Source organism: Mastigoproctus giganteus, unplaced genomic scaffold, assembly GCF_048544385.1.
Source record: "Mastigoproctus giganteus isolate SK-2022 unplaced genomic scaffold, ASM4854438v1 scaffold_31, whole genome shotgun sequence".
Classification (NCBI taxonomy): domain Eukaryota; kingdom Metazoa; phylum Arthropoda; class Arachnida; order Uropygi; family Thelyphonidae; genus Mastigoproctus; species Mastigoproctus giganteus.
In genome coordinates, this window is record NW_028328308.1 from 97058 (window position 1) to 241236 (window position 144179).

At 41.4% G+C, this 144179-nt stretch overlaps 2 protein-coding genes across 2 annotated transcripts; one reads left to right on the top strand and one right to left on the bottom strand.

Annotated features, from left to right (window-relative positions):
* Window positions 1-15083: 15083 nt before the first annotated feature.
* Window positions 15084-102715, top strand: LOC150074866 (protein ABHD15-like). Its single transcript, XM_090389450.1, has 2 exons — window positions 15084-15186; window positions 101316-102715. Exon 2 carries the CDS (start codon window positions 101419-101421, stop codon window positions 102622-102624), a length of 1206 nt encoding a protein of 401 aa, XP_090245576.1. The 5' UTR covers window positions 15084-15186; window positions 101316-101418; the 3' UTR covers window positions 102625-102715.
* LOC150074867 (protein ZBED8L-like) lies at window positions 48492-48839 on the bottom strand. Its single transcript, XM_090389451.1, has one exon. The coding sequence runs from the start codon at window positions 48837-48839 to the stop codon at window positions 48492-48494; it is 348 nt and encodes a 115-aa protein (XP_090245577.1).
* Window positions 102716-144179: the final 41464 nt, after the last annotated feature.

A 144179-nucleotide genomic window follows, 5' to 3' on the forward strand; every position in this document is an offset into this window, starting at 1 on the left:
AGGCAAAAAATGTTATGATCAGGCAAGGCGACCAGTTTTTTTTCAGCCTTCTCTCGGATGCTTCAAGAGATAATAGGGCATTAATCTCCCAGGGAAGCTATTCTCATGTTAGGTTGTGTTTAGAGACTCCAATCCTCAAACACCCCATAAATCTACTTTATATGCCCAGGTCCAATCTAACGTTTGACCACGCGATGACCGCATTTGTAGCCGTCGACCAAACAAACGGCTAATTTATGATTCCGGACAACTTCAATTAGAATCACAGCAAACAAGTATCTGTTTTTCCACACAACGTTCAAAAAGAATCACACTTCCAAGGGAAATGTTCCCAAAAAAAAAACATTAGCCCTTTTAATTTTGAGTCCAAATGAATATGTACTTTTAATTCGAAAACATGCCGAATTCATCTTTGATCACAGACAGAAAAAAAAAAAAAAAAATCCGAAAGAATGGAGGAAGCGCCATCACAGTAAGATTAAAACTTTTATTGGCAAATTTGATTCGAATTCCTGAACTACCTCTGCTGAAAAACGCGAAACAGCCTTTACGATTTAAGTAAAAAATCGCTGATTTAAATTCATTATTGAATGTTCGTTTTGATTCATACGCGATATCCAATGAAACATATCCTTACTGTCTCAATGCAACAGCATTCGTTAACAAAGTGTGTCTTTCAGTCCAGAAATGACAACTTTGCTTTTTTTTAGTGAGTGTTTAGAAGACAATGAAAAGATGATATTTTTTCTGTTGCTTATTTAAATGGTTAAGCCTATTTTAAGAGCAAAAAAAAAATACAAAACTCAGATTCTCAAGCCAGTTGTGCGCAGTGTTTTCTTTTCCCCTCTAGAGGTTGGTATTGAGAGGGAGCGGTTTTATTATGACAGATTGCTATTCTTGGCAAGCCAGTCACAGGATTTTTTTGTGTTTTCTTTTAAAAAAAAATCTTATTGTTCCTTTTCAAACAGCATTTTCAAGGTTTCCTATTGTTCCTTTTGAATCACCATCCCGAGGGTTCCTATGGACTGTGGTAGTTGCCCTCTTGATTCTAATCTCTGATTGGTACACTTCAACTGCCGTTTGAATCCATGACTTTGCTTTACAAAGACTCATTATGGCCACAATATCACCTGTCTTTTTAAAGCTTTACCATCACGTCCCAAGAATTAAGAGTTATTCTGCAAATTGGAGGAGGAAGCCTTTGCACTGGCTGAGCATCTGGAGCTTGAATATGAGACCGTCATACAGACGTGGAGAAGGAATACTGCCAGAATTTGAAATATCCAAGTGTATTTTTCATTACTGAAAAATTTGAATCGATTTAAAACTGTTTATAGAGTAATTTATCGTTGCTAATCATATTTTAAACTGCTACTTTCATGTTTGTTTTTTTCAGAATATGGAGTTCTTTGACCCCTTTTAGCTTCCATTAGTGTTGAACAGCTAGGAATGGCTGGCTGGTCTAGAGATGGTCCCGAGGTTTTCGGAGGTGTGGGGCTCTCAGAGGAAAAAGAATACTCACAAAAGCAACCCCGTTTAGAGTTAATTGAAGCTGAATCGGAGGTAAGTATATCTATTTTTTTTTTTATTATTTTTTTACTTTTTTTTCTTAGTGAATATGCTGTAAGCTTTAAGTGAAACGTCCCTTCTTCTCTTATGCATTTTTTTTTTTTTTTTTCAGATAGAGGAAGGAGAAGGCAGTCATGTTAATGTGGGGACTTATGAGCAATATTACGCCACTGAAGATAGTGTAGAGCGATATTCACAAAAATATCAGGCTTTATTTAAGACGTATGAGACCTAATTTAGCAATCTTGTTATAATCAGGCAAGGCGACCAGTTTAATCTCTCAGATGCTTCAAGAGATAATAGGGCATTAAACTCCCAGGGAAGCTATTCTCATGTTAGGTTGTGTTTAGAGACTCCAATCCTCAAACACCCGATAAATCTATTTTATATGCCCAGGTCCAATCTAACGTTTGACCACGCGATGTCTGCATTTGTAGCCGTCGACCAAACAAACAGCGAATTTATGATTCCGGACAACTTGAGTCTGTACATCATTCTGATTAATATTTTCTACCGAGAGGAGGGGAGCAATCGTTCTGAGAACATGATAAAAGTTCAATATTGAATTTGAATGAATGACTTAAAAAAAACACAACCGGTTATTCAAATCAATAATACCGATAGTTTCTTTCTTGCCAGAGCGCTATCTTTCGGAATTTTGGCACATCAGGACTTACAAGCAATTGCGATTGGATAGAAGGGGTATAAAACCCAGCAGGTCTACTCATTTACACGAAATCGTAGGGGTTGCTTTAGGAAGTTGTGGTTTGGCAGTAGTTGAGCTGTTTCAGCGAGCGATTCCCGATTTCCAATTCATCGACATTTCCGCCGAAATGACGGTTATTTAAATGACGGTGAGATGACTTATTTGGAACTAAAATAGCCCTTGTTGGTTTACATTGTAATTCCCTAGAAATAAACATATAATTAGCAATAAAATAAAAATATATAAAATAGAATAAAAAAAAATAATGTTTATGCAACTAATTATTGATAATCGGTTACATTGAATGGCACTTTTTCGAGGGCTAACACCGTTCAGTATATCCCACTAATAATTAGCAAGGCTAACTGTTCCTGATTGTTATCTGCCTGTTTAACTAGGTCATACTAATAAACATGAAGGCAATCTATGCTAAACTTTAAATTTAACAGCAAATGGGCAAGATAACATTAGCCCGACAGGTAGCTTTGAAACGAATATAATACATAAAAACAGTGCCAACCATAATTTTCACTTCAGATGTGATGATTTTTATTTATTTTATAAATGTGCAAAAGAGATGTTATTTTGAAATAATGAGAATGGAAATAAGAATAAGTATAGTAGTGCTACCTCAATTTCGTGGCGAAGTGCTCTAATAGATCTTGAGGTATAAAATTTTAGAGGTTGAAAAATAAAAAGTGAAAAGAAGAAATCTTTATTGTATACAAAAAAGCAAAGCAAAGAAAATAGCTTTTTATAATGGTGCTTGGGATATAGCGGGAGCGTAACTGTCTGACCCTTTAGTAAGGGATCCTGGTATAACTACAAAGGGGTTAAAGGATGGTATTTAATGGACAAAAACAGGATTACAATGATGAAGAAATATAGAATGACAATTGTAGATAATAATAAGGAAATAAAAGAAATAGCTGTTACCAAATGTAGTAATATTGAAATAAAATTGAGATTTGTGAGAATTTTATAAAAATGAAAATAATTTATCCTTTTTGATATAGTAATAAATTGAAGACCATCATTACAGAACAGTTCAATTAAATTAAAAATAACCAATTACAACTTCTTCTTCTTCTTCTTTGTCTTAGCCTTTTCCCACGTTATATGGGGTCGGCATTCAATGTTCCCATTCTAACACTTACATTCTCTTCTCCTTCTCTAGCTGGACTAACTTATTTAACCGGAACACATCTATTCTTTGGTTTTGGCATAGTTTTTACGACCGGATGCCCTTCCTAACGTCAACCCTCACCATTTATCCGGATTTGGGATTTAAGCTGCCGATCTACTAAACTTGATGCAGCCATATAAATGGAGTAGCGCTTAATCAGTGGTGAAGCTTCCTCGTGATGTCACAATTTAATAATTTTACGCAATTTATGCCAAATTTCTAGTCACACTGAACAAGCCGGTGGCACTGCTGTACTTCTTTTAAATCCTGGATACATCCCAATTGCTGACTCGGTAGAATCACTGTGACCTTGAAAATACCAATAATGTATAACTTAGCAACACGTGAGTATTTTTAAATACAATTTGGTATCCTGAAAACTTCTACTTCAAAGCTATCAGGTAGCACAACTATTCTACTAAGAATTCCCAGTGGCTGATTATAGTACCTTAAAATTTAATGACCTTGAAATTTGCTATGTTTTCCTATACCCGAGAATAATAATGATAGCTATTTTTAAAAAAGTTCAGACTCGGAAAATAAAACCACCTTTAGGTCCCAAATCTTAACCTATCACTCACCCACACTTATTTTATCTAAAATATAACTTCTTTTTATATTTTAAAAATAACCAATTACAACAAAAAGAATAATTAGAAATATGCAGCTTGCACCCTATTCTGTATTGAGTATAAAGAATGAATTTTTGAGCACTTGTTATGAAACAAATAGCGACAACGGCGCCCTCTGACTTCAGATAACTGCAAGACAAACTAAACAAATTAAAAAATAATTATGAATTTATAAAACCAAAGAAAGCAGCACCTCAGAATTGACTGAAATTATAGTTGATAGTACGATAAAAATTTGAAATTTATTCGGATAATGTCCTATGGAAATAAATAGTTGTTTCTCAATTTTTTTATAATGACAGGTTACAATACCATAATAAAACACGCCTGCGTGCTACAATACCAATTGAAATGAAATACCTTTAAAAATATTTTACAAAGTTGAAATTGATTTCTGCCTTAAGAACAAATATAGGTTCAACCTTTTCAATGAGTGTAAGCTCTATGTAACGTGCTCCAAACTTGTACATATGTATATAGTGCCTACTATATACATATCTACAAGTCCTCAAAGTGACTATGGCGATTTTAAGTTTCTACTATAAAATTGTAATAGCAATTTCTGTGAACCCGAAGAAGATTATAGTGAACGTTAGGCTAGTAGAATTGAAATACTTATTCAGAACATACTTTAGCTATGATGTAATTTCGATTATTTTGTTATTGTGCCATTTATTAATGGCAATTAAAACGGTTTTGTGAAGATGTTTAACGATAAAATTGACTGGAAATCCATTAGTAATTAGCTTAGACCTGAAGTCTATAAGTGATTCTACGAAGTATTAGCATTATTACATATTTTTATGTCTAAAGCTGTGTGAAACTATGCTATTCCTGTGAAAATCTCTTGGAAATATTAGAATGCCAGTGTTTTAGGCTAATTGTTTTAAATCTAAATTCTTCGCGCTTGTCATATACTTTGGTGTATAATATTTTATCTTTTCTGTAAATTTCTATATCTAGATACGTAGCTGTGCTGGTACTGTGTTTGTTAGTGCATTCTAGCTCTAATTCAGGTAGTTAGTGTTTAACTATATCTTCAAGAAAGTTGGGTTCATTTATTACTATTAGATCATCGATGATGTGGCGGTAAAGTACTGAGTTTTTATTTAAGTTTCTTTCAAAAAGAGGCAGATATAGGTTAGCAACTAGGCATGAGCTGCAGGCCCCCATTGCTATACCTGTATGTTGTTTATATATAGTGCCACTATTAAATATATCTCTTGAATAAACATAAGTTAATTAAGCAGTCCCAATAATTTTGTTGGCACGGTAATGCGTTTTATGATAATTACTAAATACAGATTTTAAGTTGTTATGGGAAATACTAGTAAATATATATATATTTTTAAATCGAATGTACTTATATGTTCTATATCATATCATTGGAGTTGTTATTTAAACATTCTATTATTGTGATATTAATAAGAATTATTCTAGATACGCCTATATTACTTAATATGTTGTTTAGTAGAGATTCCAGTTTTTGATGTGGAAGCTTGGCATTGCTGTTCCTACATGACGTGATAAATCTCAATCCTATGGAGGATTTGTGCAATTTAGTAACCAATGTACATAAGGAAATTTGGTGTATAGGCTACTTAATTTTAACCGTTTTGCACGGCTAGTAATTTCTTAATGATGGTGTTAGAGTTAAATGTAAGTTGCGCTATTATTCAGCTCATTTAATAACATGGAAGGATAGAAATTTTTACATATATTGCTATGTAAGTTCTAAATAAGTATTCAATTCTGCCTAACGTTCATTATAATCATCTTCTAGATCCCAAAGATTGCTATTACAATTGTATAGTAGCAATTTAAAATCGCATTAGTCATTTTGAGGACTTGTACATATGTATATAGTAAGCACTATCTTTAGAGCATGTCACATATAGCTTATGCTCATTGAAAACGTTGTACCTGTATTTGTTCTTAAGGCAGTAATCAATTTCATCTTTCACAAAGGACTTTCATTTCTACTTTGTAAAATATTTTTAAAGTTATTTTATTTCAATTGGTCTTGTTACCTGTCACTCTAAAAAATTGAGAACCAGCTATTTATTTTCATAGGACATTATCTGTATAAAGTTCAAATTTATAGCGTACTATTATCTATAATTTCAGTGTATTAGTTAGTCTTATAGTTACACGAAATTCAGAGGCGCTGCTTTTTGGGTTTTATAAATTCATAATTATTTTTTAATTTATTTAGTTTGTCTTGCAGTTACTTCCACATCTTAAACTGAAACAGCTACTTGAGCGTGACTAACCTTGCCGCTCAACCATGAAAAATACTTGGATATGACTAAACCTAAGAAACTTGCGCAGAAACTTGGTCTCCCAACCATAACGTGCACATCTTCAATTGAAACAGTTAATTGGAAATTACTAAACCACAGGAAAGGACCTTGCCTCTGGACCATGATTTGTGTGCCAAGTGGCGATCAATAACAGACTCTCTTGTCTGGTATCTTTTGACTCCCATTCCCTTCCCCCACTCGCCAGGTGGAGTTTACTAGACAGAATAATTTTTATTAGTAGTATTAGTATTAGTATTAGTAATGACCGCATGGTGCAAGAAAGCCTATGGCTTAGCTGCACCAGCCAAAAAAAAAAAAAAAATATCCGAACAAATCAATGATAAAAACAAAATAAATAAATAAATAATAATAATTAATAAAAAAAAGGAAATTAAACCTATGATCCCACGTGCCTCACCTAACTGAAGGCACCATCCAGATGACCCTTGAATTTCTCCAAACTGTCTACCTCTACCACCCATGAAGGCAACTTATTCCAGTAATTTATAACTCGCTGGCTAAAATAAAACTTCCTGCAGTCCAATCTAAACTTTTCCTCCCGTAACTTGAATTTATGTTCCCTAGTTCTAGTATCATTTATAATCTTGAAAATTTCGTCCTCATTCATTTTACTGATGCCTCTCAGAGCATTAAACAGCTCAATCAAATCTCCTCTAAGGTGTCTAGTTACCAAACTCTGAAACCCACATATTCGAAGTCTTTCTTCATAAGGACGCCCTTTTGCAGATCTCACCAGGCGAGTTACCCGTCTTTGCATCCTTTCAAGAAGCTCGATGTCATTCTTTAGGTGCGGTCTCCATACTTGAACACAGTATTCCAAGTGTGGTCTAACATAAGCCTTATATAATGGGATTATCACGTCCCTGTCTCTACTTGCAAAAGTTCGATAGATCATCGATAGGACACCATGGGCCTTCCTTGCAACCCGTTTAAAATGCTGAGAGAATTTAATGTCTGACCGTATCGTAACACCCAAGTCCCTTTCCTCCAGTACTGGGTTTAGTTGAACTCCACCAAGTGAATAAGTTATTTTGGGATTACTGTTTCCCAGGTGTAATACCATACACTTTGTTGGATGAAAGCATAGCTGCAATTTTTCTGACCATTCCAGACGTCTATCTAGGTCTCTCTGAAGAAGCTTAGCTTGACAGTGATCATTAACTACTCTACCAAACTGCAATTTTTCTGACCATTCCAGAAGTCTATCTAGGTCTCTCTGAAGAAGCTTAGCTTGACAGTGATCATTAACTACTCTACCAAACTTAACATCATCTGCAAATTTAGACATCACGCCCTCTATCCCTTCATGAATGTCGTTTATGAAAATTAAAAACAACAGTAGTCCTAATACTGATCGTTGGGGAACCCTACTTCTTACATCAACCGAATCTGAGGGATAGCCATTTATCACAACCCTCTGCCTCCTGCCCTGAAGCCATTCTTCTATCTATCTAAGGATTTTCCCAGTGATTCCAACCTGTTCCAGCTTATAAAGCAACCGCTCATGTGGGACTGAGTCAAAAGCTTTCCTGAAATCTAAATAAATAATGTCGAAATTATTCCCTAAATCCAGCTAGTGAGTGACCCTTTCGAAATAGCGAACCAGATTTTTTAAACATGATTTTCCGTTTACAAAACCATACTGAGTATTCTTGAGAATTTCAATTCGACCCAAATGATCCTGAATTCCACCCTTGATCATTGCCTCCATGATTTTCCCTACTACTGAAGTCAGACTGAGAGGTCAATAATTTCCAACTTCACTTTTAGATTCACCCTTATGTATGGGAATATTTCCCATACATAAGGGTTTGCACTTTTCCAATAAAAGGAATCTCCCCAGAGTCTAGTGATGCTCGCATAATTAGCCTCAATGGTTCAATGCACTCGCTTGCATCCTCCCTTAAGATTATAGGGTATATTCCATCAACTCCAGGAGCCTTACTGGTCTGTAGGCTCGAAAGTGTTTCATTAAATAATCTTGCGAAATTTCAATATCATTAATTACATATTTTTTAACTTCGCTCCCACAATTTCCCATTGGCACAAAAGGTCTTTCCTTTGTAAATATCGATGTAAAATAACTGTCAAGTTCATCTGCAACGGCAGCTGGTGTATTTAATACTATCCCCTTTCCCTTACGTAAAGGTCTGATCTGGTTTGTCCTGCTCTTCTTGGCATTTATATATGTGAAGAATTCTTTATCCTCCCTCTTTGCTCTGTTTGCTAGTGATTTCTCATAAACTGCCTTTGCCTGTCGAACCTTTTCTGTTGCTCTATTACACATCACCTTGTAGCTGTTATAGACTTCAGTACTTTTTATTGCTCTTTAACCTTTCCATGCCACCTTTTGAGGACGTCTTCATCTACGCCCCAATATTTCTTACTATTTCCCTCCCACTTGACTTTCATATTACCCACTCTCTATCTGTGTGTTTTTTTAATAGGTCCTGTCACTGAATGCTCAGGCAATTAGGTGGCAGTACCTTCCAGAGAATAATGGGTTGCCTGGCTTATCTCCTAGCCGTGTGTACTGGCTAACCTCCTAGCCGTGGTGTCCCACTGAGGTTCTTGCGGCAAAAATCCAGACCACAACAACAGAACCCAACATAATACTTATCATATACAACACACAATACATTTGTCTGGCTATTACAGAGTAAAGTAAAGTGCAAAGTGTGTTTAGGGCCAAAAGGCACCAGGGGTTCCCCCCATCTCCGCGTTGCTTTCATTGTGGGTGAACCAGTTCGCTGGGAAATGCCAGAGATTTAAAAGTGTATGGATATTGTGTATGTGTAGTGTCATGTACCGTTGTTCATCTGGTCGTTTAGCCGCTGGACCCCTACTGAGGCCCAACCTTGCCCCACTTTCGCCCTGTGGAGGCAGACCAGGAAACACCAGTAGACTAAGATTTACTCTGGCAGGTCCTGCCGCTTACTTTCCTGAGATTTCGGCGGCTAGGACCTAAAAAAAATAAAAAATAAAAAAAGAAATATATATATATATATATATATATATATTTCTTTTTTTATTTTTGTGGCTCTGATCAAGAGTGCTGTCTGTTCTATAGATTATTTTTCGCTGCATAAGGACCACCGCCATGCAAATCCTCTGCATTGGTTGATCTATCGGAGAATGGAGGGGTGGTTTGGTTCTTCGATATTTCTGCCTTTGCGATGATTTGTATGACGATTGAAATGCAGCGATTCCATGACCATAATTGGCCTCGTGGTCCTCTGTCGATATGGGGCATGATGGTCAGTCTATTATTTTGATATTTTAGTTTTTTGGTAGTTTCTTTAACCCTTTTTTTGGTGATATTTCACGTCTTTTGGAACTGGTACCTTCAAGGGCGGTACCGCTAAATTATTTATATTTGGCATTTAAATTTATATCGTTTTTTATTAATTGGGTTTAATGACTTAATTGACTAAATTATATAGGGGATTATCGACTACCTTTTTGTCCTATTATCTCTACTTTCCCTTCCCTGTTTGTTTATTTATATTATTTTGCGTTTCATTTCGCTCTGCATTATTGCCGTACTACTGGCTGATGATTTTATTTAAATATCATATTTATTTTAATTATCAGATATAATTAGGCATCATGTGGAGGATGTGCATTTGCTGCCTCTAATGATAGCTACATAGCCATATTTATTTATTTTTATTACTTTTACCTAACTTTTACCTCACATAATATATATATATATATATATATATATATATATATATATATATATATATATATATACGTTTACAATAGTTCGATTTTCTTAAGTACTGGTGTTTTATACATATAGGTATTGGCGTTAATACAATACTGGTCTTTAAGTTAGCCTAGTCTCGGTTATCTTAAATTCAGTCCGAGGTAAGGCATAAAACAAATGTAAAAACAAATGTAAAAATTAATGTAAATACACATGTAAATACAGGAATTAACCACAAGTTAACACAAAACTACAGAAATTTAACAGAATTTCATCGAACCAACAACAAACCACCATAATAGGCATTGGCTTGAAAATCGGGGACTTCGGCCAATGCGACATCAGCACGCAGTGAAATGCTAATGCGACTGCGCCATAAAAATTACCATACATAAAACCAAATTAAAAGCGGGAAATTCCCTTTTCGACTCCACGACCTCCACCGGACCACATTTAAGTAAGTAGTTGTAGTATAACAATATAAAATGCTTACCCGTTGGGCTTTGTGTATTCTATCACAGTTGCTGAAGAGATTGTAAAAAATTAACTAATTCATAATTAATACTATTTTAGCTAACAATAATTAAGAAAATTAATATAAACATCAGTCCTTAGTATCCAGAATTAAATAAAATAAAGTAGCAAAGCTGTGATAGATACCAACAGAAACGGGTGAGTATAAAAGCATTACATCGAATGGGCTGTTAATCCACTCAAAGCCCCCGATGAAGTAGGGGATTGACGGCCACGTGATGTAAAGCAAAAATGTATAAATTGTATAAATATTATTATATAGTTATAAAATAGTATTGATGATTACATATTGCTACAGATACATAAAATATTTTCATCAGTAATTATCATGAAAATTTCTTTAGCAATACGCAATAAGTTCCTAAATGTATAGGCCATGTGAATTTAAGATAACCGAGACTAGGCTAACTTAAAGACCAGTATTGTATTAACGCCAATACCTATATGTATAAAACACCAGTACTTAAGAAAATCGAACTATTGTAAACGTATATACACTGGCACGTATAATGTTCAATTGGCCAACAGGGCAATAACAATGGCATTAACGATGCACAAAAAACAGATTAAGAAACAATAGAATGATAATACAAAAGAATTATAATACAAAAGAATAATAATATATATATATATATATATATATATATATATATATATATATATATATATATATATATATATATTTGGTAAATTCGATGAGGAATAACGCTAAATTTCTGAAAGGCCGAGTGTATGGGCGAAAAACGTAATTTGGAGATGATTAAATCAATTCCGACGTGTAGGGCATTCGCTTGCGTATTGCAGGTAGAGTGGGTGGGGAGACTGAAGTCTGAAGTGGGTGGGGGGAAAAGACAGAAGTATGGAGTCGAGAGAGGAGGCAACCCCAAGTCACAGTAGGGCATTCCCATGCCCCACCAGAAGGGAAAGTGGGAATGGCGAGGAGGGGAGGAGACAGTAAGACCGTCTCCTCTCCCCCACCGGGAATAGGGATATTAAAGATGAAGGAGGCTAGGGTGTTCTCTTCAAGTCGCCAAATGGCGTTTGGCAGCTGTGCTGCGTTAAGTCTATTTTCTTCAATGTCGAGTCGATTTCAGTCCAGTCGCTCATGGGGTATGCCCCGTCCTTGTGTTTTTCACTAACTTGTCTCAAGGTTTTTCTCTGTAGTAACTCCATTGTATGGTATTTTATGGTCTTGTATAGTTTAACTTGTGGTGGTCTTTCGTCAGACACGATTTATGGTAATTAGCAATTTTCTCCTCTCGAAGAGGTCCTGCGCATATTGAGAAAGTGCTCTATATTCCTCTTCTGTGTCAATGAAGTGGGATTCCAGTCCTTTCTGAAGATAGTGTATCTTTGTGATCAGGATGCCTCTGAGATCTTCATATTCTGGGCAGTCGTAGACCAAGTGTTTCCAGTTCTCGACCTCCCTACACGTGCAGTTGGGGTCCTCAACAAGGCAGAACCCGAGAAGCTTCTCCTTAAAGGGGCCATGACCAGTAAGGAGCAAAGTCAAGTGCTCCCCGGAAAATACCAGGCCGGTTGCTTGGGGTATATTTTGCTGAGTTCGGGAAGGAATTTTCTTGTAATTTCTCCTTTTGTTGTATCGGTCCATCTTTGTTGCCACTCCCGAAGTAGGTAGGCCTATAATCGGACTTTTTCTGTTTTAGTATTACTCGCTGGGTCAATTATGAAATCCTGGAAGGTGGCAGCGTGCAGGAAGAGCAAGCCAGCTTTTACAGTCTCCAAATCGAGGGGAAGCGCTCCAGCAAGCACCTGCAAAGCAGGTGTGTGCTTACTGTTCTGCATGCTCGTGTAGTCCTTTGTATCATAGTCCATAAAATAGTCCTTTGTATTATATCCAGAGTTCTCCTATTGACTGCAAACATTGATTTGCTGTACCACACTGCAGCAGCATAAGTTATCGCAGGGATGAAGGTTGCCTTATAATACAACATTAGTGTTGTTTTTTTTAATCCCCAGTCTTTTCTCGCAACCCTCGACACCAGTGCCGAGTAACGTCCTATCTTCGTCCTTATATATTGCAGGTGAGGTTGAAAGGATAAGTTTTTGTCTAGGATAACTCCTAGATATTTCATTTGGTTCGCAAGTTTAATGGTCACACCTTCTATTTTAATTAGGGGTGGGCAGCGTATTTGCAGGGTTCCTTTTAACAGAATAGGTGTGGTTTTTGTCGGTGAAATTTTTAACTGGTTTCTTGTAGTCTAGTTTTGTATTTTCTGTAGAGCTTGGTTTGTGGTGGTTTACAGTTGGGCTCTTGAGTCAGCCTCAATGGTAAGAATAAGGTCGTCTGCAAAGGCCTGGGCCCCAACCAGCCCCAGGTCCAGGTTCAGGAGCTCATCGAGGACCATGTTCCAAAGGAGTGGCCCCCAAGACAGACCCCTGCGGGCAGCCCCTGTGTACAAATCTTGTGACTTTTTGGTAGTTGGCATTTATTTCTATTTTCCTGCAAGATAGATAGTCCTCCATTACCTTGTATAGGTTGATAGGGACTGCAGCCACCCTTAGTCTGCCCACGACGCTTGGCCACCATAGTGAGTCGAACGCCCCGGCAAAATCAATTGAAATGACTAGTAGGTATTTTTTTTCTGCATTCCTGTGCCTTCCCAAGCAGGTTTCCAAGTGTCCACTGTGGAGGAACCCGGATTAAATCAGAACTGATTCCTACAGAGTAATTGCATACTTCACAAGAGTACTTATGGCGCAGTTGTGGGAAACCACTGGTGGCATCCCCTCCCCAAACACTATGAACACTATGTCGCTATTTGTTTTATAAAAAGCAACAAGTGCTCAAAAATTCTTGTTTTTTTATACTTAGTACAGAATAGGGTGGCAAGCTGCATATTCCTAATTATTCTTTTTGTTGTAATTGTTATATTATTGAATTTTTGTTGTATTTTTAATTTAATTGAACTGTTCTGTAATGATGGTCTGCAATTTATTACTATATTAGAAATGATGAATTATTTTAATTATTATAAAATTCTTACAAATCTCAATTTTATTTCAATATTCCTACATTTTGTAACAGCTATTTCTTTTATTTCCTTATTATTATGTACAATTGTCATTCTATATTTCTTCATCATTGTAATCCTGTGTTTGTCCATTAAATACCATCCTTTAACCCTTTGTCGTTATACCAGGATCCCTTACTAAAGTGTCGGGCAGTTACGTTCCCGCTATATCCCAAACACCATTATAAAAAGCTATTTTCTTTGCTTTTCACTTTTTACTTTCTACCTTTAAAATTTTATACCTCAAGATCTATTAGAGCAATTCGACTTGAAATTGAGGTAGCATTACTATACTTATTATTACCTCCATTCTCCTTATTTCAGCATAAACTATCTTTTGCACATGTATAAAATAAATAAAAAAAAGACCACATCTGAAGTGAAAATTATGGTTGGCACTCCTTTTCTGTATTATATTCTTTTCAAAATTATCTTTCCTGTTTGCTGTAAAATTTAAAGTGTAGCATAAAATCCCTTCGTGTTTATTATTTGGACCAAGATAAACAGGCATATAACAATCAGAAACAGATAGACTTGCTAATTATTGGTGGGATATTTTGAATGATGTTAGCCCACGAAAAAGTGCCATTCAGTATATTCGATTATCAATAATTAGCTGCATAATCATAATTTTATTTTATTTCATTCTATTTTATATATTTTATTGCTAATTACTCGTTTATTTCTAGGGTATAGCAGTGTAGACCAGCACAGGCTATCAGCCTTTATAGGTTCTTTTGGCCTTATGGCCCGCTAAGTACTTTTATGGCAATGTTTAACTACACTTTAAATACCTATATAGTACCAATTATACTCTTACGATATTAATTAAATATGAATGTCATGGGATCGCTTCACCGCGAATCCACTTGGTGCCGCTTGTGTTATTCCACTCATCATTATTAAAGCCTCGCTATTTTCTCAGTACAGTATTCTGAAACGAAATTCGTTAATCCGAGAGTTTTTGGAAAACCTTGAAAAGAAGCGCCGAATTCGGCTTTTCCAAGAGAAGGCAAAGCAGCTTCTTGCCCTCATCCGCGTTGTTTATTGAAAAGAAGCTTCCCTATGCTTACACCGTTCAACCGCCCCCTCCCCAACGCATGCCCAGATGGCACCGAAGAACCGCCATCTGCTGCAATAAAACGCTTTTCAGTTCTCTCAGTTGAAATGTCCACGGTGATCTGCCGTCGACGTCCGATTCAACTTTCGACAACCCAGTTTCATCTCGGACAAATTGCGTCCGAACTGCCCTCGGCCTGAGCATCCTCCGCTCAGAAGTGCGCCGGCATCAAATTCTTACTTCAATTTCGATTGTCGCGAGGTTTAATTTTTCCCCACCAGGTGTCTCCCGTTGCCACGAGTGAGGCGAATATCATTGCTTCATTCCGTGCCAGGAGCGCGTCAGAGCTGGACGTCACCCTGTGAGCAGAGACGATGCCGCATCGGTAAAGCGCGGAGTACCGGCACCTGTTGAACTCAGCATCGCAGGTAAGTGCTCGAACGGCGAACCTTTCGCCGATTAGCGCGATTTGCAGCGACAGAACCGCTGCCGTTGATCGTTTTCTGGGGGAGGGGGGCGATCGGTGATGTGACACTTGGAGGTCGTTTACACCCATCGCCGGACAGTTACACGACCTCGCAAAACCACCCCACTCCGCAAAGAATGGAATCCAGTTGAACAGCGTGGGGGAGAATATGCTTCCTCCCTCACTTAAACCCCGAAAGAGAGAATGAAAACGCGTCTTTCTTTTGTCGAGCCGTCCCTCGGTTGCTGCATTTCACCGTAAACTGCGACCGAAGATGCTGAATTTCCAAAATAGTGATTGTGGTCATGAGGGGCAGAACCGGTCCTGTTTATTCTTTCGCGCACAGTCAGGGCCACCATTTTTTATGGTCGCTGTGCCATAAAAAATGCACGGCCCACACGTAAACCACTCTGGTCAGGTTGCAGAATCTTATTTATTTTATCCCGATGTTCTTTTTTTTGGTGACATCGCAAGTGGACGGATCGCTGTCAACAAGTACGGAAACTAAAGTGGTAAACAAATAACGCCAATAATAAACTCTGCTTAATTGCGTTCCGTCGAGCAAGAGGAGATCCCGCCACACCTTTCGTCAGTGACGTCTATGTTTTGTTGTTGTTTTTCAGGCGCAGCAGCGATTGAGGTCGTATTTCTCCGTATTATTTTGTCTGTAAATGGCGCGCGTTCTCAGCTCGATTTTCTGTTTGCTGGACGGAAAAACCGATGTTTCCGGAAGGGAAAACCATGCTGCCCTCTGCCCTCACCTTAGACCGACTAAATCGTAAATGGAACTCGAATTCGAGTCTTTTCCACCCGATTTGGGGAGAACAGCGATTCTACCAATTCTGCTATTATTATTATTATTATTATTATTATTATTATTGTTATTGTAAACGAATTCTCTTGATAAATAAAATTGTATTGTATTGTATTGCGTTGCATTATTATTATTATCATTATGATTATTGTATTGTATTGCATTGTATTATTATTATTATTATTATTATTATTATTATTATTAATAGGCCAAGATCTAGAGCTTGTTATACAGCAACTATGACTTGCATTGAAGCTACAGCACAATAAAGAAGTAGAACACTACTGTGAAATTTTCAAACCACATGGTAAAGGAAAAATGGATGAGAAAGGCAAAGGAGATCCGATTGACAGCAAATGATGTATTTCAGAACAACAGCAATATTCCAATCTACATAAATGACCAACTAACAACACACCTCAAGCAATTGTTTTGGGAAACAAAACAATTAGTAAAAACGCACAGTTACCAATTTCTGTGGTTAAAACATGGAAGGATTTATGTGAAGAAGAATGAATCTTCAAGACCCATAAGAATTTTGAGTTCAAATGATCTGCAGTATATAAAATAGACCCTTATATTGTGAAAAATTTAAATTTCCTGAAATTTAGACCTAGATTAAAGTTAAGACATCAGTTATACTTTTTGAGGAACACAGACTTTCAATTCACCTTTACATATTTTAAATAATCCAAATATTCAAAATCTTATAATTGATAAAAATCAGTTCTTTCTGGTAGCTCTTAATATTAGGTCATTAAGAAAAAAATTGGTTTAACTTCTTGCAATATATAAACGCAATGAAAGATTATATTTCCTGTGTAGTTTTAACAGAGGTTAACATAAAAAGTGAAGAAATTTCTAATTTTAAATATAAGGGTATGACAAGGTCTATATGTTGAGAGATTTGAGAAGGGGTAGAGGAATAATAATATACTATAGAACAGGGGTGGGCAACAGCCGGCCCGCGGGCCACATCCGGCCCGCGACGATGTTGAATCCGGCCCACTCGGTAAATGCATAAATATAGAAAATCCATACCTGACTACACTCGCCGTAAACGTTCGGCTTAATTGGGTTCAATCGGGAATCGCGGCCAGTACAATAGTAACCAAGTGATTCTACGCAGCGTCAAAGAGTTATTTCCTAATTATTATTGTAGCATCGATCGAACGAAGTTCCTTTGGGTTTGACTTCTTATTGAAAAGAATAATATCGGTGCGAGATATTTTATGTTTTATGCCTTTTATAATTATTACAATTTTTAATTTAATATAATTTATAGCCCATAAAATGAGCCAATTAAAAAAAAAGAAAAATTGATGCCGAATGCCGCATTTTCAATGATAATTGGACATTCAGATATTTTTTTAAAAAATACATTAATAATTTGGTAATTCAAGTAATATAACATTTTTTAGATTCTGATTTTTTTATTAAATCGTTCAATCTATTCCGGCCCGCATCATGATGCGAAAATTTCATTCGGCCCGCATCGTGATACGAAAATTTCATTCGACCCGCTGACGAAAAAAGTTGCCCACCCCTGCTATAGAACACTTTAAAGCAATACAGGCTTACCTTTTACATCTGTTGTGTAACATGTTGAAACATGTTAATTCTTGTATTAACATATTAACTAGCATTAACAGAAATAAATTGACAGGTATAATAAGAAAACAAAAAACACTTATTACAATCAACTTTTTATGGATAAGCAGATAACTCAAAAGGATAAATGGAACATTATAAATACCCTGTTAAGTACTAGGAAGAAATTATCAACGGGAAATCAAATTAAAACACTATTAGAGCAGCTTTCTGGTACAAACAAACAAACAATATGAGGCTACAAATATGTTTGCCAAAGCTGCATTAGTTCTCAACAGATATGATAAACATAATTGCCAACATCCCTTTACTCAACAAGATAGCCTTCCTCAGATAGTGAACTCTTCTGTAGTCTTATGTCCACAATACACTGAGATCCTTAAGGTTACAGAACAGTTGAAGAACAAGAAATCTTATGGACTGGACTGTATAACAGTAATCGAAGTAAAGAGAAATAAAGAACAGTTCACTGTTTTCTTGGTGGAGCTTATAGCACGGATGCTAGAGTCGGAAAGCTATCCTACAAATTTACTTTCATTTAAGATAATTCCTATATATAAAAAGGGAAAACCTGATGACTTTTGTAATTATAGACCAATAACAATACAGTCAGTTATAAATAAGATAATAGAAAATTATGTATTTTCTCATATAAGTAAATATTGAAATCAATATGGACTGTTAAACAACTCTCTATTCTCATATCAGAAGGGCAAAGACGCATACAGACATTAATAGAAAGTTTAGTAGACTCTTTTAACTTACATTTAAACAACAATAACTTCATAATGATCTTATTTATAGATTTGACCAAAGCATATAACTTCATTGATATCCCAATATTGCAACAGAAATTACTGAAATACGGTAATATAAGGGAAGAATCAATCAACTCTTAGCATCTTATTAAACGAAAATTAAAATCACAGTTGAAATAGAGAATACAAAGGGAAAATCATATAATGTAAAGAGGGGAGTACCTCAGGGTACACATGCAGGACCAATCATGTTCAACATCTTTGTAAATGAAATATTCGAAGTAATAAAGAACTCCTTCATAAAAATCTATGCGGATGATATAATCTTATATACAATTGGAAAGAACATGACAAAAATGGCTAAAGATTTACAGCAGGATGTAATACATTTACAAAACTGATTGCATGAGTGCTAATAAATTAGCACTCAAATTTGAAAACACAAAATTCTTGGTAATTAGACCTCCTCATAAAACCGTGATGCATCCGACTATAAAATTACATAAACATGAATGCCTACAGGATCAGAATTTCCAGAATTGCAAACATCTAACTGTGGAAAAAGTTTCAAATCACTTTTACCTTGGATTATGGATTGACTACAGTCTAAGTTGGGCCATGCAAATTTGTAAAAGAAAATGAGATTTTATGTGTACGTTTTTGCTATATTAAGAATAAATTAAATCTAAAAACAAACCTAACCTTATATTATGCATTAGTGGACTCACAACTAAATTATTTTGTAAATGTATGGGCAAGAGCAAATATAACAGAAATAACAGTAACAAACAACTTAATTAACAGGATTTTGAAACTTTTAATGGGGAAAAACTCTTGGAATGAATCGAATAAGAGAAGGCAATTCTTGCTGAAATATAAAATCCTTCATCCAGTTCAAAAACCGAAGTTACATTTAATCTTGAAAAATCTAAACATTATTTTTGAAGAATCGAATCTACAAAGGAATGTCTCACTTAATTTAAGGAACCCAAAAGCAATTGTTTTGCCTCACCCTAGGGTACTAAATAGATTTGGAAATAGGCACACAATGAATATAATAAACAGCATGTTGGCTACTGTTGATTTCAGGTTCAGGAGAAGTTATCCTATCTCCAAATTAAAATTCCTAATAAGAAAATTTTTGATACACAATGATACTGTAGATTAGAATAGATATGCAGAAAATTACTATCTCTGTTTGCAGTGTGGAATGTACTATGTGTAGTGACATCTTTTCTGTAAGATAACAAATTGTATGCAAAAACTGTTGTAAATGAAGAATTACAGCTTGTTTGTTGTCAAGAAATTTACTTTTCTTAACAAGTTCTTTTATTGTAAACAAATCTCTTGATAACATAAAATTGTATTGTATTGTATTATTATTATTGTTGTTGTTGTTGTTCCTCTTATATTATTTCTTCCTGATTGGGGGGGGGGGGTAAACTCGTGATGGGTACTGCTACCAAGTACGCAGGGGGGTTGTAATGTCCGGTGTTACTTTCGGTCAAGGAACTCTGACAATCCTACAGGTGTTCAGGATTGCGAATTTCTGGAATTCTTTGTAGGTGTTCGCTGAGAGACCTATTGCTGCTAGGCTGCTATGTAGAGTCTTTGGCACCATACCGGTGGATGACACGATAATTGGAATGGTTGATACTTCTTAGATATGCCACATCTCCTTGATCTCAGGTTCGTGAACTTCCTAATTTTTTCTCATGGGTTTTCTGGACTTTGCTAGTGTTGGGCACCGCTATGTCAATCAGGTAGGCAGCCTTTTCCATCTTGTCCACAAGGGTTATGTCCGATCTGTTGTGCGGAATGTGCTTATCCGTTATTATGGCGCGGTCCCTGTACAACTTGTGGGTTCGGGTCTCTAGTACTGCTTGGGGTTCGTACTTGTAGTATGGTACACTTTCTTTGGTCAACTGGTATTTCCTCGCTAGCTTCTGATGTGGAACTGGCTGGCTACCTGGTCGTGTCTATGAGAGTGCTCAGTCTGGGTGATATCCTTGCACCCCGCGGTGATGTGTTGGATCGTTTGTGAGGCCAGGTGACATCGTCGACATGTGTCATCTGACATTCCGGGCTCCTTTGATGTATTTTCTATAGTTTCTGGTGTTGATTACCTGGATGGCCAGCATGAATCCTTCAGTCTAGGGGAAGAGTATCCCGCTTGTGAACTATGCGTTGAAAGCAATGTTATCGATGTGATCTTGATGGAGGTCATTTTCGTGTCTGCCGTGGAGTGTCTTCTTTGCCCATATTTCGAACTTCGTTTCTTGTACTGTCTGGGCGAGAGGGGTTTCCTCGATTAGGTTGAGTGGGGTATATCACTTATGTATCTTCCTTACGGCCTCGTGGCGTGATGCTATGTTATTCTTGAAGTAATCCTTCATGTTAACTATCGCTGTTTTCTGTTGTTCTATCAGGTCTATCAGGCCCCTTCCTCCCTCTTTTCGAGCTATTGTTATTCTCTCCACTGCTGACTTCGGGTGGTGTTGGCGATTCTTGGTCATCATTGCCCTTGTCTTTCGCATGATATCTTCTAACTCGGTGTTAGTCCAATCTATGACCCCGAAGGTGTATGTTAGTACTGGAGCTGCATAGGTGTTTATGGCTTTAACCGTGTTCACTCCGTTCAATTTTGCTTTCAGCAGGCTTCTGAGTCTCTGATGATATTTTTCGGTCAGGCACTTCTTGATTTCCTTGTGCTCTAACTGCTGAGCTTGCATCATCACTAGGTATTTGTAAGTCTCTCCTTCTGTCATAGCTTCGATCTCTTTAGCAGTCAGCAGCTGGTAGTTTAGGCCAAATAATTTTCCCTGGTGCAGTGTGTGGGGATTGCATTTGTCTAGACCAAATTCCATCCTGATGTCCTTGCTGAATTCTTGGGTGATCCTGAGAAGTTGCTTGAGTTGCTTCTCAGTTGCCTTGTAGAGCTTGATGTCATCCATGTACATCAGGTTTGTGAGGGTGTACACGTTCTTTCTTCCTCCTTTGAGGTTATATCCATACTTGCTACCGTTGAGCATGAGGGATAGCGGGTTGAGTGCTAGACAGAACCATAGTGGACGCAGAGTATCTCCCTGAAAGATTCCTCTTCTAATTGGGATTGGCCTGGTTGTGGTGTTCTCGACCTTAATGGCTTTAACTGTGTTCACTCCGTTCAATTTTGCTCTCAGCAGGCTTCTGAGTCTCTGATGATATTAATGGTAGTACAGCGAAATCTCAGCGTTATTACGGGCCTATATGAGATCTAGGAGGACATGGTAGATGCCCTCGGAGAATCTAAATTGAGAGGCCCATTAAGTTCTCAGCTGCCCACATTAACGCCAAAGCTTGCACTTGATCATCATGCAACACAGCTGCAACCACCAAGGCAGAATGCGATGTCCCACTAGAACTAGTAGTTGTTGGTGATTCTATTACCAGGAAAACCGGGAAAATGTTGTTAAAAGGATAGGTAGAACAGAATAAGTGTATGTCTGACAGGGGAAAGGTTGATGACTTTGTAGAGCGGATATCAACTTTTAAGGGCACAAAGGTGATATTGTTGAACACGTTGGCACTAATGACATTAAGAGTAGGAGACCGGCAGAATTACGTAACAAGTACAGGTCACTGTTGAAAAATAGTCGTGAATTAGGGTTGAATTTGAAAGTGTCTGCAATGAGTATATGATGAGAGCTTTGTCGATCAATTCGGCCCTGGAAAGATTGTGCAAGGCTCAAGGGGTAGAATTTTTTCAGATTGGTCTGTACTTGTTATCAGGAGAGACTGCTTCTACGGGGATGGGACAACTTAAATAGAAAGTGTGCCAGAATATTTGCTGATGCTATCGAGGCAGAGTTAGGTGGGTCGGAAAACTGCTATCTTCGGGAGATACACGGACAAATAGATTAACAGTAGCCACTGGCAGTGCTTTTTTTTTAATGTAAACCGCAAACACGAGAGATGTTCGAACCTATAATACTTAGAACTGCGCTGGGGTTGGAGGTTGAGAAGACAAAAGAAGATATTGGTTGATATTGGACTTGAACTTCTGTAGACTGTAATTTTCAGGAAATACGTATGAAAGAAGGTTTTTCCAAAAACTGGCAGTTGAATGAATAAAGGAGGAAGGTGAAAAGTTGGTTCTGTGAGTTTGAAGTTGGACAGTAAATGAACATTGGCTGGTGGCTGCACGTGTTCGAACTGTTTTGAAATAGAGAGCGGGAATTATAGAAGCCAATTCAGAAGAACTGCGCCCATGAAAATATCTGTAGAAGAGGCGTGCATCAGAAACAATATGTCTATTAGACCTAGTGTAGAGACTCCGTTAGAGATCAATCATTAATTAACATAACTGCCCTCTTCTGAATAGAATCAAGAATCCTGAGGGAGGTTTCGGGGGGGGGCACCACACCAGATGTGGGAACAATGTTCCATGATAGGGCGGATTTGCGATTCGTAAAGAGTGAACAGCTGTTTGGAAGAAAAGTGACGCCGAGAGCGAAAGAGAAAACCAAGATTTTTAGATGCAGAGGAAGCAATATTTGTAATGTGCTTGTGCCAAGAGAGATTAGAAGTCAGGGTAATCCCCAAAAGAGATATATCAGTTTGTCTAGAAATTGGAGTGTCACGAAAGATAAGCATAGGAGCAGAAGAATCCTTTTTGCAAGATATAAGACAAGACTGAGTTTTAGAAGGGTTGAAATCAACTAAGTTGTCTTTGCCCCACTGGAGAATTACCTGAAGATCGGTATTTAACGAATTGGTCGTAGATTTTCGAGACGTTGAAGCTGATTGAGCAGGGCAAGGTTTCTGAAAATGGAAAGTGGAATGCAATTTGCTATCATCGGCAAAACTATGGATAGGATTTCCAGTCAATGGAAGAAGGTCATTAATATACAAGAGGAAAAGAGTAGGGGAAAGAACTGAACCTTGGGGTACACCGGCCTTAGTGGAGAAGTTAGAAGACAGAGAACCATCTACCATCACCCACAGTGAGCGATCAGAGAGAAAACTGGATAACCAATTACAAAAATCAGTTGGCAAACCATAACATGGAAGTTGGTTTAGAAGACCTTTATGACAAACACGATCGAAAGCCTTTGAGATGTAAAGAGCAACTACTTTTGTTTCACCGAACCTTTCCATTGAATTAGTACATAAATAGGTAACATAAGCCATAATATCACCAGTGGAACGACACTGACGGAATCCATACTGGCGATCGTTGATCAGACGGAAGGTTCCAGGTAGTTTAAGATTTGTCGGTTAATTGATTTCTCCATTACTTTAGAAAGAGTAGAAGTAATTGCAATGGGACGATAATTGGATGGGAGGGATTTGTCACCCTTTTTAGGAACTGGCTGAATATGAGCAAATTTCCAAGCAGAAGGGAAAACACCTTTGGAATAAGAAAGTAAAAAAAGGCGGCAAATAACAGGAGTAAGTTAAGGAGCACGGGTTTTGAGAACAAGTGGAGAAATATTACCGGGGCTTTCTTAGCATCAAGATTCGTCAAAATCCTTCTGAAATCCTTTTGACGGAAGACCACAGGAGGCATTGAATGGAGCGTGTTGGGAATGGTAGAAGTTGTTTTCCCAAGATCATTATAACGTGAGTTGGAAAAAAAATGGGATGCAAGCAGGTCAGCTTTATACTTGTCTGAAGTGATAACAGAACCATCTGGTTTGGACAGAGGTGGGAGCAGAGATGAGCAAAAGTTGCGGCCAATAGCTTTGACAAGAGACCAGAATGCTCGGCTACCATTAGGACAAGAAGCAAATTTTCTACTCTTAGCCTGTTCAAACTCTAGTTTGGACTGATTAATAACTGCTTTACAATTGTTACGAGCTTTAGTGTAGGCAGAAAATTAAACTGAAGAATTAGAAACAAGTCAATTACGATATGCAACATTCTTCTCCAGAAGAGCCTTAGCACATTTATTGGAAACCCAAGGTTTAGATAAAGGACGAGATTTTAATATGGAGTGTGGGATAAAGATTCCATCTATGCAAGAATAATTTCACTGACACGATCTGAGCTAACGTTGACATCAGAACTTTTGAAACAGTAATCCGACCAAGGAAAAGAAGAAAAGAAGTCTCGCAGGTCATCCCATTTTCCATTCTTGTAATGCCAAACAACACGAGGTTGGAAATAGCTATGAGATAAAGGTTCCATTCGAGAAGACACAATCACCAAGTTGTGATCTAAAGTGCCTGAAGGACCTCTCACTTCGACCGTGTACTTAGAAAGGTTGATTGTGAGAAAAAGATCATCGTGTTGGCTTTATGATTAGGATTGTCCGGTATTCTTGTAGGTAAATGAACAAGCTGTGCAAGGTTATTAGTATTTGCAAAAGCCTCAGCATCCCGACCAGCTGGTTCAGTGTGACTACAAAACGGAAGCCAGCTGAGTTGTGAACATTAAAATCTCCAAGGAAAATTACTTCACTGTTAGGAATGTTGGACTGGAGAAAGTAAAGTTGCAAAGATAGGAAGTCAAAGTGGTACAAGTGATTAGTGGTGTTGGGAAAATGGTAGAGGCTACAGTTGAATTTGACACAATGAAGTAGAGAGATTTTAAGCCAGAGAAGATCAATTTACAGCTATGCAGCTAGAGGACATGAGTTACATACAGAGTTAAACATAAAATACAGACAAATACATTGTGTACAGAGCCAGATACAATATACGACCTTAAACAGCCACTGGTGAAGATACAAAAACATAAAGTTACAACAAATACAAAAACATAAAGTTACAACAAATACAAAAACATAAAGTTACAACAAATACAAAAACATAAAGTTACAACAAATACAAAAACATAAAGTTACAACAAATACAAAAACATAAAGTTACAACAAATACAAAAACATAAAGTTACAACAAATAAAAGTGCATACGGATACATCGGAGCGTGGATAGTGCGGCATCACAGAGAGTCAACCTAGAACATGACTAAGGAATACATGTCTGCAAGAATGGAAGCTCTGTATGTTCTGTCCTTGCAAAGTTTCTCAACGTCTATGGCTAATCTATTAAATATCTGGAAGGAGTTGTGTGGAAACATGTTGTCCAGGGAGGACATGCTACGCAGCTTTGATCTGTATGGGGAGGTGTTGGACTGGCATCTTCTCCTGTCGGACGGTCTGGCGATGATATCCCAAATATCGGATGACCAGTTTTCCGGATAGAAGCTGATAGAGGGTGAGAAGATTCCTAGAGATGATGAGATACCTCCAAGGAAGCGTATTAAGATTAGTGACTAGAACAGATTTTGAGATTGCAGGTGTTAGCCCGGCAACCGTATTTAGCCATTTCAAGATCCAGAATTCCAAGGAGAGGAACCTGGCTTGGTATGATGAGGGTGCTGAGGACCATATAGTCGAGGCATATAATGGAATTGGGAAAATGCAACGAAGAATGTATTTGATGATAAGGTCCGGGTTATGGAAGTTGGAGATCTCTTGTTTTACTGCCCATAAAGCCGAATATGTTCGAGTGGCATTAAAGTGAGGCAAGAAGGTGAGGTCTTTGTCCCAGATGATACCCAAATCTTTATGTTGGGTGACTTTTTTAACTGGAGAGTTCGCTATAATGATGTTCACATCGTTGGTATGCACAAGTACCACCTTTGAGGCGAAAGGCATCATACAGCTAATAATTTGGGCATCTGAGATGATCAGTAGTTGAATCAACCGATAACTACGATTTTGTAAGAAAAAGTACATGGGGTTTGGCAGACTGCAAGTGAAAATGGAAATCGTTGAAATTTCAATTGACACCACGTATATTTTTGAAACGAAGTTGAATGAAGTTTTCGCAGATAAGCTTACTCTATTAGTTTAATAATTCATGTTGTATTCAGTAGTAAGAAAAAGTTGGTGGGACATGCTGTATGAAGTAATGAAATTTTTGGATATAGCGTACACATGATAAGAATATACCCAGATCCTTGACATAACGTGGCCTCGACAATGCCCCCCCCCGCATACACACTACTCGGACTCCCTCCAGTCACTATCTGGCAGAGCAGAGGTAGCAAGATTATACACTAGCTGATCCGGAAGCCTTCTAGGGAGTTTCCCATAAGTTCGGTCCTGTGTACTAACTGGCGGCCGGCCTGCGAACACCGTTTTAGAGCTGTACCCTCGAAATGTAAGGAATAATGGATCTCGCCACGATGCCCATCATAACCTCAAAAGTCATCGGTCATACTGCATGATGGAAGAGATGGGGAAGGGTTGACCGGAATTTAGCTCTAGAGACTAACCATGGGTTCCACCACTTCGGGCCTCCAATAAGCAAAGTGGTGGTATAGCACCGGTTGATGAGAGTAATCTACCACCTAGTACTGCCTGGTAACATAGAGGGGCGGCATTCCTCCATGTGGTGTGGGTGCCACACCTCGACTCCTGTTTACGTTGCTTTACACCTCGGTGGTCATCCACCAGGTACTTATGAATGGAGGTTATACCCAGAATTACTAACACATCCATCGTGAAGGTGCAAGCAGAGGATTTGGCTGTCGCAGTCCGTGCAGACTTCGCCGAAATTGGGATCACTTGATTTGACAGTCACCCGAATATCAGTTCCATCAGCGTTTTAGACTCCCAGGTAGCAAGTACAGTTTGTCTGGCATATCTGAGAGAATGTCTGTGACAGCCTCAAGAGCCAAGGTGAAAGTGATTCTTGCACTGCTTCTATTGGAATGAGCAGCAGCCTGGAAAACAAGATGCAGGGTATTTCAGAGAGTGCTGGCAGTCATTGGGGTACAAGTAAACACATGGGTTGTGTTAGGGTAGCTAAGAATAGGAACAGGTGCATGTCTACTTGCGTGTACACCAATGCTAGGAGTTTGGTAAATAAATTTGATGAATTTGAGATGTTGCTGAAAATATCAAAAGCAGATAGTGCTGGGATATCAGAGACGTGGTATCACACAGATATAAGGAATGCAGAACTGGAATTTGGGGAGTACAATATGTACAGGAGGGATAGACAGGATAGGAAGGGAGGATGGGTTATGCTATTAGTTAAGAAGCACATAAAATCCGAGGAGGTGAAGCCAGTCGACAACGCTGGACAATGCAGTGTCGAGTCTGCTTTGTGTGATATAAGCATTGGGAGATCAAAATTGAGAGTAGGAGTGTGCTATAAGCCTAATAACTCTGATGAGTATAATTAGAAATTATACAGGGAAATAGAGTGGGCCATTAAATCAGTATCTCTCGTAATGGGGGATTTTAATTTCACGGATATTGACTGGAATTTATGGGTTGGTCACTTACACACTATCACTCACACACAAACAATCATCCAATAAATCCACTTTTTTGGATTTATTGGATGATTGTTTTCTACATCAGCATGTTCGTGAGGCAACTAGAGGGAGTAATACTCTTGATTTGATTATCAACAGTGATTCTTCATGCATTAAGAATCTGCAGTTAAATGAACCACTAGGTGGCAGTGATCACAGTGTGCTGAAGTGGGATTTACTCAAAGAGGTAACTACCATCAGGGGTAAAGGGAAGGGTTATTGCTTTCGTAAAGGCGACTACGATGGTCCGAGACAGTATTTAAATTCTATACAGTGGGAGCAACTGATGATGTTACCAACAGTAAATTCAAAATGGGAAGCATTCAAAGAACTTATCTTGGAAGCTACTAGGCTTTACATACCAACTAAGAAATATTGTTCATGGTTTAGGCCAAAATGGATGTCAGATGAACTAATGACACATGTGGCAGAGAAGAAAAATGCATGGGATAGATATAAATTAAGGCGTGAAATGGAAGCCTATGATAGATATAAGCTGGTCTGCAACCAAGTTACAAAGGAGATTAGGCAGACAAAGGCAGATTATCAGAACTGCGTGAAGGAACTGGATGCAGTGAATAACTTTGATATCATAGAAGGAAAGGGATGAATCAGACTGGTCCATTGGATATTGATGATTCAACAGTTGAGGATCCTTCTCAGGTGGCTAACAAAATAAACAAGTATTTTGCATCTACATTCACACGTGAGGAGTTATTCAAGAAGGGGAATGCCAGAAATGAGTTAAACTCTGGCAATGACCTAGATGATTTTGTAATAACTGAGAGGAAAGTGGAGGAGAAATTGTTGAAGATAAACATTAAAAACGCATCCGGGATGGATAGGATCTATCCAGTTATATTACAAGAGGCAGCAAAGGAATTAAGCAAACCCTTAGCCATAATTATGAGAGCTTCTTTGGACAAATGGGAGGTACCCATGGACTGGAGATGTCCAAGTCTGACCCCAATTCACAAAGAACAATCAAAGGGCGACAAAAGTTTAACTTCCAGAAAATAAATGGACGCACTGGTTAAAGAAGCATGCGGGATCATCTAGACAAGACTTCAGTTATAGCTCGGACACAGCATGGTTTTGTCAAGGGAAAGTGTTGCCTGATCAATTTGATTGGATACTATGATGTGGTCACAAAGGAACTGGATGCAGTGAATAACTTTGATATCATATATTTGAATGTGAGCCCAACGTCCCAGGTGAGGCCAAGATCAGTATGAGAGATCACCTTTTGCACCGGTTCCCCACTCACAAAGATTTGGATATCATTTTTGGTTTTCTTCTTGGTTATCGTCAGTTGTGCTGATTTGGAAGGGCTCAGATGCAGCCCTATTGTGGCAAGATAACTTTCCAAGCTCGATATCTGCCTAGAAGCTTGTTGGTTGATATCATGAATCTGATGATTATGATCTGAGCTCACGTAGAACTTCAGATCGTCGGCATAAGAAACAAAGTTCGGATTTTGAGTAAGGAAAGGCTCCAAAACTGCTGCAAACAGGATAGCTGACAGTACGCTTCCTTGTGGGATGCCTCTTGAGACGTCAATAGTTACTTGAAAGTCATTGTGGGTCACAGACAGATGTCTAGGAAGTAAAATAGACTTCAAAATTTGAAGTAAGGTTTCCGCCAGGCCGAAGTAGTGTTTCTGAATGGTAAAAAGAGCTGGGAGGTGTATGTTGTCATAAGCCGATTTTATGTCGAGGAATATGATATCAATCTGTGATTTGTTGTTAAGGGTGCGCTGAATTCTGAAGAGGGTATCAAGAAGATTGGTAGTTGTCGAGCTCCTTTGTAGAACGGTATGGGGGTACTCGGGCCTGTGTGCAAAGCAATGCTGGGCAATTGTTGGCTGAATTACTTTTTCGAAAATTTTGAGTAAAGAACAGCTGATGGATATTGGTCTCAGGTTTTTAGGAGATTTGGGTTTCTTGATCTTTGGAATGGGCTTAACATGGTAAGTTTTCCGAATTGAAGGAACTATTCCGGATTGCAGGATTTGTCTGAAAAGGTGAAGGAGAATGTCAACTATATATGGGCTGCAAATTTTGATAATAAAGAGTGGGAAACCGTCCGGACCTACAGTGGCTTTGTTGGGTAGTTTATTGATGACATCAATTAGGGTCTCTCTAGTTATTTCTATTTCAGACAAGTGTGCCCTAGGTAACCAGTCCTCCTGCGAGAGAAAGGAATCAGAGTCAGGAAAATCTGCCTGCTGTAAGCTGAACTGTGCCCATTCCTGGACAAGCTTTTTGTCAATGGCTAGATGATGATGATGATTCGAAAGGATCCTTCTACCACTCTTCAACCTATTGAGAACAGCTTGGTTAAGGACCAGCCTTTTCTTTTTCAAGAAGCAAGCTCTTTCTTTCTTAAAGATGGAATGGTCTTAGGGAAGTTGAGTTTTCTGCCATTTCCGGTAGGCCTTCTGTTTCTTGATGAAAGCCATCTTAGTTTCCTTATTGAAACCCCGATTCGACCTGTTACCACTCCTGGTGATTCTGGCTGCACCATGTAGTGCAATTAACTTCAGTTGTTCCGACAAGAGCATAATGGCATCCTCCAACGGCTCAGAATAGAGACGCCCCCAGTCAAACCCAATCAAGCATTGGAAAATGATCTCTGGCTTTAGATATTTGGTAGAGAAGGCTATCCTAGGCAATTCAGCAGAATACTCGTCAGGTAACCCAAGGGAATTGCTCTGTAAGGATAGTTTACATGCAATTGGCGAGTGATCAGATTGGAATCGAAAGTTTCCAGGTAGGAGTTTGATATCTTTTAAGTTGTGGAAGATTAGGTCCAGCGCTTGACACGCTCTAGTTGGTTGCATCACTAACCTTGTCAGGTTAAAGGCCCGAAGAGTGGGCTCAAGGCCCTCAAGAGCATTCCCATGCCTGGGCAGTGGCAAGTTAAAGTCACCTGCTACAACAGTTGGAATTTTAGGCATTACGTTGGTTGCTAACCACGTGAGCAGCTCCGCTCTAGAGTCATCATTGTGGTCCGGAGGAAGGTAAACCAGGCAGCATTGGATTTGAAGAAGAGGACTCCTCAGCGTCAGGGAGACTGCCTCAAAGTTGTTAGACTGGCTTACTCGTGTCCTTATTGGCTGGAAGCGATCGTTGAACAGGATTTCAACACCTCCGCCTCGCCCGCTAATTCTGTGATTCCCAATGTGTTTGTAAGGTGGTGTTAAAATGGGTAAGATCAAGCTGTCTATCTGCCGCTAACCGTGTTTCTGTGAGGCAGATGACATCAAACTCATTAAATAATAGGAGAGTCTGGAGACAATGAAGCTTGTTTTTTAGGCTGCGTACATTCTGCATAAACCAAAGAATCTCTCCTTCGTGTGAACCTGGTAGCAAGTCATCCTTTTGTAGCTATGGCTGTTTATCTCGCCTGGATCCGCTATAAGCGATAGATCTGCTCCTCTCTTGGAACGGCTTTATAAGGGTGCCTACCGGGCAGCAGCTAGAATCCAAGACGATATGCTTTGCATTCGCAGGGCAGGAGATGATAAAGGAAGAATAGGTCGGGTGTCTAGTTTTGATCGCTTTTGCGTCTAAGTTGATCCCATGTTCTTGGGCAAAGAGTGCCCTGATACTTTCCACTTTTGTTGCTGGTCCTAGTCTGGAAACAAAAATTCTCTCTCGGGTCTGGACAGCTGAAATATTATATATCTCCTCAAGTTTCCGCGACAGATGGACCGAGGCAGGTTCAGTAGGAACCGACATATTAGGCTCCTCGCATGGAGTTCTGTTACCTTGTGTTTTCACAGTCAAAACACTTTGAGCGCAAGCCATTTGTGGGTTATGCCTGGGAAATTGTGCAAGATAGTTAATTCGGTCACAGAGACAGAAGGCATCCGCTTGAGCATAGATCCGCTCCTCTCTGTTTTGGCGTGGGGTTTCTCTCATCTCCACCCTCTTGTAACCGTGCTGGGCCTGGCTCAGAACCTGGCCACCAGGCTTCTCCTGACGTCTTTTGCAAGGTTGGTGCAGATTAGATTCACCAAGAATAATACACTTGTCCTGTATAAAAGGTCTGTCAGCCTCGAAGGTCGGATCGCGCTGATGGAGAGCGGTGTGAGGGGGATGAGTACCCAAAGGGTTCAACATCACGGCCGGGGCTACGATCTGTTCAGTTGTTTTGTCTGCAAAACGAGGTGAACTGTGCAGATTTTTGAGATCTCGATTTCCTCGCTGGACTCGCTCAGTTTGAGTAGGAGGTCTTAGTAGTGCATCATCTGCTTCCTGCGAATGCTCCTGAGGTTCCAAATGGTCCATCACTGACGTCTGACTAGAGGGAAGACAGTATTCACTTATAAAGATTTTGAGATCCCTGAGTTGTTCATTCATTGTGAGCACTTGGTCGAGAATTTCCGTATTTTGGGCTCTGAGTTTTCTATTTTCGTTATTGAGGCAGGCAAGAGAGTCGATTATTGGGGACAAAATCTCCCCGAAAGTTATCTTAAATCTTTCAGGGAGGGCATTGAGTATGGAGGTGTTGTCCCTTAGAGCGCTTTTAATTGACGAACAATCAAAGGGGCTATTAACCTGCAAGTTTCCGGAGGCAGCAGGAGCGGTATCAAACTCCCTATTCGAAGAAGCAACGTCTTTCCCAAAGCATAAGCTTAAATCTCCAGGTGCCTCAACGCAGGCGACACAATACTACCTTCAATCGAACTGCGCACATCAAGAACACCAGATGGGGTTTCTTCTGCAAGAGTGATAGTGGATATCTCTTCCTTCGAGATGTCCGCGCTTTTTGGGTTACTTGCGCAAAGGTGGCAGGTCCATTTTCTTCTCCGTTGTTTGTTCAACCTTTTAACTTTAGGTGGCTGGCAATCACGACAGAAGATTCTACTACACGTAACACAAAGTAATGCCGGAGCCTCGGGTTTGAACCCACATTCGGCACAGGACTTTTGCTGAACGCCCGTTCTATCCTTCTTTGTATACAGTTGAATTATAAGCGAAGGTCTGAGCTGAAAAAGGGGGCGGATGGCACGTCGAGAAAGGCAGTAATCGGGTAGATGAAACGCAGGGAGCAACAAAGTATTGCTGCAATTGGGCAGCTTACTAGCTTGAAGTGTAGGCTAAATTCCGGAGATGTACATATTAAGTAAGTTTTGAAAGAGCAGCTGGGCCATCTGAGACCTGTTGATGAGTGGGTCCAGCAAAAGCGGTCATCTTATCGAATATTTGATTGCCAGACAGAAGTAGACAAAAATAATCAGAGTTAAGTTTGCTGCGTTCCTTCTAACTCGCTGTCAACATGCAATCTCTTAAGCTAAACAGATGCATAATAGGTCAGAGTTATAAAAGCCGCACCTTACAAGCAGTCAACTGCCGGAAAACTCTCACCGCAGAGGAACTGCTTGACTTTGTGATACAGCCCGAAGCGGATAGTGGTTAGCCGGCAGAATAAGCCTACAGAAGTGAAGTTTGAATTCAGGCCTCGGAGACAAGCAACGCTGGCAAATGTGAATATAAAGAAATTACTTTGCCTCACCCTAGGATACTAAATAGATTTGGAGATAGGCACACAATGAATGTAATAAACGACTTTTTGGCTAGTGTTGATTTCAGGCTCAGGAGAAGTTATTCTATCTCCAATTAAAATTCCTAATAAGAAGATTTTTGATACTCAATGACACAGTAGATTAGAATTGATATGCAGATAAACTACTACCTCTGTTTACAGTGTGGAATGACTTCATAGTCTTTTCTGTAAGATAACAGATTTGTATAAAATTGTTGTAAAGGAAGAATTACCACTTGTTGTCAAGAAATTTAATTTTCTTAACAAGTTCATTTATTGTAAACGAATTCTCTTGATAAATAAAATTGTATTGTATTGTATTGTATTATTATTATTATTATTATTATTATTGAGTTCAAAGGAACTGCAGTATATAAAATGGACTCCTTTATTGTGAATAATTGTAGTTACTTGAAATCTGGTACTAAGGTAAATCAGTATTATTATTACAGTATTATTAAATCAGTTTATTAAAGTAGCAAGTGTTTGCTACACAGCCGACCGGCTAGAAGGGTGTACACAAATGCAAGAATTGCAATTATTTACAATATAAGAAGGGTGTACAAAAATGCACGATTACAATTATTTGCAATATTTACACAATGCGTATATTTACAGTATTGTTTACAAAATGCAATTATGGACAAGATTATCATTGGAGTATTCAGAGAGGCTCTTCACTCTCTACTGCTTGCTTTCGAAGTATTTCACAGGGTTGTCACAGGCCAATAAATTGGAAACGTTGTTTGGGAAGAAAGTTTTCAGACAGCATTGGACAATGTAGAATGCAACGGTAGGTACAGGTTGTGATTGCTGAGTCCAGCACGTGGAGAAGAGTTAAGTCGTCGAAGACTGGGGCGTCAATCACACCGGTAAGAATCTGAGACAGAAGAAGAATATTCTTGGATGCAATGTGAACTCTCCAGGGTTTAATATTTAAGTTGGTATATAAAATCAGTGCTGGGGTTAGATGGTGAATGCTTTGCCCGAGACCCTGTTCATCCATCGTATTTCCCACTACTCGACTGCCAGGAATCTGTTTATGTACGACGTTGAAGTCTCTTGTGACACCTATAGGGATGTTAAAGTCTCATGTTAAAGTCTCTTGTGACAACTGTAGGAATTCCGGAATCCAGGTTACAGATAAACCACGTGTGGAGTTATAACTTGTTGTCTTCCGTATGGTCTGATGGTAGGTAGACTGCACACACTTGGACTTTACCTATGTCCTTGGCTAAATTTACACAGAGCGCCTCAAAGTTATCCGTTTGGCTGTATTTCATATTCCCAATCAAAAAGGCATTGAGTGTCGTTACTACCAAGATTTTCGTGTGGATCTTCGTCGTGTTGTTTCTGACTTTAACCCGAATGACAAGCTAGCTCTTATTCAGAGCCAGACAGCTTTTAATGCATTAAATATCTATGATACAAAAGTATTCAAGAGAAGAGAGGATTTTAGAGCCCAAATTCCATCTTAATATCAGGAACTAGAAATCTTTTGTATGATATCAATCTGAATTATATTTTCTGACTCACGACTGAACCAAATTTATGTTATAATTCCATTTATGACTGACTTTATTTGTGTTAACGTAGTGATAACTGAATTCTATTCATGGAATTACCCAAGTGGCTGAACACATGAACTTTTTGTGATTTTATTAGCTGCTGGCAGAGCTCTATTAAGACAGCTTCATTCCTTGAATGTAAAGATTCCGGTTCTACTCCTGGACATTCTTCAGTAAATCGTTACCTGGATTTGACTCTTTTCAGATCTGTTTACTTGGACTCTCAGTTTTGTATATATGTAAATATAACGAGGGAGTTTGCTCTATTTGCCCTAAAACAAATGCTCCTTTGTGGTGCTCTTACAATAGAGGAGCCCCTAGCTTGCAAATATCTTTGTATATAGTGATCGCAGATTGATGTTGATTCCAGAGTCTGGGCTGTGGTTTGCTATGGAGGTTAATCCATAGTTGGAGAAGCGAGTTCCACTTCTCCTCTTTTTTCTTTATTCCTATTATTTTCAGATTCTAAGGAGGATCCCTCTGCTGATCCCCCTCTTTCCTATCTTTTCCCTCCCATTCCAGTTCCCATACTTCTCCTCCCGTCTTTCTCTTCTCGTGTCTCTAATTTGGTTTTCCTGGGTTGACCTAGCATGAGTTAATAGTAGATCCTGGCAGCCTTCTCGTAATGTGGGATTTTAAATAAACAAATAAATCGTGTGAATATAAAAAAAAAAATTACAAATTATGCCAAATCTCTTCAGATTCAGATACATCGTTTTTTTTATGTATCTGAATAGCATAATGCAAATGTGAACTTCTGAACACCCAATGTATCTATTGGGTGTTCAGAATTGGGTGGTCAATTCCTATATATCTAAACGTATTAATATATTTAATGCTTCATAAATCTTGAGAACGTATATAAAATTGCTTTGCGAACCTAACTTTCTTAGGATATTTGAAGTTCTGGTGAAAATTCTTTTACAAGTTTCGTTTTTGAGGCCCCGTAAGACCCAATGTAGCTGCGCCAGTTGATTGTGTCCTAACGGCGTCTGTGGGTACACTCGCGACGAAAAAAAAAATAAAATGAAATGAACGAATAAGTAAAATTCGTTGACGTCACAATCTCTTGTTCGAGATCAAAACGCATTCCGAACTAGAACTCGTCAGTTAACCTTTCGCCGTTCTTGTGGCTGCCGTTCAAGGTGATTCCGTCTCTTCAAGGACTCCGCAGATACCGCCGGAAAATCCCAATTTTATGTTTGCGATGCGCGGCCTCGAAATGCGAAACAGAAAAGCGAATTTGAATTCCGAATATTCGCTTTGGAGCCAAAACCAAGACGAAATGATTCTCGTTCCGCGCCTTTTTTTTCGTCTTGATTTTAGTTGCCGAAGATTTGTGTTAATCCCGGCTGCGTCATTCGTGAAGCGATCTCATTCGTCCGAGTATAAATTGTTTTTCTTCACCGGTAAATAACGTCGACGATTGTGCAATTTGACCCCGCCGTTAACTCGTTTTTAATTCTTTTATTCAAAAAATGCGCATTACGGAGAAACTTGCAGTAACAGCGTGCATGCGCAGATTTATAAACGACGAAAGAGTGCGCGTAAAAGAATAGTTTATCAGAATATATTTCTATTCAGAAACACTCAATCATTGAAAGCGTTCAGATAATCATTAAACGTGGCAAAGCGAAGGCGATTATTTCAGGGTTTCCAGAATTAAAGATAAATCCGAGTTGATGTTTTTCAGTGTGAATGAAGTTTGGATAATTTACGGAAGGATCCGGTTGAAATTGTTGTGGGACTAGATCAAAATATAATGGACTGTTTTTCTGCATTTCATTGGAGAGAGAGAGAGAGAGAGAGAGAGAGAGAGAGAGAGAGAGAGAGAGAGAGAGAGATCGAAGTGAAGTGATGGGAACAATAATATTTTCTACGCTTCTTGTATCTAAGATTTTGTGACGTACGAGCTTATAAGCCAATTATTTCAGTTTGATCAGTTCACCTATTGAATAGATAAGATGAGGAAAATCTTTGGAGGTAATTGTAAAAATATTCCCTGTGGAAAAGTTGAGAGCCATCGAATTTTAGAAGCAGTTTTGTGCACTTTTTTGAATATTCTCCTTCGTGAACAAATGTTTTCCTGTTCTGGGTCGGAAAGACGGTTGCGACAAATAAAAGTCCAGTAAACGGTGCATTATCGAAGTGGGATAAAATGAACTACTTGATGAATCAAAACCGAAGTACTTGTGATGGGATTCGGGTATAATAAATTGATTATTTATATCGTTAGGATGAAAGATCTTCTTCTTTCTAGGGTCCTTATAGGTTACCACCGCACATTTTGAAGAGTTGGCTGTCACCTTACTGTCGCACGCCCGTTGCGAGTTAATCACGAATAAAATGAATGTGTTGATCTGTTATTAATGGACAAAGAAACTATTGAAGCGTAAACTGCTCTGTATAAACAACAGTTTATGAATTCTGTTAGCTGTTCTCTGACCGCATCCTGCTTGTCTGCTCAATAAAAATGATTGAAACTAAAAACGAAACGCGCTATAGAACTTTGTTCCCAAAACACTTTGGCGCTGGGTGTACTCACGCCTGATCTTTTCACATTAACCCCAGTTTCTCTTCTCTTTGGAGGCTCCTCCGTAGCCAGTTGACAGGAGCAGCAGTGCGTAGCACACGCTTCTTGATTAGACCGGGGTTCGAGCCCGTGACCACCAAATACGAAGGATGTGGAGCAACATGGCCTTAGTTGCTAATGCTCCTAAAAAAACCAAATAACAAAAATAACAACAGCCAGTTTCTCAACGATTCTCTTCGTTTCCAAAATTGAAATTTGTAAATTTCAACGTACATTTTAATTAGAATTGTCCCTAAGAAGTGCAGGGCCCTATATAGGGTGTCTATTGCTGAGCTTCCAGGTATGACATACGTTATTTTACTAATATTGTATAATTGAAAACAAGAGCGCAACTTGCGTCATACAATCTGTGTGACAAAGGACCACTTTGCAGCGCCACGACATGTACTCTATGTGTTAAATGCATAAACACACGCATGTCAAGTCTCCTTGCGTAAATGAGCGTTGAGTTTATAACTCCAGAGTTTCTATTTACACCAAAGCGGAATATTTCTCTCTTATTACTTTGTGGAATTCCAAGGTCTTTGTTACACCTCATTCAATGACACCCGTAGAACAAGAAGAATTTGGCGTGTGAAATTGTTTCTGAAAGGGTCCTTGTGTTATTCAAAGGGTTGGCTCCTAGACCGTCAATCAGTCCTGCTCGTGTCACTGTGAAGTGCAGTACTACTGTCAACGGACCAGGTGTGTGAACATAAACAACGCAATAGCCCAGAAACTGAATTCACCTCGACTTCAGTTTCTGGGCTCTTATTCTGGGCAATTATTCTCGATATTCGTCCACACCACTGGAAGGTGGGCCAAGCCAGGCACATAGCTCTTAGGGTCTGAATTTTGAGACGAACTTCACCCACAAGAAGTAATGCGATACCACTGGCTGAAGCAATATTCTGTGGCGGCCCATTCCAGAGAGAGAGAGAGAGAGAGAGGAGGGGGAAATTCGTGGTGTATTTTATTCACCACAAAAAGCAAAGAAAGAAAAAAAAAACTCATCCTCTAAGGAACTCATCCTCTCTGCACCTGCCGGTTTTGTACGGCCACTGGTGGGTGCGGAATTTTCTGGTGTTATGTTAGCACTGACATAGGAGTAGACCCAGGCCCGGCTCCTTGTACTAGGGCGAGAATCGAGTGGTATTTGCTCATGTTGGTGGCTGCCACTTGATGGCAGAGAGGCCTGGTAAATACACATTTACACTTAAGGCCGATGTGATTAAGAGGATTTTTTTTTCTCTCTACATGACAATTGGTGGAGATGGACGAATAGTCCTGGTGCCACTGTGAGGCAGGTATACATATACATAAAAGGACCTCGTTTAAGGGACTTGTCGGGGTTCTTTTGCCCGTAAGATTACAACAAGAGAAGGGCAAGACCATCCAGCCACACCAACTGGAAGTGCTTCCTACGCAACTGCACTAGTGACCACCCAGGAAGGAAGATGACCCAACGCATGAAGTGGAGCATATAGAAATGAATATGTTCTTTATAATAATAAGATTCTATTAACATAAATTTTATACAATAGTGATTTCTTACACAGAAAGCCGGAGGAATCTTACATTTAGTTGTTTATAAAAATGATTTTCTTTTATAATAGGAAAAAAAAAGAAAAAAAAAAAAAAAAACATCATGCGAGCCTACTACGAAATAACGAAGCTGGCGACCTATATGACAATGAGCCGTGTGACACTACATACCAAATGGCTAGAACAATTCCCGGATATTCAGGTCACCGACCAGCGATTAGCGGAACAAAGAAGGACCATCGTCACGAAGAACCTAATAGCTCTTGCAATCTTGGAAAAAATAAAGCAGGGTGTGAACGATCAACTAAAAAGAACAAAGAATATGGTCAATATGGAACCAGAGGAGAACCAGAGGAGGAAGACCAAGAAGAAATACAACCCAAATAAAATCCTGTGGACAGTAACAAACCGTCTCAATCGCCAAATAATACCACATTCATTACCTTAACAGCAATGGTTCAACGCTGGAGACTATCCACACAACCGTATACTGTGCTGGCATAGAAGGCACTAGGATTAATGGAAAAAAAAGAAAGGAAACCAGCAGCAGAAGAACCGAAAACAGAAGGAACTGCCAGCTTTGGAAAGAAGACTTCAGCAGAAGATAGAAGAATTAGAAGTCAAGATAGGTGAGTTGACCCAGTACCAACAGGAAAATAGAAGTAAGAAATTGATTGGAAAGTTAAGAGTATCCTCAAGAGAGACAGCGTCCACAGCAAACATGAGACAAGAAATCAGAGAATAGGAGAATACTTGGACACACTGAAGTAGAACGTCCTCGCACTCAGCAAGAGAATATCCGATACAAAGAGAGCTCCCAGAGGAAAATAAACAACCGGATCTTCGATGAGGACCAAAGAGCCTTCAACGGGAAACTGGGGTGAAGATGAGAAAGCAGGAAACGGGCCACCCAAGAAGAAGACGATCGAGAAGTTCTGGGGCAATATATGGAGCAGGGAAGTAAGACATAACAGCCGAGCCCCCTGGATAGAACTAGAGCGCAAGAAAACCAAGGACGCACTAGAAATGAGAGAGTGAGGGATTGGAGAAGAAGAAGTAAAACAGTCAATCGGGAACACCCACAACTGGCGAACCCCAGGAATTGATAACATCTACAACTAATGGTACAAGAAGCTCACTTGCACACACACAAGCACCTGTCAGAGCAGTTCACTCGAATGATAAGATACCGGAACACAATCCAAATTTTTCACTCAAGGAATCACATATCTGAAGCCTAAAGACGAAGATACAAGAAACCCGGTGAAATATAGGCCAATCACCTGCCTCCCAACAATGTAAAAGATCCTGACCAGCTGCATAACCAGGAAGATATCATCCCACTTGGAGAGTCAGAACATAATAGCCGAAGAGCATTTTTATTTTTATTTTATTTATTAACACACAACTGTATATACATTCTCAAGTTATCTTAATCAATTTACATACAATATTAATCAATTTATATACAATATTTATATACAGATTTATATACATGCTCTTATATATACTGTAGTCTTTCTGTACATTGATTGTGTGTGTCCTGATATGAAGGGTGGCTCCTAGACACAAGCCCATCTCCACCTTTTACTCCTGAGAAAGCTCAGAACGTCTGCAAGACAGGCCTGAAAAAAAGAGCAGAAAGCAAGCGGAGGAGCAAAGGATGGAAGAAGCAATTAACCATAGATCCGCAGCTATGGAGCAAGCCTACAAGAAGCACCGCAACCTTTACACAGCTGTTGTTGTTGTTATTTGGTTTTTAGGAGCATTAGCAACTAAGGCCAATTTGCTCCGGGGTTATGCAGTGGTCATTCCCTGACCTTTCCGCATTCTCCGTATTTGGTGGTGACGGGCTCGAACCCCGGTCTAATGAAGAAGCGTGTGTTACGCACTGCTGCTCCTGCCCAACCGGCTACGAAGGCGCCCTATACACAGCCTACATCGATTACCGCAAAGTAATCGATGAAGGCCGCATATATGTTGCGGACCACTAATTGCATACCAATAATACAATGGTGTGCAAAACTTAAGGACCAGTCTGGTTTTCACCTGTAGCTTCTCATAGGAATGGCCTGAATATGGGAAAAGCATACAAAAGGAACCTCGTATGGTACAAAAATTATGAAGGAAACAACACCGACACAACAACGGAAACTAAACGGTACAGAGGGGCTTTATTCAAAAATGGCAACCTGTCATTTGCTGCCATGATACAGATGCATCACTGACAAAGATGGAACAAAGGGAAGTCCTCTAAGGTGGTCCTCAGTAGGGAGTATGGCAACCCCTAATGTCGATGCAGTCTTTGCACCGCCTGTCCATACTAAGAATAATATTGTTTTGATAAGTTCTTGCGGTAACATCGTCCATTCCTATGTCAGTGCCACCTTCAGCTGGTGAACATTTTCTGGTGGCTGTGGAAGTGCTGCTAGGCGTCTCCCCAGAGCGTCCCATATGTGTTCGATAGGATTTAGATCGGTTCTGGAGAACGGGCATGCCAATCCATAAACAATGTCCTCACTTTCCAAAAGCATATCAACAGCTGCAGTGCGATCGGATGGGGTGTGGCGTTATCATCCATAAACACGAACTCGGGTCCAATGGCACCTCGGAATAGACGCACAAAGGGAAGGATTACCTCACTACAATAGCGTGCACCGGTTACAGTACCGCCTTCCAGTGTGTGGAGTTGTGTACGTCCATCCAAGATAACGCCTCCCTAGACGAGAACACCTGGACCGCCATATCGATCCCTTTCAGTGATGTTTGTGGGGTGATACCGTGCGCAACCTCTTGCCAGATTAGATGACGTCCAGAATCGCTGCTGAGACTGAATCTACTCTCATCAGGAAAGGGAACCTTACCCCACTGTGCTGCTGTCGAGTCCTTGTGTTCGATGCGCCACTGTAAACGATGTCTCAGATGGGCAGGTTTAAAAAGGACACAAGCGTACTGGCCGTCGGGCCAACTGTCCACCTTTGTGGAGTCACCTGGCCACAGTAAACTGCGATATCCCGCGACCTGTGCAGCTGGTTTGCAATGGGGACCGACACCAGCTGGTTTGCTGGTGTCGGTCCGTCTTGGCCTGTAGGAGTATATAGCGGCCATCATTGGGCGTTGTTTTTAGTGGACGACCACCACTGGTCCTTCGAACAGCTGTACCTGTCGTTGTGAAGGCCGACCACACATGTGAGACGATGCTATGGGCTATACCGAACTCTGCAGCCACACGCATCGCACCTCGAGCTTCCCAATTGTTCAACCCCTGGTAAAGTGATCCAGATGTTGCCTATTGGCCATTTCGTTGCCTGCAGCACTGTATGAAACCAATGGAACGCGTGAAACAATTGATGCTCACCATTCGGTAATTTTCACATAACTGCTGAACTGCTGCTTTTATCTGTTTATGTGAGCCCTCTCATCACGATTCAAATTTTTGCACGTGCACCAGCTTTCTACTGAACGGCCGCAGTTATGCAAATCGCCAAGGGCTGTTTTGTTTGATTTTGTAGTTGTAACTTTTAGAAATAGTGTTGGTCCTTAAGTTTTGCACGCCACTGTATTACTATTACTGTCTGAATTTCACTGTAAGCATCCTCCTTCTCGATGGTCTCATAAAGATTCCTGATGTAGATTTCATTAAGTCATCCTTCTGAATGGAGCTTTATACATCTTTCTATTATCATGCTGGGCCCCCGAAGCTTGGGGCGCTGAAACTCAAGATATCCAGCGACTGCCGTGACTTAAATGCACTAGATTGCGTGTGGAACGCCCTTTGGCACTGCATTGCACACCGACAGCTAACTCCTCGGGCACATTGAGAGCTAAGGTGCGCGCTGGTGGAGGAATGGGATTTGTAGCCACAGAATGTTATAGACACGCTTTTATCAGCATGGTTCACCGATGTCAGGCCGTACTGATGTCACGTGTCTTAATTTCGAGCATCTCGTATCGACTTCATTAATGGGATCTTTTTGGTAATTCTTATACAACCCCTATAGATGTTCTTTGTACCTGTCAGAAGTTTCCTGCTGCCTCTTCATTTCATCGATATTCTGTGGTTCACCACCGTACCAAATTTTGTCCAGCTACATCGCAAGCCGCACGAGTTACAAAGTGTTTTCTACGTGTTCTGTTAATTTTGTAGAGCAGTGTACGTAAAAAATTGCAAGCTGCATCACACGCTCTGTCCAACCCCGTAATAATTTGTCTAAATCTTAAATTTATCCAAACTACCCACTTGCATTAATGTGTGCGGGCCGAGAAAGCATAAGAATTAAAAACGTACACAATCCAGTTGGGCATCAAAGTGTTCAATCCGGTTTCCTCACAAGTTGCCCGCTTTCCAGATGCTGTGATTTACCGAAGTGAAACTTTTTTTGCTGAGCGTGGTTCCTACATTCACTCTCTTCGAACATTGACTTCATTCTCACTGTGGCTGAGTTAGTCAGTCTTTGGCGAGGGGGTAGCGAAGTATTTTCTTCAACAAACTCGTGTTTTTCTTTCTCGCCAAGCAGCCAAACAAACCAGACTGCGCACAGTTTAGAAATCAAATACACCCGTGCCTGTGAGCACGGGTGTATTTGCCTCCTAAATTGTTCGGGTGGCCCATAATTTAAATGGCAGTTGTTGTCGTTGTTCGTTTGTTAATCGAATGAAGTAGCCTTTGTACGCAGAAGGTATTTGCTAACTGGGCAGGCGGGCGATGGTGGTATTTGTGATTATTTTATCCTTCCATCAATTTAAATGAGTCACAGAAATGCTCTTGAAAGATTGAAAAACAAAAGACTTCAATTTGTTCAATGACGTCGCCAGTTATGAGATGGAATTGCGTTTAAATGAGCAGCCAGATGACGGCAAAGGTTGTGTAAGGGTGGAGGAGGGGGGGCGCGCGTTCTTTTCGGGTTTCTTCATTTCGCAACGGTGCAGAAATTTCCATTTACGCCGAGCGAAAACTCTTCACCTGTGGGTAGTCACGTGATCAAGAGGAATGAGTGAGAGAATGGCCGATTGCCATTCATGCACGCTAACCGCACGGATCAATGAACCATGCGTTGCACGTGGCACGATTGTGGCCTTTGACATTCACGGGAGAGAAGTCGCTTTTGATACTCCGGAAGCGACTGGTTTGGATTTGAAGAGCTCCGTGGGGCGAAATGAAATTAGCAGGAAGTGCTCGGAACGAGACTAGCTCGGGTGAAGACGAGAGGCCGCTCTGCTGTGCTGCTGCTACTCACGTGGCACGAAGGGTATCTTGTGTAGGGCAGCTGTAGAACGTTAGTTCAACTCCGCGGCGATGAAACAGCAATGTGTAAAATAGCCAGAAATGTGTGTGTGCGCGCGCAGGGGCGAATTCAGGGTAGGGGCACCGGGAACGTGCCCCCCTATCGTTTTTCGGGGAATATGCAACAATCGTTTAAATTGTCTTTAGCTACAAAAAGCTTTTTTTTTTTTCGTTATTAACATAGGATTTCATCTATTTGTGCATTTGTGGCTCAGCTCTTTTCAACTGACTGCGGTTGGCAACGCTGATGCTGATGTGATCGCCATTCTGGTTCGAGGCGTGAAAAGCAGTTTGGTGGTACGCAATGTTTACTTCGAAGTAATTCAGACTTTATTTTATTATTTTTTCTTATTAAATCAGTTCATTGACCCAATGAATTGCAAGGCCATTCGGCCAGGAGGGCGATCCGCAATTTTACATTCCATGTAAACAAACAAGTTTACATTAAATATAAATCAGTTTTACAATGAGTGGATGTCAACTTACCTAAATTAAATCTACAAATAAGAAATATTTACAAATTAGCGAATACAGGGTAGCTCTACCACTGGAAAGACGGAATGATTATGCTGCTAGAAGGTCAGTTTTGCCCAATCCATGAAGATCCTCTCTTCCATTGTAGACTAATTTGTCGTAAAGTTGCGTATTATTTTTGAGTGTCGCATCCTGTCGATAATCAGCTTCCTGTGAGCTATTCTTTTTTTGCTTTAAAAATAAAGCTCTTTCTCTTTTATATGTGATGAGGTCTTGTTGATTATTCGTCCTTTGCCAACGTCGGTAGACCTTTTGCTTGAGTTGAAAAGCGAGTTTGATGTCTGAATTGAACCATGGGATCGTTTTTGATGTAATACGAACTTCTTTCGATGTCCCGGCCAGCGCTTCTTGTCTGAGTTAAATTTCTGTTAATACTCCGGCACGACAACCAAGTCAGTAGAGTTTACAATAAATCGTAAATCCAAATATTTATCGTATTTAGTAGTCACGGGCTTGAACCCCGGTCCACTCAAGGAACGCGTGCTATGCACTCTCGCTCCTGACCACTGGGCTACCTCAGGTTCTTGAGCTAAGCAGGATAAAGCTTCCCTCGGAGGGAGGGTATATAGATTCTGCCAGTTAAACTCCGTTAGACGTTTTAGAATTATTTCAGGCTTGTGGAAGTGAGTCTAAGGCTAACTTTATTTTCGTGCCCTTTTTATATACTCAGACTGCTTTAGAACTTATTCGTAGTTGTATTAAACCGTTTTATATGTGATTTTTCTTTAATATGCAACTGGAACCTCAACCTCTAAAGCCCACAAGCTACCTGTCTGCATATATATATCAGAAGATCCTAGTCCTTGAGGTTTCTTTCTTAATTTTCCCTGCCAAGATAGAATCAGAGTTGTATCCTCAAGCAGTGTGTTTTACTTTTGAAGAATGAGACTCTTAGAAACCGTAATCATAACGACAGAATTTTAATTTTTCACTTCTAAACCTCTACATATATTACAGTATTTACCTGGGATATATACATATATACAAATGTAAGTTACAACTTTCTATATATAAACCTGCTCATCCGTTCACTTTTGCATCATACACTTCTGGAAACATTATATTCGCTTGGAATGTCAACTCGAGGATCAAGCGCTTTAACAAATTGTTTGACAGTCTCAGCTTGACGTGGACCGACTGAAGCAAGGACCTGTTTACTACATTAATCAATTCTGGCAGAGCAGAATTCTCTTTTCTTGTAGTGCTGATTTGCCTTGCTGTCTCTCTCTCAGAGGCCAGGTCGCTTAATGAAGTCCCTTTGCGAACCCAGAACAAACTTCTGCATCTTGAAGTCTCCACAGACACCGATTTAATCTGGTCACACAGGATCTACTTCAACACGTGCTTCATATTTCCGCATTGTTCTTCTTTAATATGAACAAAGTGTCAACAGGATTCGATTCCCTTTGTGAAGCAACGCACCTTTCAAACTTTTCCTGAATTATTGTTCTTTCAAAAGTTACGGTGACAGAATAATGAAACCGGCTGGCTTATAAGAAAACAGGATTTATTAAACATTTGTCGTTCATTTTCAGAAATAGCGAGGACTTCATTCACTGCACTCGTACTTCACGCATCGCAATTTTCGAACCTGGTGTGGTCTCGTGATTATATTCTGCGCACTTCCAAAATAGCAGACATTCAATCAACCACGATCGGATTTTTTCTTAACCGATGTCAAGATTTCCAGTGAACTAATTGTACTCGATATGTGAAGAATTGTAATTTGCAGCTACTTCATCGTAGAAGACAACCGGCAGGACCAAAACTCGTTCGCTGAAATTATCCACAATAACTTCATCAATCTTTCTCTAATTTCTTCCAGCACCCCACTTTATTTTCCTAGAAGTATAAAAATGTTTCATTTAAAAGTTTGAACTGATCACGTTGATTCAGCGCTACATTTTATTTGCTTAATTTCTTGGATGTTTTTGTGCTCCTCGATCCCTTCTGCCTTTGGACGAGTTTAGGAAATTCTTACAACTGAAGGACAAGTAAAATTATAACGGTACTCTGTGTTAAACTTTCTTTCAATATTAATGAATTTCGTACGAGTATTTAATCTGTCGCACATATCACTACGCAGTTTTGTAATTTCGTTTCAATTTCTCACAACCTGGAAGCCGAAAATGGGAAGGAAACTGTAATGGGTGATGATAAAATAAAAAGGCGACAGAATTCTGGACGGACTGCGACTCATGCCAATTTTTTCATAAAGACCAATCAAATCGAAACAAATAGCGCAGGAATCCTGCTAGGGTTAAAACGTACATAAGCGAGAATGTCTTTTTCTCCATGTGCAACCCTTGCAGCTCGGATCCAGTAGATGCCATTCTTTTAAACGCAATTTCGGGAACGCTGGTGACCTGAAAGATTTACACACTCCGTAGAATCAACTTCCTTACTAAGCCACAGATTCTTGATAATTAGAACATCGTGGCGTCTTACTCGAACAGAGTTTTCAGGAGCAATGCAAAGTATCCTGTTCAGCAGACTCATTATCCGATTCGAGGACTCTTCTCTGTAAGGTGGATCCCGAATTGGGCCTTCATTGTGTAGCATCGGAGTACAACGAAGACAACGACGCATCCAGCAGACCGGGCTAGCCGGGTGGGTAAAGTGCCTCCCTGGCAACCCACAGGTCACGGGTTCGAATTCTGCCTCGGGCTTGGATCAGAGTAGAAAATTCAAAAACTTTGGGAGGTGCAATATGGCCACAGAGGCCGATGCGCCAAGAACTAACAAAAAAACAAATAAATAAATAAAACGACACTTCCCCGGCACTCTCCATATTCGAGGATATACAAAAAAAAAGCATGCACTACGAAACACCATTCCTTATAATACTGCCCTGCAAATACCACAGCAGATATGAGGTGCCCACAACTTGACGTAATTACCTATAGCAGCGGTCAGCAAACTTTTTGGAGACGGGCCAGATTGGAAATGTTTTTAGGTCTTGCGGGCCAAGCCAAATGCAAAGCAAAATCATGTATATATAAAACTAAAAACAACATATTTTTAGTCATTTAATATTTATCCTTAAGAGCATACATCAACTTCAATATAATTCTTATGGTGATGGTGTTATGAAGAATCAATGAGAACCACGAAATTATTTTTTCTGTTGCAAAATTAAGTCAAACTCTAGTTCAAAATGTGTGCTTACTGTAATCAAAACTGACTATAAATGTCGATCACTTATCTATAAACAGATTTATCTATACTTCATCTTTGAAAATGTCTTCTCTCATAGATATATTGTACCAAATGCTGAAATAAATCCCCGAGAAAAATGTTTTGAAGAAGTATATCCTTCTTCTGGGAGGCATTTGTAAAAGTCAGTTAAGTTTCCCTCTTTGTATTTGTCTTTCAACATGTGATTGAACTGCAGGTCAATTATTTCCAGTTGAAGATCTGATGAGAGATCCTCGATGGTGCAGTCAAATGGATTTTGAAAGATCCTTAACGTTTTCAAGTTTTCATCGAGGTGAGAAAAACGCTGTTGCTTCAGATCACTAATTATGTCTTGAGCAAATTTGGGCGGAAATGGAGAGTTCGCTTGTTGCTTAAACTTTTCACAGCACCGAAAGTGGGTAAAGCTGTTCATCATCAGTGAGGATTGAAGAAAGGTCAATTTATGTCGAAATGCTTTCACTGCAGAGTATATGTGCATATAAGCGCAGTTTCCCTTGAAATTTGAGATTCACTTAATTAAGAAACAAACGTTCTGCTGAAAGAGCTAATTTCCACAACCATTCAATGTTTGCAAGTAGCGATTGAGGACGATTTTTCTCGTGCAGAAAAATTTCAATATCCTTCCTAAGTTCAAAAAATCGCGAGATAACTTTATCGCTGTTAAGCCGCCTCACTGCCGTGTGGTAAGGCAAGTCGGTATATTCAGCTTCTATATCTTCCACAAATGCTCGAAACTGACGATGATTCAGTTCATGAGATCGAATAAAGTTCACCGTTGATACGACTGGTTTCATGACACATGAAAGATCTAAATGTTTTTCGCAAGATGTCTGCTGATGAATGAAGCAGTGAAACACCATGGGTTTGTAGATCCCGCACTTTCACAAGCTTTGTAGATTTGCGCAAATACATCTTCTCCTATACCGCACATATTTCTTTCGCCCTCAGTAGTAATACACTTCAGACGTTTCCAATCCAAATCGTAGTTAATCAATATTTTTTTCAATTTCTTTGAAAATGTCTTCACCAGTAGTTGTTCCATACATGCTGCTCACAGATTCTTCAGTCCCTTCAAAGTTAGCATCAATTCCGCGAATTGATTCTAACACCAGCAACTCTTAAATGTCAGACACGTCTATTGACTCATCAAGATCCAAAGAAAACCACTGGAAATCTCGTGCTTTCTTTTTTAATTGACACGTAATGTTTTCTCCTGTGTCTTAGACTCTTCTACTTATTGATTTTCCTGAAAGACTTATATTCTTGAATAACTCTTATATTCTTGAATAGCACACTGCGACAGTTGCTATCATACAAGATTTAATAAACCCACCTTCAGTGAATGGATTCCTTTTCTTAGCTAACAAGTGAGATACACGGAAAGCAGCTTCAGTTGTAGCTTCATATTTAGCATTTTATCATATTGAAAACCAATTGCTGTGATGAAAATTTCGTTTCAAAGCTTCATGTTTGCGTGAATGTAGCTTTCCCGTGAGCAGGGGCGGGCCGTCCCTAGGATAGAAGGGGTATTGTATATACATACACGTTAACTAGTCCTGGTACACTTTAATTACAGCGGCTCTGGAACACCCCACCAGTTCAGCCGTTTGGGAAATCGAGGCACCAACTCGTCGAGCACGCACAATCTGTCCTTTATCAAAGTCCGATAAATCATTCCCTTTACCCATCACGCTCGGAATTTTACTACTACTGAACCACTGACACCGTATCTATCCTACGTAGATAACACGTGAGGTACGAGATTTCGACTAACTGCGAAATCTCGTACCTCACGTGGTCAACGTGTCGCATTCAGTTTTCATAGGAGTGTTCATATTCAGTGATCACTCAGTGTATATTGTTCATAAATTGAACAGTCGTATAAGTATAATACATGAGACCAAGGCTCTTCATATGAACAGAAGCAGTTTGGATTTACCTCTAACCCAAAATAACGTAATTTTAAATTAAAGGAACCATGGCCAGTTAAAAAATAAGTTTTCGTCCCTGGATAACACCATACATTAATCTTTTTATCCAAAGCAAACGATACCCTTAGTATGAAGAGCCTGGTAAGTACTCTTGTATCACTTACCTCTCATCTTCCCTGCCAGATTTCCATCGATTGATTCATAAGTTTCTTTTTTAACCTTGTCACGTTCAGTTGTAACATCACTTTTTAATCCCATAAAATCTGAAAAATACCCTTCCTTAAATAATAGCAAAAGGCTCTATAAGGCACGTACAAATCAAGAGGCTGGAATCCCGACAGAACTTGAATCGCATTAGTGGACACTGTTTTACAAAAGCTAAATAATGAAGGTATCATTTGTGTCTGTATGGACAAAAGCTTCTGTTTGAATTTAACATTCAAGATTTTTGGGTACCAACCATTACTAGGGTAGAAAGACAGCAACCTTATAATAGAGTACCAAGACCCTCTTTCTTAAACCACAATCAGTTCTTGCAATGTGAATAATGGCCGAGGGAAATGTTTTTTCTTTTCGCTTAAATATTGGAAGTGCAACAAAAAAGTCAACCGATTATCAATAACTAAACCCAAATGTTTAGTACAAGTAACCATAGGGATACGTTTACCATCCAGTTTTACTACAGGAAGTCTTTAAATATCTAGTTTGCCTTTAACCAACATCACGACTGTTTTCTTACTTGAAATCTTAAGTTTATGTTCTTCAGACCACCCAAATAAACTGTTCATGACCTGCGAAGCTGTCTCTTCCAATTCTCGCCTAGACCTACCAGAAACACAGACCATCAGGTCATAAGCATATGCAATTCTACGACAATTAATAATTGTCTTCTGCAACCATAAATTCAGCACAAGGTTCCAGAATGTGGGACCCAGGACAGAGCGCTGGGAACACCCACGACTAATGAGTTTAGAAAAAAAACATTGTTGAGACCTGATTGCTATTTTTTCTACCAATAAGATGATTGACCATGGCTCTATACAATAGATCTGGGCATTCTACTTGTCTTAAGGAACAAAATATGCTCTCATGCCACACAGTATCGAAGGAGCCCTCGAAATTGATGAATAGCACGAGAACATACTTGCTAGATGACTGATTAACATAATCTATTAAATCCTTTATAGCATCTCCAGCTGAACACTTGTTTTAAAACCATTCTGAAATTGCAGCTGAACTCCTTTTTCAAATAACCAATCAGTCAACCTGCGTAAGATTAATCTTTCATAATTTTTTTTTATATTAGACAATAAGGAAATTGGCCTATAACTCTAGGGTGAGTAGCCTCTCTGCCCGGCTTTGATAACGATTTTACCAAGGCAACTTTCGGAAATCCTGGGAAAACACCATAAAAATAACATTTATTAAAGATATTTAACAATAAATGTGGGTAAACATCTAGAAACTTAATAATAACATTATCCTTTATTAAGTCCAAACCAGGTGTTTTATGTATGTTGATATACTGACAAACCTGTTTCGAATCTGATTCAGTAAATTGCAAATGATCTGCAGGACCTTTATAATTACTGTTCAAATACCTTATTCTGCCTGCTTTTTATTGTCTTGAGCCAGGAAAAAGATGGTCAGATATTAACTGAACAGTCGACAACTAATCCTTTGTTTCGCATTCCCCCTGTTTCACCGTGGACATCAAAGAACTGAATTGTAATTTGTTAGTCACTAATTAATATACGAGGCCCCAAGGATCAGTATTTCCAACCCCCCTGAACCAAGTTCCTCCAAGAATCTAATTTACTTTCAATAATGGCTTTCTGTTATTGCCTCCTTTTATTCCTGTAAACCTCCTTAAAATACACAGATTTTACCACTCCCCAAGACCTTGAAATCTCTGAAATTGTCTCCATGCATGCGTGAAATATTTTCTGTTCTGAATCGTGCTAAATCCTCATTCCACCAGGACACGGCTTTACGAACCTTTCCCTTCTTCCTAGTAGAATAACTCGAAGCTCTTAACACTATATTTTGAATGTAAAATGCACGCTCCTCTGCACTCAATACACTGCTGCTTCTGAAGTCCTGAGGATTAATGTGCGTATTAAGAGAACCTAAAAATTTATTCCAATTAATTGACTTATAACTAAACCTCAGTCTTTCTAACGAAGATTGATTAAAAGTACTCCTATCACAATCTACTTCAACTTAAACACTGTTGATCTATGATCACTTGTCGTATATTCAGAAATATACCACAAGTGCACTGCACCCGGGCTCCAACGTTCAAAGGGCGCCTGAAAACTTGAAACTTATATGCATATATGAAGAAAATTTTAGGGGGGGGGCAGATTTCAATTGGCACGCTGGCGCCATATCCCCTAGGAACGCCCCTGCCCGTGAGATTAGAATAGTGAATTCAATGCTTCGTTTCGTAATGTCCACGTAAGTTGTACCCTTTAAGCACTGCAATAGTTCACTGCATATTACGCACAATGCTTTGCTACTCTTTGCAGTTAAAATTAGTCCCACCTTCATTGCTCTTTGAAGACACGGCATTCAGAGTCAATTTTTCACCTTCTCTCTTATTGAATGCCGGGTACCTGCGGGCGTAAAATATATCGATTGACTGTGACTCGGTAAAACTATAATAGTAAAAAAAAAATAAAGGGAGAGTGGTGATTAACAACCAAAAGCAGGTCTTTATTCTTCAGAATGACTTAAACTGGTTGACAAATGGGTACTTAATCTGTCGCGTATGTAGTCAGTTTAATGCTTCTAAATATAAGGTTCTGCACCCCTCTGTCCCTCCCGGGGAACAGTCATCCAGGTTTTACTTATAAACTAGAGAAGAATACAGTAAAAAGTGCTCCAGCACGAAATAGACTTAAGTGTTACAGCTCTGTCACACAATAAATACTCCACTCGGTGTAAATAGGTGTAGGAAGGCACATGGAATCTTGTCTATGACAGAGAGGGCTCTCACAAGTAGGGAAAAGGATGTCATTGTCCCTCTATATAAGAAGATGGTGAAATCGCGTTTTAAATATTATGTTCAGGTCTGGATATCGCTCTCGAAGGAAGATATAGGGCTCCATTTAGAAAGGATTCAAAGAAGGGTAACCAGATGGATGCTAATCGATTTTCATGAAGATGAAAATCGTACGAATGCACCAGGGCCCATTCGTACTTGTACTTTGAATGACAGCGGCTGTAGCTCGTACTGCTATATATGGAATTGTTTCTTGTGTTTTCTCCATCTCATGAACTCGTCTGACGGTGTGGTCGTCCCGGAGTATAAACAGAAAATTTACTTATACGAAGAATGGCTTAGAAGTACGCCTACAGAGCTTGGCAACTAGATATCGTGCGGCGGAATTGATTAACGCTCACAAGACCCTGAAAAAAATCAGTAAAATGAAAGAGGAAGATACGTTTTTACTGAAAAAGGGGGGAAGGATTAGAACAGGGGCGGGCCACATCCGGCCCGCGACGATGTTGAATCCGGCCCACTCGGTAAATGCATAAATATAGAAAATCCATACCTGACTACACTCGCCGTAAACGTTCGGCTTAATTCGGTTCAATCGGGAATCGCGGCCAGTACAACAGCAACCAAGTGATTGTACGCAGCGTCAAAGAGTTATTTCCTAGTTATTATTGTAGCATCGATCGAACGAACGAAGTTCCTTTGGGTTTGACTTCTTATTGAAAAAAATAATATCGGTGCGAGATATTTTATGTTTTATGCCTTTTATAATTATTACAATTTTTAATTTAATATAATTTATAGCCCATAAAATGAGCCAATTAAAAAAAAAAGAAAAATTGATGCCGAATGCCGCATTTTCAATGATAATTGGACATTCAGATATTTTTTTTAAAAATACATTAATAATTTGGTAATTCAAGTAATATAACATTTTTTAGGTTCTGATTTTTTTATTAAATCGTTCAATCTATTCCCGCCCGCATCATGATACGAAAATTTCATTCGGCCCGCTGACGAAAAAAAGTTGCCCACCCATGGATTAGAAGGAACATCCCAAATACCAGGAACTCTGTTACTCCCAAACTTTAGGGGAGAACTCAAGGCTGGATCTCATGAAATATACTTTCGGACATCGTGTTTTCGAATCACAATTGGACAAATACTTTTTTTCGAAAGTATGAGTGATGGAAAATTCCCTCTCTTTCAGCAGAGGCAGAAACGTGCGATTCCTTACTTCGTGTGGCCTTGGAATAATATTTTGCACAATATGTTGTTGTTGTTGTTGTTGTTGTAGGGTTTTGGATACGCGAGCAACTTAGGACATATTGCGCGGTATATAATGCGTTCCGTAAATTGCGTGTGTCATGTGGTCGATTTCATGTTTTCTGGACAAAACATCGGAGTTCCAAGATGGAAAACCACGCTGCCCTCGCCTGAGACCGACTAACTCAGCCACGTTGCGAAAAAGACCCTAATAATTCCTGCAGTCATCGACGGGATTCGAACTCGGTTCTTTTCCACGCGGTGTGGACAGGGCGGTGATTGTACAAAACTGAGTCGCTCACCAGGGCACGCGATTATCAGCCTTAACTTTAAAATTTCCCGAAATGAAGAATAATGTGGACCAGAATTGTCGGTTCGGAGGGAAACATATTTTACATAATTTTATAAAGTATTTAAAATGATTATCAATTTTTTTATTTATTTATTTTTTTATGAAAACCCCAAACACGAGAGGTATTAGAACCTATAGTACTTCCACCGTGCTTAGATTGGAAGTTGAGAAGAAGAAAGATAATATTTGTTGACATTGGACTTGAACGTGGCAGATGACTTTCATCAACCGGTGAAATTCCATCACTTTGCTTATTGGAGGCTTCAAGTGGTGAAACCCACGTTTAGTCTCTAAGCAAAGTTTCCGGCATCCCCCCTCCCCATACTTCTCCTTCAACCCATGCGTGGTACTAAGTACTACAGGTTTTGATACCTTTCATGTTTGGGGTTTTCATAAAAAAAAAAAAAAAAACTTCTGTAATTTTCAGGAAATACGTTTGAAGGAAGGTTGTTCCAGAAAACGGCAGTTGAATGAATAAACGAGGAAGATGAAAAGTTGGTTCTGTGGGTTTGAAGTTGGACAGTAAATGGATGTTGGCTGGTGTTTTAAAAGAGACAGTTTCGAATTATAGAAGCCAATTCAGAAGAACAGCACCCACGGAAGTATCTGTAGAAGAGACATGCAGCAGAAATAATACGTCTACGAGACAGCGAGTGAAGAGACTGTTAAAGATGAGTCATTATTATTAAATCTGTTTATTAATAGAAAGTGATTGCTTTCACCCCTTTTACTCAGCCAACCGGCTAGAAGGGTATACAAATGCAAGAGTGGCAATTTTTACAATGCAATATTTCCAAATGAAGTTTACAATATTTACAGAAGTGCGAATCATTTGCAGTATTATTTACAGAATGTAATTATCGAAACTTTAAAAGACGAAATTATTCACAGTACCATTTAAAAGTAGAGGTCCAACAGTTATTTTATATTTTGGTCATTCCTTCCTATTTATAAAGTTCAAGTTCCTTCTTCTTTCTACTTCAAGCTTCTTCTTCTTCATACTTCTATAGTTCAAGCAAGCTGTAAGCTTCAGAGAAGCTCTTCACTCTGTATTGCTTGCCTTCACAGTATTTCTCGAGATAGAGGATCTATTGACAATATATTGAGAAGGGGGACTGCGTTGTTCGGAAAGACAGCACAGGTTTGATAGTATAGAATGCAACGGTAAGTAGGGATTGTCATTACTGCGTCCAGCACGTGGAGTAGCGATAACTCCGTGAAGACTGGGGGCGTCAATCACACCAGTTAGCATCTGAGACAGAAGAAGAATATTCCTGGATGCAATGTGAATTCTCCAGGGAGTGATTTTTAAGTTGGCAGGCCAGATTTGGAATTTATACAGAGTGAGCAGATGTTTGGAAAAAACGTAACGCCGAGAGCGAAAGAGAAAACCAAGTTTTTTAGATGCAGAGGAAGCAATATTTGTAATGTGCTTGTGCCAAGAGAGATTAGAAGTCAGGGTAATCCCCAAAAGAGTTATATCATTTTGCCTAGGAATCGAAGTGTCACTAAAGATAAGCAGAAGAATCCTTTTTACGAGATATAAGACAAGACTGAGTTTTAGAAGGGTTGAAATCAACTAGGTTAACTTTGCCCCACTGGACAATTACCCGAAGATCGGCATTTAAGGAATTGGTAGCAGATTTTCGAGAAGTTTAAGCTGATTGTAACTCAAAATGGAAAATGGAATGCAATGTGCTATCATCGGCAAAACTATCGATAGGATTTCCAGTCAATGGAAGAAGCTCATTAATATACAAGAGGAAAAGAGTGCGGAAAGAACTGAACCCTGTTGAAACACCGGGCATTACTGGAGAAGTTAGAAGACAGAGAGCCATCTACGATCACCCTTAATGAGCGATCAGAGAGAAAACTGGATAACTAATTACTAAAAACAGTTGGCAAACCATAAGATGGAAGCTTGTTTAGAAGACCTTTATGCCAAACACGATCAAAAGCCTTTGAGATGTCAAGAGCAACTACTTGTGTTTCACCGAACCTTTCCATTGAATTAGTCCATAAATGGGTAACATAAGCCAGAATATCTCCAGTGGATCGACACTGACGGAATCCATACTGGCGATCGTTGATCAGACGGAAGGTTTCAAGGCAGTTTAAGAATTGGCGGTTAATTGATTTCTCCATTACTTTAGAAAGAGTAGAAGTAATTGCAATGGGACGATAATTGGATGGGAGGGATTTGTCACCCTTTTTAGGAACTGGCTGGATATGAGCAAATTTCCAAGCAGAAGGAAAAACACCTTTTCAATAAGAAAGTGAAAAAAGGCGGCAAAGAATGGGAGTAAGTTCAGGAGCACAGGTTTTGAGAACAATTGGTGAAATTCATTCAGAATTTGGAGCTTTCTTAGCATCAAGATTCGTCAAATTCCTTCTGATATTCTTTGAACAGAAGACCACAGGAGGCATTGAATGGAGCGTGTTGGGAATGGGGGGGGAGGTGTTTTTTAAATATCTTTTATTGCAGGCAGTGATTGGATACATGCTTGCCTGATGCAATGTTACCCACAACAGCGACAATGCTAGGGGTTTCACATTAAATAACTAATACAGGTAAAATTACATAAGACAATAAACGTATAATTACGTATTTTACATTTAAAATTGATATTAACATGGGAAATGAAAACATATGAAAAGACGATGGCAGTCACTCGGTTGAAGACGAAAGCTGGTCCCTGATGATGCGTCTTCTGTACGATTTGTCCTTTATGAACTTTTTGTAGTCCACATCTATCTCCTGGACGTTGTGGAGCATCTCCATGGGCAGGAATCTATCCCCTATTCTCAGCCTCCACGCCACAGACTGCAGAGAGGGGAGGGCTCTTAAGGGTTTTGGGGGGGATCCTCCAATTGCACATCTGCCAAAAATTTGGCGTATTGACTTCCCCCGCTATCATTTTAATTGACACAAGCAAGCGGAGGTCAAATATCCGTTTGGAGACTTTTCTGTAGTTTAGTAGTTGGATGATATCTGAAGTATGTGTGAGTGGGGGCAGTTTATGTTTGAAGAGGACCCACCGAAGAAGCCAGTACTCATCAGATGCAATGATTTTTAGCGTGGTTTTCGTTGCCGACGCCCAGATTTCTGACCCGTAGGTGATGACTGGCTGCAGAAACCGGTATATGTATTGGAGCGTGTACTCAGGCTCTGTGACATGAAGGAGGTGTTGTTTGGCAAGCCATCTTGCCCTGCATACCTTGTTATGAATGTCTGCAACATGGTGTTTGAAACTGAGTTTAGGGTCGAATATAACGCCGAGATCTTTGTGCTTGATGACTGGGGTGATGGGGTTTCCGTGGATTTCCAGGTTTAGTTGCGTTGGGTTTGATTTGAGGGAAAATACCATTTGTGCAGATTTTTTTGGATTTATTTTAAGAGAGAACTGTGCCAAGTATGTAATCAGATTCTTAAGGCTGTTGATAATGGTTTCAGAAACAGAATCTGGGCGGGCGGTCCCGTTGATCCGATAGAGGAGCTTCAAGTCGTCTGCATAACTGATAAATTCTGTTTGCTGACACAGGAATGGGTGGATGGCAGCCGTAAAGAGGAGCCCTGAGAGAACTCCGCCCTGGGGTACACCTACACTAACTTTCCTTGTGAAAGATTTTTTATTCACAGTCAGGTGAAGGACCCTGGTCGTAAGTAGCGACTTCAAGAATTCCAGTATATTGCCTTTTATTTGGTATCCATCCTCACAAAGTTGCAGGAGGGGCTGGATGTCTATGCTGTCGAATGCAGACTGGAGATCCAGATACACAATTGCCATCTCAGCCCTATCTTGTAATGCCCCCAGAATGGTGTTGGTGGTTTGCAGTAGGTTGGTAGTAGTGGACCTGCGTTTCAAGGCATAGTGAATGTATGGTGATTCACATGACAGAACCTGGTTGGTTAGGATGGGAAGAAGGCACTTCTCCATGACTTTGAGGAGACATGAGGCTTTCATTATTGGCCTGAATTGTGAAATTGATGTCGCTCCTTGTGTTTTGGGGATTGGTCGGACAATATATTGATTCCAGGCTGTTGGGAAACTTTGCGTTGTGAGGATTCCATTGAAGATACCTAGGAGTGCATCAATGATGAATACACTAACGCTCTTAAGAATGAATTGTGGGACCCAATTCCAAGATCATTAATATATGAGTTGGAAGAAAAACGGGATGCTAGTAGGTCAGCTTTATCCTTGGCTGAAGTGACAACAGAACCATCTGGTTTGGACAGAGATGGGAGCAGAGACGGGCAAACGTTGCGGCTAATAATTTTGGCAAGGGATCAGAATGCTCGGCTGCCATTAGGGCAAGAAGAAAGTTTTCTACTCTTAGCCTATTTAAACACTAGTTTGAACTTTAATAACTGCTTTGGTGTAGGCAGAATATGAAACTGAAGAATTAGAAACAAGCCATACGATATACAATGTTCTTTAACAGCCTTAGCACATTTATTGGAAAACCAAGGTTTAGATAAAGCATGAGGTTTTAAATTGGAGTGTGGGACAAAGGATTCCATTCTTACTAGAATAAATTCACTGACACGATGTGAGCAAATGTTGACATCAAAAGTTTTGAAACAGCCACGATATAAAGGCTCCATTGGAGAAGAGACAATCACCAAGTTCTGATCTGAAGTGCCTAAAGGAACTCTCACTTCGATCGTGTACTTAGAAGGGTTGTTGTTGAGAAAAAGATCAATTAATAATTAATAATTAATAACAATTACCAATTATTAATTACAAAGTGAATTCAGTAATTGGAGAAAGGGAAAGAAGTGAAATATCAGCGAGAAGGGGATTCTCCTTCCGACACAAATTTATCCGAAACAAAAAGTGCAGAATATTTCGAAGAAAACAGCAGAGGGGGGTAGCGAAACGAGGCATCCCCTTTATTGGATTGCAGCCCTCGTAAAGTGAAAAAAGAATTTTTTTTAAAAAAATGAACTAATGGGACGGAATGCGCCCCCTATAAAGAAAAGGCAAAAGGATATACTCATCCCTTCAGGAAAAACCACAAGCGCGTGAAGGATGAACGTGGTATTTCGATACTCCCAAACTCAGAAACATCTTGGGTGAGGGGAGGGGAAGGGGAGGAGAGGGGAGGGGCTGTAGATCCTCCACGACGACAATGCAAAGAAAACACTTTCGAAAAGACGAACGAAAAATGCCCGAATATGAATTTTCGGGCATTTTTCGTTCGTCTTTCCGCGGACAGCGCCTCTGGTGGGATGAGTTTGTTCGAAATATAAAAGAAGATTGCGCGAGATAACTACGATACAAGTTTACCGAAACGATGTGACTCTGAAAGAAGGAACCGCACTCGTTTTCCTCTACCATTTTGAGCTTTGAAAGGAGAAGAAATCTTTCGGGATGTTGTTGATCGATTTCGAAAATTGAGAGAATATTCCAAAAAAAGATTTTTAATAATTTGAACTTTTCAAATTAAAATTACAATTGTCCCTGAACAGCCTGTTTGAATAGCTGTCAAATTGCTTCAAGTTTATGGCGCGTCCGTAGTCAGGTGAGAAGGAGCAGCAGTGTACAATACACGCTTTTTGATTAGACCGGGGTTCGAGCCCGTTACCCCCAAATACGGAAGATGCGGAAAGTTCAGGGTATTGACCACCGCATTTCCCCGAGCAATATGGCTTTAGTTGCTAATGCTCCTAAAAAAAAAAAAAAAAAAAACCAAATAGCTTCAGGTTTATTTCTGCGCTTTGCTTTGTTTTTCTTCCTCCTCCTCCCCCTTCATATGACGTTCGTCTCTCGTTAATCGCATTTTAATCGGTCTGCGCACGGCTCCGAATGACCAGGAACGTTTTTTTTTAGTTCGCTCCGAGCAACACGCAATCTCATGCGCGTACTCGATTATTAAAAATTCGATATTTTATTAACGAGGGTTTTGTTCTCCATTTCCACCCCCTCCCCTCATCCCAGATTCAAATGAGACCAAGACACGATATTAAAACTCGTTTCTCAGCTGCACATCCAGTTGAACCGTGCGCCCCTCGTTGTTGGGGGGGGGGGGGGTTCGCTGATCACCGTGCATTTGCGCTCGTGCTGCAGATGTACACGCGCGTAATAATAAAAAGGGGGAAATGGCCGCTTATTTGGTACACCGAAGGAGACCGATCGTTAGTTGGAGATTTTGCTGGCTGTTTCTGTTGTTCAGCACGCGCGATTGTAAATCCGTCCCAGTTGCCGTCCGGGCCCTCTCATCGGGTGACCCACTTCGAACTCCGTGGCAACGCCTTTGTTGAGTTCACCAGAAACGGGCTCGTTTGCTCGGAGACTTGGACAACGGGCGTAGCCCGTGAGAAAGGAAACACGTGCAAGCGATACCGTGTGAAAGGATGTCGGCGACAACCAGTGCGTCTCTCGCGTGGCTTAATCTACGGAGGCGCCATCCGCTGGCTCGGCTGTCACGAGATGCTGGCGTGCAACGAAAGCATGTCGGGGATAAAGATTAGCACGTGAAATCGCTCCTCGCCCTCGTTACCGTCGTCCACCGTCGAATGACTCGACCTCAAACGCCTCCAGCTTCGTTCTCGCCGCAATTTTATCCGCCCACACCCACCAGAAGAACGCGCTGCAGCCGCGATATCCCCACGGCGTCTTAATCACAGCGATGCCCCTGCATTTTGTGACTCCAATCTCGATTTACTTGACGTCTGCCCCACCTTGGACACACTTCTGATTGTCTCACATTAATAATAATGAGAAGATTCTTTATTAACATAAATTGTGTACAACAGTGATTCCTTACTCAGAAGGCCAGAGGAATCTTACAATACGTCGTTTATACAAGTGAACAATCACAGAGTTCAGCTACATTGAGAAGTTACATTAAAAAAAAGTACTGATTAAAATGGAGAACATAAAATGATATCGGCTAACTAGGGGCGGCTCAGTGGGAATAGTACGGGATGGAAGGGAAGGAAAGTATAGAAAAGCGGAGGATCAAACTGATGGATACGTGAACGAAACGGAAGTTATAGAACAATCTACATTAAAGACATAGGAGAGAGTGGAAAATTACACATCTTTCAGGAGAAATTTTCGTTGAGAAATCCCATCCCGACATAGAAACAGCAGCATTCGAATATCTTCAGCAAGCCACAATCATGGGGAAAATCATCCTACAACCACTTCCAGTCAGGACCAGCAAGTTAAAGTTATCTCCATGGTCCTATCTTCTTGAGGGAATGAAAAAGAGGGTTAATGTACCACATTAGACCAGAATTAGCGAGGTATTTTCCTCTTCCTGGTCCATCCTTTTGAAGACATACAGAAGGAATTTGATGGTCTTCAACAAACCAACAATGACACGGAGCAGAGTTTAGAAATTTTAAAACGTCAAGAAATAAGTTTACCTGACGATACGACATACCAGAGATCTATGAAATAACAATCAAGTAAATTTAATTTCCGTCTAGCCACCAATCATTTTTATGACACAATCCAACATGTCAACACTAGTCAGTGAGTCGTAAGAGGCGATCTGAGTTCCATTTCTCTGGAAAGTACGCATAGCAAATAAGTTGAGTGAGTGCCTTAAAAGCATCTAAGCTTTGAATTAACAGTACCTTATTATCACTAGAAAAGACGCTTTTGGTTTACTGCAGTTCATTTCTAAAATCACTATATAGATGCCAATCCACAAGAATGTGATGAACATCTTCCTCGAGCCCACATATACATAAATGGAGTGAGAGACGATCCTGGTTTATAGAGTTTACTATTCAAACTCCCATGTCCAGTCAGTAAATAAGATCCATAGAGACCAGGGGAAAACCAAAGGAAATCCCCTTTCTTGAATTCCATGACAGTAGGAATGAATCCTCTTGTTACCTTACCAAGCACAGAAATGCTCCTGTCACCTTGCCATTTATTAACAAAAATGGATCGAAGACGTTTCAGCTCTGTATAAATTGAAGTACAGATTGTTAAAATTAAAGTATCCCTATGTAGAGGGCTCTGGAATGAGTTCTAAGGCTCGCACTGAAGAGAAATTAGGACAACAGGTAAAATATATATACAGATATATCTATTTAAAATAATTAAATGCACATGGCATAATACTTTAAGAGTTTAGTATCTATATAATGTCGGTGTTTAGATACACCATAGACACTCTTAAAAAAAAACTACAAAGTAGTTTTTGTGGACTACTTAGAAAAACTACCATAGACACTCTTAAAAAAAAACTACAAAGCCCACCCACTGATGATAGGCCAATAGCCTTGAAACATGTCTGGGGAGCCTGGTGTTCACAGAGTTTCCGAGAATGGGTAACAACAGTCTTCTCTACTGCGGAAGCGTTACCTATTCGATGAGATTTTGAGTGGTGTGAGTTGAAGGAGTTAGTCCCTTTCATTCTTCTACATGTTTCTTTTTCCTCTTCCACTCCTACTATTACTTTCCCTCTACCTTTTTTGCTTTCTAAGTCTAATAGGGACAAGTGGATAGTAGAGCTATTATCCCACACATATACAAATAGCCTTGAAACATGTCTGGGTGGTGGTACTCACTGAGAATAAGTAACAATAGTCTTCTCTATTAGTGAAGCGTTACTTATTTGAGGTAGTGCAGCATCATGGCAACCCGTCGTGAAGGCAGAGCACAATATGAGAAAGAGCAAATGATGCCCACAACAACTACTTTGTAGTTTTTTTTTTTTTGTTTTTTTTTAAGAGTGTCTATGGTGTATCTAAACACCGATATTATATATATATCCCTATATATATTTCTGTTTATACTCCGGCAAGACAACCAAGTCAGTAGAGTTTACAATAAATTGTCAATACAAATATTTATCGTATGTAGTAAAGTGTAAAGTGTGTTTAGGGTCAAGCGGCACCAGGGGTTTCCCCCATCTCCGCGTAGTTTACATTGTGGATGAACCAGCTGACTGGAAAAGCCAGATATTCAAAAGTGTATGGACTTTGTATATGTGTGATGCCTTGTTCCGTTGTTCATCTGGTCATTTAGCCGCCACACCCCTACTGAGGCCCGACGTTGTCCCACTTTCGCCCCGTGGAGCAGACCAGGTACCCACTAGTATACACTCTGGCAGGTCCTGCCACCTAATTTCCTGAGATTTCAGTGGCTAGGACCTAAAAAATAAAAAAAATTAAAAAACAAATAATAAAAAAATAAAAAAATATCGCGTACGCGTCGCGGGGAGCGCTAGAAGTCCAAAATGTTGGGCAAAATTAATTTAGATTGGCGATTTTAGATTGTCTGGGGCATGTTCACGTTGCTGTTAGATAGAGTGGGGTGAAGGCTGAATACTTGGGGGGGGGCAGATAGACAGAAATATGGAGCCGAAAGGAAGGCAACTCCAGTTTACAGTGGAGCATGCCCATGCCCCACCAGAGGGAAGAAATAGGGTGGCAAGGGGGAAGGGGACAGCAAACTGTCCCCTCCCCGCTCTGCCAGGAACAGGTAAGACAGTGAGCCAAACAAGGGAGCTGGCTCAGGTTGCCAATGTGGCATGTGTGTGCATGAGTGAGAGCAAACCAGACCGTAGGGTCAGGTCCACACCATCCAGAAAAACTTGAGGCCCAGCAGAGGCGATCCAACGTTGGTTTGGCTGAATAGGTTGTGCAAAATGTCACAGTTAGGAGTCATTCATGGGACTGTTGTCCCGTCCGTTAGTCAATGTTCTGGGAAGTGGAGTTTTGTCACTTCTCATAAGAGTTCCAGTTTTGTCTTGCATGGAGCATCAAGCAGTGAAACCTGACATCTGGTTGGGGGTCTCTGACACATCTATTCGAAGTTTGCAGGCAGAGGAATGGTCAAGCGTCTAGCATACAGGTTCTGGGCAAACTTGGTGAATGCTATATATGAGACTTCATCTTCCAGTAAGTACTGTTCCCGGTTTTTGGGATTAGGGCGCACTTGGATGATTAATTCAACACGAAGATCTTCATAAAATTTGCAGTCATACATCTGGTGTCCCCAGGTCTCCACAGAGCCACATGCACACATTGGGTTGTTTTCCAGTCCGAGAAGGTGTAATTTGTGGCGAATCGCTCCATGTCCTGTTAGGAGATACGTGCTGTACAGTCCAGGGCAAAGCCATACCGGATACTGTGGGTATATTTGTTGTAGATCGGGGAGGAACCTCCGCGTGACTTCCCCTTTTGTGGAGGTCGTCCAGCGCTGCTGCCATATCGATCGCAAATAGATCTGGAGTCTTTTCTTCTCCACTGTCCGATTTGCAGTTGGGTCTGTGGTGCGATCCTGGAAGGTAGTTGGATTTCCGCGTCTAAGCTGCTGTAATATACCTAGGCGAATCACTTCAAGATCAAGAGGGAGGGTCCCAGTGAGTACTTGCAGCGCATGAGTAGATACAGTGCGGCATGCTCTGGTGAGGGTTAATAAAATCGGTCGGTGAATGATGTTGACTAGCCGACGATTTACCGCCGTAGAGGCCTTATGGTGCCAGACACCAGAAGCATATGCAATCGCAGGGATAATGGCTGCTTTGTAAAGTATTGCTAGGGTTCTTTTCAGCCCCCATTCGCGGCGGGTAATCCTGGCAAGCATGGCAGCGTAGTTTTTCATTTTCTTCTGGATGTATTTTAAGTGGGATGTAAATGATAAATTTTGGTCCAGGATCACTCCTAGGTACTTGAGTTCTGTGGCCAAATTGATCGTTCTGTTGTAGATTTTTATCTGCGGTGGTCTGGTAGGAATTAGATATCCCTTTAGTAGGATAGATTGGGTTTTGGTGGCAGAGATATTAAGGTGATGAGTTTCAGTCCACTCTCTTAGTGTGTAGAAAGTGCTGAGTTGGTAAGCGTTTCCAGTTGTGCTCTTGAATCAGCAGAGAGGATTAGGGAGAGGTCATCTGCGTATGCGAGCGCTTGCACGCCCCCCAGTTCAAGGGAGAGGAATTCATCCAGCACGTAGTTCCATAGGAAGGGACCCAGTACAGAGCCCTGAGGGCAGCCCCTGTGTACCTGGCGTTCAACCTTGCAGTAGGGAGCCTGCACTAGGATCTTCCTATTGTTCAGGTAGCTCTGAATGCAACCATATAGGTTTGTTGGCAGGTTGGCAGCTCTTAGTCTTGCGAGGATGCTCTGCCACCAGAGGGCATCGAACGCCCCTGAAAAGTCCACAGAGATGAGAAGAAGGTATTTTCGTTGGCAGTTTGACGCGGCATTCATGTGCATCCACTCTGGATGCACTAGAATTCATATTCTAGTGCCTCCCTATTTAGACCCCTGCTACCTGTGGATGCACTAGAATTCATATTCTAGTGCATCCAGAGTGGATTTCCCCGTTTTGAATCCGAATTGTTTGTCTGTTGTTAAGTTTCCTGCGGCGTAATGTACTTCAGGGCTCTGTCTAAGTAATTCTTCCAGGACCTTGCTGAGTACAGACAGAAGGGCTATAGGTCGGTAGGACTCCGGTATATGTGGCTGTTTTGATGAGTTTTTTATGATTAATTTTAGGCTGGCTACCTTCCAATCCGAGGGGAACCAGCCCTGACGAAGACAGTGGTTATATAAGTCTAATAGGAAGTTCGGGGCATACTCGGCCACCTTTTTTACCAGTCCTGGTTCTATCGTATGTAGTAGTCAGGGGTTTGAACCCCATGCACTCCAGAAACACGTGCTATGTACTCTCGCTCGTGACCACTCGGCTATGTCAGAATGCGCTCGCCATTTATTGGGAAAAAAATTAGTTACAAAATTTGTCACTGCATGGTGCGTAACTATCTTTGTTACGATAATAACCTAAGTTATTTGCATAATCGTAAGTTATTGCCCTAGCGCCACTACTCAGCTCTACTGTACTGTATAAAAGCAAAGCAATCTCTTCAAAATCATACGTCAAAAATTGTGTCTGGCCGTTTGTATGATGTGCTCAGTAAACCTTTCTTGATTTGTGTGTTTTTTAATTAAAGTATTAAGTTCCTATTAATGCCACCACATAAAGATAGGCCCTTGGATTGCCAGATGCAAGTGCTTTATTATTTGAGCAGACAACAGATAAGTATTAAATGAATTTCTGCGTGTTCATTCTGCTACTCTATACAAGCGCTTTCAGCCATTATCTTGTAGTTCAACTTATACAATACATGTGTCCAACAGACACTTGACCTGGACCAGGCATTAGAATTTCCCACAGCCGCTCTGCTCTCCCCTCCCTATTTAGACCCCTGCTACCTGTGGATTGCCAATTGCTTGCAAAACCACAACTCTAAGGCATTTCGAAAATATATCTACTAACACTACAGTAACTGAATTCAATATGAAAAATACTACCTTCTGTCAAAATTCTGGCGTCTGCACCATCTGTGGGACAAGCTCTGACCCAATTATCCAATGTACTGAGTGTAAGCAATTAAAATGCAATGACTGTACCCAATCTGATCTGAAAAAATTAAATAAAAGTCGTCGGAAATCATTCTGCTGTGATTGATGTCGACTCAGAAATTGTCAGAAAAGCCCTATACCTGTTGCAACGCAAAACAGCGCGGAACCTGAGACACTTTCCTCCTCTTCCACTAACAAAGCTGAAATGCCCTACTCTAGTTCATTTGAGACAAATATCATGCCAATAACTAGAAATACTGACTCTGAATCGAACGTGGATGAAGCCTCTAATCCTTTGTTGTCTTTGGGGTCCCATCAACTTTCAGATACATCAACTCAAACACATATATCAGATCTCAGCGCTAACTCCCTCCCTACTGAAACTCTAAATCAAGCCTTTTCTATTCTGTAATGAACTGAATTCCAGGAACTACTCTTTAATACTGTGAAGAAAATCCTCTATCAAACTCAGCTAATCAGCATACCTTATACTGCAAAATCTCATGTTCCCCTGGATTCTAATACACTCAATGAAGGAAACTGAGAGCGATCCACGGAGATTCGTGGTATAAAAACAATATGAACTAATCAACAGGCTGAAATTTCTGACATTAACGCCCAAATTAAAAATCTCACATCAATTATGTCTTGCTACTTAAGGAAAGCTAAGAAGAATTCTGAACCTACTCTTGAAACAAATGGGCTCAAAGTGAACAACAATTCCTCATTACCTGACGATGCTCTTAATATTGAGACCAGACCGTCATCTTCCACTGGCCTTAATACTCCTACCACTGCAAATATTAATTTGCCAAAGGCTGCTAACATTCATGATTCAAGTCATTCAACAGAGCAATTTAATGCCAAACAATCTCCATCAGATGATTCTTCTGATGTAAATCGAACCACTCCCACTACCTGCTCTCCTCTGTGGAACAGTTCTGTCTGTACTTCTATTTTACAAGTCAGAGACACCAAGTGGAATCCTCTTCAACATCAGTTAAGGCAACATATGCAAAAATAACTACTGCCATATCTAATGAGGTCTTCAAACCTGTCTGTAGGGCTGCCGCGACAGTGAACCTGTTTCTGATTGCCAGTCTCAAATATCACACCAAAGGTCAAAACAGAACAAACCTTTAGAAAATGTTAAATACTAACAAAATTCATCCAGCTTTGGCTGGAAGCTTGGCTTCCAGCCAAAGGAATTAAGATAAACGACTACCTGCTCACCAGAAACTGATCAACTGTGTCCACTCAGTTATATCTGACATTGTTCCTCAATCCCATCTTACCGCACGCTCTACCTACCCGCACTGGTATAACAGTGAACTAATACGTAAAATTAAATCCAAAGAATTCTACAGAAACAAGTATAAGCAAACAGGTGACAGTCAATACTATGAAATATTCAGCCAACTCCGCAAAGAAGTGAAAACTCTCATATTAAACTCCTACAACGTGTATACAGAGTCAGTTCAGGATAGTCTTCTTACTCACAGAGATATCAAACCATTCTGGAATTACATGAAGCACAAGAATATAACCACTAGAAAGTTACAACTCCGAAACGCAGATGGAATTCTCTTATCTGACGAATTCAGTATTGCTCAAGAGTTTGCCAAACACTTTTCCAGAATTCAAACAAATGATACATTGAGACCTGCCTCATTTCCTGACTTCACACCTGTTAAAGATGATATCCTCATTAATCTCTTTATCACTGATGAAAATTTAAATTCGGCATTAAAAAGCATGAGAAATGACAATACTAGAGGCGCAGATGACATTCCAGGTTTATTTTGGAAAATGACTGTCACTACATTAAAACCCCTGATACCGCAGATCTTCAATTTGTCCCTCAGGCTGGGGAAGTATCCCAATCACTTTAAACAGATCAATATAGTTCCACTTTCAAAAAAGGTGATTAAAATGATGTAACTGATTACAGATCCATATCGTTGCAAAACAACCTGGCTTAACTCTTCGACAGCAGAACACAAACATCTCTTCGAATTCTTCAGGCCTTTCATTCATTAGAATCAACATGGTTTCTGCAGTGACAAGTCTATTCACAAATTTACTTCCTTTCTGGCAATACACCTCTCAAAGCCTTGATAACCACTTTCAAGTTGGTGCAGTCTACACAGATATATCTAAGGCATTTGATAAAGTCTCTCGCGAACAACAACTTCTGGAAAAACTTAAGCTATATGGTATCCGTGACCCTTTGCTCTCATGGCTACGCAGCTATATTACGCATCATTCTTGAGAGTTATCAATTAAGTGAACTCGCACCGTTTTATACCACTAAGTGGAGTACCTCAAGGCTCTCTCCTCTGCTTTTCATTGTTTTGATAAATGATCTCCTTTATTTCATCTGCACCTCCAATATTTAAGTTGCTCTCTACGCAGATGATTTTAAGATCTACTCAGCTGTGAAGGAGATAACGGATTCTCAACAACTTCAATGCGCCCTTAATAAATTCTCTCTGTGGCTATCTCTGAATGGCTTGTCTACTAACCCCTCGAAGTGCAACGTAATCTCTTTTTCATCCTGCAGGTCTCCACAACTGCTAAATACTAACTCTGTGATCATCGAAATGTGTGACCAAGTTTACGCTTTGGGGAATCTCTTCTCCAGCAGTGCTAAAATTGATGCCCATATACTTAAAAACACTGGGATTTATCAAAGGGAACACCTACAAGTTCAAAAACGACAGATATGCTGTCATATTTTATAAAACTATAGTTCTCCCAATCCTTGAATTTAGCTCACTCATCTGGAATCCTCATACGAAAACTTTAATTAAAAAAATTTTGTCGGTTACCTTACGTATCGCAACCCTCTATTCTATCAGTGTATTATTAATCGCTGTGTGATTACTTTCATCTGAGGCCTCTGTGCACTAAAAGAGTTTTTGTTGACATCGCCCTTCTAGCCAAAGTAATCAGTGGAACTTATGAAGCATCTGATATCCTTAGCAAAATCAACTTCAATGCTCCTTGTAGACAAGTCAGGGGATCTTACACTGTTTCGCCTCGACTCTGCCACCACGGACTTTATGAAGTTCAGTCCACTGAACAGAATCAGCAAATGATTCTCTCATTGACTTCTTTGACAACTCCCAATCACTGATGAACTCCACCCACAAGTTTTCCTCTTCTCTTAAACTGCAAAGTGACTAGCTCTCATTTAATTATTGTAGTTTATTATTATTATTATTTGTTTTATTATTTTTCTATTCTCTAACGGATTAATTATTACTTGTTTTACCGGTAACTTAATGCAATCCTCTTTTGTACGTATGATTTTAATGTTGGAATCTATAATGTTTATCTTCCTGTTGGATCTCTTATTATTGTTGTTATGTTTATTGTTCTGATCTCAGATACACTCTCAATGGTAACCTGTTGTGTATCTTGTTATTAATAAAAATAAATTAAAATATAGTTGATGTTTGCTATCAGAGCTGCGGCTATCAGAGAATTCCGGCGTCAGAAGGCCCACGAGGACCTATGACTATTTGTGCTGTCCGCAAAATGATTGCGAAATTGGAAGCGACAGGACATCTTAGTGTTCAACCAGGTAGCGGTCGAAAATGGGTGGACTCCTCTCGAGTTGAAGATGTGGCTATGGCTTTCATGGATTTATCAAGTCAATCTCTATGTGGTAGCGCAAGTGTTTCTCGTGAAGTGGACATGCCGTATTCCACTCTAAAGCTAGTATTGCGACAGGTGTTGCAGTACTATCCTTATAAGATGCACATTCTACAGTAGCTAAAGCATGGTGATGCAGATATTCGTTTCACATACGCAGTTCAGTTTCTGACGCGAATGACAGTGGACATCACTTGGCCATGGAACATCCTTTGGAGTGATGAAGCCCACTTCTGCTTAAATGGACAAGCAAATACGCACAACTGTCGCATTTGGGCAACAGAAAACCCTCGAGTTATCCAAGAGGTCCCGTTGCATTCTCCAAAAGTGACAGTGTGTGGGGATTTGCGGCCACATTCATGATTGGGCCATATTTTTTTTGAACAGGTCACACCGACTGGACCCCGCACCTGTTCCGTCACTGGACAGCGATATTATGAAATGTTGGCAAATTTCGCAATACCAGAGCTGCAACAACGTGGGTGCCTTCAGTATACCATATTCATACAAGATGGTGCGTCACCCCACATCCACCGTTGTGTCCAAAGATTGCTAAGGCAACACTTGAGGCCAACGCTCATCAACCGTTGTTTCCAGACATCTTGGCCACCGGACCTCACCCAATGCGACTTCTGGTTGTGGGGTTTTTCTGAAGAACCATTTGTACCGGGAAGGATGTCAATCTCTAGCAGATCTGAAGAACAGCATTAGACGTCATGTGCTGGCAATTCCAGTTCACATGTTACGTTCTGCTGTAGAAAATGCTGTTCTTCGAATGGAAACTATTGACACATTTTGTAACTATTTTTTTTTTCCAATAAATGGCGAGCACATTCTTTATTGTACCTGTTTTTCAAATTTCTCTTCAGTACAAGCCTTAGAACTCGCTCCAGAGCCCTCTACATAAGGATACTTTAATTTTAACAACACTCAATAATTAAAATCGATTTGTATATTATTTAAAGAAGTAGAATATCCCTTTTTAAGTTATATTTCAAGTACCTGTGTTGTACTTCATAATGAATGGGCAACCTTCCTGTTAAAACTTGAAGTGCCACAGTTGAGGTAGTCTCACTGAAATCAAACCCAACTCAACTAAACCTGAAAATCCATGGAACCTCCATCCTTCCAGTAACCAAGCACAGAGATCTTGGGGTCTTAATTGACCCTAAGCTCAGCTTTAAACACTTTATCAAGATATTAACAACAAGGTCTGCCAATCCAGATGGCTTGCCAAACAACACCTCCTTCGTGTCACAGAGTCTCAGTTCACTATTCAATATATTTACCGGTTTTTTCTTCAGCCAGTCATTACCTACGGATCTGAAATCTGGGCGTCGGCAGCAAAAATCACGCTAAAAATCATATGATGGGTACTGGCTTCTTCGGTGGGTGCTCTTCAAGCACAAGCTTCCACCCCTCACACACATTTCAGAAATGACAAAACTTCTAAACTACAGAAAAGTCTCAGAACGGATCTTCACCCTCCGCTTCTCGTTACCATTAAAATCATAGCGAGTGAAATAAAAAAGCCAAGTTTTTGGCAGATTTGAGAATATTCCCTAGACCCTTGAAGAGCCCTCCCTTCTTTACATTCGGTGGTGTGGAGGCTCAGGAAGGGCGACAGATTCCTGCCAATGGAGATGCTCCAAAATGTCCAAGATATGGATGTTGACTACAAGAAACTCATTGAGGACAAAACCTACAGAGCAGATCTCAGCTTCACTCGAGTGACTGTAGTTGTTTTTCCTTGATCTGTTTGTTGATATTGTGAAAAAACAATCTGTTTTCATGTGTTTACAACTTACTTTTTTGTTGTTAGAGTTTTAGTTCGTTTCTCTGTTAAACCCCCAGCATTTTTGCTGTTATGGGCATTGCATCAAGCATACGTGGAAAAATTTGCTTATTTTCGCTGATTTCAATAAAGATATTATATATACTCTGGCAGGTCCTGCCACCTACTTTCCTCAGATTTCAGTGGCTAGGACCTAAAAAAACCGCTTTAATCGCTGTTGATGATTTTGTTTGGTCATAGAGATTTGCTTTAAGAGCAGGAAGAGATTGCACGCAGAATTAATTTTATTTTTCGCCGAAAAGGGTCGGGCAAGCAATTTTTGTGTAGTTACAATTTTGGCATGTGGGACTGTGCGCTTTGAAGGTAGACATATTTGGGTGGGGAGGAGAAAGGCTGAGGGTAGAAGAAGAAGAAAGCGACCGATAGAGAAGGTGGCCCCTAAATGTTCAGTGGGCATGCCCATGCCACACAAGAGGGAAAGTCAGTTTGCAGGGAGAGGAGGGGACAGGGGTGCCCCCCCCGAGAAAAGGAGATAAAGCAGGCTCGGCAAGGTGTCGGACCTGGAGGCCATTTGGCTAGTTGGCAGCAAGACTGCAATCTAAGTCGTTCACTTTGACTCTCCAGGTGGTGGACTTAGTCTCGGCAGAGGCCAGGATGTGTCACCTACACGTGACAGGCCAGCTACATCTAGGTCCCAGTGTTTGGTCGCATCCAGTAAGGACTCAGTTATCTATCAGTTGCTGTAGGCTGTCACCGCCTGTTATGTTCAAGTCCTGTGGTCATTCAGCTGGTCGTTAATTGCCAGTTGTGTATTTTATGTGTATTCGGTGGTTCAAAGTCTGAAATTTGTTTCAGGGTGGTGGAAGTGCTCCTTGTCTCGTGAAGAGATTTTGAGCAAAAAGCATGAAAGCCTTATAGTTTTCTTCTTCCTGCAGCACTATATTTCCTGATTTCTAATGATGGAGCATAGTTTGGTAAAATGCAAAGTAAAGTGTAAAGTGTATTCGTGTCAAATGGCACCAGGGGTTTCCCCCATCTCCCCGTAGTATACATTGTCATGTGAAACAGGACACTGTTGAGGCCAGAGATTTTAAAATGTATGGATATTGTACATGTGTACTGTCGTGTACCGTTGTTCATTTTGTCATTTAGCCGCTGGACTGAGGCCCAACGTTGCCCACACTTGGCCCCGTAGAGGCAGACCAGGTACACCAGTATTACAGTTATTTACTCTGGCAGGCCCTGCCACCAAATTTCTTGAGATTTCAGTGGCTAGGACCTATGTTAAAAAAAAAAAAAAAAAAAAAAGGGATAGACACTAGAGGTTTAGATGAAGCTGAGATAGATTTTAAATGAAAGTTAGGTTAATTTTTCACATTGAAATTTAGGAGCTTGCAGTTGGGAAATTCACGGACAGTAAAGGTAGAGTGGGGGGGATACTGAAGATTAGGGGGACAGGTAGAAATATGGGAACGCAAGAGAAGGCGATCCCAGGAGTGTTAGTGGAGCAAACCCCACCAGGGTAAGTAGGGGAAATGGGAGGAGACAGAGGCCCATCTCTTCCCCCTCCCTACCTAGGGAGGGGGAAGAGATGGGCTCTGGTAACCAACAAGAAAATCCTGGATATGACACATAGGACCATCCTATTGACAACCACACGAGCTTGCCTCACGGTAAGCACACCTGCACTGCAGGTGCTTGCTGGAGCGCTACCCCTGGATTTAGAAGCTGTGAAAGCAGGACTGCTCTACCTGCACTCAAAGGGAGTGGCCGCAAATCATCAGGACTTCACAATCAACCCAGCAAGCAGTCAAAAAACGGAAAGAGCACGACTGCAGACCTACCTCCTTCAGAAGTGGCAGCAAAGATGGACAGAGACGACAAAGCGCGAGATCACTCGTAAATTCTTTCCAGAACTGAAAAAAATATACCCAAAGCAACCGGGCTGGTTCTTCCCGGGTTGCACCTGACCTCGTTACTCACACGACATGGACCCTTCAACCAGAAACTGTTCAGCTTCTGCCTCGTCGATGACCCAAATTGCACGTGCGGGGAGGTCGAAAGCTGGGACCACCTGCTTTACGAGTGCCCACAATACGAAGACCTCAGATGCACCCTCATCACGAAAATCCATTACCTCCCTAAAGGGGCGCGTGGCTGGCGTCCCTCCGGGTCAGTTGCATGAATTTGGTGCTCTGATATTTTGTGTCTTCAAAGTGGTTGAAAGTCTTCTCTTCGGGTTAAAATTGTGCCCATCGAGTTCTCTAGGTGTTGGTGAGTCTGTTGATGGTTTATGTGTGTCCAACTTCTAAGGCATTTCGAAAATATGAGTAATTTTAACTTCGGGCTGTGCGTCGTTGCTTTCAACAGGACACAGCGCTGAAATGCCATATTATTATTATTATTATTATTATTATTATTATTATTATTATTATTATTATTATTATCTGTTTATTTCCATAAGGAAACCACCCCGGGACGGCAAAGTGCCAGGAGGGTGCTAAGTACATATCAGGGTACGAGATACTACGTGCAGTGGGTTACATATACTGAACACGTAGTCTCGTCCCGAAATACATTTTATACACATTTTATGTTTAATATATACGGTATTTACACATTAATGATTCTGTACATACATTATACAACTCATATATTTACAATTCACTAATAATTCCATCTATAACTTACATATTTACATAACTGTTACAGAAGGTATATTTTTCCAGTCAACAAATTATTATTGTTCTTAAAGCAGAAAGCTTCACTTTTATTCACAATTCTTTGGTACTTTGCAGCCGATTCATATTTCGGTAAGTCTGTAAGAATTCTGGAAGATCTCTTTCCGGTATGCTGCATCCTCACACAGTTTTTCGGCGTCTATGTGTAGTGAGTTAAATATTTTCGCTGCATTTGATGGGAAGAATCTTTGCAGGCTACTAAGATTGTTCAGGACTGAACGCAGTGGATTATTTACTTCTCCGCAACGTCTAGCAGTGGCACTCGGTTTAACTAGCATATTATCCAGGACTGGAGCATCTACTCTGCCTGTGAGCATTTGTGCGAGAGTGTATGTTCCTGTTAATTGTCCGCTGCATCCAGGGTGTGATGTTAAGGTTTGAGTAGAGAATGGCCCTTGAGATAGTAAAAGGGTGGCCAGCAACTCTGTTAAGCCATCGCAAGAACCAGTACTCGATCCCAAGGACGGACTTATAATGTGAATCTGGAGCTGAAGACCAGACTTGCGAGGCATACGTTGCAATTGGCAGGACACACATTAAAATGTACTTGGTCGCTAGCTGAGGATCCCTAATTCCTACCAGTTCCTGCCTAGTAGCCCATAAAGCGGCGAATATTTTTGTCTTCATATGGGCGAAGTGTTGAGCAAAGGTGAGTCTGTCATCCCACTTAAGACCCAGGTCCAGGTGAGAGTGCACTTTTTCCACACTAGACCCGTTCACAGAGATCGAGATGTCATTTTTATTCTGCTTGTAAGTTATGGTCATTTGGGCAGACTTCTGTGCATTAATACGAAGCCCGATGCAATCCAGGTAGCTCTCAAATTCTTGGATTGTGCTATTTGCCATCTGACAAATACCTTCTGCTGATTCATGGTCTTTGGAAGTGGCAATATCATCTTGATATTGCTTATAAATATAAAAATAAGCAATATCATCTTGATATTGCTTATTTTAAAACCTGAGTGGTGCAGTGAACTATTCCTCAATAGTAATAGTGATTCATATTATTATTTAGATGATTGGCTCACTACAAACTAGTCTCGGCGTGGCTGTAAATTTAGTGTCCTATAATTGTGTACCTATGGAGGCAGCCATTGCTTCTCCCCCGTGGTAGTAAATAAAGCCTCTGTTTGCCATCGTTGATCACGTGACCACCGCGACTGTCTCTGATTCGTGGCACCGGCCTTGATGCAGTAAGCCACTTTATTACTAACTCTAATCTCAAATAACAATTGGACACAATATTGTTGTGATCTAACTAATGGCATCATAAATACAATAATTATAGCATAAATGTCTCAAATGATATATAATTGGAATGAGCTGTATTATTGTCTATCGAAGATGTATTAAGAGTTGTCTAACTTATGTATAATTACTGTATATCTCAATAACTTTAGTAATTATGTCTGACGAAAATTGCTGATCTTCCATGCTAGGGGACTTGACCGTTGCCCCGGAACTGGCGGAGGCTGGACTGGCCGATCTCCAGGACCCTTCTATCAATATTGTTGATATTTTAGGGCAACATTTTCCCCCGCTTGCACTGGTCCAAGAAAGGACAAAAGTAACCGATAATGGTCAGAATAATGAGACAGTCCATTTAGATGACTCTGCTGTTCTTGATTACGTTTTTGCTCTGAACAATAGTTTATTTGACTTTCTTAAGAATGGGACTAAGGTTACCCCTTCCATGATTGCCGAGGTTGGCAAAGTATGGAATTCCATGGAACGCATGTTACTTGAATTAACCATTGAGAATGGAAAGCTAAAAACTGAAATTGCAGGTAAAACATTGCCTGCTCAAATTTCAGCAGCTAGCTATGCTGGTGTAGCTGCTTATGGTGTAGGCAAACAGGTTAATGTGAGTGCGATCCCTTCTGGGACACAAACCAGACACGCGGTATTAGTGCGTGCTGATGACAAAAGTGAACTCAAAACAAGTGACGAGATAAAACAAATGGTGACAAAGGAGTTTAAATCAGAATTGAAGAGAATTAAAATAAAATCAATAAGAAAGGTTAGAGATAGAGGTATTGTAATTGAGGCTGCCTCTAACAATGATCTTGAGAAACTAAAGAAGTGTAGTAAGTTTAAGGATCACAATTTAAATGTGGACCTTCCTAAGAAATTGAATCCCACTCTTATAATATATGACGTTAATAAAGAGATCACTGATAATGATCTTCTTGAGGATTTATACGATAAGAACCTTGCCGATTACAGTATAACTGGTGATGAATTCAAAAAATGTGTCAAGGTTAGATTTAAAATGAAGTCTAAAATTAAGAATAACTTTCATTGGGTCATTGAAACCCCTGCCAACATTAGGAAAATTCTATTGAATACTGGTAATCGTGTATACATTGGATGGGCATCACATGGAGTAAAGGATTTTATTATAGCATCACGATGCTTCAAATGCCTCGGCTACGGGCACTCTGCACGTAATTGCCATCAAACTGAATATACTTGTGGGCACTGTGGCAATCAAAGGCACCAGATTGAGACTTGTCCTGACAAGGCTTCTCCTGCAACTTGTCCCAACTGTAAAATGCGCAAGAAGAAAGCTGATCATTCCTACCGTGACAACGGCTGTCCTGAGTATATACGCGCGCAAGAGGTGACCAAGTCGCGTACTAACTACATTCAATCGTAATATAAATCATAATACTAGCGAACCAATTAAAGTTTTGCAATTGAACTGTCAAAGCTCGATCGCGGTCTCCAATGACTTAACTAGAATAATCTCTGACCACGATATCCAAATCTTAGCTCTTCAGGAAGTGTATTCATATAAAGGAGTTGTAAAGGGATTACCATCATCATCAAAAATTGTACAATCTAATACTTAAACTACTGGAAGTGGCAGGAACGCTGTGGCCAGGGTTTGGGCAGCCGTGGTTATAGTTGATCCAGGCATTATTGTCACAAAGATAACAAGCTTGTGCTCCACACATTCTGCCTGTGCCTGTCTGGAGGGTACGTTTGGGCAGGTGTATTCTGTTTCATTGTATTTTCAATGCTCTCAACAACATCAACAGATCGAGCCTTACCTAAATTATGTAGAGGATATTCTCCACAGATTGGCGGGTAGAAGAGTTATTATGTGTATGGATGCAAATGCTGCATCTACATTATGGAACAGTCACTTCACAGATCACAAAGGCGAGTTATTAGAGGAGTTAATCCTAACTAAGAACTTACATCTTTGGAACACCGTAGGGCACCCCCCCCCCACACTTTTGTCTCAGCATCTGGTCAATCCTTCATAGATATTATGGTGTCCAACTCTACATTTGGACAAAACATAAGAAACTGGCAAGTTAGAACTGCATGGTCAGCAAGTGACCATAACCCCATAACGTTTGAAGTTGTAATGGACTCAGGCTGTATGGCAAGAAGGAACTCATACGATTTTCCAAGGTACAGGACTTAGGGTGCAAATTGGGAAACTTTTGAGAACAGGCTGTGCTCAGAAGCCACAGCTGATAACATTGAGAGAATTGGGCAACTGCCAGCAATGGAGCAGGTGTGAGCCGTAAACGACCTAATAAGGTTGGTCTGTGATGCCTCTCTTGCAAAGAAAAAGAGAAAACAGAATCATGTGCCCTGGTGGTCTCAGGATCTCACAAATCTGAGAAATGAACTGAAAAGTACTCGGCGTAACTATCAGCGTGCCAAGAGAAATAATAGGGCAAGGGTTGAGGTGGACCGTCTGGGCGACCTTTACAAGCTGGCCAGGCGGACCTACTTTAATCAAATTTATAGAGAAAGAAGAATGCTTGGGAACAACTGGTTAAATCGACACTAAAGGATGAACCGTGGGGACTTGCTTACAAAATTGTGGCGGATAAATTGCACCCTCGTGAGGTCGTTTCGTCTATCGTGGCTGATGGGCAAGAGACTCTTTCTTGGACAGAGTCGATGAATGCAATACTGGATGGCATTATTTGCCAAGACATTTGTGTACCAAAGAGTACGGAAGAAACAAATTTAAGGATGGAGCACTTGATGTATTTTGGATTAACTGATGAGGACACGTTTACTAATCTTGAAATTGGCGCAGCTATTGACTCTTTGAAAGATAACAAATGTCCAGGCTTAGATTTACTTGAAGTTGCAATATTAAAAAGAATCTGGACAATCACTAATTGTTAATTGTTAATCTTCTTAATTCCTGTTTGGCTGACGGGCGTTTTCCAACTCCCTGGAAGCAAGCCAATCTTAAAATTCTGGTTAAAAATCCCAACAAACCCCTCAATGTTCCATCCACCTATCACCTATTGCATTACTACCAGTGCTAGGCAAGGTTTTAGAAAAGGTTATTGTAACTAGATTTATGAAATATTATAAGGCTAAAAATCTACAAATAAACACTCAATTTGGCTTTACAAAAGGCTGTTCAACTGTTAATGCTCTAAAGTTTGTAATGGATTCGGTCTCGAATGCGGATTCCAAGTATGTCCTCGGCCTTTTTCTGGACTTCAAAGGGGCCTTTGACACCTTATGGTGCAAAGTGTCCTGGCGAGGTTCCGGGAGGCCGAGGTGTCTGCTCCCCTTTATCGACTAGTTTCTGATTATTTTCATGGTCGTAGCCTATTGGTGTATTCTGGTGTCTGTTCGCTTACTCGTGTTGTTACTCGGGGTTGCCCTCAGGGATCAGTCCTAGGACCGGTCTGCTGGAATGTGGTTCTTGATGGGTGGCTTGGGGTACAGGGCGACAAAATTTTGAAGGCGGCATATGCAGATGACTTGACCATATGCATTTTTCGAGAGTCTCGTAGGGAACTTGAAGAATGTGCGAACGAAATCTTGGGAGACCTTGATGGTTGGTGTAGTATGCACAAACTACAGATTTCTATTGACAAAACTAAACAAATGCTTTTGAAAGGCTATTTGAATCTGAATAGACCCCCCAGTATAAAAATTAATAATCAATCCATTAAAATTGTAAGAACGTATAAATATCTTGGAATAACGATGGACGATAGATTTAGTTTCGTAGCCCACGCAAAAAATATGCTAAATAAAAGAAAAGTCGTAACTGGTAAAATCATTAGAATAACTAAAAATGTCTGGGGAATTAAACCCGCAACTTTAAAGTTATACTACGAGTGTATTTTTATACCAATAATTTGTTATGGGTCAACTATTCCTGTCTGTGCACAATGCACGAACTGCACACCCATCGGATGAAGTGCAATACCGATAGGTGTCACCTTCCCCGCATCCTGGCTGCCCAGGAATACAAACAAACAAAAAAAATAAAAATTTGAAGGCAGTCAGGAGTAAATTTCGCATCAGTTCGTGATGCCAAGAAAAAAAAAAAAATAATAATAATAAATAAATGAAAATAAAATTTAAAAAAATCCTTCCGACTGCCTGCAAAAAAAAAACAAAAAAAACTTATCTAGGCTGATTCAGCAATAATCCCGCATCTTAGCATTATATTGTGCAAGCAAAATGAAAAAAGGTAAAAAAAAAAAGAAAGCCGAGACAGAATAGATATAAAATAATAATAAAAAAAAACTTAATCACTGTCAGTGAGAACATTAAGCTGCCTCTTCTTGTGAAAAGCTCTTCTGGCAAACTCCTGAAATGACTGAAAATACTCAAACCTAGATGACAATTTATGTTCATTAATTCTGCATAAATCAACCGCCACATTTCATCTGATCGTAAACCGAACATTCAAATAAGACATGGTCCGAAGTCTCTAAAGCATGACAAACACAATACGGGTCAGACTCTATCCCTTGCTTGCACAACTTGCCCTTCAAGGATCCGTGACCAGTTAATAAGTAAGAAGTCTCCATTCTCAAATTAAACCACACACCGAGACTATTGCAAACAAAAGCACACTTTAAATTTTCAGTTCCGCGAGGAACTGAAAATTTAAATAAAAAAATAAAAATAAAAAAAAAACTTCATTTTTCTTATTGCATCAACAAGGCGATCAAAACAGTTAATCAAAAATTGAGGTATCTTTATTAAAGAATCATTTTCCTTTGATGTCCATGTCCCAAATACTGTGAAGGCAGCTAGCAAAAAACTCGGCTTTCTTAAAAGAATTAAAAGAGACTTTAATCGATTGGCACTTTTCATCTTTAACTACAAAATCTATGTGAGGCCGGCCCTAGAATTTGCCTCGCAGATCTGGTCCCCACATGCAGCTTACCAAAAATGAGAAATTTAAAATATTCAAAAAAGTACGTTTGCTTTAAAAGTAGCCTTGAATAACGTTGAGAAATCCTACCAAGAGTGGTGTTTGGACTCTTTGGACTCGAAACGCTGGAAGAAAGAAGAGATAAAGCCGACTTACTCCTTCTTAACCAGCTGTTAAATGGTACCCTGAATTGCCCTCATCTCGTCTTACAAATAAATTTCAACACACCGACAAGAGCTTTAAGTAACCATCCACTGCTGAAACCATCCTATGGAGAACAAATTATGGATTCTACAACTTCTACAAGGCTGCAAAATCAATCAACAAAGCAAATCTAGAGATATTCGATACCCCTGGACTAGGGCTTGCAATACCGAGATCCCGGTCCTATTTTTCCAGTGTTCAAATACTTTTGAGACGAAGTGCCTCTTCATCAGCTAGTCTGTGAATTGTGTACTTCAGTTTATATCGATGGTTACAGTAGCAAAAGTGAGCAGGGCATGAATTTTAAGGTTCAAGTAACCACATCCGTTACCTAAACCATAAAATCGACTCTTCTTACCAGATATAAGACTCTGATTCTGTAATGTGTGTGTTTGAAGAAATACCAGCGCTCAAGCTTTCTCCTTCCTGTTCACTTCAGTCCAACTGATTCCTTCTCCTTTTATTTATTTAGTTTAATTTTTAGCTGTAAACTTCAATCATTTCCTCTTCTCTTTATATACATTTACTTTTCTCTTTACTTTGGAAATTTATACTCCAAAGAAAGCTTCTGCGTTTATGGGGTTTGACGCTGAAGGCCTGTTTCTGACGTGCCTAAGAATTTTTTGGTGTATTTTAAATTTGGACGTGTAGGGCTATGCATTGTGCCAGAGAAAGTGCTCGGAGGGGAGAGTGAAGGCTGAGGGATGAAATAGGAAGAAGAGAGTCGATAGGGTAGGTGATCCCCTATTATTCAGTGAGGCATGGTCATGCTCCACTAGAGGGAAGGAATGGTGTGGCAGAGGACAGAGGAGACAGCGAGCCGTCGCCTCCCCCCCACTGCCCGGTGTGGGACAAAAAGGGTTGAACCGCACAAGAGAGTGCAGAGCCTTGAGCCAATATGGCTCCGTCAATGTGGAACTTGGAGTTTCGTCCATCTTCGTCGGTCTTCTCTGTCATCGGTAGTCTTTAGCATCCAGGTTTGTCCTCCTCATTAGCTATGAACCCAGGTCAGGTCCGTTGTCAGTTCGTTATATCAATGGCTGTGGTTCTCTTCATCATGGGAAGATCCGCATCTGTCTCCATTGGGTTATTCTTGCGTTCGCTAGGTATTAAATAGCATTAGCAGTGAGCAGGTTCCTGAGGGGGGGGGGGGGTTCTCCCTGAGTCCTCTCCACGCGTGTTCTGTCTGTCTGTCTCTCTCTGTTTTTTTATCTGTTTCTTCTGTTGATGGCTATCAGTGTTTTATGCCTAATAAATAGTTTTTGGGCATATTCCTTTAGCGCCATGTGTTCCTCTAGTGAGTTCAGTAGATGTGATTCCAGGTTCTTGGGGAGGTAGTGTAACGCAGAGATCAATCTGCACCTGAGGTGCTCATAATGTGTGAAATCGTACATAATGTGCTCCCAGCACTCGAGCCCCCACAGGCTCAGCTCGGATCCTCCTCAGTTCCCAGCACTGTCAGCTTGGCTTTAAAGGCTCCATGTTCAGTCAGTAAATGAGTGGTGTATAAGCCGGGTTGAAACCAAGTTGGCAGAATGCAGTATATCCTGTCGATATTCGGAAGGAATTTCGTGGTGATATTTCCCTTGTTTGAGTTGGCCCAGTGCTCCTGCCAAACTTGCATCAGGTGTTTTTGCAGTCTTGTCTTTTCATTTTTGTGTGGTACATTAGCGTCCACAGTATAGCCATGGTGCAATACCTAAACATCATTGATGACCAGGTACACCCTTTCATGGCAACGGTCTTCCGCTCTGGCGGTGCCGTCTTTCAGCAGGACAATGCGGCATTCCACACCGCCCGGATTTTTCGAGACCGGTTCGTGGAACATGAGGACGACTCTCAGGTATTGCCCTGGCCTCCAAATTTCGCAGACATCAATCCCATCGAGCATCTGTGGTTTGTGTTGGAACAGCAACTCCGATCTGCGGCATCTCAACCACGGACCTTACAGGAGTTAAAGGATCTGCTGGTTACGTGTTGGTACCATGTACCACAAGACACATTTAGAAATCTTGTAGCGTCCTTCCCTCGGTGGGTACCAGCTGTTTTGGTTGCACGTGGAGGACCAACATCATGTTAAGTAGGTGGTCATAATGTTTTGGCTCATCGGTGTGCATGCTTAACTTGAAAGGTGTTTATTATTACAGTGTTTATTATTTTATATACTTGAAAGTTGTGCAATACCGAAATTTCCCAAATTAAAGGATATCATTTTATCAAAAGTACTGAAAATTACAAAAACATAAGAAATATGTACAAAAATATAAAGGAATGGGGCAGCCCATCACCTGCTTGTTGTCCATGGCATCTCTTCAATCTTGACTGTCTTAGTGCTCAGAGCCAGGCATCTTTGGAGTAGTAGATTCTAAGAGAGAAGACCAGTGACGGCTTTACTTTATTTTACATTCATTTCAGTCATGGGAAGCATTGTCTTGGCAATTTTCCTTCTGGTGGCTTGCCATGACTGTAAGTTTGTATATGTGTCCGTTAGCTTCTGGCGTCTGTCTATTAGCTTCTGGTGTCTGTACATATGCTGCTGGCAGAATTTTTCCAGGTCAATGGCTAGATTGTTGATTAAATCTACAGCGTTTCTTGGGAACATGCGTCTCAAGCCTTTCAGGTTGTTCAAACTGATTCTGAGTGGGACCCTTGGGTCCATTTGATTTCGTCCGGAAATTCGGGGAGTACTTATGAGATCAGTGATGTCAGGGGTGTCGAGTCGTCCGGTGTTTAGTCTGGCAAGTGTAAGAAGGTTTTATATCGATCGGTCACTACTTTAATAATCATCACTTTTGGAATACTCTTCTCAATATCCGCATTTATCTTTGTTTCTGAAAAATAACTTTCTTTATCTTGCTTCTCATCACGTCTTTTCAGCTTATCTTTCAACAACACATTTTCTACATGGATTTCACGAGCCTTCTTTTCTGTCGTTCTGTCGTGTCCCACCGTTCCATTATTATTGTTACAGCAGTCGTTGACACCATACTGCGAACATCCCACAAAAAAGTTTTAAGTCTATCCTTTATTATTTTATAGTCATAATCAATTCCATCTACATCAATTCGTTCACTTATTACTTCATCTTTCTTTTTCTTTCTCTTACTCTTCTCTTTACTATTCTGTCCACCATATTCGGAAATAATATCCACTTCTTTTTCTTCGACCCTTTTTGAGATTCCTGTGAAGGACCTGGCAACGATATGACCTAGCTTTTATTGGTGTTCTTCGCAAAGATCTTCCAGCGAACATTTCTATCTCAGTTAACTCTTGAGCCTGCGATAATCTCTTCTCGCTCATCTTCCGTAACCTCGCTCGTAACTGCCAGCAACTCATCTTCACAAACCACGTTAGCCTCACTAGAAGAAGACATTTCGCATACAATAATATAATATAAAACTGGCAATATACAATTAAAAACTGAACGCCAACGATGACGATCAACGACCTATTTACAAAAAAGATTGTAAGAGAACGGGGAGCCTTCGATCCCAACTCAATTCAAATGGAATTATAATTTAAATACACGAGGAAATCTATCCTCTGTGTTCTTTAAATCCACATCCCTCAAGTGTAGCGAATGGTGGTCCCGGGGACGACTCGTGTCAACATAGGCGCGAGTGGTCTAGCAATACGCCGAGGGCACGCAAATGCTCCAACAAACCTCAGGAGAAGAAAATTAGGCCCCTCCCTCCTCAGTTTTTATTTTTTATTTTATTAATAACAAAAATATGAAATCCAAGAGGAAGATAAACATTGATTTTAAAATTAAAAGCATACGTACAAAAGAGGACTGCATTAAGATAAGTTAACGCTAAAACAAGTAATAATTTTGAAAAATCAAAATCTAAATTAAACACAGATGTCTCGTCCCCTCTACGCCTGACACTTACTAAAGGCCTGACGTAGGCCGGTGGTCAGCAGCGAGCGTGCATAGCACGCGTTCCTTGAGTGGTCCGGGGTTCAAGCCCGTGACTACTGAATACGATAAATATTTGTATCGACGATTTATTGTAAACTCTACTGACTTGGTTGTCGTGCCGGAGTATAAACAGAAAACTTATTTTTTTTAAATTGAATTCAGCGAGGCAAGGGATTCCTCCCCCCCCCGCCAGCGGAGGACGTAGCGGAGGTATGAGCAACCACGCTCTGAGCAAATGGAAAGAAACTCGTACAAGAATAGGCACTTTTAGTACACCCCATGGGTATAGCTTTCCGAAATGCCCCAGCTTGGTCCCCGGTTAATGATGAACTACAGACAGAGAGACAGACAGACACACCCACACGCGCAGTTTCCAATTCGAGGACCGAAGAAACCACGTGCTCCGCGAGGTCTCTTCTTTATTTATTTTTTTATTTCCTTTTCTGTGCACGTGATCGCCGGTCCACGGCGATTTAATCGTGAGAAAATTATCGACTGAATGTTCCCCCGAATTGTCCCCGACCCAGGCAAGGTTCTCACAAGACGGGGATGAAGTTACGTTCACATTGATGAGAACCGTTCGGTAGAAAAAATAAAACAGATAATGCCACCCCTCGAACAGACTTTCGTGTGTGGCCAACGAACTCAGAAAGAATCGACACTCGACAACCACCTCCTACCCCCCCCCCCTTGACAGGGAAAAGAAACATCGGCAACCTCGCAGCAGCGTTGAGCCTATGGACAGAACAGAGCGTCGTCTCGCATTCCCCCACCATAACTCTTCTGTTTGTTTTTTAATATTATTATTAATTTTCTTTCTCCTTTGACTTTTTAATTTAAATTCTACATTTATTTTCCTTCGAATATCCCTCGGCCTCCCTTTCCGGGAACTTCCTTCTTCGTGCAGCTTTTATTTATTTATTTTTTCCCTTCTTTCTTATCAGTGTGTTCCGTTGTGATTTTCCCCATTGTATTATTATTCGATTTATTGCGTACACTTCACCCCTGCACAGCCTTCAGCTAAGGGGGGTGCCTATCCAGTATACATCTGTGCATTATAACTTAGACAGCAGATATAGAAGTCGTACATGAATTACGCATACATAAACGTCATTTTCTATTAAATAATACAACAAACAACATCCAACAGGAGTAAATAAAGTGTATGCACATATGCAGGGTGTTTCAGAAATGATGGTCAATAATTTAAAGGTGAAAAGTGCGAATTAAATAAGCAAAAAAGTCTCGGCGAACAACTGGTCGCAAACGAACCATTTTCGAGATATTTTCTCTTAAGATCCGCCCTTGACTGTGCGAGCACGAGTTTAGCAAAAAGATGCGAATCCTTTGCTAAGGGTGGCTTTATTAAACATAAGATGATACATTTTTGGTTTCAACACCGCAGGATTTTACAGATGTCAAAAGTTAGAGGATCTTCTTTCTAACTCCCTTTCCTCATCATCGGGTGTTATGCTTCTGGGGCTACCTGCTCGTACCCGATGTTCTCTAAGGCGTTGATGTACCCTGATGAATGTGCGCCTGTTGGGCTGCCTTCGGCGAGGAAATGCTTCTTGGTACAAACGTGCAGTCTCGAGTGCACTGCCGTTGGCTTTACCGTACATGAAGTGCATGTCCGCGTACTCTTCGTTGCTGTAATCTCTTTCCACGATGGCTATCCTTTGACGAGAACTAGCATGACTGCAACGTCTCAGAGCATTGAGGGAGGGGGAACGGAGAGAATGCGCATAATCTATAACCTAAACAAAGGAGTCAGTGGATTCTAACTGTGTACAGTTCACCTTGTCAGTGGTGGATCCCAACTAGAAATGTGCAATATTCCGAAAACGATTCACTTAAGCAGGGTGTTTCATTTAATGTTTATTTTGTAGTCTGTACAGTTCACCTTTAAATTATTGACCATCGCTTTTGAAACACCCTGTATACACGGTGACCCAAGCAAAAGGTAGAGACAATAAATGCGTACGTATCGTAATATACACAACTAACAGACGCGTACAAACAAATAATAATTTAAAGGAAATTAATTCTTCAGCAAAGTACAGAATCAGGAAACTTCTACAGTTGTATGTGGTGGTACATGTCCTGTATCTTCTCAGATCTTGCGGAGATCAATCTTCAGGGTGTTGTTGTACGTTTGGAGGATGTTAGACGGAAAACATCTTCTAAGCGTTGTTAAATTCTATAAAAAGCTTCTTAGGGGAATCCACGCGTCATTGCAAAGGACGTGGGAAAGCCTAGGGCCTGCAACAAGATCGTGGACATTTGGAGCGTCAAGACGCTCGGTGAGGAGTTGGCAGAGGTTGCGCAGATTTCTTGTAATGAGCAACTTATTCCAAGAAGTGCAACCAAAGTTTGCATACATTATAGAAGGCGAGATGGTGAAAGGATGGCCAATAAGACAGTTCAACCACCTTAATATCCAGTATTCTAAACCCATGAATTTTTTGATGTTAGTGAGGGAAGCAGAGGACCAGATCGTCGAGCCATACATGGGAATCGGAACAAGACACGTTTTTACGTAGTGAGTGGTAATTTTGTGGTTGTTTACTCCAGTAAGTTCCTGTCTTATCGCCCACACTGCTGACAGAGTTTTTGCTTTAGCGTTGGCAGAGTGCTGTTGGAAGGTCAGGCCTTCATCCCAAGTGAGCACTAGATCAGTGTGATGAGAGACCTTGTGGACCCTAATACCATTGTATGTTCACCTTCTTCTTCATGTTGGTGCTGGTTATTTATACGAATTCTCCAATCGGGTGCGCGGTTATTGCGCGTGCTGTGTTTCTAACAAAAATTCCGAGCACACATTTTTGACAAAAGTTCAATAGAATTGCGAATTGCAACTGCACGCAAGAGCAAAATCAACAGTTAAATAAAATGAAACCCGAAATTAGGGAGCAGAAAAGGGCCCCCACTCGACCACCGTGGAAGCGCAGCAACGCGGAATCCTGATGTGGCGCGACTGCTGCCTCAAATCGCGCGGGACAGCAACTACATGTCCAAGTGGCTTCTCCTTGAACCTTCTTCCGCGATATTTTTTTGCCTTCGACCAATAGGGTGGTGCAGGGGGGGGGGGATGTTTGCGTGTCCTCTGCACCACCATATATTTTCGGGATTTCGTGCCGGTTTCTCGTGTGAACACGTGCACGGTCGTGCTCTTTAACTTTGGCATTTTTATTCTTTTTAGTGAATGCGCGCTTTAACGTTTTTTGCAAGTTGCGTTTGCGGAATTAGAAAATGAATTTGGTGCTCTCCTTCGGCCTGTTTGCTGGTGTTCCCTCTGCCTTCTGCGCCTTTTCTCCCTCTCATCTCTGTCTTCGCATTATCACGAAGGCCGCACTCGGGTTTACCTTTCCTCCTTAATGAGTGCCTCCCCTGATTTGTGTTGGAAATGCCATCGGCAGAATATTAATTAAAATATTCATCCACGACGACTCTCATTACCAACTGCAGCACGAATCCCAGGGGACGCAATTAATTGGATCTCTCTCTCCCCCTCCCCCTCTCTCTCTCTCTCCCTCCCCTCTCTCGTAATTAGACCGTATCTCGGCCAGTTTTGCTTCGTCTTTGATGCGAAAAATAAGTCAACAGATATTTAGCCAAGCGTTCCCCTTCCTTTTGGTTTCGGGAAAAAAAAGGGATCTTTGGAGAGTGCGCAATTGCTTTGCAGTCAGCCTTGTAAAACCCCTTCGCCTGGCCCCCTCCCCTCTTCACTGTCTTCGCCGAAAGTGCGTAAGGCATGAGGCTTTTTGGTTTCCCGATTTTGCGCATTCGACCTCCAAAGCGAGCGCGTGCAATGGAAACAATCGCTGCATTTCCTGAGGGATAAGTGAACCCTTCCGAGATGCCGAAACACGCAGTAAGAGCGTCTTTTATCGCGCGAGCAGCTCGCACAGCTCCCCGTTCCTTTCCAGGACATTCAAAACGCCGCTATATTTAGCGACGCTCAAATGTTTCTGTGCGCGTGCGCATTAAAAAGGCCGCCGTAGCCTAGTGGTCAGGCGCGCGGGTGCATAAGTACACGTGCCTTGAGTGACCGGGGTTCAAGCCCGTGACTGCTGAATACGGTGCTGTTTCTTGTATTCTGTCTATCTTGTTAACTCCTCTGACTGTTTGGTCGTCCCGGAGTATAAAAAAACAGAAATTTTATTTATTTCAGTTACCGACAGAGTTTCGCGGGGAAATGCGCTTCGTTCCACGTGAATGCGACTGACCAGACGACAAGTGCGCACGTGTCTCTCGGCAACAGTTCTTATGATTTCGCGATGCCCGGTCCTTATACAAGAGGGGATCTCTCGGTCCCCGGGAAACCGAGAGATCCGCGTCTTCGCGACACGAATTAGAGGCGAACTCGTTCCGCAGAGAGAGGTCGAACAAAGACTCGAGCACTCGTTGCCATGGTAACCAGTTGTTAGTCTTCGTAAAACGGTTTTTGATGATCGCGGGAGATTATTGAGCGAGGCCACGAGTTTCCAACCATTCGCACGAGCGACAGCGAGGACACTTTTGCGTTTCGGAATGTACCGCTCGCCGTCTGTTTTCCAACAGATAAGCGACTGCCGCAACATCCTCCTCCTCCTCCTCCTCTCACATCGCAGCAAGCGGTGAGTCACGGATTACTAACAAAGGAGCCGCGGAATATTCAGTACTCGCGCAAGTGAGGTTAAGATCCGGCCCTCGTTTACTGCGTCCAAGAATAGTCCATTCCCATCCGAGCTTCTAAAATAAATAAATAAATGTTTATCGCGAAGTACAGAGTAACGGCGCAATATCCCATCACGGCAACGCGCGCCACGGGTTCACATTGAGAAAACAGAATAATATACGGCACACAAATACACGGCAGGTTACAAAAAAAAAAAAAAAAAGGCTACAAAATACAGCGTAGAAATGTTAAAAAAAAGAAAAACTTGGCAATTATTATTATTATTATTATTATTATCCGTTTATTTCCATAAGGAAACCACCCCGGGACGGCAAAGTGCCAGGAGGGTGCTAAGTACATATCAGGGTACGAGATACTCTTCCGGGCAGTGGGTTACATATACTGAACACGTAGTCTCGTCCCGAAATACATTTTATACACATTTTATGTTTAATATATACAGTATTTACACATTGATGATTCTGTACATACATTATACAACTCATATTTACAATTCACTAATAATTCCATCTATAAATTACATATTTACATAACTGTTACAGAAGGTATATTTTTACAGTCAACAAATTATTATTGTTCTAAAAGCAGAAAGTTTCTCTTTTACTCTAAATTCTTTGGTACTTTGCAGCCGATTCATATTTTGGTAAGTCTGTACGAATCCTGGAAGATCTCTTTCCGGTATGTTGCATCCTCACACAGTGATTCAGCAAGGCTCGAGTGATCACAGATTCGAACATGGGGAGAGGAGCATCACGATCCTCTTTTAGAGGGTCAGCGTTCAAGGGCTTTGATAAAGCATCTGTCCTTATTGTTACTTATTAGCCTGTCAAAGTCGGTGTCCAATCAGTTCAAGGAGGCGAGCATCTGTTTGAGGAGAAACCTGCGAGCCTCTTGTGGTGAGCCCCAAGTGCAGGTGACGATCTTACGCTATGCTGTGAGCAAGCGTTCCAAATATTCGGAGATGATATCTGGCCCGTGATGAGTTTGGCTGTAAAGACCGGCCTTTTTTCCACAATCAGAACTTTAGTCTCGGGATGTCGAGTGCTTGTGCCATCGTGGTGGTTGTGGTAGTGGGAGGCAGACGAAGCTCGTTATTGGCCCATTTCAATAACCGGTATTCGGCGGTGTACACCCGCTTAAGGTTTGTAGGTGCGGCTGAGGCCCATATTTCTGCAATGTGGAGAATGGCGGGGTTGATCGTGGAGGTGATGAACTTTTTAACAGTGAGGGGAGGTCGGACGTGTAGCAGCTGCTGCTTTGAGATAGATGACGAGATTAGAAAATTTTTGTCGATCTAGTTGACAAAGGACATCTTTTGATCAAACAGAATACCGAGATCTGTGTGCGAGCGTATTGGTACTTTTGGTATTGGTACCCCTCCGAATGACACGTTGAATAGTGTTGGCACGGATTTCAGGGAGAATATAACCTGGGCGGACTTCAGTGGGTAGAATTTCAGATTTAAGCTTGCCAGGTACGATCCAGGATCCTTAAGTTGGGAATTGATCCTCTTGCTGAGCTCCAAAAGCCACCCCGTGGTTTAACTCGGGATTAAATGTATCCTACTTACTAACGGGCCATGGCCCATTGAAGGCAAAATTGAACATGCTGGGTATAATGGAGGGGCTAACTTGCAACCTGCGGTGAGCCTGAAACATGGCAACATATAATGCACGACTGTTAGTGCTACGAGGAACACAGAAGCGTGCTAATAACTAAAATACAGTACATACCAAAAAACCAAGAACACCATCTTTGGGACACAGAAGACGAATTTGCGGCTTTCAGCCGGTTTGCACGAGAAGTCTTCGACTGAAGAAGAACGGGAATTATTCACAATGAATAAAAGGAAATTGCATAATCGAAGAAAATCGACCACCCCACAAGACTGCAAAGAGTAAGACGAAAGCAAAATGCGCCTGGAAAAAGAGAACCCCGACCGAAGTGAGGCCACAAACGGATCAAAGGACCCTAAAAAGATCAAAGAAAATAGCATGCAAACAAACCAAGTGACAAAAAACTCGGACTGGATATAAATGCAGAAACTACCTTGCGGTACACCATAATGCGGTCTGAATAGGATTCCCTAATCCTATTCACCTTTAATTCCCAATCCCCCGGCAGGGGGAAGACGGTTTCCTTTTCTCTCCCTCCCCTGCTACTCCCTGCTTCTCTACTCCTGGTAGGGCATGGGCCTGCCCCACTGCTTTTGGGAACACCTACTGTGTTGTGCCCATACTTCTGACTTTTCCCCGCAGTCTTCAGTCTCCCTCCCCTACTCTGTCTATACACCAGCACATGTCCCACACAATGTGAAAAATTAAAACACGCCCAAATTCAAACCGCGCAAGCAAAACTCTTTCGGCTTAAACCTTTTTCAGCGATTTTTTTTTTTTTAGGCCCTAGCCACTGAAATCTCAGGAAACCAGGTGGCAGGGCCTGCCAGAGTAAAATATCAACTACTGGGTACCTGGCCTGCCTCCACGAGGCTTAGTGTGGATCGAACCTTCTGTTCCTTTAAAAACAAAGGAACAGAAGCGGTGCTCTTTTAGACACTCCTGGCAGATGAGAGTCATCGAGCATTTGGGATTTCATCGAGTGGTTGCAGCGAGCTGCCAGCCGAAGTCCGCAGTTTCAACTTTCATTTGTGAACTATTTTACTTTTCAGAACTTAGGAAATCCCAAGAAGATGCCACAATTCGAGGAATTATTTAAAGTAGAAATGACTGAAAAAAAAATAAAAAATTAAAAAAAATGGTAAGGCCAATGGAAAACCACTGAACAAAACTGCCATATTCATCTTGCGCACGCGTATTGTGTTAAGTCCCATAGGAACTAAGGCTTTGACTCATCAGTATATTGTATCAACAAACAACGTTTTTTTTGTGGTCGATTTGTCCATTTTGCTCGACGAAAATCAGAGGTTCTAGAAGAAAAAATTGTGCAATCCTCCTCTGGCACCAACTAACTCATCCACTAGTAAAAAAACCCATAAAAATTATTAGCTTCATTCGGAGAAGACGATTCTAACTCGGGTCTTTTCCAACCAGTATGAAGGACGGTGATTACAACCGTTGTGTTACCGGCGAATGTCGCTTCTTATTAACACAAAAATCTCCTCCATTTGGCAGGCCTTCGTGACAATCATTTATAACCACAGCAGAGATTCCAAAACAATTCCGACCTAAAGAAGCTGAAAAAATTATGTTTCAATCACGTTTGAAAAAAAAAAAAATCAGTTATCTGTTTCGGAATCTCTGCTATGGTTATAAATGCAAAAGACAACTTAGTTGATTTCAACCCTTCTAAAACTGAGTCTTGTCTTATATCTCGCAAAAAGGATTCTTCTGCTCCTATGCTTATCTTTGGTGACATTCCGATTTCTAGGGAAAATGATATATCTCTTTTGGGAATTACCCTGACTTCTAATCTCTCTTGGCACAGGCACATTACAAATATTGCTTCCTCTGCATCTAAAAAAATTGGTTTTCTCTTTAGCTGTCGGCGTTACTTTTCTTCCAAACAGCTGCTCACTCTGTATTAAATCGATTAAATCGGAAATCCGCCCTGCCATGGAATATTGTTCCCACATCTGGGGTGGTGCCCCCAAAACCTCTCTCAGGCTTCTTGATTCCATTCAGAAGAGGGCAGTTAGGTTAATTAATGATTCATCTCTAACAGAGTCTCTCCACTCTCTTTCTCATAGACGCACTGTTTCTGCTGCATGCCTCTTCTACAGATACTTCCATGGGCACTGTTCTTCTGAATTGGCTTCTATAATTCCCGCTCTCTCTTTCAAAACAGTCCGAACACGTGCCGCCACCAGCCAACATCCATTTATTGTCCAACTTCAAACCCACAGAACCAACTTTTCATCTTCCTCATTTATTCATTCAACTGCCGTTTTCTGGAACAACCTTCCTTCATACGTATTTCCTGAAAATTACAATGTACAGAAGTTCAAGTCCAATGTCAACAAATATCTTCTTTCATCTTCTCAACCTCCAACCCAAGCACGGTACTAAGTAGCATATGTTCTAATAACTCTCGTGTTTGGGTTTTTACAAAAAAAAATAGGGTTGTCGACACGGTCGAGATCAGAGGAGATGCTGATATTATTTACAATGACCTTTGCTAGGTTTGTGCTTTCATCATTATTATTATTTTAAGCAGGCACTTCGCTGATATAATCGCAGCAAAAACACTGATTCAGCGTATGTGATATGTTTGTTATTTGGTTTTTAGGAGCATTAGCAACTAAGGCCATATTGCTGCGGGGATATGCGGTGGTCATTCCCTGACCTTTCGCATCCTCCGTATTTGGTGGGCACGGGCTCGAACCCCAGTCTAATCAAGAAGCGTGTGCACGCATTGGTGCTCCTTCGCACCTGGCTACGGAGGCGCCCATATGTGGTATACTCGATCCTTTACATTCGTGACTGGTGAGTTTTACCAGGTTTCGCAAAGCAGAGGGTAACCATACGGTAATTAGAGACTAATCATAATTCGTGTGTAGCCACAAGAAAGGAAGAGAGTTAATTAGTTTTAGGTGTCTCACTTGATCGAACTGAAACCCAGCAAAAAGAGAAGACAAGCTGAATAGGTTAACAATCTTTAGAGCTGAAAGATCATTCGCAGCACGAGGTTCGACTGACAAGGAATCACGCTACTATCAATTAAGTGACTAATTAAAATCGAAAGAGCGATAAAGCTCAATATGTCCTACTACTTATTAAAAACTATAAGAGGAAACCGCATACCTTTTTATGTAGGGCCGGAATTCTTCTCAACCCTCACAGTCGGATTATGCGATGATTATACGAATAAATGTCCCATTTTTATTAAAAACTACATTAAAATTATATAAATGAAAACATTAAAAGATTGTATTCAATTGTCATCCCAACATAACGCATCAAGAAAAGCCGGGGGAAGCCGACAGCCATCAACACCCCCCTAAAAACCCAGCCAATGTCGCATGCTAACGTGAGAACTGAAAGCAATTTCCGAATAAATCCTTAAGAATCATAAGATGAATGTACATCGAATTAAACATCTAAAAACCTAAACTTCTTATAAGGGACCAAGCGTAATCGGGTAGATTCCGTGCTCACAAGAAATAAAGTGTTTTCCGCGAATGATGTCCACCCTTTTGTGTGCATATATATGCACATTTGCTACTATTATGAAGATAAGACGACAAACAAAGCATAAACTTGAGAGTGGTAAAACGAAGAACAGGAATGAGCGGAAACCTTTTATCAAAATAAGCGGCGCTACAAACAATTCATTAATAACTTTAAGAACGCAGAATTTAAGACAGTTGCCCAACCGACCAGGACACTCCACGTTGTTTTGAAGCGTAGAATGGGGGACTCCGATGGGTGCACGCAATGTTGTTTATAATATTACACGCGGTGAATGCAATTCCTCGTGTATTGGCTCGACTCAAAATTATCCTTCGTGAGGATACAACAACGTGCGGCTCGGTTAGGAAAAGAAGGACACGAGCCTCTGAACTTGCTTTCCACGCTATCGATGATAGCCACGTGTTCCGTTTTAACGAAGCGAGAGTTTTAAATACACAACGAGAATATATTAAGTTATTAATTCTGAAACGCTGGAAATGAGGTTAAATGCAAAGTCCATTAATGTTCGCAGTATTTCGGACTGGTGGACTTTTACGCGCATGAGTGAACGGTAATTCGCACATTGGTTAGAATAAATAATCTCGTATCAGGGATTCAATAGGTATATACATACAAAAGGGTGGATTTCATTCGCGGAAAACACTTTATTTCTTGTGAGCACGGAATCTACCCGAATACGTTTGTTCCCTAATGAGGAATTTAGGTTTTTAGATGTTTTAGTTCGATGTACATTCATCTTATGTTATGTTTCTTAAGGATTTATTAGGAAATTGTTTTCAGTTGTCACGTTAGCATGCGACATTGGTTAGGTTTTTAGGGGGGTGTTGATGGCTGTCGGCTTTTCTTGATGCGTTATGTTGGGGATGACAATTGAATACAATCTTTTAATGTTTTGATTTATATAATTTTAATGTAGTTTTTAATTTAAAAATGGGACATTTATTCGTATAATCATCGCATAATCCTTCGACTGTGAGGGTTGAGAAGAATTCCGGTCCTACATAAAGGGACGAGATTTCCTCTTCTAGTTTTTAAGCCGACCGGGCTAACCGAGTGGGTAAAGTACCTGCCCGGCAACCCGAAGGTCGCGGGTTCGATTCCCGCCTCGGGCTTGGATCAAAGTACTGCAAAAACCTTGGGAGGTGCAATATGGCCACAGAAGCCGATGCGCCAACAACTACCAAATCAAATCAATCTAGTTTTTAATAAAATTAAGTGACTTATCCATCTGCAAGAAGAGGATTCGGAGGGAACTACTGAAAATGAGTGAAGGTAAAGCTTGAGGAATGGACGTTATACATCCTGTTATAATAAAAAAAGAAACGGGTGTGAATGCACCATCCTGTTGAGCATGTAAACGAAACATCATTAGAAATTGTGGAAGTTTCCCAAATCCACAAAGGAGCTGTAAAAAATGATGGGCACACCTGTTACCCAGTGAGTTTGCCTTCTGTGGTGAGTAGCAGCAGCATGGAGTCTCCGATTAAGAATACAGTACAAGACCAACTCGACAGGAATGTATTCCTGAATGGATCACAGCATGGGTTCGTTAAGGGAATGTCGTGCTTGACCAATCTCTTCAACACAATGTCACACAGGGTCAAAACAGTTAGATGCACAAAAACCACGTTGACATTAATCACCTTGACTTCAGTAAAGTTTTTGATACGGAACCCCACGAAAGGCTGTTATATACACACTGGAGAAAAAAATACGAACTTTTGTATTAAGACAGAAGACGTAAATAGATGCAAAAAGGGAACTGTGGCGTGATAAGGTGATGACGTGTTGCCTCGTTGAGTATAAAGGCTGCACAGACTGTTCAACTGCAGTAATCTGAAACCAGAATAGGGAAAACGCGTGAGTTGCCGGACTTTGAAAAAGCTCTTATCTTAGATGCAGTTTACCAGGAACCATGATTCAAGAAACAAAATACATAACTGGTTTCTCAAAAGCATCTATCTCAAGGGTTTTTTTTTTTATGACTGGAAAGCAAGCTGTTCTTCAACATCTCGAATGCCTAAATGTGGTAAAAAGAACAATACTTGAAGAGCGTAGCCGTCGTACTCTAAAAGAAAGAATATATGGATAAATAGGTCATCCGGTATTCAGCAAATAACATCTGAAGTCAACAAAGCACATAACTGCCCTACCTTAATCCGTACCATGCTCAGGAAATTGAAGAAATTGCGTATTGGCAGTCGCCTCCGTATTCGGAAACCGTTTATTTCAGAGAAAGATGGAAAAATCCGTTTTCTATACCTTGTCCTTCGTCTTCTGCATCATATTTTCTGTGGATGAACTTGAGTTCCAGAGCCGCTATGTAATCTACCTTCCATGATTGGTGGCATCTTTCAAACAGATGGACGTTACCTTCAACATTAACAGAGTGACGGTATTGGTGTCCAAAAAGCCCTTCTTAAGAAAACTTACGTCATTAATAAGCAAACACGGATTAGATCTAGCTTTGTACAGGAAAGTTTCCCAAGGTTATCTGAAGCCGATTATGTGGTTGGACCGATTATTCCACAGACAGATGATTGCATCTTCGATGAAAGATGACAGCTTCATCCCCGGTCATGGACAGACGAAAGCTGCTTCACATAGTGGCAGATGATTTCATCTCTCCATGACGCGGGATGAAGTGTCCACCAATCCTCCATCTTGGGGTTTTGTAAGTTTTGAATAAAAACAAGAACTTAATGAAATCTTTGCGTAACACTGGACTGACTTCCTGAGAGATCTGTATTGTCACGGAAATACTGCCGCAATCACTTTAAGCTTTACTTTCTGAATGCTGCTGCTGCACTGTCCGCACTAACGCAATCATGCTTGTAACATATTTTGGATTTAATAATAATAAAAATTTTCTTTTCTCTTTATTTCAGTATTCAGCTTCTTAAAGAGTGTAAAGCGACCTCCACCGACGCCTACCCGATTATAATCCACGTCATCGTTAGCGAACAGCTGGCGCGACGAATAACGAAATTTTTCTGCACCTTACAATGGGGAAGGGGAGGACAAACGAAATCAATTTTAGCTAAACTTGGAGAATCAAAAACTGCTTAATGTTTATAACACGAAGTGGTGCCAGGAACCACTGTGCAGTTTTGGAGGGTAATCCACCCGTCATTTAAAACAAACGTTTAATGAAATTCGGAACGTATTTAGATGTCACGAAGCCGTAAAGCAAGGCGGAGATCTTGTCTAAGAATGTGTCAATCTCTCTCTCTCTCTCTCTCTCTCTCGATAGTTTTTCTTAATAAATTCTGACTTTTCTTAAGCTACACGGAAGGATGTTTACTCGAGTCGCCGTGCTCGTAAAAATAACTGTGTTCCCTCGAGATTCAAGAACATCCCTTACGCAAATATTCCGTAATTAAACTTCTGCTTCATTTCTTCTGGGACTGCCATATTGAGCGAGGGAAACATTTCTTTATTTATTCAGAGCGAGCTATCCGCGCTCGCGGTTTTAATGCGTCGTGAAATTTGAAGCAGACACCAGACGACATTCTCTTAATGATTTAAACTAATTTGCATAAAGTAACGAAGGTAACAGCGCAATCTGTTTCACATACGAAAATCGTCAAAAAACCAGAAGACCCAACGGGAATCTTTTTCTTCAAAAACTCGCGTAATTTCGGACATTTTTTGGCAATACCAGTTCAGAGTAAATTATCTAGAATGGTCTTTTACTTGGAAACACTCGATCCCCACCAGAATCCACAAAAAAGGAGTGTCGTTCAGGCAAATCGAGGGAAACAACGGATGGCTGTTCGTTTTTTTCATTTAAGTTTCTCAGTTGTCGGATCGAACCCGACTATTTGCACGGGGACACAGTGTCATACAGTGAGGCGAGCCTTGTCCAATTAACGCTTTGTCTTAGCATTAGCATTAGTAGAGGCATTTGATGGAAGAAAGCAAGCTTATGCAGCATCAGCCAAAAAAAAAAAAAAAAAAAAACCACTTCCACTTCACCCCTCTGTTCGTTCGAAATACCTGTCCAGTTGAGCCTTTTAGTCCGTTAGATCACTTCTTTTCCCCATTCTTCTACGGTTTGTACGCTTAACTGATACTAGAAAGGGTGTTCTTCTGCATTTATACCCACAACTGTGGTCAACTTGAAACGTTGTGGGACAAACCATTTGTGTGCACAGCAGGGGTGTACCTAATAAAGTGGCAGCACAGTGCATAAACAATATTTTTTATCAATAAACATTAGAGTGCTTTTCTTTTCAAGAAGTCAACTGTTTAAAAACTGAACTTGCTCTCTCATTTCCAGCAAACTAATTTTGAAATAAAATTGATTCGCTTTTCCTTGACATTTCACATGCATTTCACTCTGTCCACATCGATCTTCTTCTTTTCAAGCTTTCATCTTATGGTGTTCTATCCTCTTTACTGGATTTGCTTGATTCACAGCTTAGAAATCGAAATATATCCGTAATAATTAATGGTACTTCATCAACGCCGTTTCCTTTTCGCAAGGTGTTCCTCAAGGCTCCCCATTGGGTCGCTCTTCTTTATTGTTTATACTAATGATTTGTCAACCTTATTTCAGTCCGTTAATGTGGAGTAAGTGTATAAAGTGTAAAGTGTGTTTAGGGTCTAACGGCACCAGGGGTTTCCCCCATCTCCGTGTAGTCTCCATTGTCGTGTGTTACAGAACACTGTAAAGGCCAGAGATTTAAAAGTGTATGGATATAGTGTCGTGTACCGTTCTTCATCTGGCCATTTAGCTGCTGGACCCCTACTGAGGCCCAACGTTGCCCACACTTAGCCCAGTGGAGGCAAGCCAGGTACACCAGTATTTTTAATTAAGTACTCTGGCAGGTCCTCCCACCTAATTTCCTGGGATTTCAGTGGCTAGGACCCGAAAAAAAAAAAAAAAATGAGGAGGGGGGGTGCGCTAGAGTTTGGGTCAGGCCAAAGGAGTTTTAAGTTATACAGTGTTGGAATTAAGAATTTTGGGTGTAAGGCTAGGATAATTTTGACATGGGATGAACGCTAGTTGGAAAGCTAGAGGGGGAGGGGAGACTAAAGGCTGGGGGGGTGAGAGACAGAAGTATAGGGTCGATAGAGTAGATGACCCCAAAATCAGTGACAGGCCCATGCCACACCAGAAGGAAAGAGGGGGCATAGAGTTGCCACTCCGTTAATGTGGAGTGGCAACTCTATGCAGATGATATTAAAGTTTACAAAGTTATTCGTTCTTCAACTGATAGCAATGGACTCCAGTCCTCTCTTGATTCGCTTCTCACTCTGATTCAATAAAAAATTGTTCTAAACACATTAAAATGTAAATTATGTCGCTTTCGCTCGAATTGTGCACTCTGAACTTACTGATTATTATTTTGGAAACTCTCTCGATCTGACTTTCATTCCCCCTTCCCAAGTTGATCACGTAATAGCTCAGACTTTTTGGATTAATCAAGCGTTCTTTCTCTATTTCCAAGAGTGACAAAGTTCTTCTCTTCTTCTTCAATCTTCTCTACAAGCGGCTTATACAGACTTGAGAGAATTCAAATTAAATTCTTGCTTACGAAATTGCCTTTCCTTTCACCGTCGAAATTATGACGCTCTTTGTGGTCGCTTCAGAATCGTTCCTCTTCGCTCCAGACGACAACTCCGAGGATCACTTTTTGTCTACAACATCATGAACTCTGTTATCGATTGTCCATTTGTTCTCCGACAAACACTTTCACTGTACCCCGCTTGAATTCTCGTTATAAAACCGATTTCTTACTGACTGACCGGCCCTCGTCCTCGTCACTTGCTTGGGTGTCCTTTTCTTTGGTTTCCTTCAAGTATTGAATAATCAAAACATCGATCTTCATAGTTGGGAATTACAGAGAAAAACGCTGAGAATTACAGAGAATCAATAGAAAACAGACACTGCTTGTGGAATTTGCTGTGTTTTGTTAATCCTCATTTTGCATGAATTCCAATAGCAGTGACTCTTTTCTATTGATTCCCTGTAATTCTCAGCGTTATCTCTTTTTTTGTCTAGGGCCTGCTTGCCCTGTAGGTGAGAAGTTTGCAAGTAAATAATTATCTGTTTTTCTCCATTGGCTTAAACGACTGTCATTTGCTAATTCCACTTTTTTTCTTTTCTTATCAGGTCTCGTTGGGTTCGGCGTGGTGGTGAAAGCTTTTCCGGGAACTCCGTGGGTTAACAGACTCGTCTCCGTTCGAACAATGTCAGCCGAAGCACACATTCCGGGATGACTTCTATTGAAGAACTCCTCCACGTCTTCGTGTTCGCCCCCATTTCCACGCTCAGTGCGGTGGTTTTCTTCGTCGCCACGGTTGTTCACATTGTCACCGTTCTCACGAGACCCACCGGCTCTCCGCCCACCCTCTGGTTCAAAGAGTCTGCCTTCTCGAGACACTTTTTGGAGAAGATTCCGGGACTGCGACAGTCGTACTGCCCTCCATTCTGGGGTCGAAACCCGCTCATCCAAAATCTCGTGGCGACCTTTGTCCTTTCGCAGCACAAAGTGCAGTTCGAGCGACAGTTCCTCCAGCTTAAAGACCGGGGCATCGTCGCCCTCGACTGGGCTCGTGTCGACTACTGGCGTTCGGAAAATGCGGCAATACGGAGGTCAAGTCCAGTTCTCCTACTTCTCCCAGACCTCCCCGGAGATGCAGTCTCAATGGGGTTGCTGTGCGACGCGGCCATCCGCCGGGGGTTTCGTCCCGTAGTGTTCAACAGAAGAGGTCAAGGAGGAAGCCCATTGACCACGCCAAAGCTCCAGTCCTACGGAGACCCGACTGACCTGCGGCAAGTGATTAAATTTCTGCGTTGCCACCTTCCAAGCTCGAGGCTCACTGCCGTGGGGTGCAGTTCTGGAGCCGATTTGCTCCTGTCGTACTTGGGAGAGTTCGGATCGTCCGCTTTCCTTTCAGCTGCCGTCGCTATCTCGCCACTGTATGACCCCGAGAGGCTGTACGAGGAAGGGATGCCGTGGGTCTATGCGTTTCTGCGATTGTTCTTCCTCCGCCGTTTCCTGTGTCGTCACGAGGATGCGCTCCAGAAGAACGTGGACGTCGATACTGCTTTGGGGAGCTTCACTTTGTCGGACTTCGAGCGGAGGGTATACTGGCGGATGAGCAACTGCGATTCCGCCGAGCAATACTGGGAAAAGAATGCCCCTCTGCGAGATGCTGACGAGATGTCGGTGCCGCTTCTGTGCATCAGCAGTCGAGATGACCCCCTTGTTCCAGACGACGTCATTCCGTACGACGTTTTCCAACTATACCCTCATCTGCTGCTCGCTACCACCGCGAAGGGAGGGCACGGAGCGTTCCTGCAGTACCGGGAAGACGAGTCCCACTCGTGGGCCCAAAACCTGGCCCTGGACTTCCTGAAAGTGACCTTGGACTTTACTGCCATGGACGACGTCCACTACAAGTCCACATCCAGTTGATGTTTCCTCACCCGCTGTCTTTCTCAACCCTGCGTGGTCGTCGAAGTGATTTCAATAAATATGGTTGTGCCAGGCGAAGTCATGTGGCCACCCCAGCATTCGTATGTCGTTTCCTTATTTCACTAAACACACATATCCCAGTGTCCAGCTCGCCTTATTTCATTTCATCGACGGAACAGCACAAAACAGCACCTTCCCTCTAGTCGGGCACTGATTCCACCTGGGGTGGTCTTCCCATTGACCTCATTCTTCCGTCTTTAGTCCCCAATCTTCATTCTCCCCAACCCACCTTATTTGTACGCAAGTGAATGCCCCACACGTCAAAACTAACTGTATCTAAATTACACTGTTCGTCTGCCATTTTGGCTTTTCGAATTCTACGCAATGTCCCTATGCAATTTTTTTTAGTAGGTCCTCGCCACTGAAATCTCAGGAAGCTAGGTGGAAGGACCTGTCAGAATGCAAATTTAAACTCCTGGTTACCTGGTCTGCTTCCATGGAGCGAAGTGCAGGCAACGTTGGGCTTCAGCAGGGGTCCAGTGGCTAAATGGCCAGAGGAACAACGGTACATAAACATTACATCCTCACATGATCCACACACTTTTAAATCTCTGGCCCTCCCAGTGGACTGGTACACTCACAATGAAAGCAACGCGGAGATGGGGGAAACCCCTGGTGCCGTTAGACACTTAATGCGCTTTGCACAACAGCACACCCATAACAGCGAATGACGCCATTTGGTGCTAACTCAACGATATGTACTAATGAGACTAGGACTGACGTAGCCCAGTGGTCAGGAGCGAGAGTAGATTGTACGCGTTCCTTGAGTGGACCGGGTTCAAACCCGTGACTACTAAATACGATAAATATTTGTATTGACGATTTATTGTAAACTCTGCTGACTTGGTTGTCATGTCGGAGTATAAACAGAATTTTTTAGCTTTTCATCGAAATTTGTTAAAACAGAAGGTCCAATAGAATAACCTGAAAACAGAATAGCGATAGTAATGTAAGTCAACACTCTCCATGGAGTTAATCATGCGCTGTCATATCCACGAAAAGTGAGTGCGATAGCCAAGCAAGTCCGAACACATTCGGTCATCCCCAAAGCGAAAGCCCACTTTGACCTCTGGCCACAAGTGGAAAATCGGCGCGATTTGTGGAGCACTTTCACCAGCTCCTTGAAATAGACCGCGTGGAATCTGTATGCATTCTGCCTTTGGTGTAGTCACCAGTCCAGAGGAGTGAATTAGTCGCGCCCTCATTGGAACGAGGTCTGCTTCATTCCAATGGATCCAGGTCAGACTGTAGGCCGGCAAGGCGAGTCCCGGCAAGGCAAATTCTGAATGAATATTGCGACATCCAAAATAACCCCTCCAGAGAAAAAAGGGCTTGCTACTTGAAAGACATTTGGGCCCTCTCCGACATGCCACTGTGAAATTGCAGGCCGTTGTCCATGTTGCTTCAAAAAAGCAGCTTTGACTTAACACTTGATGCCGATTAGGGGATCTCTCAGTGATGCCGCTGGTCCTCGACATTACCATCGTTAGGATTCAATGTCCACAGCCCGGACTACAGGCTATCATTATAACAATCTGGGGTGTCTGCCGTGCACTACCGTGGAAACTCGGAGAGGGGATGTGTTATAAACCAAATTATGGTATTATAGGGTCCTCTATAAATGATTACATCTACCCATATTTATTTTGTCCGTAAATTGCGTGCGTTCTCTGCCTGTTTGCCTGTTTTCTGGACGAAAAAACCCCAATTTCTCGGGGGGGGTAGAAGAGGAAAACCTTGCTATCTACCCCTGAGACCGGATCTAGTGGAATTCATTCGTTCATTTTCATTTATTTTCATTTATTTACACACACAATTTTACGTTCATTTTCAAGATTTATACATTAACATTATATACATATACATTATTATACATATACATTATATACAGGATTTATATACAATTTTACATATACATTCTCATGTGGGAACCTCTGTATGTGTGTGCGTGTGTAATTGCGTTTCAGGGTGGTTAAAAGCCCATCTCCACCTTGCCTTCTGTGTTCGTACAGGAACTCTGTATAGCGGGCCTGGAAAAGTGTAAATGTTTGGGTGTGAGATGTTTATGTGTGTTCTGGTTTGTGTCAGGCCACTTTTCCACCAGGGAGCAGCCAACGGCTGGGCAGCTGCTGCCTGGTGCCCAACCCTGGCACTAGGATCCAGGCCTGGGTCTATTATTACCTGTGATGGGCGAATAAGCGCTAAATCCCGCATTACCACATCCGTAAGGGGGGGGAACATTGTGTCCACATGGTCTAAACTCGAAGCCATATTAATGGCCAAGCACCATGCAAGGGAAAAAGCAATGGCCAAATTAGAAGCCTAATTGGAAGAGGGAGTGAGAGAGAGAGAGAGAGAGAGAGAGAGAGAGAGAGAGAACAAAGGTCACAGCGCTCTCTCTTACTCTTCCGCACTGAGGACACCTACAAATGCACATGCGGCACAAATTCTAGTACAAGCAAAGAAGAAAACACTCTTCAAACCTCCAAAGCCGATCCTTAGACCCAAGGAAGGGGAAGCAGCAACTAACGAGGAAATCAAGAATAAGGTCATGGACACTATGAGAGATGACTTTAGAACGACAAGAATTAAATCCATACGAAAATGCCAAGCGCAGGAATCGCCATTGAATCCGAAACACAAGAGGAAATACAAGTAATAATGAAAAACCCGAAATTTGCAACCTTAGGCCTAATTGCTGACCACCCAGGAGAAGAGGGCCAACGGCTGTTATCTTCGATCTAAACAAGGATACAAATCCGCAGGAGTTATTAATTATTAATATCTTTATTGCAGGCAGTAAATGTTTAAATGATTGCTGATGCAATGATTGCCTGACCCACAACAGCGACAATGCTAGGGGTTTAACATGAAATACAGGAAATTACATAAAACATATATTAGAACATAAAACGTATAATTACATATTTTACATTTCAAATTGATATTAACCTGGGAAATGAAAACACATGAAAAGACAATGGCAGTCACTCGGTTGAAGACGAAAGCTGGTCCCTGATGATGCGTCTTCTGTACGATTTGTTCTCTTTTAACTTTTTGTAGTCCACATCCATCTCCTGGACGTTGTGGAGCATCTCCATGGGCAGGAATCTATCCCCTATTCTGAGCCTCCACGACACAGACTGCAGAGAGGGGAGGGCTCTTAAGGGTTTCGGAGGGAATCTTCAATTGCACATACGCCAAAAAATTGGCGTATTGACTTCACCCGCTATCATTTCGATTGATTCGAACAAGCGGAGGGTGAATATCCTATTGGAGACTTTTCTGTAATTTAGAAGTTGGGTGATATCTGAAGTTTGTATGAGTGGTGGTGGAAGGTTATGCTTGAAGAGGATCCACCGAAGAAGCCAGTACTCATCAGATGCAATGGTTTTTAGCTTGGTTTTCGTTGCCGACGCCCAGATTTCTGAACTGTAGGTGATGACTGGCTGCAGAAATCGGTATATGTATTGGAGCGTGTACTCAGGCTCTGTGACATGAAGGAGGTGCTGTTTGGGAAGCCATCTTGAACTGCAGACCTAGTTGTGAATGTCGGCAACATGGTGTTGCAGAATATAACGCCGAGATCTTTGTGCTTGGTGACTGAGATGATGGGGTTTCCGTGGATTTCCAGGTTTAGTTGCGTTGGGTTTGATTTGAGTGAAAACACTATTTGTGATTTGTTGGGATTTATGTTAAGATAAAACTGTGCCAAGTATGTAATTCTTAAGGCTGTTGATAATGGTTTCAGAAACAGAAGACGGTCGGACTGTTCCGTTGATCCGATAGAGGAGCTTCAAGTCGTATGCATAACTGATACTGATAAATTCTGTTTGCTGGCACAGGAATGGAGGGATGGCAGTCGTAAAGTGGAGCTCTGAAAGAATTTCGCCCTCGTGAACACCGACACAAACTTTTCTTGTGAAAGATTTTTTATTCACAGTCAAGTGAAGGACTCTAGTCGTAAGTAGCGACTTCAAGAATTCTAGTATATTGCCTTTTATCTGCTATCCGTCCTCACAAATTTGCAGGAGGGGCTGGATGTCTGTGCTGTGGAATGCAGATTGGACATCCAGATAAACAATTGCCATCTCAGCCCTATCTTGTAGAGCCCCCAGAATGGTGTTGGTGGTTTGCAGTAGGTTGGTAATGAATGGTGATTCACATGGTAGAACCTGGTTGGTTAGGATGGGAAGAAGTCGATTCTCCATGACTTTGAGGAGACATGAGGTTTTCATGATTGGCCTGAATTGTGAAATTAAAGTCAAACCTTGTCCATTGGGGTTTGGTTGGACAATATATAGATTCCAGGCTGTTGGAAAACTTATCATTGTGAGGATTCCATTAAAGATACCTAGGAGTGCATCAATGATGAAAACACAAACGCTCTTAAAAATGAATTGTGGGACCCATCATATCCAGTGCAAGACGTTGGTGGGATATCAATGATGGCCTGGATAAGCTCTCTTTTTGTGATGATGATGATGATAGAAGCGAGAACATCTCGCTGATAACTGTTGTGAATGCTCTTCAAGTCTGATGCTGACTTTACTTAAATCTTGTGATGTAGTCTAGCCATTCAATTGGATTAAGTTGTTGAGGGAATTCATCATCATGCTTTGCCTTAAACGATGCCTTCCGATCTTGATTGTTTTGTCGAGGTAGGCTTTAATGGTTTTAGATTTGCTTCTATTGAACTGGGCACGGGCCCTTGAGTATGCAATTCTGTCTATTGGGTCTGATTTTGCTTTTCATTTTGCATGTAGTCTTTGTTCATTCTGAAATTTAAGGCTGAGATCTTGGGTCCACCATGTTCTGCTTCGACAGGAGATTGAAACTGTTTTTGACGCTGCAGTTCGAGCAATAGACTGCAGCCAGCAGGTAAGAAAGTGCAGCTCGAACTGTGGATGACATTAGTTTAGGGCTTCCCAAGGAAAAATGGATGCTACGAAGCAGCATTTCTCTGGATTGAGGAGTGAAGGGCTAATTACCTGTCTTCTTAACTGGTGCCTGATGTTGCCAGGATGTCCTGAAAGTGATTGGAAGAATGAGGGCTACTGGTAGATTGTCTGACATGAAGGCTGTTTCAGGCTGGCTGCCAATGGTGAGGGTGTCTGTTGCAAATGTTAGGTCTAACAGGTTAGCGCCTCTGGTAGGGGAAAAATTCTGCAGGGTCAAACCTACTGCAACCAGATTAGAAGATAACAAGCTGTGAAGACTGTGTTGGCCTGAGCTAATATTAAAGTCTCCACACACACAAATAATGTTGCTTTGGGGTGGCATTGATTAATGATCCAGTTGGAGATCATTTGTAAAGTGTTCTTTACTGTGGGAGAGGATGTAGAATGTGCACACGGCATTCAAGTCTGTGGCCTTGAATGCTGAGTGAGGCTCTTGCAGCTTCAAACAGTTCTGTTTTTAGAGTGGCTGAGCTAGTCAGTGAGAATTTTTGTGTATTGAAGAGAATGCCTACACCACCACCAGTCGCCCGTTCCCTGGAGGCAAAAATGCCAGAGAAACAAGCTGGTTCAGAGAATGCGAGGTCTTCTTCATTGGTGGACAATCATGTCTCTCTAATACAAATGATGACATACAATCATGACAAGAGAAGAATTTCCATTGTCTGAAGTTTATTTCTCAGACTTCTAGCATTTTGATAGAAAATTGTGCACATTAAAGAAGTTTGGATGTATGCCCTTGTTGGAGCTCTGATGGCCTTCATCATAGTGCATAGTGTCAGGGTCAGGCCCCACCTGTGATTTCTCACATCTGCGCCATATGTACGCTGTGAAGAAATACAGAACTACTGTAAATGCCAGAAAAGTGTTGTCTGTTGTATATGGCAAATTGCATGAGGTTCTGTTGGGTGTCCTGGCATTTGGCCGCAGGGCCCCTGGTGGGACCTCACGTTTCCCAGCACACACCACTAGGAGGTAGCCAGGTTGTCCTTTATTTGTTCCCCAGGCCTTCTCTTCTCTTTCTCTCTTTTTTTTTTTTTTTTTTTTTTTAACTTGGTCTTCGTCCAGGACGCTCAGGCGACCCTGGCGGAGACCAGCCAGAAAATAAAGGACAACCTGGCTACCTCCTAAAGGACAACCTGGCTACCTCCTACCTCCTTACTCGGCAGTCCACCCGAGTAAGGAGAAATAGGGGATGGGTAGAGGGATCAAAAGTCACAGGGGCAGGCGCCACTGTGCGAGTACCAAAGGCCAAGCATTCTCTGGGAGTCAGCTTTTCAAGGAGTGCCAACCATAATGATGCCAGAATAGTATTTTAATCTTCAGTCTTACTCTTTTATCAGTTGGGAAAATGCTATCCGACCACAGTTTGTGTTTGCACTTGGGGGTCGTTGTTCTGAGCAGCTCTAAGTTCAGCAATCTTTGCCCTTCTGATGGTAAAGACAGCTTGTACATAACTCGTTAAGGCTTCATATTTTGTTTCATTCTGAAGCAGGTATGTTTCATGGTTACGAGGGTTCTCCTGGATTTCAGTAAAAAAAATTGAGCCTACAATCATCGTAAGCAGGGCACTCATACATGAGATGCCCCCATGACTCCTCTTCGTCACAGTGGCAGAATGGATTGCTTTCAATTCCCATTGCTGTCAATTTCTGTTGAAAGAGCCCATGTCCTGTGATCAGGAATGTAACTTGCAGACCAGGTGAAAACCAGGAAAGAGACTTTGGGAAAGTCATGTCAATGGATGGAAGGAATCTTCTGGTAATTTCTCTTTTGGGCGTGGTTTCCCATGAATGCTGCCAAAAGTCCTTGAAGGTGTTTGAAGATACGTTTTCTTTCTTGTTTCAGGTCATTGGTAAGCTGCAGTTGAAGATTTAACAACTGTGTCGGAATTCCATTCTTTAATCGATAGTAAAGTCCCCTTTTAATCACCTCAAGATAGAGTGTCAAGAATCCAGTAATAACCTGTAGGGCAGGGGTGCTGACAGTGCGACATGCTCTGCAGATAGACAACAGCATGAATCTTTGTATTGAGTCAAGTTTACGCTTGTTCTTTTCCAGGATGGCCTTTGTACACCAAATTGAGGGTCCATAACACACAACTGGGAGAAACGCCACTATAAAAATGAGAGACAAAGCTTCATGCTTCAAACCCCAGTCCGCTCTGCTGACTCTTCTTATCATGGCCGTATACTTTCGGATTTTTGTGGATAAGTCCTTCAGATGAGAGAGAAAGGTAAGACCGGTGTCAATGTAGATTCCCAGGTATTTTACTTGTGTAGAGACGTATAGGGATGTTATTTAACTTCATTGTTGGAGGCCTGCATATTTGTAGCTTTCCCTTGAGGAGAATCGATTTTGTTTTCTCACCAGAAATTGTGAGGTTGTGTGGTGCTGCCCAGTTTTGGAGCTTTTCCAGAGCTGTATTTGCTTTTGCTTCCAGTGCCGCTCTTGTGTCACCTTGAACCACCAGAACAAGATCATAACGAAGGCTAAGGGTCTGGCTCCACCCAGGTCAAACTCCAGGAACTCGTCCAGAACAATGCACCAGAGGAATGGCCCAAGGACAGAGCCTTGGGCCATTCCTCATCTATTATCTTCCCACTGGTTGAACATTCTCGATGTCTACTGAGCTATGCAGATGATATCAAGATACTGACTCCCATCATCCCTGGTCAAGACCTTGATCTGGTAAAAACGGAAATTAACAACACTCTCACTGCAGTCACATCTTACCTCTGCCAGTTCGGGCTCAAGATCAATCCTGCTAAGTCCGAATTCATGGTGTATTCATTGAAGCAAACTCCTTCTTCTCTCCAGCCTTCGGTCGGCAACACCCTCATCTCAATTGTACCCAGCCATCGTGATCTGGGCGTTGTATTCGACTCCAAACTTCGATTCAACGCCCACATAGACATGCTCCTCACACATGCTTCAAGACTCCGGTGGATAGCAAAACAGCATCTCCTTCATATCTGAGATAAAAAGACAACCGTGAGGTACATAAGAGCAATCATCTTTCCACCTTTACTCTATGCTGCTGAAATTTGGGCGTCAGCGTCACCATCAATAAAGAAACCACTCTTTGCCACAGAATTCTGGCTCCTAAAGTGGGCCAACAGGAAACACAATCTTCCAGCTCTGATTCGTACCACGCAACTTGCCAACTCTCTCGGGATTCCACGGCTTCCCACCTTAGTCGACGACTAACGCCTCCTAGCAACAGTCAAGATGATAACAGGCATAATCGCAACACCTTCATTCTGGGATACCTGTGGCTGGAGGATTCCCCCTGCTGCCCTTAGGACCAATCCCGAGCTCTACTCGCATTCAGCGCGACTCCATCTCTCTTTTTTTTTGATTTTTTTGATTTGGTAGTTGTTGGCGCATCGGCTTCTGTGGCCATATTGCACCTCCCAAGGTTTTTGCAGTACTTTGATCCAAGCCCGAGGCGGGAATCAACCCGCGACCTTTGGGTTGCCGGGCAGGTACTTTACCCACTCGGCTAGCCCGGTCGGCCTCCATCTCTCGGACAGGTTCCTCCTTCAGCAAATGCTCAAGCAAACCAAGGCACTTGATGCCGACCCGAACAAATTCGCTGTTGACCGGACTTATTGGAAAAAAATTATGACTAGTAGGACTAATCAGCAATGACTGATGTATACCTTGCATCTGTTCCTGTCTGATTGAGCTGGTGCTCTTATCTCGATGTTACGCCAGCTCAATCAGATTTAACTCTCGTAAGGAGTTCTCTCCTTTGTATTATAATGTTTTCTTTGTAAAATTACCTTTTTGTAAATTAATTGTTCTATTTTCCCGGAAGTTTCGGGAGGCTGTAAAAATGTAAACCCCTGGCTTTTTGGCCGTGAAGCACATTAAAGATTCTCTCTCTCTCTCTCTCTCTCTCTCTCGTCTCTCTCTCTCTCTCTCTCTCTCTCTCTCTCTCTCTCTCTCTGTGTGAATGCATCTTATCATAGTCTGGTATTTGTTTACAACTTGTAATTTTCTATTGCTGAGATAGGATTTTAGACTATTGTACAGGTTTTTGAACGTGTTTGCCTGCCGAAGCCTCCGAAGGACACTGGGCCACCCAGTCGATCGAAGGCACCAGCAAAGTCCACCATGATGGCTAAAGTATATTTTGAAGTTGTATGTGTGGCCTGCGTAATCAAGTTGTACATAGCGTCTTCAGTGCTGGAGCCAGTCTTTAATCCAAACTTCACCAATCGTCTATGATTCGTTCTGGAGGTAGTTCTCACCCCAATCTTCATAAGTCTTCCCTCAGGCGTTAGTGGTGGGTGATCATGTCGCTGGCAAGCGACATAATCACTAAACTGTGAGAGTGTTTGAATCTTTAAGAAGGTCTTGTTCAGTATAACCGGAACGTTCCTCTCCAAACTTCGACTTAACGGCGGGTCTGAGTCAGGTTTTCCTTTCCTTATTTGTGGTTTCAATCCGTTGGGGATTACACCATCCTGGTTGAGGTACGCTTTGTAGTGTAGAAGTGTTTCACTTGTGCCCCTGCAGGCTAAGATGATACAAGGCTGAGTAGATTTTAGTTAGATTCTACTATAGTGATTTTGAATGATGCATAGTATGGTTGTTTGGTCGTGAGCCTAGTAACGTCTATATCTATACCTAAGTCTTCATTCAAATAACACCACATTTGTTCAACAGTTTTCTGTAGAGAAAGCCTGAGACAAAAATTGATTTTCATGTGAAAGAGTTAATGTAGAAGATCTACCAAAAGAATCTCAGATAAACCCTATCAAATCAAGAACCGCGAAACCTGATTAAGCCTAGATACGTAACTTATTAAAGGAGGCGGCAAAGGAAGTAATATAACCCTTAGGCATAATTATGGGAGCATCCTTGGGCTCACAGGAGGTCCCCACGGACTGCGGATGTGCAAATGTATCCCTAATTCACAAGTGGGGGGATCAAAGTGTGACACAAGTAATTACAGACCCGTTAGTTTGACTTCTGTTCCAGGGAAAATAATGGAGTCGCCGGTTAAAGATGCATTGCAGGATCATCTAGACAAGACTGCAGCAATAATTCAGACACATCATGGGTTTGGTAAGGGTAAATCTTGTCTGACTAATTTGATAGGATATTATGATGTGATTACAAAGGGACTGGATGCAAAAATTAATTTTGATATCATATATTTGGATTTTAGGAAAGCTTTTGACACTGTTGCGCATGGAAGACTATTGTACAAATTGGAGCAGAATGGTATTAAGGGTAAGTTGCTACAATGGATAAAAGGATGGTTAAGTGCTAGAAGACAGAGGGTGGTAATCAATGGGTGCTGCTCTTCTTGGACTAATGTTATTAGTGGAGTCCCACAGGGTTCGGTGTTGGGTCCTCTGTTGTTTTCTATATTTATCAATGATATTGAAGAAGGTTTATAAGGCTTAGTGTCGAAGTTTGCAGATGACACAAAGGTTGGCACGGTTGTTAATGACAGTAATGGCAGTGTGCTACTGCAACAGGATCTGGATAATTTGGGCAGATGGGCTAAGAAGTGGCAACTGAAGTTTAACCTTGACAAATGCAAAGTACTGCATATGGGTAGAAGTAACCCCAGAGAAACGTACCAACTGTGTGGTACTAAACTTAAGGTGGTAGAAAATGAAAAAGACCTGGGAGTAATTGTGCAGTCAGATATGAAGTTTTCTGAGCAATGTAGACAGGCTGCCAGGCAGGTCATGGGGTGTTGTCAATGATATACAAGAATTTTGCTATCAGGGAAAAGGAGATGATTGTCCTTCTGTATAAGGAAATGGTCTGGCCACGCCTTGAATACTGCGTACAGGTGTGAAGGCCTCATTTTAGGAAGGATGTAGATTTGCTTGAGCATGTATAGAGAAGGGCAACAAGATTGGTGAGGGGAATGAAGGGATTCTCTTACCAGGAGAGGTTTAAGTTCTGCAAATTGCAGCAGCTGGATACTAGGCACCTGCGAGGTGATCTAATTAAGGTGTATAAGTTGGATGGGTTACGCACGCCTTGGATGGGTTACGCACGCTGGATTTTGATTGGATTCTTCCTCTTGTTCAGATTACGAACCTAAGGGGGAATAAATTCAAATTGAGGAAAGACAGATGTAGAATAGATGTGCGGAAATTTGCCTTTAGCCAGCTGGTGGTTAATTGCTGGAACAAATTTCCATCTGTCATTGTGGAAATTTATAGATTAAATAAATTTAAGGAGGAACTGGACAAATATTTAGAGGTGATTGTTTTGTAATTTTTTTTCTTTTTGTTTGACTGATGTTGCTCATACACTTGCTTTCTTGCTTCACATACCACTACTACTGCTACTACTACAAAGTCTAGGAAAGCAAACGCCTTGAAGTGCGTGGTGGAATTCGCCCCGGCTGAATGGAAAGTGCTGAAGATTCAATCGAGAATCGACTTTGAGTGGACTTGCCATCGATTAAGGGAATACATTGTCGTGCTTAAGTGTTTTACGTGTTGTAGGTTTGGCCACACCACCCATACCTGAGCAAAACAGGCAGCAACCTGCAGCCACTGCTCTGAGAGAGGGCACGGGTACAATGACTGCCCAAATAAAAATAAAGAACCCGTCTATGCAGACTGTAACTCATCAAGAATGGAAAGCAATCACTCAATCAGAGACTCAAAATGGCCCTCTTACCTAAGGGCAAAAGGAATATACCAAGAAAGTACAGATTATGGCGAAACGAACTAAAAAGCACAACACCACTGAGATTAAAATCTTTCAACAGAGTGCACAGCGGGCCAGAGCGGTGGCCGACCAACTCCGGGTAAATTGCGATGAGGAGGGAGCCGACATCCTCCTCCTGCAAGAACCATATGCACATGCGAAAATTGTCAGGGGATACCTGCTTGCCTACAAGCTCATACAAGCGGACGAAGATACCCCTCGGGCAGCGATACTCCGAAATCCCTATCTGATGGCTACTAAAGTGACTCAAGTCTATACTCCCTGGGCGGCTTGTGCCCACGTTATATCTCCTATTGGCACCTTCTTTGTGGTTGTTTCCCTTTGTACTGCAGACCAGGCCAGCAAATAACATATGCAATTAACTACCTTCAGCACGTGCTGGATGCACTCCCAAACCAAAAAACCCTAGTTGGAGCGGTCATCAACTGTCATTGACCCATGTGGTATAGCACAACGCAGGACAGGAAGGGGACCCATAATGGACAACTCCTGTAAGACTTCCTAGCCGGATCGAGATTCACCGTGTTAAACAAACCGCGCCACCTCCCGAAGTTCTGCAACACGCTCTGGGAGGCAACTAGGGACATTTCCCTTGGCACAACGAACATGGCTGCTCACTGCCCTGGCTGAAAGGTGGAAAACGCGTGGACGACCTCTGACCACCGGTTAATCACCTAGAGGATTACAAGAACGCTAATAACAGTACCGATCATCAGACAACTGCAACATAGATTCGAGATTGCTAAAGCAAACTGGGACCTCTTTGCGTAACAATTGGAAGCAGCTGCATCTGGTGGCCCACAGGAACAGGAGACTGAATCAGACCCAGATCACCACCAAAGAACAGTTACAGAACTCATTACCAGTGTAACTCAGATGGCAATTAGGAAGAAAATCCCAATCTCCGGCGCAGTATTCTAGTGGAATCAGGAGATTCAGATACTCTGAAAGGAAGTTACAAAACGAAGAAAGGATTTCCAGCGGGCACGCAGGACCTGGCCGGAGAATGAGGTTGAAGTCTTGAGACAAAGGTATAGGGAAGCCAGGAACCAATACACAGATAAAATTTGCAAGAGCAAAAAGAGTGCCTGGGAGCGCCTGGTGACAACAATGGAAAATGAAAATCCATGGGGATGGTATACAAGGTAACCACCAACAAACTCCCTAGGCGGGAAGCTCTCACAACCAGCAGAACCCCCACAAGGCTTACTTGCAACTACATGGGAGCAGTCCATTAACAATATTTTGGACAACATCTTCAAGGAAGCGATTACTCCAAACACAGAAAAGCAGAAAATCCTATGCAAGCAAAATGAAAACTACCAGATGGAAGCTGTGGAGCAACCATTCACATTAAAGGAACTATAAGAAGCAGCAGCACAAATCCGGTCGAAAAAATGCCCGGGCAAAGATCTACTAGAGCCGGAGATTATTAAGCGAGTGCCTCCAAACCTACTACTAAAGCTGTACAATCAATGCTTGTCAGAGAGATACTTCCCCAAAAAATGGCAAATGGCGACTGTAAAACTGATTCTCAAGAACACCAGCAAGGACCCACAACTACTGAACTCGTAACGGCCTATCGCCCTCTCACAGTCATGAGTAAACTTCTGGAGCGACTACTACACAAGCCGATTCAAACCTACTACTCTGCTGCCAACCTGGAATCACCCGATCAGTTTGGCTTTAGGCCTGGACTATCAACTGTGAATGCCATGAGGAACCTTCTCGTTACTGTTGAGGAATGTCAGAAAAAATACTTAGCAGTATTTTTTCTGACATTCCCTAGCCATAGCAGTGGACTTTGCCGGGTCATTCGACTCCCTTTGGTGGCCCTGAGTCCTGGGAGACTCCGACAAGCGAAAATCCCAGCCAACTTATACAGCAGCATTAAAACTTACCTCTTCCAACGAGCTAAGAAGTGGTGACACCATACCACCGAATCACCAGAACAGTATACCGAGGGTGTCTGCAGGGGTTCGTCCTAGGCCCCCCCCCCCTGCTCTGGAACAGAGTCTTCGACGAGTTCCTGCACATTAATCTTGGGGAGTGCACTCACAGGCCTTCGCTGATGATTTAGAAGAAGAACTCTTTATTATATACAGAAAGCGCATTGCTGTATACAACTCACTTCACGGCTACAAGCCAGGGGTTTACATAAAAGAAATCACACAACATAATAACACAAAAAAAAAAGCATTGTGACTCCTGAAAGGTTTGAACACTGGGATGATGGATTCAAGGCAGTGATGAATAGGTGTCCGGTAGCAGGTTCTAAGGTCCTCTGACGCGGTCCTGGGAAGGAAGTCGACCGAGTACTTTCTGCCTATATTCCTTATCGACTGCGAATTTGTAGAGGTCGCTGTCCAAGGACTGTATGTCTTGCAACTTTTGCACAGGTAGGAACCGATCAGATAGCTTTAACCGGTTTGGAATGGCTTGTAGGATTGCATTTGCCCTAAGGCTTGGGACCGGGATCCTCCATCCGCAGTTAGCCCAGAAATCTGGTATTGAAATAATGCCGACCATCATTTTGATGGCAAAGACGAGTCTTCTCTCTTGAATGATGTCAGAAAGACATGTCATGTTGAGAGCTGTCGCCATCTGGGTTGCCCTTGCTGTAGGGGGAAGCCGAAATTTCTATATGGCTCACTTCACTAGCCAGAATTCCCCCGCGAAAATCCGTCTAAGATGGGTCGTAGCAGTTGAAGTCCAGACTTCGGCTCCATAGAGTATAACCGGATCAACACGTCTTAATATATCTGCACCCAACAGCCTGGTCATGGACGTGCATTAGTTGTTGTTTAATCATCCACCGGAGTGGACAGAATTTTATTTCCAAGTGGTCTATGTGCGGTAGAAAGGAGAGCTTTTGATCAAAAATAACGCCCAGATCTGTATGTTGTTGGACGGCAGAAATCGCCGATCCTCTTAAAATGGGTTGCACTATTGTTGGGCTCCGTTTGAGAGAGAAAGTCAACTGTTTTAACTTCTCAGGATTGGTTTGAAGACCGAAACCGGAGAGGAAGGCCTCAAAGTTCTAGATTTTCTGAAGGATTAAGGTATTGATGTATTCAGCAGTGTCTCCGGGGCTGATGGGAGTAAACACTTTTATATCATCGGCAAAGGTGAGGATGTCAGTTCGGCCTGTCGCAAATGGCACGAGAACAGCTGAGAACAAGATTCCTGACAGGACCCCGCCTTGTGGGACTCCAGCTGTAATTGTTGTTGTTGATATGGAGGTTTGATGGCGCATAAGCTACTTTGGCTATAATGCGCCTAGCTGTAATAGTCCTGGTATAGCGCAGATTGCCATCGTAAACAATAATGGTCCTGTTCTCCACAACCGTAGCAGGACAAAGAATAATTGTAGGAGCAGATGTAAACTGCCGCTCCCCTGTTTGGCACAGTGCCACACCGGACCGCCGCGGAACCAGAAATGGACAAAGACTGGATGAATTCCTGGCAAATTCAATCCTCACAGTCAAAAACCAACCCTTTAACCTGCCAACATTCTGCAATACCTTGTGGGAAGCCACGATTGATATCACCCTGACCACGAGGAATATTGAAGCCCACGTGACCGATTGGACAGTGCAAAATGCCTGAACCACATCGGATCACCGTACAATAACCTACCAAATCAGAAGATCAATGACAAAAATAACTACAAACAGACAATTGGCAAACAGATTCACAATCCAAAAGGCAGACTGGGAACTCTTCAGAGTACAACTGACCAGCTAGGCACAAAAAACGCTGGAGGAACTGGACACACAGGCCGTGGACAATGAGATTAAAAACCCAGATACACTCCAAGAGAAAATCACCAGTATCATAACTGAAGCAGCAGAGACAGCGATGAAGAGGAAAACCCCCTCAGTCGGGGACATGCCCTGAATTACAAAGTCCAGAATTACAAAGATTGAGAAAACAGGTCCAGACAAAACGGAAAGAATTCCAAAGAGCACGGACAACATGGCCACCAACAGAGGTAGCAGTACTACGGCAACAATACAAAGAGGTGCGAAACATCTATACAGAAAAAATTAAAAAGAACAAGCGAGCTTCTTGGGAAAACCTGGTCTCCAAGACAGGGAACGAGAACCGCTGGGGCGTAGTGTATAAAATCACCACAAACAAGCTCCCCAGGGGAGAAGCATCCACTGTAACGAGGATGCCCAATGGAAGCCTGACCAAAACGTGGGAGGAATCGATTACCAATATTCTTAGTGCTATCATCCATGAACCACCAGATATCCTTAATGAACAACAAAAGATAATATGCCAGGCAAACCAAACGTATAGAACCCAAGAAATAGAACCGCCCTTCACAGTCGATGAATTACAGGGTGCGGTCTTTGCAAATGCGCAACAGGAAATGTCCCAGCCCGGATCTCATAGAACCAGAGATGGTCAAAAAAGCCGTGGAATATATACCAAACCTGATACTTAATCTCTTCAACCAATGCCTGGAAACTGGGAACTTCCCGACAAGTTGGAAGACTGCACACCTAAAACTTATCTTAAAAAACCCAACAAAACCTCCGGACCAACCAGCCTCATATCGCCCCCATAGCCCTACTCTCTACTCTAAGCAAACTCTATGAAAGGCTGCTCCACAAAAGGATCATGAACCATTACAAAACCACCAACCTGGAATCACCCAGGCAATATGGATTCAAACCGGGCTTCTCGACCATTGAAGCAGTCCAAAACCTCATAACCAAGGCAACCCAAAGTAACAAGAAGTATTTTCTGGTGATAGCAGTGGATTTTGCTGGGGCCTTCGACACCGTCTGGTGGCCCAGTGTCCTTGGCAGACTCCGGAAAGCAGCACTCCCAGAAAACTTGTATAACAGTGTCCGGGCATATCTGTCGGATAGGAAAATTGAGGTCGTCACAACTTTCCGAAGAGTTGTTAAAAGAGTCCGAAGGGGCTGCCCACAGGGATCTGTCCTGGGGCCACTAATCTGGAACATGGTTTTTGATGACTTCTTGGCTCTGGACCTGGGAAATGTGGCCAGTCAGGCCTTTGCTGATGATCTCATTTTAATGGTGGAAGCGGACTCCAGAACGGGACTTGAAACACAAGCAAACCAAGCACTGCAAACTTTACAGAATTGGGCAAAAACAAATATGTTAATGATTTCACCAACCAAGACAAACTCAGTATTACTAAAAGGCTCTCTAAACATCAGACGACCACAGCAAATAAAGATAACGGGATCCACCATGAAACTAGCAAAGCAAATAAAGTATCTAGGTATTATCCTGGATGGAAACCTGTCCTTTACACCTCACCTCACCTACTTGAGAGAGAAACTGAGGAACTATGCAGCACTTTGTAGCAAGAGTATCTCGCAGGGACTGGGGACTCAACAGGAAGACCCTGTCACTGTATTATAAAACAATATTCATCCCAGCAATCACCTACGGATCGCCAATCTAGTTCAGGAAGGCCGGAACCGCGGTCAACAGAAGACTGCTGGACACTATCCAAAGAAACATACTTCTAACTATAACTAGGGCATGCAAAACGGTGAGCGCCCACGTTCTGCAGGTCCTGGCAGGAGCTCTTCCGCTGGACCTCGAGGTGACTAGATGTGGACTCATGTATTTACTGTCCAAGGATATACCTGCCTCCATCTATGACTTTACCTTGGACACAACCAACAGCCGGACGGTAGAGAAACAACGAATAGTGGCTCACATGTTGAAGATTTGGCAGCACAGATGGGAGATGTCGCCAAAGGGTCAAGTTACAAGATACTTCATACCGATAGTCGCAAAAATGTACCCAAAAGCCCCGTCGTGGTTCTATCCTGGGCTAAATACAACCTTCCTCCTGACGGGCCACGGCCCATTTAAAGCAAAACTGAACGCACTCGGAATAATAGAAGAGTCCACATGCACCTGTGGAGAACCTGAAACCTGGCAGCATATTATGCACGACTGTGAATGCTATGAAGAACACAGAAGCAGACTTAAAACTGAGATTCAATACTTGCCGAAAAATCAAGAGTACCATCTCCTCGATTCAGAAGATGAATACAAAGCCCTCAGCCGATTTGCACTTGACGTCTTCAATAGACGACGAACAGAAATAGCCATCCACAACGAATAGATGACGACCACAAATAACAAATAAAGGCAAACTGATAAAACATCAACACAGAGGAAAGGATAGCAAAATACTAAGGACAATAAATAAAACAGCATCGAACTAGGAACCAGTGGGAGTGGCTCCAGCCAGGATGTCGTCGCACCCAGGAAGAACCCACACACCTAGAAAAGGACCAAGCCCCACCAACGAGTCATCATCAGACTGCACTTGCTGGAAGACACTGCAAATTGCCGCTATGGCGAACTGGGCAGGGCTCCCTTGCCCAGCCCACTTTCTCTCCCTATCCCTAGTGGGGTGAGGGGAAGGACTTTCTGCTCCCTCCCCACCCCACCCCCCTCATTTCCCTCTGGTGGGGCAATGACCCACTGATATACCTGGGGTCGCCTTCCCTATTGACCCCATACTTCTGTCTTTTACCCCCAGCTTTCCATCTCTCCCCTACTCTACCTATATCGCCAGCGAAAAGCGAATGCCCCACACAACGTAAAAATTTTAAATGCCAAACTCGACACACTTGCAACCTCTTTCGGCCTAATTAAATTCAAGCGTTTTCCTCCCCCACTTTTTTTTTTTTTTTTTTTAGGGCCTAGCCACTGAAATCTCAGGAAATTAGGTGGCAGGACCTGCCAGAGTACTTATCTAAAAATACTGGTGTACCTGGTTGCCTCCACGGGGCTAAGTGTGGGCAACGCTGGGCCTCAGTAGGGGTCCAGCGGCTAAATGGCCAGATGAACAACGGTACAGAACACAACACATGAACAATTCCCACACACTTTTAAATCTCTGGCCTTCCCAGTGAACTGGTACACCCACAATGAAAGCAACGCGGAGATGAGGGAAACCCCTGGTGCCGTTAGACACTAAATAAACTTTACACTTTACACTTTTTTCTCCAGAACCTAAGAGAAACATACGTGAGACAAAGGCCATATTGGAGACCTGAAGAGGGCACTCTAGCCCTCTTCACCTATAATTCCTAACTCCCCAGGGGAGGGGAGGGCCACACGGTCCCCCCCTTCTCGCCATCCCCTGTTTCCTCTCTGGTGGGGCATGGGCATGCCCCACTGAAACTAGGGCCGCCTTCTCTATTGGCTCCATACTTCTGCCTTTTCCCCCCAGTCTTCTGTCTCCCTCCCCTCTATCTTCACGCTAGCGAAGTCCCACACATCAAAACCCCCATATGCCCAGCATTCGGCCTAAGAAATTAAAGCGATAATATCCCCACGTCAACGCAAATAATAAAAATCACTTTATTTTATTTTCTTGATGACCATTGGAATATGCCACTCAAAGTTTTTTTTTTTTTGGTCCTAGCCGCCGAAATCTCAGGAAACTAAGCGGCAGGACCTGCCAGAGTAAACTAAGTCTACGGAGTTCCTGGCCTATCTCCACGGGGCGTAAGTGGGGAAACGTTGGATCCCAACAGGGGTCCAACGGCTAAATGGCCAGAAGAACAATGGTACACGACATTACACGATCCAAGATCCATACACTTTTAAATCTCTGGCATTTACAGTGTACTGTAATACACCACAACGTAAACTACGCGGAGAGGGGGAGCCCCTGGTGCCGCTTTGCCCTAAAAACACTTACACACACACACTTACTTACTTTCTCCAGAGCCTCGAAACGCTCGCAAACCAAGCCCTTGAAACCTTCCAGGATTGGGCAAAACTACACACCTTAACAATGTCGCCAACAAAGACGAACTCAGTACTATTGAGAGGGAGGTTCAACCTTAGAAGACCACCACAAATCAAGCTGGCAGGACAAACAATCAAACTGTCAACGCAAATTAAATATCTGGGACTGATCATCGATCAGAACTTATCATTTAAACAGCACCTAATCTAACTAAAAGAGAAACTGTGGAAATTCACAGCGCTCGTTGCCAGAGTTACACGCAGGTACTGGGGACTAAACAGGAGAACCCTGTCCCTGTATTATAAAGCCATCTTCATCCCGATAATAACATATGGATCTCCCATATGGTACAAGAAAGCAGGAACAGCAGTGAATGAAAGGATACTGGACACGATCCAACGCAACATATTATTAACAATAACAAGAGCATGTAACACGGTTAGTACGAGTGCCCTACAGGTCCTTGCGGGGACCCTACCCTTGGGTTTAGAGGTAACCCGCTGCGGACTTATGTATCTACTAGCCAAAGGAACCCAAACCACCTACAATGGTCTTACCATTGACATCACCAATAACAGGAAAAACGAGAAACAAAAAATAGTGGACCACCTCGTACAAATTTGGCAGGGAAGATGGACAGACGTGGAAAAAGGAGCGGTAACAAAAAAAATTTATTCTCCAAGTAACCAAGCTGTATCCCAAGGCTCCAGCATGGCTGTACCCAGGCCTAAACACTACTTTTCTACTCACCCGCCACGGGCCTTTCAAGGCCAAATTAAATGCCATGGGCATAATCGAAGAATTACACTGTCTCTGCGGCGAACTAGAAACATGGCATCACGTTATGCATTGGTGTGAAATATACGAAGACATCAGATGTTAAATGATCACGACAATTAAATACATCCCTAACACCCACTGCGCGGTAGCACAGTGGTATCGTCACCGTCCTCCCCACACCGGGTGGAAAAGGCCTGGGTTCGAATCCCGTCGATGACGCGAGAACGTTAATGGGCTTTTTTTCACTCCGTGGCTGAGTTAGTCGGTCTCAGGTGTAGATAGCAAGGTTTTTCTCCCCAGTAACTGGGGTTTTTTCGTCTAGCAAAACAGGCAAATCAACCATAGAACATACGCAATTTACAGACACAAAATACGGGTTAATGTATTTAATTACGGGCAACCCTAAAATAATAATAATAATAATAATCCCTAACACCCAGGAACACCATCTCCTGGACACACCAGAAGAATTTGCGGCCTTTAGTCGCTTTGCCCAGGACGTCTTCTCCAGAAGAAAACTACAAATAGCCATCCACCTAGGCCAACAGGAGTAATGAAGCCAAATATGAACACCAAGGAATACGAGGAACTAAGGACGGGGACATCAACCAATGATTGAGGACCATTGGAATATGCCACCCAAAGTTGAGAACGGAACGCCACCCATTTAAGATAACAGAACCCACCTGATTGGGAAGTAGAAAAAAAAAAAAAAAAAAAAAAAAGCTATCACACAATCAGAGAAGGATGCTGAACCAAAGAAAGAGGTTCCTCGATAAATGATACAGAGGTTAAGTGGCATTAATGCTCTCAAAACCTGCAAAGCATCGTTAGAAACATTCTTGGAATGCGGTGAATGGTCAGTAAGACGGACCTTTGCAAGGATATTGGCTTTGTTTTAATCTTGACTTTGGTAACATTTTAACACTGGCGACATAAGAAACTACAGGCAAAATGATCGTCTTATAATCTGCTGGCATTCATTCATTCATTTATTAAATACACACAATAAACATTCTCAAGATGTACATCAAAGTGTACAGATGATTTTATATATTTATTTACATATATTTAGAAACTCTGTACTTATCATTAAACGCTCGTGTGTTTGCGTGTAAATGTGTTCTGTAGAGAGGGTGGCTCCCAGGAAAAAGCCCAACTCCACCTTGAAAACTTGCGAATGTGTAGCGTCTCTACAAAGCGGCAGGGCTCTTCCCCACCAGGGAGCAGCTGCTGCCTGGTGTCCGTCCCAAGGCACGAAGAACCGGACCAGGGTCTACAACCATCTGTCGTACTATAGGGCACAAATCCCGCAATATAAGCGAAGGCCATCAATCCCGCTCCATGATTGCCCAAGCCAAGAGCCAGCAAAAAAACAAAAAAAAAAAAACAACGGGTAGTGGACGACTTAGTATTTACATTTAATTAAAATTAATATTTGATAGTTAACTTAACATTTTCCAGACAACTTAATCTTAACTTTTACACTTCACCTCTCGGGACAGCTATTGAATTTACGCAATGCTATTTACATCTTAAGTAATTGTTAATTTGCTTATTATATTTTCATTATTTATTTACATCACGCACAATAAAAATATAAGTACGATATTATAAATGCGTTATGTATATTATATAACATCTCACGTTATAATATACGCTGATGTTCAAAGAAAGTGGATCACCTAGGAATTTCTCATTTCTAAACCTTTTTCTAGATAGTATGTTACTTTAATGACTAGCATCACAGATAGAAATATAAACAAAAGATATTTTATTAATAGTTAAGGCTAAGCTTGAGAGGTGCTCTTAAACTATTCCAAAATGAGCATTTGCAACCAACATACAACAGTTTTGGTAAACGCGACAGTTATTTTATTTTATTTTATTTTTTTATTTTATTTTATTAATAGCAAGATACACAACAGGTAACCATTAACAGTGTATCTGAGATCAGATCAATAAACATAATAACAATAATGTGAAATCCTACAGGACGATAAACATTGATATAGATTCAAACAATAAAAGCATATGTACAAAAGGGATTGTATTAAGTTAAGTTACCGGTAAAACAAGTAATAATTAATCCGTTAGAGAATAGAAAAATAATATAACCAATAAAAAGCTACAATAATTAGATGTGAGCTAGTCACTTTGCAGTTTAAGAGAAGAGGCAAACTTGTGGATGGAGTTCATCAGTGATTGGGAGTTGTCAAAGAAGTCAATGCGAGAGTCATTTGCTGATTTGCTGATTCTGTTCAGTGGACTGAACTTCATTAAGTCCGTGTTGGCAGAGTCAAGGCGAAACGGTGTAAGGTTCCTGACTTGTCTACAGGGAGCATTGAAGTTTATTTTACTCAGGATATCAGATGCTTCATAAATTCCAGTGATTACTTTGGCTAGGAGGGCGATGTCAGCAGTAACTCTTCTAGTGCACAGAGGCCTTAGATGAAAGTAATCACACAGCGATTCATAATATAATTCATAGTATAATTCATAATATAATTCATATATAATTCGTGTACCGTTGTTCTTCTGGCCATTTAGCCGCTGGACCCCTGTTGGGATCCAACGTTGCCCCACTTACGCACCGTGGAGGCAGGCGAGGAACTCCGTAGACTTAGTTTACTCTGGCAGGTCCTGCCGCTTAGTTTCCTGAGATTTCGGCGGCTAGGACCAAAAAAAAAAACAAAAAAAACTTTGGGTGCCATATTCCAATGGTCATCAATAAAATAAAATAAAGTGATTTTTATTATTTGCGTTGGCGTGGGGATATTATCGCTTTAATTTTTTTAGGCCGAATGCTGGGCGTATGGCGGTTTTGATGTATTAATTTTGATGTGTGGGACTTCGCTAGCGTGAAAATAGAGGGGAAGGAGGCAGAAGACTGGGGGGAAAAGGCAGAAGTATGGAGCCAATAGAGAAGGCGGCCCCAGTTTCAGTGGGGCATGCCCATGCCCCACCAGAGAGGAAACAGGGGATGGCGAGAAGGGGGACCGTGTGGCCGTCCCCTCCTCCCGGGGAGTTAGGAATTATAGGTGAAGAGGGCTAGAGTGCCCTCTTCAGGTCTCCAATATGGCCTTTGTCTCACGTCTGTTTCTCTTCATTGTCACTCATGGGGCAAGCCGCATCCTTGTGTTCCTCTTTCATTGGTTCAGCATCCTTCTCTGATGCATATTCCAATGGTCATCGATCATTGGTTGATATCCCCGTCCTTAGTTTCCCGTATTCCCTGGTGTCCATACTTGGTTTCATTACTCCTGTTGGCCTTGGTGGATGGCTATTTGTAGTTTTCTTCTGGAGAAGACGTCCTGGGCAAAGCGACTAAAGGCCGCAAATTCTTCTGGTGTGTCCAGGAGATGATGTTCCTGGGTGTTAGGGATGTATTTAATTTTCGTGATCATTTGACATCTGATGTCTTCGTATATTTCACACTGATGCATAACGTGATGCCATGTTTCTAGTTCGCCGCAGAGACAGTGTGATTCCTCGATTATGCCCATGGCATTTAATTTGGCCTTGAAAGGCCCGTGGCCGGTGAGTAGAAAAGTAGTGTTTAGGCCTGGGTACAGCCATGCGGGAGCCTTGGGATACAGCTTGGTTACTTGGGGAATAAATTTTTTTGTTACCGCTCCTTTTTCTCCGTCTGTCCATCTTCTCTGCCAAATTTGTACAAGGTGGTCCACTATTTTTTGTTTCTCGTTTTTCCTGTTATTGGTGATATCAATGGTAAGACTGTTGTAGGTGGTTTGGGTTCCTTTGGCTAGTAGATACATAAGTCCGCAGCGGGTTACCTCTAAATCCAAGGGTAGGATCCCCGCAAGGACCTGTAGGGCACTCGTACTAACCGTGTTACATGCTCTTGTTATTGTTAATAATATGTTGCGTTGGATCGTGCTGCCCAGTATCCTTTTATTCACTGCTGTTTCTGCTTTCTTGTACCATATGGAAGATCCATATGTTATTATCGGGATGAAGATGGCTTTATAATACAGGGACAGGGTTCTCCTGTTTAGCCCCCAGTCCCTGCGTGTAACTCTGGCAACGAGCGCTGTGTATTTCCGCAGTTTCTCTTTTAGATAGATTAGGTGCGGTTTAAATGAGAGGGATTAAAAGTCACAGGGGCAGGCGGCACTGTGCGAGTGCCAAAGGCCAAGCACTCTCTGGAAGTCAGCTTTTCAAGGAGTGCCAACCATGATGATGCCAGCATAGTATTTTAATCTTCAGTCTTACTCTTTTATCAGTTTGGGAAAGTGCTATCCGACCCCAGTTTGTGTTTGCACTTGAAGGTCTTTGTTCTGAGCAGCTCTAAGTTCAGCAAACTTTGCCCGTCTGATGGTAAAGACAGCTTGTGCGTAACTCGTTAAGGCTTTGTATGTCGTTTCATTCTGAAGCAGGTATGTTTCATGATTACGAGAGTTCTCCTGGATTTCAGTTAAACATTTGAGCCTACAATCATCGTAAGCAGGGCACTCATACATGAGATGCCCCCATGACTCCTCTTCGCCATGGATTGCTTTCAATTCCCATTGCTGTCAATTTTTGTTGAAAGGGCCCATGTCCTGTGATCAGGAATGTAACTTGCAGACCAGGTGAAAACCAGGAAGGAGGCTTCGGGAAAGTCATGTCAATGGATGGGAGGAATCTTCTGGTAATTTCTCCTTTGGGCGTGGTTTCCCATGAATGCTGCCAAATTCCTTGAAGGTGTGTGAAGATACGTTTTCTTTCTTGTTTCAGGTCATTGGTAAGTTGCAGTTTTTTATTTTTATTTTATTTTTATTTTATTTTATTTTATTAATAAAAAGATACACAACAGGTAACCATTAACAGTGTATCTGAGATCAGATCAATAAACATAATAACAATAATGTGAAATCCTACAGGACGATAAACATTGATACAAATTCAAACAATAAAGCATATGTACAAAAGAGGATTGTATTAAGTTAAGTTACCGGTAAAACAAGTAATAATTAATCCGTTAGAGAATAGAAAAATAATATAACAAATAATAAGCTACAATAATTAGATGTGAGCTAGTCACTTTGCAGTTTAAGTGAAGAGGCAAACTTGTGGATGGAGTTCATCAGTGATTGGGAGTTGTCAAAGAAGTCAATGCGAGAGTCATTTGCTGATTCTGTTCAGTGGACTGAACTTCATAAAGTCCGTGGTGGCAGAGTCAAGGCGAAACGGTGTAAGGTTCCTGACTTGTCTACAGGGAGCATTGAAGTTTATTTTACTCAGGATATCACATGCTTCATAAATTCCAGTGATTACTTTGGCTAGGAGGGCGATGTCAGCAGTAACTCTTCTGGTGCACAGAGGCCTTAGATGAAAGTAATCACACAGCGATTCATAATACACTGAGTGATAGAATAGAGGATTGCGGTACGTAAGGTAACGGATAAAGTTTTTTTGGACTGCTTCAATTTTGTTAGTTAAAGTCTTTGTGTGAGGATTCCAGATGGGTGAACTGAATTCAAGGATTGGCAGAACAATAGTTTTATAAAGGATAACCGCATATCTGTAGTTTTTGAACTTGTATGTGTTCCGTTTGATGAATCCCAGTGTTTTGAATGCTTTGCTGGTGATTTTAAGGACATGAGCATCGAATTTAGCACTGCTGGAGAAGAGAATCTCCAAGTCGTCAACTTGATCACAAAGTTGTACTCCGTAGAGTAAAACTTTGCAATTTCTAAAAAGCTTAAACAGTCTAAAAGAATCAACAACAACAAGAATACCAGCTTCACCATGGACGAAACCTTATTTAGGGAATGGGCGAACAGTACCTTCGGAATCTCTCCAGATCCTAATTTAAAGTATAACTCTCTCGCACCAGACAATACCAGTTGGCTGGTAAATTACATGAATAACATGACACCATCCGGATCCAATCTTGATATCAGACCTCTACTAACAGAAATCACCATAACCAAAGAAAATGTAATTCAGGCATTAAATAGTCTCCCAAATAAATCCACTTCTGGCCCCGATATGTTCCCCCTCTTCATCATGAAAGTAAGCAGTCCATTCATCATCGAGGTCTTGCTACACATATTTAGAGAAACCCTACACACTGGAATTATCCCTGAAATATGGAAACATAATATTGTAAAACCCGTGCCTAAAGTCAAACATCCGAAAGACAAGAAGGATTTTCGTCCCATCTCTATAAGCTGCAATTTACTGAAATTGTTCGACAAGAGTCTGCTGCCAATTCTTGTTATGCATTTTTTCCATAAAAGACCACCATATTTACACACTGTAATTCCAAAGAGATCAACTGTGACTAATCTAATGGACACCCTATTTCGGATCCAAACGACTCTGAACGCCAAAGAACAGATTGATGTAGTATTTTTAGACATTAAATCTGCTTTCGATAATGTCTCAATCAATTCCTTGATGACAATACTTGAAAGGCATTTCAGAATACAGGGAGGCCTATTAAAAGTCATCGTTTCCATTCTCAAACAAAGGCATTTGAGAGTAGAACATAGAACCTTTTAATCGAACCACGTCGTCTACAGAGGAGTCCCCCAAGGTGGCGTCCTTTCCGCACTATTTTTTGCTGCCGCTTTGGACTCCTTCCTCTCTACGCATCCTGACTGCAGCTCTTATGTAGATGATATGAAACTCTTCATCTCGTCAAAACACGGTGACAAATCTGAAGCAATCGCAGCCCATGCCACTGCTCTAATAGAAGAACTTGACCATTATCTTGAGAATATTGGCCTATCCATAAATCCGACCAAGTCAGCACAAATGTCATTCACCAACTTGAAGAAGAAGATGAACATAGACATCTACATCAATGGTATTAGAGTCCAAAAGGTTTTTCATCACACTGATCTAGGGCTCACCTGGGATGAAGGCCTGACCTTCCAACAGCACTTCGCCAACACTAAAGCAAAAACTCTGTCAGCAATGTGGGCGATAAGACAGGAACTTACTGGTGTAAACAACCAAAAACTTGCCACTCACTGCATACAAACATGTCTTGTCCCGATTCCCATGTATGCCTCGACGATCTGGTCCTCTGCTTCCCTCACTAACATCAAAAAATTTATGGGTATCGAATACTGGATTTTAAGGTGGTTGAACCGTGTTAATGGTCACTCTTTCACCATCTCGAGATCAGTCATGTATGCTAACCTTGGTTGCACCCCTTGGAATCAGTTGCTCATCACAGAAAATCTGCGTAATCTCTGCCAACTCCTCACCGATCGCTTTGACGCTCCAAATGTCCATAATCTTGTTGCAGGCCCTAGGCTTTCCCGCGTCCTTTGCAATAGTTCATGGATTCCCCTAAGAAGCTTAGTACAGAATTTAACTATGCTTAGAAGATGTTTTCCGTCTAACATCCTCCAAACGTACAACACCCTGAAGATTGATCCCCACAAGTTCTGTGATGAGAAAGCGTACAGATCTGAGAAGATACAGGACATGTACCACCACATACAACTGTAGAAGTTTCCTTATTATCTCCTTCAGGATGGAATCTCCCATGAACTCTACTTTACTGATGAATTAATTTATTTTAAATCGATGTGTGGTTTGTATGTACAGATGTATTAGCTGTAAATGCATATATTAGGACGCGTATGTGTTTATATGTCTCTGTCTTTTGCTTGTGTATATATTTGTATCTGCTTTATTTGCTCACTTTAGATGTACGATTTCTATGTTTGCTCTCTAACTTATAATGTATAAATGTATATAGGCACCCTCCTAGCTGAAGGCTGTTCCGGGGTGAAGCATATGTAATAAAATGAATAAATAAATAAATAAATAAATAAAGAGATTACTTTGCACTTCGAGGGGTTAGCAGACAAGCCATTCAGAGATAGCCACAGAGAGAATTTATTAAGAGCACATTGAAGCTGTTGAGAATCGGTAATCTCCTTCACTGCTGAGTAGATCTTAAGATCATCTGCATAGAGAGCAACTTGAACATTGGAGGCGTAGATGAAAGAAAGATCATTTACGAAAACAATGTAGAGAAGAGGACCTAAGGGAAAGCCTTGTTGTACTCCGCTTAGTGGTATAAAACAGTCTGAGTTCACTTGATCGATGATAACTCTCAAGGAACGATGCGTAATATAGCTGCGTAGCCATGAGAGCAAAGGGTCACGGATACCATATAGCTTAAGTTTTTCCAGAAGTTGTTCGTGCGGGACTTTATCAAATGCCTTGGATATGTCTGTGTAGAGTGCATCAACTTGTAGGTGGTTATCAAGAGCTTCCGAGGTGTATTGCCAGAAAGGAAGTAAATTTGTGATTACTGACTTGCCACTGCAGAAACCATGTTGATTCTGATCAATGAAAGGCCTGAAGAATTCGAAGAGATGTTTGTGTACTGCTGTGTCGAAGAGTTTAGCCAGGCTGTTTTGCAAGGTTATGGGTCTGTAATCGCATACGTCATTTTTATCACCTTTTTTGAAAAGAGGAACTATATTGACCTGCTTAAAGTGCTTAGGATACTTCCCCGCCTGAGAGACAAGTTGAAGATCCGCAGTATGAGGGGTTTTAATGTAGTGACGGCTGAAATGTTCTCAGAAGCCCTCAATTTGCTTGTTTATCATTTTAAATGGAAAACCAAATGAAAAGGTACAAACAAGTATTTAGTTAAACCGCCTACCTCTGGCCCTGATGACAGCAGCACACCGTCGAAGCATTGACAAGAACAATTTCTGAAGGTATCCAACTGATAGTTCGTGGTTCCAAATGCCAATTATGGCTTCCTCAAGTTCACAAAGGATCTTTGGTTTCTTTCTAGCAAATGCAGATTCCACACAATGCCAACAGTTCTCTATAGGATTCGGGTCCGACCGGTCTGTTTCCTGGCCAGCTAACAGTTGTAATGGACCGTTCTTCCAACCATCTTTTCAACTGTAACAAATGTAAACACATTATTGTCGAACCTCTAATGCAGAAAGTAACTACACAAGATGCCTACTTACACTTTTTGCCCCCCGATGACAAGGACCAGAGTCGTCCTTAGAGAAAAGATGCAGTTACTTGGTTGAAATGGTGTCTAATGGTTGGCAGCAATTTGCCTTCCAATATAGCCAGGTATCCATTGGCAGCCAGACGGAACCTATATCATTTGGCCAGACGGAACCTATATCATTTGTCTATTTCACTATAGACACCATACTGTTTGGATGATATTTTTCACCTCACCGCGTCTCGTTTGTCTCCATCAGAGCCATGCAGATTGAATTTCTACTCATCCGAGAAAATAACTGACTTCTACTGCTCGGGGATGGGTCCATTTGACATGCTCCTTACACCAAATTAATCGGGCCTTTTTCATTTTTTGTGTGAGGAGGGGCTTCTTCTTAGGACGAAAATAATGGAGTCCCCGGTTAAAGATGCATTGCAGAATCATCTAGACAAGACTGAAACAATAATTCAGACACAGCATGGGTTTGTTAAGGGAAAGTCTTGTCTGACAAATCTGATAGGATATTATGATGTGGTTACAAAGGAACTGGATGCAAAAAATAATTTTGATATCATATATTTGGATTTCAGGAAAGCTTTTGACACTGTTGCGCATGGAAGACTATTGTACAAATTGGAGAGGTATGACATTAAGGGTAAGTTGCTACAATGGATAAAAGGATGGTTGAGTGACAGAGGGTGGTAATCAATGGGTGCTGCACTTCTTGGACTAATGTTATTAGTTGAGTCCCACAGGGTTCGGTGTTGGGTCCACTGTTGTTTTGTATATTTATCAATGAAATTGATGAAGGTATATCAGGCCTAATGTCGAAGTTTGCGGATGATACAAAGGTTGGCAGGGTTGTTGTAATGGCAGTGTGCTACTTAACAGGATCTAGATAATTTGGGCAGATGGGCTAAGAAGTGGCAACTGAAGTTTAACCTTGACAAAGTACTGCATGTGTGTAGAAGTAACCCAAGAGGAACGTACCAATTGTGTGGTACTACACTTAAGGTGGTAGAAAATGAAAAAAACCTGGGAGTAATTGCGCAGGCAGATATGAAGTTTTCTGAGGCTGCCAGGGCAGCTCATGTGGTTGTGTCAATGATATATAGGAATTTTGCTAGCAGGGAAAAGGAGGCGATTGTCCCTCTGTATAAGGCAATGGTCAGGCCACGCCTTGAATACTGCGTACAGGTCTGGAGGCCTCATTTTAGGAAGGATGTAGATTTACTTGAGCGTGTACAGAGAAGGGCAACAAGATTGGTGAGGAGAATGAAGGGATCCTCTTACCAAGAGAGGCTTAAGTTCTGCAAATTGCAGTGGCTGGAAACTAGGCACCTGCGCCGTGATCAGATTGAAGTGTATAAGCTCATACACTTGCTTTCTTGCATCACATGCCACTACTACTACTACTACGACTGGCTACAAGTCCACAAGTTCATAAACTGATTTTAATAATAATAATAATAATAATAATAAACGAGAATGGTTGAGAGGTTTAGCTAGCCTGACCTGGGGAGCCACAGGCCAGGACAGAACACGAGAAAAAATCTTTAAATCCCTCAACCCGATCGCGGAAAGGAATGGAGCATCGATCAGGTGCCAGAAACAGGTAGATAGGGAGAAAAATAAATAAAGAATACTAATAAAAAATGTTTTTCATCCCGTGCGGGACAGACAGCGAAAGAGTGGCAGGAAAGCTATTGGTACTCCGGATCCAGGAACTAGTCCCAGACCCAAAGCAGAACGCAAAGAGAGAAAGAGAGAGCAAAAAATAAAGTTATGATAGGACATTTATCATTTTACCGTCAGCTCATGTCATAGGTTGGTGGTCATTAGTTCTAGTCAGGTCTAGGGGTCTGCGTCTGGAGAAAACTTCCTCAGCAAATGTGTGGAAGGCCCTCAGGTTGTCAGTCGTCATAATAAGTTTATCAGTATGGCCAGGGTCAAGGTTTGTCACAATAGTTTTCAGTTGTGCTCGCTGCTCTTCGTATTGAGTGCAGTCGAAAATTGAATGGAACCAGTTCTCTTTTTCCCCACATCTGCATCGAACCGTGTTTGAGAGTCCCAGCTGAAATACTTTCTCATTAAGGGAACCGTGCCCAGTTACCAGGAAAGAGCAGGGGCTCACATCTGGTGAGTATGGGCTTACCACACCCAGGTCCCGAGCTGGATATCATTATTCTTCTCTTTCTTGGTGATTCCCTTCTACTTTTCTTCTACTTCTACTTTTGCAGCTTGTATAAGCTGCAAAATGGAATATTGTCTCAAATGTGCCTCAGTGGCGCATAGTACATTTAAGAAAATGAAGCAAGAAAAAAAAAAATGAATGGATTTGTGCTGGCTGTACTGCAACAGAGACAAACCGAACTGAGAAAATATCTGAAAAGAAACGAAAAGAAGCGCTCTCTAAGATTATTGATGAATTATCAGATAACGAAGTGTCTTTTGAGGATTCAGAGATAGAAACCCTTGGACCCAAACTCACTTTACAAGACAACAACTGTACAGACACTCTAGAGTTAATTAAAAAAAAAATTTCAGAGCAAAACTCGCAATAAGTCGAAGCAACACAAAGCATTACGACTTGGAATCCCATATAGTTAGATTACAAAACAGACTAGATACGGTCATTACCAACCAGGACCTTTTAAAACAGCAAATCCGGACGATATTAACAACTCAGCAAGAACTCATAATGAGCTCTGAAAAAGAAAAACAACGGAACGAGAAACTCAGCGAACAAGTTACCACAATTTATAATTTGATGCGTACGTCAAGGAACAAAACTCGCAATAAGTCGAAGCAACACAAAGCATTACGACTTGGAATCCCATATAGTTAGATTACAAAACAGACTAGATACGGTCATTACCAACCAGGACCTTTTAAAACAGCAAATCCGGACGATATTAACAACTCAGCAAGAACTCATAATGAGCTCTGAAAAAGAAAAACAACGGAACGAGAAACTCAGCGAACAAGTTACCACAATTTATAATTTGATGCGTACGTCAAGGAACAAACACGCTTCAATTTGCAACCTGCACGAAATGAAACTTAACTCAAAAGGGATAGACGCAGTCAATAGCAGGCAATGTTAACATAGCAACATGAACGAAAATTCTGATATGAATAACATGGCCAGTATACAACTTTTGTCGCGAGATGTGCCATCTGATGTAATTTCAAAGAATCGTAATACCGCTAAGTCGATCCTCCCTACGGATACTCTCAATAACTGTCATAACGAAACACCCAAGTTAATCAGTTGCAAAACATCAGGGTGTATCAGGGGTGAGATAAGTTTTTCGTCGCAAAGCTTGTTGCAACCGTCGTGTACCAAAGACAAATTGACTATTTCTCAGGCCCGGAGCACTAATAATGCAACGATCCAAACTGATATCTCTTTGCCAGGAATAGTGTCAACGGCCGCACTGTCCATACAGGACAATCCAAGGCCTGAAACCCAGAATGAGTCAATAAGCAAGTCTGTAGCAGATGAGTTGCAAAGAAATTTCATACCTGTGTTTATAGATAAACTGATGTCTGCTCTTAACGATCTGTATACTAATATGCAAATCAAAACCGGATGCTTCAAAATTCATAAGTTTTCCAAACAAAATGAACCAGTTAACAGAATCAACACTCAATCCACCACCAAATCCGCAGAGTTAGATATTTTAACCTCACACGATCCCGCTGAATTGGAATGTTGCCTAAATACTCAGGTAGCCAATCACCTTTCAGAGGAATCTCAATTCCCTAATGTAGCAAGCAGCGAAGTCCCAGTCATGAATTCGTGTCAAGAAGCTGAACAGAGGTGCGATCCACAAGTGGCAGCCCACAAAATTAGCATCCCACCTTCAAAATTGAACTCAGTTTTACCATCTGTGCTGCTGTCTGAAAGCAGCCATTGCTCACCTGTCATGAATAAACAATCTTGGGCAAAAATCGCTGCTACCCGTTCTGTTTCATCTCAATTAGCAGCTAATCAGAACCCTCATTTCCCCAGGTCACCCTTTCAAATTAAGAGTCACCCTGCCAATATCAAGGAAAAGGGTCAGATTAGGATTGGTACCTCCACGTCCTCTATTCTGAGATCGATGAGCAAGCCTTCCACCTCCCAGCACAGAAGTCTTTTTATTTCCCGACTGGGGCCACTGACAACTGCTGAGGAAATTGAGGCTGCAATAAGTAAGGAACTGCATACCAAAGTATCTGCAAATTTACTCAAGAAAACGCAAAATTATTCGTCCTTTAGAGTAGTTTGGAAAGTCGGGCATTCAGATCAGTTGCATCCACATCTGTATGGCCAGTTGGCACTCTAATCAGGCCTTTTTATGAATCGAAAGACCCAAAACCATCCAATGCAACTTCATCTTATGACCAAAACCGAAAGATGACACAGCTCTCCCCTGCATGACTAACTAATTATAAAACAACACTAGTGTCTCTCGACTGTCGAAAACCACCGCACCATATATCCAGCTCTAATCACTTTCTTGCCCCAGCTACTGCTAATAAACATACCGATGTAATACCACATAACTCTGCTTTTCAATCACTTTCAATTAACAGTATAATTTCCACCAGGCCTAATCTGTTGAGGTGTTCAAAAGCATCTACAAAGAGATCAGCACTTATGAAAATTCCCTTTCAACTCACCCTTAGAGTTTTCTACCAAAATGTCCGGAGCCTCCGAAATAAGCTTGAAACTCTAAAACAAATCTTGTTGTCCAATAGCATGGATGTAATTTGTCTATCAGAAACATGGCTTGAACCTGACCAGTAGTCAATAGCCTATACTGCGGCCACTGGTTTTTCATCGTTCTTCACATCAAGATCTCAATCTAGAGGCGGCGGTGTTGCCATCTTCGTTAAGGATTCCAACCTGAAATTGGTGCACGTCACATCTAGCAACTCCTTATTTTATGAAGCAATATTCGTGACTGTGAAGTCTAATGCCTGTTTAATTGATTTAGTGGCAATCTACATTCCCCCAGCTCCAGATACTGCAACAATACTGACGATGCTACCAGCTGGATAATGAGTAAATTACACCCTCCTGCTACGCACATTCTCTGCGGCGACTTTAACCTTCCACCTCACCTGAGCCCTCTCCTTCAACGACTAATGAACAATCTCTCTCCATCAAAGTTCACGATTATCAATGAGGAGCCAACGAGAGGCGCCAATCGCCTTGACTTGATTCTATGTTCTGGAATTTGCAGAGTCGACATTCCACCAGAAACGTCCTTCAATTCAGATCACGACCCAATTGCATTACTTCTTGTTCTGCCTATGCCCAGCTTCAATTGCCGTAATACTGTGGAAAAGAAAATCATAATTTCTCCGAATTTTATGGATCCAAAAAAGTGCCTCGAGGCAGCGCAGTCTATTCCATGGCATGTGCTTGATGGATGTGACCCAATCTTCGCAGTTGACCTAATCACAAGATGGATAAATACAGTCACCCTCTATGCATCAGCCAAAACCGTACGCATTTCTCCAAGAACTAGAGCTTGGTGGACCAAAGATCTAGCGCGCAGTTTTCACAACAAGCAGTACCTTCATAGGCAGCGGAAAATCTCTGGCACAACCCAAGATCGAATCCTATACTCCAGAGCAAGAGCTATGTTGAACAGACTCAAGGCATCAGCATTAAAGAGATACACCGCTAGGTGGCGGAGATGACAACAGTGTGATTATCGTGCTCCGTATTTTTTGATATTTTCAGTTTAATTATGAGTCATGTACTAGCTATATTTAGTATTAATCGAAAGTTCAGAAGTGCCTCTATCTAAATATACCAACTAAGGAAGAAATGCGCAGTCAGGTAAATTATGATTATTGTTTTTTGGTCTCATGCATGAACTTTGCTTTATGTGGTACAGCTATAGATAAGTTTTCTTGTCTGCGGAAAGTTCAACTACTCAGCTTTCCCCACCACTAATCCCCTCTCAAGGTCGCTCCGTGCATTAAAGGCTCCAATTTAACCGTAACGGGGTGTGGAGTGTATAGCTCTCCCCACTACCGCACCTTTTATCGAGAAATAAGTGAAATATCTGGCCAACGCTCCAGATTTAAGTAAAACATATAAGTAACGCATCTACAGTCTCAATCGTTACAAATATGGAAAAGAAACCATCTGATATGACGGAGCAAGTATGCGGCATTTGTCACGTTGTAAATAAATACGCCATTAAATGCTCGCGATGTGACAGCGTCATTGGGAGCTGCTGTTCCCAAGTTGACATCGTGAGCTTAAATCAAAGCAGAAGAAAGAAGTTCCTTTGCTCAAAATGCAAGTCCCACAACGAGAATAATAGCGCAGAACAACGGGAAGTAATAAATGCAGCAGAATCTCACGTCATAGACAACGATGACTCAGAAACTGAGGAACCTTCCCCACAGGTTTCCGACAACCTCGCAGTAACGGAGCTGAACGGGAACCTTAGTGGCTCATTAATTGATATCTTAGGTTGTGATGCATGCCCAGACGACTGCGTGCACAAGAAAACATATGAAGATGGAAATGATACTCTTGACTACATTAAAGAAATAGGCTGTAGTGGGGCTCGGTATGATCAAGACAGAAAAAAAGGTCAGGATTACTTTAATCATGAGTCACAAATACTAAAAGATTTACTCGAGGAGCTCCTCCTTCCGATCCACAAAACTCTGCAAGGAATCCAAGAAGAAAACCATGAACTGCATGAACAGAATAGAACTTTAATAGCTAAACAGAAACTAATTGATGATAAATTAGACACAGTCCTAACTCAACTACGCGCAATTAACGGAACAATCGGACGAAATATCCCGATACTCGAAAGCCCACAGGCTTGCCCAGCTGGTATTTCAAAAGTTGCAAGAGGGAAACCGATGGAGAACCCGCACATTAAATCACAACGGACGACTACCCTCAAAGGTAGGGCAGAGTTGCAAGATGCTGATCCCTGCAAAGAGCAGTCACCTTCTCAAACTGTTGATAATTCAAAAAACCAATCCTCCAATAAAAGGAATGCACAAATGCACAGGTCTGAAAACGGTCCAGCGACCGCTATCCCCAGCTCTACTTCTTCTGCAAACCAAGACCGCAATAAAAAGAAATCAACCCCTCCATCAGTGCCAAACATGAACCAGAAACCTACTTTTGCTCAGGCTGTTTCTCTGCCGACAAAATCGGCCCCTCAAAATTCCACTAAAAAGGACCCCCCTCACCTAAATGCCCATCAGCAACAACATGCCATACGGACAAATGGCGATCCTACTGATCATCCTCCAACACTCCAGCCATCTGATTATCACCCTTGTCTTGCAGAAAGATACAGCATCACCTCAGTTCAAACAAGAGGAAAGCTATTTGTCTCGCGGATTGAACCCAGTATCACACAGAGCGTCATTAAAGAAATGTGCGTAGAGGGGATGGGTATTGACGTGGAAGTACGACAAGTACGAACAAGACATCCAGCATATTCCTCCTTCACTATCTCATGCCCTATTAATTGTGAAGCACGATTACTAGACAAAACCATTTGGCCCACTGGCACCCTGGTTAAACGCTTCAGGGAACGTGCTGCGCAGTAGCAATTAAGGAATTCCTCATCAGACTCGAAAGAAAATATGCGAGTCTCTCTTTACCTTCAAAATGTGCGCAGCATAACCAATAAACTTCACACTTTGCAGAACCTTCTATTAAGCTCTGAATATGAATTCATCTGCTTGACAGAAACCTGGCTTCATAATAATAGACAGCTAGATGCTCTGGCTGACAATTTTGGCTTTAAATGTGTTACAAGAGGAAGAGAAAACAAAAGAGGAGGAGGAGTAATGATACTCTATACGAATAATTTCTCTGTAATTAAAAACCAAGAGTCACACTCGGAAAATTTTGAAGCCGTCTCAGCAACCTTCAGAGAAGGTACAAAGAATGTACAAATTTGTATTATATACCTTCCACCCAACCATGACAGCGAAGTCAGAAATGAACTCCTTACTTGGCTCGTCGCAAACTTAAACCCAAATGTAGAATCTATCGTGATGGGAGATTTGAACATGCCTCTTCCTAAGTACAAAGATGCAAAGAGCGAGTTGGATGATACTATGGAAACCCTCTCGATGAAACAACTTGAAACGCCCCTCACAAGAGGCATACAGCGCCTTGACCTGGTGTACTATAATGTTCTAGACATCACATTAACTAACAGTACGACTCGCTTCGCTTCGGATCACATCCCTCTCTCAATCCAAGTCAACCTGAGAAGTCAAGCTTGTAGACAAAAAGAGAACTGGAGGAGGGAAAACAACGGTGATGTTTTCTTCTCAACCAAGTATATAAAACCAGACGTAATTTTGAAACGGCTCGTAAATTTCAACTGGCAAAATCTCTTCCAACTCCCCGTAGACGAAGCCTTAGAAGCACTTTCGGATACCCTTCACTTTATTGCGCTTGAGGGTGCATCAAAACGCATTAAAATTTCCCATCGAGCAAATTCCTGGTTTAGTCCACAAGTAAAATATGCTTTTAAAAAGAAGCAAAAACTGTTCAGAAAATGGAAAAAAACTGAACACCCACCTGATTATATTCGATATAAAGAAGCTAGAGCGCGGTTCATTCGATTGAAACGTCAAGCTCACTATGACATGGTGCGATCACATTTAAAGAAAGGAAGCAGAATATATAACAAGAAAAGGCGTACGGATATAATGCCCGAGTACATCTTCTCAGAATGGACCCAAGCCACCTTTGGAACTCCTCTGGCAGAAAATCAAGTTGAAAGTGAAGTCAACACAGAGAAAATCCGCGAAGCAATTAGCAAACTGAAGACAGAGGTCTATGCTGAACTGTCTCAAATCAGTATCACTAGAGATGACATTAAAGCCGCTGTGAATAGCCTCAGGAATAAAGCCACAATTGGGCCTGATAAATTCCCGCTCTTCATGATTAAGATCAGCAGTGTATACATCATAGATCTGCTCCTTCACATTTTCCACAAAATTTTAAGTGAAAACCACTTTCCGAAGATATGGAATACATATTTCGTTAAACCTGTTCCCAAAAATAACAATCCTAAGTCCGCCAAAGACTACAGGCCTATTGCAATTGGATGTTCGTTTCAAAAAATATTTGAGAAATCCATTTTAAATACCATCAACCATCACTGCTTCGGGCATAGACCGGAGTACCTTCATTCAGTGATCCCACAAAGATCTACTACCACCAATCTCATGGAGACTCTATTCCGAATCCAACACTCCCTTAACTTCAGACAGCAATTAGACATTGTCTTCTTAGACGTTGCATCCGCTTTCGACAGTATATCCGTCTCGGCTATTACTATCATCTTGGAGGAATATTTCCATATAACTGGGCACGTATTAGCTATAATAACGAGTTCTTTGAGGGAGAGACACATCACTGCCATAAATGGAACTTCCAAAGAGACCTTCCAAGTCAACAGGGGAGTCCCACAAGGTGGTGTCCTCTCTGCTACTCTCTTCGCAACAGCACTGCATCCCTTCCTGACCCAAAATCAAAAGCAATTTGTCGTATATGCAGACGACTTGAAATATTTCGTCACTTCGAATGACCAAAACACATCTTTACAATGCAACAACGAAGCAAACTCCAAAATCGCCGAGTTGCAAGAATACCTTAATTGCATGGGGCTCCGACTAAATGAACACAAGACAGCACAAATGGTTTTCACCAACAAGGTATTTAAAAACCACATATCAATACGCGTAAATGGCAGTGTGGTCAAAAAGGTCAGGACACATATTGATCTTGGTCTGAAATGGGACGAAAACCTAAACTTCACACCCCATTTCAGACATGTAAAGAAGAAAACTTACGCAGCGCTATGGACCTCCAGACAAGAACTAGTAGGTATCAGGAACCCTGACCTTGTTAAACAATATATTTTAAGATGCGTCATCCCCATCCCTCTCTACGCATCTCAGATTTGGTCTTCTGCCCCAGATGCTACCATCAAGGCTTTCCTCGGTTTAGAGTACTGGATGCTGAGATGGTTAAACAGGATCACTACGCAGCCATTTACAATCTCAAGAACCATTTTATATGCCAACTTGGATGTCACGCCTTGGTCTTACATTATTGTCACCAAGAACATCCTCACTCTTGCAAAACTACTGACCGGGAGAGTCGACTCGCCGAAAACTGACCACCTGCTGACTCGGCTCCGCATGACGCAAAGGTTGGAGAATAGAACAACATCCCATCCAATCAGTAGCGCGCTCACACAGCTGGAAAGCCTTCGGCGATTTTTTCCTTTGAACACCATTAAGATGTTCAACGATCTACAAGCAGACCCAGAAAGGCTTTGCGCAGAGAAGAGGTACAGGACCGAAGTGTTTCAAAAGGCATTACTCCATCTATAAATGTTGAGTGATGCCGACTGAGGGAAACAAAAGAGAATGCAGGAAATGAAGAACGAACTGGTCGGGACTGTTTTTGCTCCTGATATGTTTATATTGGACGTCTTCTCTTTCTGTGAACTCGATGTAAATAGTGCTGTAGATGTGAACATTCTCTAATTCCTTGAAAAATTGTAAATTATGCTTGTGCTCTCTTTCTATCTGCCTGTCATGTAAAATAAGCCAATGATGTGTAAAATATAATTAATTAGACAATGTATGATTTAGAAAATGTATAATTTAGACATTGTATAATTTATAAAGACTGATTTGTATAAATTATAAATAGATAATTATGTATATAACGTATATTTGTATATATGAATGTGCACCCCCTGGTTAATAGCTGTAAGCAGGTGTCTCCTAGGAGAAAATAAAGATAATAATAATAATAATAATAATAATAATACACCGATACTGCCTTGTCTAAAGGAAAAGCGCCATACTCATCAAGACACAGTTGCATTAATTCAAATCTTGATCTAGATAACTGGATGGACTACATTTCAAGATTCAAAACCAAGTCCGCTTCTGCTGAAATCCCTCTCCAAAACTCTCAATTTGCTGCTACTGATGACCTCTCCATAATTTCCATCAAAAGACAGCAACTGATATATGCAATTAATTCTCTGCGTCCATCTAGTACCGCAGGCTGTGATAAGATACCTCATTTCATAATTAAATGCCTTGGTCCCTATATCCTAGATGCATTACTCTCAATCTACAACTCAGTTCTTTCCACACGAGTTTTCCCTGCTCAATGGAATGGATACTCTGTGAGGCCACTACCTAAGGTTAAAGCACCAACAAGCCTAAAAGATTTCAGACCAATCTCAACTTCTTCCACCCTCCTGAAACTTCTAGAAAAGACACTCCTTCCAGCATTAAACAAACAGCTGATGCCACAGAAGCTGAAACAGTTCCATTTCGCAGTCGAAAATAGATCCACCATAACAAACCTCATGGCCGCACAGATATCAATTCTTCAAGCCTTCGAAAATAAATCTGAATTAGCTATAGTGTACGCCAATATTGAAGCTGCTTTTGACAGTCTAGACGTCACAGCCCTTTTCAGTCTTCTACAATTCTTCTTCAGGATTAATGGAGACCTACTAGCTTTCCTCACCGCCTTATTGAAGAATAGAAGTGTCCACCTCACTTTGAAGAAGACCCACTTTACAAGAAAAATCAATGCAGGAGTCGCACAAGGTGGTGTCCTGTCTGGCCTTCTCTTCTCAGCCATTCTGATTCCTTTCATGCGTCTTCGTGATGATGCCGACGATATAAAATTTCTGACCTTAATCCCACCGTCTGCAAACCCAATGGCAATTTTACGTCTTCCATCACAGAGAATTTGACCGACCTTTCAACTTACTTGAAGATGTTTGGATTAAACCTTAACCCTTCAAAATCTGCAATAATGATAGGTTAAGGTCTAGTTGTGGTGCACCCTTCAAAATGGCGGCGAGGAGAAGAGGGGGGAAAGCAGTGATTGACGGATTGTGACTCCGCCCACTCACTGCGTTCCCGCTATTCTCCTCGGCAAACGGTACTAGGTGACACGCGGGTGGCACAGCAACAAATACGGCGGCTGAAAACAGGATAAATCCAATAATTTCAAAAGTTCAAGTTATAAAAATACGGTTTTCGTGGATCACAATATATCACGTGACATTTGAATATAAGTTGTATAGGACCGAAAAGAAAAAAAAAAGGGGGAAAGGTAATTTTCGCGAAAGAAATGGAACGGCAAATGAACAATTATTAAAAATAAAACAAACAAAAATGCACGTTTTTCTAAGCTATATTTTACAAGCATTAACAATGAGATTAAAAGGAAAAAATAAATAAATAAAACAGTAATTTTAAG

Coding starts and splice junctions, on each gene's coding strand:
- LOC150074867 (XM_090389451.1), bottom strand. CDS start 48,839: ATGGTGTTTCACTGCTTCATTCATCAGCAGACATCTTGCGAAAAACAT.
- LOC150074866 (XM_090389450.1), top strand. CDS start 101,419: ATGACTTCTATTGAAGAACTCCTCCACGTCTTCGTGTTCGCCCCCATT.